This window comes from Pempheris klunzingeri, chromosome 11 (assembly GCF_042242105.1).
Source record: "Pempheris klunzingeri isolate RE-2024b chromosome 11, fPemKlu1.hap1, whole genome shotgun sequence".
NCBI lineage: Eukaryota > Metazoa > Chordata > Actinopteri > Acropomatiformes > Pempheridae > Pempheris > Pempheris klunzingeri.
This window is the reverse complement of record NC_092022.1, coordinates 10,510,649-10,618,725: the sequence shown is the minus strand read 5'-3', so window position 1 is coordinate 10,618,725 and position 108,077 is coordinate 10,510,649. Positions and strand designations below refer to the sequence as shown.

General features: G+C 40.3%; 12 protein-coding genes across 13 annotated transcripts; 8 read left to right on the top strand and 4 right to left on the bottom strand.

Annotated features, from left to right (window-relative positions):
* Positions 1 to 890: 890 nt before the first annotated feature.
* gpr61 (G protein-coupled receptor 61) lies at positions 891 to 2,489 on the top strand. Its single transcript, XM_070840184.1, has one exon. It carries the CDS (start codon positions 1,008 to 1,010, stop codon positions 2,424 to 2,426), a length of 1,419 nt encoding a protein of 472 aa, XP_070696285.1. The 5' UTR covers positions 891 to 1,007; the 3' UTR covers positions 2,427 to 2,489.
* A 5,362-nt stretch (positions 2,490 to 7,851) lies between these two features.
* On the top strand, positions 7,852 to 23,073 carry gnai3 (guanine nucleotide binding protein (G protein), alpha inhibiting activity polypeptide 3). Its single transcript, XM_070838839.1, has 9 exons — positions 7,852 to 8,168; positions 15,108 to 15,150; positions 15,669 to 15,810; positions 15,932 to 16,089; positions 17,328 to 17,456; positions 18,317 to 18,446; positions 19,515 to 19,668; positions 20,662 to 20,869; positions 21,978 to 23,073. The coding sequence occupies exons 1-8, from the start codon at positions 8,051 to 8,053 to the stop codon at positions 20,850 to 20,852; spliced, it is 1,065 nt and encodes a 354-aa protein (XP_070694940.1). The 5' UTR covers positions 7,852 to 8,050; the 3' UTR covers positions 20,853 to 20,869; positions 21,978 to 23,073.
* A 2,671-nt stretch (positions 23,074 to 25,744) lies between these two features.
* Positions 25,745 to 31,732, bottom strand: gnat2 (guanine nucleotide binding protein (G protein), alpha transducing activity polypeptide 2). Its single transcript, XM_070840316.1, has 8 exons — positions 31,627 to 31,732; positions 28,189 to 28,231; positions 27,367 to 27,508; positions 27,073 to 27,230; positions 26,837 to 26,965; positions 26,618 to 26,747; positions 26,374 to 26,527; positions 25,745 to 25,935 (listed from the first exon to the last, which is right to left on the bottom strand). Exons 1-8 carry the CDS (start codon positions 31,730 to 31,732, stop codon positions 25,745 to 25,747), a joined length of 1,053 nt encoding a protein of 350 aa, XP_070696417.1.
* Positions 31,733 to 40,926: 9,194 nt separating this feature from the next.
* Positions 40,927 to 61,140, top strand: ampd2b (adenosine monophosphate deaminase 2b). Its single transcript, XM_070839240.1, has 18 exons — positions 40,927 to 41,029; positions 53,119 to 53,243; positions 53,342 to 53,472; positions 53,597 to 53,665; positions 53,768 to 53,870; positions 53,996 to 54,185; positions 56,490 to 56,631; positions 56,726 to 56,815; positions 56,995 to 57,124; positions 57,234 to 57,428; positions 57,539 to 57,670; positions 57,775 to 57,938; positions 58,109 to 58,235; positions 58,331 to 58,494; positions 58,897 to 59,017; positions 59,207 to 59,380; positions 60,164 to 60,274; positions 60,399 to 61,140. The coding sequence occupies exons 1-18, from the start codon at positions 40,927 to 40,929 to the stop codon at positions 60,612 to 60,614; spliced, it is 2,487 nt and encodes an 828-aa protein (XP_070695341.1). The 3' UTR covers positions 60,615 to 61,140.
* Positions 61,141 to 63,953: 2,813 nt separating this feature from the next.
* Positions 63,954 to 68,170, top strand: gstm.1 (glutathione S-transferase mu, tandem duplicate 1). The gene is made up of 8 exons (XM_070840385.1): positions 63,954 to 64,083; positions 65,781 to 65,856; positions 65,945 to 66,009; positions 66,112 to 66,193; positions 66,510 to 66,607; positions 66,695 to 66,790; positions 67,404 to 67,514; positions 67,744 to 68,170. Exons 1-8 carry the CDS (start codon positions 64,048 to 64,050, stop codon positions 67,837 to 67,839), a joined length of 660 nt encoding a protein of 219 aa, XP_070696486.1. The 5' UTR covers positions 63,954 to 64,047; the 3' UTR covers positions 67,840 to 68,170.
* On the bottom strand, positions 68,077 to 76,041 carry eps8l3b (EPS8 signaling adaptor L3b). Its single transcript, XM_070840383.1, has 20 exons — positions 75,879 to 76,041; positions 75,042 to 75,152; positions 74,719 to 74,831; positions 74,564 to 74,628; positions 74,312 to 74,470; positions 73,682 to 73,831; positions 73,415 to 73,497; positions 73,168 to 73,301; positions 72,784 to 72,917; positions 72,529 to 72,664; positions 72,364 to 72,434; positions 72,141 to 72,215; positions 71,909 to 72,054; positions 70,703 to 70,919; positions 70,406 to 70,440; positions 70,175 to 70,268; positions 69,542 to 69,658; positions 68,942 to 69,030; positions 68,703 to 68,835; positions 68,077 to 68,621 (listed from the first exon to the last, which is right to left on the bottom strand). Exons 2-20 carry the CDS (start codon positions 75,077 to 75,079, stop codon positions 68,580 to 68,582), a joined length of 2,031 nt encoding a protein of 676 aa, XP_070696484.1. The 5' UTR covers positions 75,080 to 75,152; positions 75,879 to 76,041; the 3' UTR covers positions 68,077 to 68,579.
* Positions 76,042 to 76,387: 346 nt separating this feature from the next.
* On the bottom strand, positions 76,388 to 80,809 carry atp5pb (ATP synthase peripheral stalk-membrane subunit b). Its single transcript, XM_070839461.1, has 7 exons — positions 80,683 to 80,809; positions 79,712 to 79,748; positions 79,432 to 79,577; positions 78,804 to 78,967; positions 78,440 to 78,565; positions 77,561 to 77,740; positions 76,388 to 76,640 (listed from the first exon to the last, which is right to left on the bottom strand). The coding sequence occupies exons 1-7, from the start codon at positions 80,708 to 80,710 to the stop codon at positions 76,569 to 76,571; spliced, it is 753 nt and encodes a 250-aa protein (XP_070695562.1). The 5' UTR covers positions 80,711 to 80,809; the 3' UTR covers positions 76,388 to 76,568.
* Positions 80,810 to 81,864: 1,055 nt separating this feature from the next.
* Positions 81,865 to 89,256, top strand: traf3ip3 (TRAF3 interacting protein 3). The gene is made up of 14 exons (XM_070840083.1): positions 81,865 to 81,988; positions 82,813 to 83,500; positions 83,630 to 83,738; positions 83,832 to 83,949; positions 84,070 to 84,097; positions 84,215 to 84,244; positions 85,568 to 85,663; positions 86,395 to 86,466; positions 86,693 to 86,833; positions 86,997 to 87,134; positions 87,219 to 87,354; positions 87,504 to 87,640; positions 88,098 to 88,214; positions 88,476 to 89,256. The coding sequence occupies exons 2-14, from the start codon at positions 83,114 to 83,116 to the stop codon at positions 88,668 to 88,670; spliced, it is 1,704 nt and encodes a 567-aa protein (XP_070696184.1). The 5' UTR covers positions 81,865 to 81,988; positions 82,813 to 83,113; the 3' UTR covers positions 88,671 to 89,256.
* A 1,107-nt stretch (positions 89,257 to 90,363) lies between these two features.
* On the top strand, positions 90,364 to 92,784 carry dnase1l1l (deoxyribonuclease I-like 1-like). Of its 2 annotated transcripts, none has more exons than XM_070840007.1 (8): positions 90,364 to 90,514; positions 90,610 to 90,698; positions 90,788 to 90,856; positions 90,967 to 91,088; positions 91,862 to 91,974; positions 92,153 to 92,310; positions 92,447 to 92,543; positions 92,629 to 92,784. In XM_070840007.1, exons 1-8 carry the CDS (start codon positions 90,374 to 90,376, stop codon positions 92,707 to 92,709), a joined length of 870 nt encoding a protein of 289 aa, XP_070696108.1. In that variant the 5' UTR covers positions 90,364 to 90,373; the 3' UTR covers positions 92,710 to 92,784. The 2 variants fall into 2 exon arrangements, with proteins under 2 accessions (XP_070696108.1, XP_070696107.1); XM_070840006.1 differs by having other exon boundaries at positions 90,788 to 90,874.
* Positions 92,785 to 93,213: 429 nt separating this feature from the next.
* Positions 93,214 to 96,110, top strand: LOC139210341 (RNA polymerase-associated protein LEO1). Its single transcript, XM_070840369.1, has 6 exons — positions 93,214 to 93,357; positions 93,446 to 95,149; positions 95,257 to 95,323; positions 95,440 to 95,506; positions 95,598 to 95,711; positions 95,811 to 96,110. The coding sequence occupies exons 1-6, from the start codon at positions 93,315 to 93,317 to the stop codon at positions 95,901 to 95,903; spliced, it is 2,088 nt and encodes a 695-aa protein (XP_070696470.1). The 5' UTR covers positions 93,214 to 93,314; the 3' UTR covers positions 95,904 to 96,110.
* Positions 96,111 to 97,018: 908 nt separating this feature from the next.
* Positions 97,019 to 100,295, top strand: LOC139209886 (uncharacterized). The gene is made up of 7 exons (XM_070839773.1): positions 97,019 to 97,200; positions 97,360 to 97,458; positions 98,167 to 98,198; positions 98,597 to 98,622; positions 98,763 to 98,816; positions 98,903 to 98,965; positions 99,188 to 100,295. The coding sequence occupies exons 1-7, from the start codon at positions 97,119 to 97,121 to the stop codon at positions 99,396 to 99,398; spliced, it is 567 nt and encodes a 188-aa protein (XP_070695874.1). The 5' UTR covers positions 97,019 to 97,118; the 3' UTR covers positions 99,399 to 100,295.
* A 696-nt stretch (positions 100,296 to 100,991) lies between these two features.
* LOC139209773 (uncharacterized) lies at positions 100,992 to 107,684 on the bottom strand. Its single transcript, XM_070839628.1, has 8 exons — positions 107,284 to 107,684; positions 105,479 to 105,508; positions 105,085 to 105,393; positions 103,904 to 104,212; positions 102,711 to 103,025; positions 102,363 to 102,512; positions 102,183 to 102,255; positions 100,992 to 101,771 (listed from the first exon to the last, which is right to left on the bottom strand). Exons 1-7 carry the CDS (start codon positions 107,312 to 107,314, stop codon positions 102,212 to 102,214), a joined length of 1,188 nt encoding a protein of 395 aa, XP_070695729.1. The 5' UTR covers positions 107,315 to 107,684; the 3' UTR covers positions 100,992 to 101,771; positions 102,183 to 102,211.
* Positions 107,685 to 108,077: the final 393 nt, after the last annotated feature.

The window sequence follows — 108,077 nt, the reverse complement described above, 5'->3', positions numbered from 1 at the left end:
CATCACTTCAGACAGCAGGGAGCTCTGTAATGCTGAGTTTCGCAGTTTATTCACTCATCCAGTTTGCTACTTGACTCTGTTAAGAGGGACATATGGTCCACTCTGCGCTTTTAGCTTCTCCCTGGGGCACCAGCTGCCCTGAAAACACACATCTGAGGATGCAGATGTCAAATATGTAGTACATTATGACCCTTGCTACAAGTGAGTGCAGAGTGCATCAAGTTAGATGACTGTACAGCTATAACACAAAAGTAGCAAAACTCAGAGGATAGACATCAGATAAGGACCACGGCATCAGAGGTAATGCCACGTTTTACAAAAGACGGCATTTTGATAGAAGTGACAATTGCTTGTATATTTGCAGTGTTGAATTGATCTAAGTCTAATTTGATTTGTCTTCTAATGAGTGGTGAGAATAAAAACAAGAGGATTATGTCTGTATTTGCGTTAACAGTAGATTAGATTGATGGCTTTTAGGGATTTTCTCTCCAATATTTGCAGACTGTATTTTTAGTCTGACAAATCCATCAAGCTGTCAGATTTCCAGACTACAACCTGCCATCCCACATATCACACAGGTCTTGGTCATATAATATCCTTAGAAATGTGCAATCTCTAATGTAGTTTTCATTATTCAGTGACCTACATATATTATACACCTTTCAAACTAGCGAAACAATCAACCGCATCATGAGCATGTAGTGAAACTAAAACCAGATCTTCTACTTTTAAACTGGACTGTCTCTTTTGTTTCAGATCTTTCCAACTGAAGGTCATGTTGGAGAGAGAAGGACGCCTTCACTCAAAGTTAGCAGCAATTGAGTGGAACCTCCTGTGATCCTCTACTAAGATCCAGGCTGAAGTCTACCGGGCTCAGGGCCTGTACAGCCCCAGCTGCCATGACAGACACCACCGCCTGAGCTTCTCAGTGACACCCTATGACAGGGGAGGATGGGTGATGGTCCCGTGAAATTCAGCAGACTCTCTCCTCCTTATCCCATCCTCTCATGGAGCGTCCTGTCACACCAAGCCCCTCCTGGAACACTTCTCTCTCCGGCCTCCCCACATTTCCAGCCTCACTGCACCCGAATACCTCTAACGTGACCCTGCCCATCACAAGCCTCAGAGGTGGGATAGATCTGAACCAGTCTTTAGCGTTGTGTGCTATGCTCATCATGGATGTGCTGGCAGTGGTGGGGAACTTGGCCGTGATGATTGTCATCACCAAAACGCCGCAGCTGCGTAAGTTTGCCTTCGTGTTCCACCTCTGTTTGGTGGACCTGCTGGCAGCGCTGGTGTTGATGCCTCTGGGGATGCTGTCAGACCGAATCCTAGTGGATGAGGCGTTGTGTCGGAGCTACCTCTGCTTGAGTGTGTGTCTAGTGAGTGCTGCCATCCTCACCATATGTGCCATCAACGTGGAGCGCTACTACTACATCGTCCACCCCATGCGACATGAAGTGAAGATGACAGTAGGCGTGGTGGTGATGGTACTAGTTGGAATCTGGATTAAAGCTGTTGTCATGTCAGTACTGCCTCTCATGGGATCTTTGTTCCAGGGGAACCAGGGTCTGGGGACTCCTTTGGTCCTCACCCACGGTCAGAGACACTGCTCCCTCCACTGGACGGGAGGCAGGAACACACGGCTGCTTTTCATGGTCTTCTTTACATTCATCTATTTTCTGTGCCCCATGCTGATCATTCTGGTCGTCTACTGCAACATGTTCAAGGTGGCACGAGTAGCAGCCATGCAGCATGGCCCCCTTCCCACTTGGATGGACACGCCGCGACAAAGGTCAGAGTCCATCAGCAGCCACTCTACCATGGCAGCCAGCCTCGGAGGGACTGGTGCCCGCATGACACCTCAGAGGACCTTCAGCGGAGGGAAGGCTGCAGTAGTCCTGGTGGCAGTGGGAGGCCAGTTCCTCTGTTGCTGGCTGCCATATTTCTCCTTCCATCTCTACTCGGCTGTGGTGTCTACCTCTCCTACCTTGCTGGCCCAGCTGGAGGATGTGGTCACATGGATTGGCTATTTCTGCTTCACCTCCAACCCCTTCTTCTACGGCTGCCTGAACCGGCAGATTCGCGAGGAACTGGGCCGCCACCTGGCTTGCCTCTTCAAGAGGGCTGGGCCCAGCGAAGGGGAGCAGCTGCCCAGCCGAGAGGCCTCGATTGAGGAGAACTTCTTGCAGTTCCTTCAGGGCACTGGATGCAATCTGGAGCCCTGCAACTCTCACAACAGAGCCAGCCCAGAGGAGCCAGAGACTGAGGGCCTTCAGGAATCAGCTGTTCAGCAGAACACGCCAGCTGACTTCCACATCCCGGGGCAGATCCTTGAGGAAACCTCAGAGTTCATACAGCAGCAGCATCTGAACAATGAGCTACATGTATCAGAGAATTGCTGCAGAACTGTACCAGAGCTGTAGCTGCCTCTCATGTACTGTCTCTTTTTCCATCTATGATCCAATAAATATACTTAGTTTTATTCATATTTTCTAAAATTTGTTGAATTAATACATCTCTTGTTCATGCTACAACAGTGCTTTTAAGCTAAAAATTCATTGAACTGTAAAACGTGGTATCTTCTTTGAAGAGTTTAAGATATATAGCTTTCATATTCCCATCAGTCATGACGCTGCATCATTACATGTTTTGAGAGCCATACAGTGTCTGCCTGCTTTCTACGTGATGTTAGCAGACAGACAAACCCTTGTGTTAATCACGGATCAGTGGAGTAATAACCATCAAGGAAAAACTGAAGTAGTGCTGAAACTCTGAGAGTGCAAAAATTCAGGGGGAACACAGTTTTCGCAGTCTATGGAAAACTACAAGAGCCATTAAAAGATAAGCATTCCTTTAAAGATTCATTCATTCATTCATTCGACAACAGACATTAGAATATAATGAAAAGTATAAAATTCATTCATCATAATTACATCAAAAATACCTCTTCCATCTTCATTTTCCTTCACTGGAAATTTTTTTTTCCATTTAAATAAACTAGAGGAAATGTTCCCTCATTTTTGTGTTTGACTTGACTTGAAGAAGCCCTTTGACAATCAGCTCAAACTGATTCAGAGTGATTAAACAGATGTTTAATTATTGTTTTAACCATAAGAACCATCCTGCTGCCCCTTCATGAACTAAGCACTAGTTCATCCCCAGCAAAGTTTTGTTTTGTAGGGCTGTCTGTTGAAAGAAAATTTTAAGAAAGTGATGAAGAGGTAAAAGTAAGGGTTGTCATTTATTGAAGCTGTCCTTGAATGAGTAAACGATCTGTCTCCATCAAAGTGTGTTCATTCCACTTGCACATCTCCTCGTACCTACCAGGCAATTAATGCACAAGTGCTGTTGTTTTCCCTGTAGAAAGCAGTGAATACTCAGAGCCATTTTAAAAAGAAACCATCTTTCCGTTTGAAATATTCATTGTGTTGAAAAGGATAATTTCACAGCTGGTGCTGCTGGTGGTATTTGTATTAAACAAGCTGACACACCAGTGTATTTTTAACCATTCTCCAGGAACCTTATTATCATGTTTATCTGTTCTTAGTCTTGTGATTATCACCTCCTCACCAAAATCATCTCACATTGGTAGACTCGTGATTTCACCCCCTTCCACTGAAAGAAAAACATTGTGACTGGTTTAATTTCTCTGACGGTGATAGTGTTAAGGATGTAAGCTTTGTGAAACCACCGACTGCGGCACATTAAAACTGTCAGTTTGCTGAAACGAGACCCGATGTGGATGTGGATAGATTCAGACTTCGTCCCCATCACCCAGAGATGTCTGTGGTGTTTACAGGTAAACAGGGGAGCAGCGTGGGTGCTCCCATGTTTGTGCTTTAAACAGCCAGGCTTGTTGTGGCTACACAGCACACAGGTGAGACAATGCGTACACATGGCAAGCGTTGCCTTTGGCCTCATTTAGCAACAAATGGAAGACACTGCTGATACTTTCTCTGATCTCAGGTGGATTACAAACAGTTTGCACAAGTCACATGAGCAGTGACAAATGTTCCAAAGAAAATTACAAGGCACAAATCTCTTACGACACACTTTTTTTTGTCTCTTTTTATACTTGCTCTCTCTTGCTGCCTTCATCTACTTTGGACTGCCTCATAACGGACTGTTGGCATGATCACAAGACACTCAACACAAGGCGCACAGGGTACGATCATATTTTGCTGGGAGTCAGAACAAAAAAAGGTCCCTTTGTCAGGGGGAGACATAATGATCCTGATTTCCTTGCGATGTGACTTTGTTGCTGACTGTTTTTTCAGATGGAGTGGACATGTTGTCTTGTTTCGAAATGTTTCTTTTGTGTTCAATTTGGTGCATTAATGTGAGGCCCAAATAAAATCAAGTGCACCAGTGAGCACAAGACAATATCACTGCCATAGTCCTCAGTGTTCTACAATATGTATCCATTTTTTATTTATTTTTATTAGTAACATTAAAACTACAAGATACATTATTATAAGAGTTATTAATATACAATTTTATGTAACAAAATTACATAAAGCTACCTTGATTGATCACACCAGCGTACAATCTGAGAACTTCCTCACTGAGCGTTATCGATCATCTTCTCTTTATGGCACAGTGTTGTAATAAATTCAGTGATGTTTCACACAGTCTGGGGTCGTTACAAAGCCCCTTGTGTTGAGGGTACATTAATCCACCATTCAATCAGCTCGTGCTCCGCTACCGTAGCAGCAAAATTGCCCCAACCAATCTGATTAAAGCTTTTAGCTCTACAAAAGCTGTTCTGAAGGTGAACGGCAGAAAATATTCCCAGCTTCAGGAATATTCTTGGACCTTGTTGGCTATAATTTTGTTCACTGTAAATTATCAATACAGTCGATATGTTCATTTTCCTCTCTGTGTCTTTTTTTGTACTAAAGCTGAAAATACTGTTTGGACTCTTCATTATTAGGGTTTGTTTTCCGGATGTTTCCCTGTGTGTTGGTTACCCATCGGTTAAAATGATTAAAGACACAGCAAGAAGATAAACTTGAGTGTTGTGGTTGTTGTCATAGTTACCACCAGACTATTACAGATCAATAACTGCATCTATCACATGATCAGTCCTATCAATCATTTCTTTCTCTTCTGCCCTGTAGCTGCCTCCCCCTTGCTGCTTCTGTGTGTGTGTGTGTGTGTGCAGGCAGGGGGTTCAGCGTCACAGAGGTGAAATGAAGCACTAAAAACAGGATGAAAGAGGAGTGACATTTAGAGGGAAGGCGGGATGCTGGAGCTCGTCAGTGGGGGATGTTGTGAATGACACTGTAATGCTCAACAACCGAATAAAGCCCACCGACGCCGACCGGACTCCCTGACTGACCTCTGACCACAACTTCAGGCTCTACATATTGCAATTACCACACCAAATCATGCTGTAAGTGCACGAATCTAAGCCACTGTCCCTTCAAACTCAAATCTTAAATGTAGTGATGAAAAAAACTAGATAAATAGAGATAAACAATTGATGTGACAGAATTATATTTAAATGTGGAATGTGCACATTAACACCTGAAATAGCCGCTTCATCTTTTGTATATTCAATATATATCAAAGTTATAATGCACGTCTGAAGGGGTTTCCAGTTGTGAAATTTCCAGCTGCAGTTGTTTTTCACCAAAAAAAAAGTCCAAGCACAGATTCCACCATCAGCCCAGCAGCAGCCGAGGCTCATCCTCTATTTTCTGATCATCCTAATTTACCCTCTCCTGTGCTGCTCCCCATCGGACAGAGTGACTCATCGCTTTCATGTAGAGTGTGGAGGGCGCCTCCCACAGCGCACAGAAACAGTTCAAACAGCCTGACCTTTGTGACAGGCTGCAACACGCCCGGCGAGAGTGCTCAAGGACAGATGCCACCATCATGTCCCTGTGGGGGGACGCTGGGTGCATGGAGCCGTCCTTCAGGGGATGAGTTGGGTGTGTTTCTTATAAAACAAACATCTAAACAGAGAGCTGTGATAATCAGCTCCCATAAACAAAGAGACGTTGTGTGTCTGTGAATGTGGAGGCAGTGATAAGTCTCCCTTGCTGGATCACAGATGAACTCATATGAACATGAATTTCTCACTTTCTTCCAAATCCCGACTGCTCTGAAATCAGCTGTTGCCTCAGTAACCTGCTGATGGGGTTTGTTTGGCAGGAGAAGCAGGAAGCTGAAAGTTAGAGATTATCGTTATAGAATTGTTAGAGACAAACTGCATAGTGGTTCCAAAAGTGAGGTCTGGGGACCCTTAATCAGATTAATTAGTCTATTAATTAATCAGCTGGTCTCTATTAGCAAAGCTAATCTTACATGACTCTCCTCATCTTGGAGTAAAATGTCTAAATCTATACAATATTTCCATTTGAAATACTTGAAAGTATGCAAGTGTAATTAGGGTAATAATTTAAATATAGAGGCAGGTTTTCACTGGTGGTAAACCTGTAGTTGGTTGAGGTGGACATTTATTTTGTAAAGGACTGTGAATTTTGAAAATAATATGAAATGCCGTCACAATTATACGGAGTCCAAATGACGCCTTCACAATGTTTGTTTGTCTAATCAATAGTCTTAATTATAAGATAAAATGACTGAAAGGAAAAGTTCCTAACATTCGTGAAGCTGGCCCATCAAATGTTTTTGCATGAAAAATCACCTTACAATCATCAAAATAGTTGACAATTAATTCATTGCCTGATTGATTAATCAACTAATCATTTCAGCTGTTCTTGTATAAACTGCTGGATCGTTTTATTATTTATTATATAACAAAACATCGTATTCTGTTAGTTCTTTGTATGTTTTGAATGCAAAAATCTTAATTTGTAGGTTATCTACAGCTTTCAAATAAACATACATGAGTAAAAGGTAGAATATTTCCATCTGAAATGTAGAAGTAGAAAGTGGCAAGAAAAGAAAAGACTCAAGCAGAGAACAAATACGTTTGAGCATAGCAAAGGCATATAATGAGATTAAAGTGAGTGTGGAGAGAAAACAAACGATAATTCTCTGTTATAAAAGGCTCCTACCATTGTGAAGTAAACTAACTGTACGTTACCCATATTTTATTTCATTTTAACTTGCAGAGGAGCTCACAGTCTGACATAAATACTGATGAGAGAGCGACATGAAAGGCTTCAGGGGCTTTTTGGGAACAAAAGTGATCCCAAAAAGACACAGAAATTCACCTCTTGACCTCCTGAGATGTGTGGTCTGTCGTCGTTTGGCCGTCAGATTGAACAGGTGCAGTTCAGCAGTGGCTCCGCTGGGGGCGCTCTCACATCACAGAAAAAACACGCTGCTGACTGAATGAACGGGGACCGCTGAAGGAGACGTACATTTATCTTCACCTTGTTTTTTAACCACACAATAATCTCTGGTCAAGAAAGGCTTGTGAGCAATTTATGTATCTGTGCCCGAGTTTGAGCTTTATTCAGGCTACAAATGCAGAGCTCATATGTATGAGGTAGTTTAGAGGTGACTACATTTCCCATCAGCCCCGTGGGGCGCATCAATTTTCCTCTTTCAGTGGCGTTTTCTTGGTTTGCAGCTGGATCAGCTGGATGACTGCACGGCAGCTTAGTTTTATGAGGAAACCCCGATGATTTTTAATGCGAGTTTTTCCTCTTTTGAAACACAAGATTAGTGCGTCTGGTTTTCATCCAAGTCTCTACAAGAAGTATTCAGTTTTCTTCTTTTCTAAGTTTGACGTTTTTTTTTCTGTGAGTCTAAACTACGAGTAAGTTGGATAAAGAAGATTTTTTTAAAAACATCTCTTTGAGGAAGTTTTTTTTCTTTCTTTTTTTTCTTCTGGGAAGACGTGGGCAGACAGGAGTGTGTGTGGACTGAGGCTGTGTGTGAGCAGAGAGCATCAGACTGAGGCTTTAGTTGGACAGACCAACGCCTTTCCCCCCTCTCTCTCTCCGCTTCTCCTCGGCTGGGAAACTTCAGCTCACACCGCCCCGGAGGCTGTTTGACGGCGTTTCCCTTCAACTCATGAGCTGCTGAAGCCACAAGCCGACGCTACAGAAGTTGTTAGAGAGTGAAAATGGGCTGCACGATCAGCGCCGAGGACAAAGCTGCAGTGGAGAGGAGTAAAATGATTGATAAAAACCTGCGGGAGGACAGAGAGAAATCCTCCAGAGAAGTGAAGCTGCTTCTGCTCGGTATGATCTGTCTTACTGCTTCTTTTTAATGCATTAAAATCTGACACTTTTTCTACCGCATTTCTTAGTTGCTCCCCCTCGTCCTGTTGCTGTGAAGCAGCTTGTGTGTCATCACTGACAGAACTTGTAGAGGTGATCCAGATGTTGGTGGAGATGGGGCTTAAATGTACTGCTTTTCTACCAGTTATGAATTGTTGAAAGGAAGGGAGCACATAAGCTCAGAGGAGACCTTTTGTTGACAAGTGTTGACACTTGTCACAAAGCACGCTGTAAGTCATGCAGGCCTGTTTTACCTCAGTGCCCACAAACTAAAGTGTAGGCTCCAGCTGTACTGGGTCAACGATTTCCTCAAAGGACCTCAGCTCTAACAAGTTAAAAGTAAATGCTTTCATCTGTTTTGGATGTGGCCAGTGTAAATATTTCTTGTTATTTCAAAATGTTCCACATAGTTTTAGTGTCTACCCTGATATCACTGTCAGATTTGTCTCATAACGACTATAACAGTAATAATATCCTAAACGTGTGATTTTTCGTGGTTTATCTCCGCAGACTGACTAATATGTACCAATTCTGATAATCGTCATCAGAAAAGAGCGTAAAATCTGTTATATTTTCCCTAAAATCTAAATTGATGTCTTCACATAGCTTTGTTTACCTGAGCAACTCATAAATATTGATTTTTCCATCATATGAGTAAAAGAAAAGCATCAAATCCTCACAACTGAGCAGCTTCAATTTGGCAATACTTTGAATGTATGCTTGAAAAATTACTTAAACAGTTCATTTATATATATTTGCTTAACTTTTGATGAAGCACTGTGCTGTCACTGTCCTGTTCAGGTAGTTAAATGCCAAACATCAGGTGCATGATTTTGGTGACTTCCTGGTTCAGTGTCACAACCTCTCCAACACTACGTGTGCTGTATTAACCACTGGCTTTATGTAACTGCACTGCCTGCTGGTCTATTTAATGACACACACTCACACACGGACACTGTGGGTGTAGACTGCACAGACATGCCAGGGGGATTAAAAGGCCCCCATCCAGTAAGACTCAACATTTTTATGCTCTGTCCCCACCAACAGGAATTTCTCTCTGACCGTAACTGTCCTGTGCCAGTTCTCAAAAAGAACGAAAAAAGAAAGAAAGAAAAAATATAACACTACATCCATTTTTCCAGCTACAGACTTGTTTGTGAATTCTCTACTATAGCAGTGGTCCCCAGCGTTTTCAGTTAGTGCCCCCTTCAAATGAAGCACTGCCTGCTTTTGACCCCTCATCACGGGTTATGGCCCCTGCGTGGTTGTGATTTGTGAGCAGCAGATTTTTACCTTCTTGGGTTTGTCTCACTTGAGGAACTCGTAGAGGCCTGGAGAAGTAAAAGTATACATTATTACACACGAAATAAACATTAAGGAGAAAATAAACAATTTTCTGCAACAGTTGTTTTTGCTAGCACTGCAGTCATGTGATCATCTTGAAGTCCCAACTACCCCAAGAGTGTATTTGTTTGTCAGGCAACTATTGTGTTGCAGTTTTTACGCCATCACAGTAATTAAATGCACAACAAAGCTCTTAAAATTCTGCATAACTGCAATCAAAATTGTCAGTATTATTGCTGTAAGTTGGCGTTTCCTCACCTTAAGAATAGTGAAAATATTCTTAAAACCTGCATTAATCCCTGTTTTGCCACTTGGGGGCTGTATAAAATTGTGGGGAGAGGAAACAGTTGGCTACTTGCACATCCATCAGATATGGAGAAATTAACCTTCGTTTGGAGTGGCGCTTCTGTAAAACTGATGAATCTATTCACTTTCTTTTAGCTATGTTTTGTTCTCCACCATCTCCTGGCTCTTAAGCTGCTGAATGTTCAGCTTTGTTGACCAGCTTGATGCTTACTCTGTCTGCCGGTTGTGTTTTTATGGATTCTTAGATCTTTTTCAGTGAAAACAGCTGCTTGCTGTGGCACTGATGAGAGCGGAGAGAATGAACAAAAACAGTAAATTTGTGTACTGTAAAAACCAAAATAGAGCTGAGAGACGTTAAAAGAGACGTGTGGATTCCTCCCTACAAATCATTTTATCCACTGTTCATATAAAAATATCATTAACTAAAGCTACTGTTTGAGCACCTGAAGGCAGTTTTCCCCAAAGAGACCCACTTTTTGACAAATCACGAGACGAGCGAATGGGAGCCAATTCATACACAACTGAACGCTTCTGACTATTTTTAGTGCTTAGTGTCATTTTAAAGAGATACATGTTTGATAAATTACAACTTCATTTTGTGTATGGATAATTTAAAACACTCATGTTAAGTACTTTATAAATGAAACCAAATAAATGCATTATCAGGCTATCTTGTTGGACTTTAAATATGAGACTTAATAGGTGTGCAGTTAAGAGGTGCTTGTTTTTCCCCTCTCACTAGTAACAATTTGCACTTTTCATAGACTTAGTTGATGAGAAAAATATAAGTGCATTTAAGCCCAGTTAACAGGTGCTCATCTCCAGAATGTCGGCTGCAGAAACATGAAGCGTAACCTTAGTTAGTAGAAATACAAATGAGCTCCCTCATGTGGCTCAAAAGTGCACTGCAGATATAAATCGCAAAAGATCTCCTCCCAGTCACTGGGAATGATTGCCTTACGGGAATGGTTCATCCTAATATTAAAAAAGAAACGGCTACTTCCTGCACACACGTCAGCTAAAACTACCCTGAAGTACAAAGGATGAAAGGTTGAAACAACCAAACGACCCGTCCGCACAGCTTGTGCTCCATCTGATTGTACTGATGCAATGTTATAATGCAACACTCTTGACTGTTTTGGCTGAGACATTTCTTCATGTTTTGCAATTCATGTCAAAGGAATGATATAGTGAAGAAAAAAAGACATCTCGTGCTATTGAAGTGCTGCAGTGTTAAGAGATAGTTGGCTGATCAGAACCTCTCAGTATGTGGAGTCCTCACGTACTGTTAGGTGTTTTCATTTTTCCTGTAATGTGATCTTGTGTAATCTGATTAGACATGGCCTTAAACATGTTACCAGAATAAATGAGAGTACCAAGCACTTAATTAATTCACTACATTTATTTTGCAGCAGGGCTTCTTGAAGACATTGCAACATGATGAGCTGAGGGCGGTGTCTCAATAAGCTGCTTTGAGGCAACTTATTGAGCATGAAAAAAACTCTACATGACAGACTTATTTCCTTTCAGGCGACAGTGTTTATTACCACTAAGCTCATGCCATTAAAAGAAACAGTCATGGTGTGGCAAACAGACAAATTAGTTTGTTGATTGTGATGTCTAGTGGGCAAAGATGGTATCTTTGATTTGTTATTAAGGGATGAGTGATAGTTGAGAGTATAATAGTTGGATGAGAAACACAATGTTAATCCTTGAGATGCCATGTTGTAAAATTCATAAAGGCTCCATAAAGAAATCCCACTACACCGATTTATGTCTCAATCAAAGGAAGTAGTTTATGTTACCACTCTTGTTGATCAAGATCAACACAATTTCCATGCTTTGCAAATCTCCAGACAGGCAATTTTATTTGTTTTTTTTAAACAGTTTTCCTTCTAATTTCCTTATTGTCTGAGTGCTGGATCATGTTCCTGATACTGGCATTACTCTCACAATGAAACAGTTTTCCCATCAGCAGGTTGTCCTTTATGTTTGCAACGATTTTTCTTGTACCTTCATTTAGAAGATTTGGCAGGACTAAACCATTGTACCCACAACTGTGAGGTGATTTTTATCAAAGTATTTCCACTGTTTTGGTGATGGATTACAGTCTGATTGCATTGTTTTGTTGTGTAGAAAAAAAGCTATTTTAGGTAATTGAGCCCTGAATGAGGAAGGTAAAACCTGAAATAGATTTCACATTAAGTTGCATTGATGTGGTTGTCGGATCAGATAAGACACAGACGAATCACACCGCCAGCTAACTGATTTATGAGGATTAATTCAGGCTGATACGTGTGATGGTGCAACAACGCTGCTTAAAATCACATTCTATGGAAACATTCGTTTTCGAGTTCAAACCACAGAGTTGAGAGTGGAGTGATTTTTCCAGGCAGTACCCTCCACTCCCTGTCTGTGCTGGAACAAGAGAGTTATAGGGGGAAAACAAAGAGGAGTTCAACTGCTGTTCGTTGTACAAAACCACAGATGAAGAGCGCCAGTGCACCCCTCCAATGAAAATGTTCTCCTGTTTGACCACGAATGGTGATTCTCAAAAAAAAAGCAGCATTAGAGATTCTTGCTAAATGAGGCCTGGATTGGAGTCTGACTCCTGCTTGGGTTTGTATGGTTCTGTGTAAAGTTGGTTTGTGAACTGGCAGGAAGCCACGCTTGATAATCAGCCAAAAAATGCTATGAATGAGAGAATCAGTGACTGACGAACGGAGGAAAAGGGATCAACACAATTTGTCCTCTCTTCCCCATGTGAGCGAGTGTAAATCTCTTTTGCTGATGACAGTTTAACCAAAGAATTCCTGGATTTATTTCTTGTTGCCTGGCCATTTGAACATATAACTGTAAGCCTTATTGACAAACTTCATCTGCCAAGGATCAACACAATTTATATACTTATTTTAAAAGTTGGTTACACTGAGGCTTGTTTCTAGCTGCTTTAGAAAAGAAGCAGGTATCCATACGTCAAATTCCATTGCTTGAAAACTTCTTGCAGTTGCAGATGCTTATTGTAGTTATATTAAGCAAAGGAGGCTCGACTGCCTGCACAAACTCAGATATTTACGGAAATAATGTCTCACTGGTTGGTTAAGTTTCACAACTAATGTTTCATGTGCACACACGTTTTCATGCCTCTTTAATTAAACTCCTGCTATGAAAAATTCTAGAGTGAGTCAACAGGTGGCACAGGGACAAATCACTGGCTCGCCACCACAAGCAACTGCTGTGCTTTATCTGTTAGGAGGCTAGATTCGGCACAGCGAATCAATAGTGCTGCCAATTTGTCCCAGAAGCCAACTATGGTGCTGCAGCATGTCCAAAGCCACCATTAGTCTGTAAAAGTGCTGACAGGACAAACAAGGTCATGAATTTTTAAACCATGAAGACATAAGAGAATAGTTAAACATTTTTGGAAATGTGCATAGATGAGAAGATCGATACCATATCCTTTATAGTAAATATGAAACTGGAGCCAAAAGACGGTTTGCTTGTCTCAGCAGAAAGACTGGAGTTAAAGAGGAAGAACTAGCCTGATTTTGTACAGTATGAAGGTAGCAGAAGTATAACAAGACCATATAGCATATGAACGAATGTGGTCAATGTGGTCCTGCTCCTTCCACGCCTCGCTGTAAAAGCTTCCTGAGGAAGTAATTGAAGACTGTATTCATTTTCGTGTGTTAATTTTGAAAGAGCTTTGGCCAGTCGGGAAAGTCCAGACCTCAGCTGACCAGCGGTGTAACGGCATCATTCACTCAGCTAGTCAGAGATGGTCAGAAAAGCATTGTGGTGTTTGCACTCTGTGAGCAACCTTAATGATTAAGTGGCATCTTGGTATCTAAGATGTAATACATCCATGTAGTGTTGAACCTATTAATTGACTAGTTGATCAACAGAAAATTAGTCTGTAACTATTATGATAATTGCTTAAGTCATTATTTCTAACAAAAATGCCAATTATTCATTAGTTCCAGTCTCTTACTCTGAAGGGTTTGCTTTTCTGTGCTTGACACACATTTTCCACATTTTTCTGACATTTTATAGACTAAACAATTTAAAAAATAATCTGCAGATTAATTGCTGATGAAAATGATTATTAGTTGCGACCCTACATCTACTGTTTGATTTCAGTAAACACAGCTGGCAGTGTTTGGGAAGTCGGGGAGTGATCATATCTATGTCACTCCTGATGGTTGTTGCAGACATCTTCACAGAAGGATAGCGTGAATGATCCCTGTGTGGCTGCCAACATTATCCTTAAAGATGTTCCAATCCCTTTGATTCTGTCTAACGGAAGTAAGAGATCATGAAAAGAATAATCTCCTTGGAGAGATGTTCTGCTATTTGTCTGCCTGGTTAAATATCAAAAATAGAAAAGGAGCAGACTCCCTTATACTGCACAGCTGGATTTGGGTCAGGGAACAAGGTGGTGTTTGTTTTTTGTGGGACTTTAGATTGCTGACAGAGTCTTTGAATCGTTTGTGGTGTTTTTATGGCCCCTCTGCTCTCGAACGCCCAGAACACCATGATATCTGGGATTGTCTCTCCAGTGGAAAAACACTGGCTCAGCCAGAAGCGTGACAACTGTTTCCTGTTTGGCTGATTGTTGTAGATATACCGTAAAAGTTCCTCGCGTGAAATAATTTTCCTGCTTGTCATTATTACAGTGGCTTTTATTGTAATGGAGGATTTGTGAGGCTGTCGTCAATCCATTACAGATTGACACAACGGTGAAAGCTCTCACCTCTTAAAAAGACACCCCAGCTCATTACACTACTCACTATTTCCCATGATCTCCTCTGTGCTTCTACACCTATGACGCTCCAGGCAGTTGTGTTAAATTTTTAGGGTAAGCAGTTAGTATCTGATTCCTCCACATGACTCTTTCTATGGCCAATGACAATAGCTTGATTCTCAAGGCAGAATGAACACGTACACTCAAACCGCTGACTGTTGCACCAAATAGAATATCACTGCAGCATGCAAAGGAGAACTTCACTCTATACGCTCCCCCAGGCCTCACTTAAAATGACAGACATTGAAATTCATCACAAGGCAGATTTTTCTTTGATGTTATGACACCAACATAATGCACACTATAGATGTGTGATTAAATGAGATAAGATTAAGTTCAGCCGTTATGAAAAGCTGATTTGAAACTGTGAGATATTATTTGGAGGTGGTTTTGTGGCTGTTGTCGTTCTTGGTATACCTCATGTAAGTACTGTTCCCCTTTTTCAGGTGCTGGGGAATCTGGAAAAAGCACAATAGTAAAGCAGATGAAGTAAGTCACATCTTGTAACACATTCCTGGTAACACTGGCATTATGTCAAACTCCTACATCCTGTAAGAAACTCAGATGCTATTTTTGTGTTGCGTTAATGAAAGACGGTGACGCTGCACTCCCTCACTCCCACTGTCAGCTGCAGCCTTGAGGTTAATAGTGTGCGGAGAGCTGTGATTACAAACAGGGTTCATCTTTGTGGAAATACTGTGGAAGCAAAGCAGGACCCTCATTTCACTCCACTCAGGCAGAGGAGGGAGCACCCTTTTGCATAACATGTTAAACAATGGCCCCAGAGGCCAGTCGTAGTCTGGCAGGACCTGAATAGACCCCCCCCCCCCCAGTTCCCACATTAGGCATGCTGCATGCTCACTGAAGCTCAAATTCCAGCACTAATGACAGTGTTACATGAAATTGTTCAAATCTGTAATTTGTCCCACATTTGTTAAAGCCATTGTTCACGCTGTCAAATATTTATCTAGACTCTGAAAGACTACTGGATTTTGTTTTTGTGACAGAATCATTCATGAAGATGGTTACTCAGAAGAGGAGTGCAAGCAGTACAAAGTGGTGGTGTACAGCAACACCATCCAGTCCATCATGGCCATCATCAGGGCAATGGGCCGGTTAAAGATAGATTTTGGGGAAGCTGCACGGGCGGTAAGTTGACAACATTCAGTTTAAATTAAACATGACATTCAAGGCACCACATCCTCATTCATGATATTAATCACCACAGGAGCAAGTTTACAATATCAACAATTCTTGTCCTTGTTGCCAGGACGATGCTCGTCAGCTGTTTGCCCTGGCGAGCTCGGCGGAGGAAGGGGTGATGTCGGCAGACCTGACCGGCGTAATTCGGAGACTGTGGAGCGATGGCGGAGTTCAGACATGCTTTGATCGATCACGAGAGTATCAGCTCAATGACTCTGCTGCATAGTGAGGACTCTGTTTACTCCCTTTTTATTTGTTTTGCCATTTTTCAAGTAAAAATGACAAATATTTCCACGTTCCAGCTTCTTCTGTTGTGACAATCTGTTCTCTTAACATTTCTTATGGCTAAACAATCTTAAATGGCAGCCCTACCTGACTCCAAATAATTTTTCTTGCTCATTTCCAATGAATCAAGTGCCCTTTTCCTGATGATGATTAACAATATTAAGACTTTCTGAAAATCCCCAACAGAAGTGAAACTTCTCTGGCAATTTACAGTGAAGTTTAAAATTGCCTCATCCGTCTTCGAAGGTCATACTCTTAGATCGCCTTAAGACATTTCCTCTAATCTTGTTTGCTTCATCATAACAAGTGGGACAACTCTGACTAAGAGAAGCTTTCCTCTCTAATGCCTGCAACATTTTCACTGCGAAGGAGACAAGATGTGTCTTGTTCTTCACGGTCTTGTGTCAGCTTGTGCAGCTGATTACATTCCTGAAAAAGGAGAAACTGACAACTGGAGAATGAATTTTTCACTTCAATTGACAAAATGGTTATAATTTATTATCATACTCAACCACTGATTACAACTGCCTGATGACATTTAGCGAAAAATGCAAACAAAGCACTTTTAGCTAAATATAGTCCAGTCTTGTTTTACCAATCAAACATGGATAAAGCCCATGGCTTTCTGTTTCTGCAACGTTTATATCGTTTATATCACACTCGCCCTGAAAGAAAGTAGCTCAGTGTGAAGGACATGCGCTTTGTTTTGAAAACAATCGAGCTGTCATGGCTCTCGGTGCACTTTATCCATATTACGAGACAAGAGGAACCAGTGGAGTTAGTCTGTTTTTACTCAACCCACAAAGAGCCAGTGTTTATCATGCACCAAACTATGAGCCCATATTTAGTATCATTCTGTGGAGTCCTTGGATGTCTGTCTGCAGAGAGAGGCCTCTGCTTTCCCAGACATAAACGTCCTAAAAGCATTTTGTTGCTTTGTATCATGTTGTCTTTTTTAATATAGTATAGTAAGTCTTGAAAACTTATAAATAATCTAAACTTACCACAAAGTGTTAATAAAAGAAAAACACAGGATTTTGTGGGCACGTCGGTGTCTTTGAAACACATACTGGGAGCTGCCTGTACTGCAGATGCTGCTACAGTGACTTTCACTCGTACTGTGATATGCGCGGCGACTCTGCGATCATCGTAATATAGCCATGTTTTCTCTCTCTCAGCTACTTGAATGACTTGGACAGGATCTGTCAGCCGAACTACGTCCCGACTCAGCAGGATGTGCTGCGTACACGCGTGAAGACCACTGGCATCGTGGAAACTCACTTCACCTTCAAAGATCTCTACTTCAAGTTAGTATAACTGTAAATTATCTGCACATGAAGGGCCCTGGTCTCAGGTCGTGCTATGAAAACAGTTTATTAAGCTTAATGAACAGTTAGAGCCGGAGCTGCTGCACTTTATTTATCAGCATTTAGATGTCCTCATTGTGAGACTTAACACATTAATTCCCAACCTGAGGGAAGGAAACATTGAACCAAATTCTTATTGAGAAAATTATAAAAAAAAATTTAACCTTTCTCAGCTATCTTCATACTGTATACTTTACCCATATCCATTCTGTTTATCGTATGTTGTCGTTATCCCCTCATCATATTGAAGACTTTTCTGTTGAGAGAAACTGCACATGAAAGTGCTGATTTTTAAACCTCTTTTATAAGGCAGGCATTCAGCCTAATATGACCCACCTTTGTAGCAGTAAATGTAATTACATCGCTTCAGTCCTTTTACATTATTTTGTCTAGATCCTGTACTTATAAATATTGGTGAAACAATAACTGTAATGGCCTGCCTTTGTGACCCCATAACAAATGCTCAGGATCTGGAAATGTCCAATCACTGAATTGGTGATGAAGCACACAGCGTTCTTTCATTTCATTTCTGTGTCAGTTTAACAGCTCAGTTCAGTTTGCCTCTAAGGGCCGCTGTCTCAGGTGGAGACGGAGTCCGCAGACACAAACACACGTGTGACTGTGTGACTGTGTGACTGTGTGTGTGTGTGTGTGTGTGTGTGTTTTAGCTCTTGACCTGGATTTACAAGTATACTCAACCTCATGAAATGCTAAAATTAAAATTACAGTAGAAAATTAGCACATTCATGGTACATTTATTAATTCAGTTTCTCTTTGTGTGCGTGTGTTTGTTTCTCCAGGATGTTTGATGTCGGGGGTCAGCGCTCAGAGAGGAAGAAGTGGATCCATTGTTTTGAGGGAGTCACAAGTATCATTTTCTGCGTAGCGCTCAGCGACTACGACCTTGTCTTGGCCGAGGATGAGGAGATGGTAAGTGAGTGACACGCTGAGGTTTACGGTCATCGTTTGTATCTTAACATATAGCTGATTTTATGTTTCCTTTTGAACATTTTGCGATAGTCCCTACTCACAGCACACATTTTATCATAAGAGGAAAAGCACAGGTGTTACTAATAATAATAGGTGTGACAGAGAGCTAGCTTTTATAGCTCTTTTATAGCTCAGCTAAAGACACAAGAGTACCTTTTCCATTTGATTCAGTCACTACCAGCTGTATAAAATATGTTTTTATTCGTCTGTCTTGTTTACGATGCTATTGGTAAATGTGCTTTTTCATTTACGTGCCACAAAGAGCTGCTGCGGTTTTGTCCCTTGAATTCAAATTAAGTTGACACCACATCCTAACCGGTGAGGGTACCAGATGTGCTCAGCCTGCCACATCTGCCCGGGGTCCTGCATTTACTGATGACGTTACGCATTATGACGTTATGACTGGCTGTACATTAGAAAGCGTATGGATACCTTTTAAATCCTGTATTTATTTCAGTGCTGTACATAAATGTCTTGCTGTAGTTTAAAACAAATATCAGTGCTTCAGTGAAGACATTCTCCATCATTATCAAGGTGAAACTAAATGTAAAATATCTGATAAATGATAATATAAAATCATGTAAATTGTCCATAGCAAAACATGCACAACCTCCAAACAAACAGAATTCATTATGGATGAGTGCTTTAATATTAGATGTAAATCTCTTTCTCTACAATCAATCAATGGTAGTCTACTGTGGGAACACATGGCGTCCGCACACATTCTGACTATAGACTGTATAGATTATATATATATATATATATGGGTGTGTATTATACAGTCTATGGCTCTAATGCACACCCATTCATAACGTAATAATGTTTAACATCAACTGTAAATGCAGGACCCTGAGCACATCTGGGAGGCCGAGCACTGTGCAGGTCGGGTTCACCCCCAAGATCCCGAAACCAAAGCAGCTAAAAGGAATTCAATGATTATTTATCTGCTGTGTGAGATTCTGTTAAAAAAAAGGCTTATTCACAAGTTCACATCTGCTCTTTCCTCAGAACCGGATGCACGAGAGCATGAAGCTTTTCGACTCCATCTGCAACAACAAGTGGTTCACACTCACCTCCATCATCCTCTTCCTCAACAAGAAGGACTTGTTTGAAGAGAAGATCAGCAGGAGTCCGCTCACTATCTGCTACCCAGAATACACTGGTGCGCCAGATCTCTTAATTAGCATTTCATCTATTGAAGTTTTAATGCGTGATGTGTCAAATATGGTCCCATCGCTCGTTGCGTGTTTTAATCAGAGAAACTATTATTTATCTATCTGCTGAATATGAGCATTGACTTCCCGAAAATGTGTGATCTTGCTTTCGATGTACTTGACCAAAACCATAGAGGATACAGTAGGATATGTAATGGTTTTGAGGGCTGTGGTGGTTTGAGTGGTGGTTAAGGTTTGAATTTAAAATATGCATGCTTGTATTAGTGACATTGTACCAATCAGACAAAGGCTGCTCAGAGTTGTACTTTTGTTTTTATCACATGTGAATTTCATCAACATACAATAGGCCCATTTATAGTCCAATACATCCTCTGTAGAGCAGCCTAGCATACCAGCATGTTAAGTTTAACTCTGAATAATTCACAGCACTACAGGTTTATGTTTGTCAGGTTTATTAACCCAGGCCGTTCTCATGTCCATGATGAATTTTGACAGATATATCTACTTATCATCATTTTAACTTCTTAATAGTGAGCTTCACTAAATGTGTCTCTACACAATAATTACAGACAGAATTTAACAGCCGCTTGCAGAAAAAAACAATCTCGAAAAATTATCAATAATTAGGAGCAATTTTGTTTGCATTTTGAAATGTTTTGCTGACAGTTCTCACCACTTTTCATCCAAAAAACAAAGCTCAAAGCTCACTGTTATCCCACAGTGGAATGAACAAAAACCCGCATCAACCAAAAAATAACAAACATTATTAAACAATGAACAGCTGAGAAAACAGAAAGAAAATATCTTATTCTCAAAGGCCTGTTGTTGATTTTGTTCTGCTTTAGTATGTTTAATCAACATTGTTAAAAATAAGAGCTGAGCTGTTTTCCCAAGATTATATGGGGATTGGTCCATGTAGATATGTAGATTATAACCAACTTCTTTTTATAACCGATCTTTTTTTTTCTTTTTTACTGTAGGTGGCCAAACATACGAAGAGGCAGCAGCTTATATCCAGTGCCAGTTTGAAGACTTGAATAAACGAAAGGACACCAAGGAGATCTATACCCACTTCACTTGTGCCACTGACACCAAGAATGTGCAGTTTGTCTTTGATGCTGTCACCGACGTCATCATCAAGATCAACCTGAGGGAGATCGGGCTCTACTAAAGCTTCAGGCCCTGCAGGTCAGCACACTGACTTTCACCTCTGTCATCACCTTTCATGTGACAATAGCGTCAGATAAATAGCTTCATAAAAACGGGGTGCATTGCAGTGAAGTTTAACCAAGACACTCCCAGCTCCCAGAGGCTCAACCCTTATTACTTTCATTCACTAACATACTTATCATGAACTGAGCAGGTAGTCACTTCTAAAAAAATCAGAAAAATACAACTGAATAGTAAAGGGAAGAACTGAGGGCGATGAACAAACTGTTCTAATCAAATCGAATTAATAACCGACTTGTGTGATATGATTGAAAGCTCTGCCAAAAGCTAATGCAATAAACTTGAATTGACTACTATTTGTGAGACTGCTTCATAATTCAAAGATCCACAGAAACAAACACAGACAGATGAGACAGATGGCTAACAATTCATCTGAAGTAAGAAAATAACAGCACAATGCATCTACTCCATGTTTAAGAACATGTAAATCATTCAAACAGTATAAAAGTGGTCCCTCCCACACACCCCCATATTGTGATGGCTGTTTGGTATTACCCGTCAGCTGGTCTCAGGATTACAGGTCACCATCTATCAACTGAACCTAAACATGCACTGTTAGGATGTCTCCACAACCAGCAGTAATGGTAAAGTACAGAGGGAAAATATCTTAACCGAGCTTAAAGACAATTGAATTCACATTTAGTAAATGCTCCTTCTGTAACTAGAAATCAGTGTCAGAAGTGCTAATAAAACAAAAGCTAAATATAACAATTGCTGTTTGGCTTTTTACTTTTTCTTGTATTAAAACTGACTATAAGTTACGCAAGTTTACTTAGATTGAATATATCAAACAGTAATGTGTTAACATGGCAACATTAGCATGCTAACATGCTGAATGTCACAGTCAGGATGTTTTGCTGTGTGCATTTTAGCATGCTAGCATTAGCACTCAGCTCAGCATAGAGAGGCTGACAGGAGCAGCTGGTTTTCAGTGAGAGGAACCAACGAAGCAGATCTATAAAATGCATGTTGATGAAGACTGAACTAACATTTTCAGGTGTGATGCATTGAATCAACTTTAATAATTTCCTGCAGCCATGAGTATTAATGATTGTTTTCCTTGCAGGTGTCTGAAGGAGAATCAGGACTTCTGGGCTGGTACGTCTTGTCTGCAGAGGGCGAATTGGAAAGTAGGTGTTACTAAGGACAGAGCTGGTGGCCATGCTGCATGCAGGACCTAAATTCAACAATTTGGGGACTTGATTTCATGATCACTTTTGTCTTAATAGATATTATGATGCGGAGCATACTGGGAGGAAGTGATAAGTGGGGGAGGCTTGTGAAATGATCACTGTGAGTTCTGTAGAGTCCTGTCATATTTAAGACCTTTGCATCACCCAGGGGCTGGCAGGTAAAGCCCCTCCAATGTCTCTGACACATTTATAGCTCATCTGTCATGTGTACAAGGACCAAAACAGACTGTTTATCAAACCCATCACTGCATTTCACAGTTTCACAGCTGGTGTGTAAATTCTGTTCACTTTTTTTGTGTTGCATCTTCTCTTAGCTCCAGTCTGTATCACAGTGCTTTTATTGAATATTTGCATTTGTTTTATTTTATTTTCATTTTGAGTTGCAATTATATAGTATTTCCACTTTTGAATGTGTGGATGCCGTAACTTATGTATGGGGAAGTTTTTTTGTGTGAGCAGTTTTGATGCATGTATAACGTAACCTTTTTGGGTCTGGGATTAGTTAGCAAGAGTCTAATGAATTCAGTAGCAACACAGCTGTCTACGTAGTTATTTTAATTATTAACTAGACCACACTGTATTGAGCAGTATTTTTATACATGAGGCACATCACTGCAAATCAGTTTTAAAAGGGAGATCTTGATTTCCCAGTGGACTTTTTTTCCATAGGAGTTTGAATATCACTAATATTATTCACTCAGCGGAGGTCAATATAGAAAATAATTTTTTTAATCCTATGGATATCAGTGAAGATATATAAATACATGAAACATAAAATGTCTGATATAGCCAGATGCTGTATTTATGTTTTTAGGCCGTAGCCATCACAGAATACTGAGAAAGTCTGTTGCTGATATATACTGTAGTTTGGGTTAGATCAGTCATTTCTTGCTAGAAAAATTAAGACTTTTCACGTCGAGCTCTCTTTACATTTCTGGAGTTGTATTGGTTCATTTTAACATCATTAAATGACGGCACAAAGTTGTCTTCCCTTTCTTCTATTTTAAACTCTTAACCAAACCAAAATGTTAACACAGGAAACGCCAATCATCTGTTATCCAAGATTTATAAAGGCCTGGTCTTGCGTAAACCATGCAGGGGAGGCGGTCATGCAAATTGGAAACAGTATTTTTAGCCCTCAGAGACACATCTGTATGCTTGAGCTGAAGACTCGGTGTGTTCCAGCTGCTGCACACACCAGTGCTCACTGATATGTCCGCATTGTCCTCTCTTGTATGTTGTCTCTGTGGTGTAACACTCAGTGGAAGTTTATTAATGGAATGAGTCACTGAAGGACCGATTCTTAAGCGCAACAATATTTTCAAACCCAAAACTCTCAAGTTGTGCGTGTTCAATTCAAGAAGTAAGACTTGCAACGTCATCAAATCCCATGAAAAGACCAAAAACCAAAAAGTGTTGCTTCTTCTATCGAGGCTTTCTGAAATCCTCAGTCCCAAGCCCGTTAGATCGTATTGATGTTGTAAATCTTTAAAACAAGTCACAAATGTGTAGTTTCATTGTTAAAAAAAAAAGGCCAAATGTCACTCAAACAGAAGTAAAAACTGTCTTTTGTTGGAGACTTTCAGCTGAGAATGTATGCGCTAGTGAGCATTTATGGATGACGAACTGTAAACTACAGTGGTCAAATTCATTGTAATGAAGAAACATGTCAGCCATTGATGTGTGATTAATAGTAGTTTAATAGTTTTTCGTCTGGAAGGTCTGTGAGACAGAGGAATAATTGTTCTGGTTCTGGTCTTTTCAAGGGATTTGTTGACAACAAGAAAAATGAATAATACCACCAGACTTATCCTTAAGGTCTGCTGACATTTTACTCCATCTGTTTTTGAGAAAACGCAAATTTTGGCTCAAAGGTCTCAGCAGTGCATGCCTAGGACAGATCCAGTATATTTTGCACGACTTTGCCCCAGAGTTTCCATGTAATGCAAATTACTGAAGCTGCGAACGTGACATTTTAAATGTGTGAGCAAGAGAATACGACATAGTCCCTCTTCTTAGCTTCACAAAGTGATTGCACGCTCTTTTTGTCCTTGCTTGCTGTCAAATATCATGAATCCGTCCTCACACAATCTTACAGTAAATCCTGACTTGCAGATTAATTACTGCTGTAATTTACTTTGCTCTCTCAATAGGTTTATTGTTAATGAACTTCCATACGCTGCCATTTCCCCTCTCACTAGAACAGGGAACTTATATAACAGCAGCACTGTCCCTGCCATGTAACGATCTGAAGATATCCATCAGTGCTGGCATCCCTGGTTCTCTAATTTTATATACATTATTCAGTGATTGACAGTGTGGTTCTGCAGCAAAGAAACAAAGACACGTGTGAAGTTAATGCATCTTTATTTCATGCCTCTACATTTCATAAGAAAGGACAAACTCGGTAGATTTTCATTCCCTTTTCATAATAAAGCATCATCTCTCTAGTGATTATCTTTCAAAATATATTGAATTATCTACTCTTATGTACAAAGGTTATCTACCATGTTTGACCTTCTGAAATTTATTCTTCACATTAAAATGTTAAGTGAATTGAATACATTAACACTATTTAGATTACATACATGTACAATGTGGTTTGTAATCTGGATATACTGCAAGTACTGGGAATATCTGAGATATTTGCTCAGCAACGTTTTACAGTTTAAATATCAAGACCACAGAGACTACTGTACTCAAACAAAAACAAGGTTGCAAGGTTGCTATTCAAAATATTAATATTTTCCCCCGGATTTATTGTTTTATTCATTTTACAGAGCTTGGTTTTAATAAAGTAAATATAACTCACAACACAGTAGTCAAAAGGAAGCAACGAGGAGTGAGCAACTATTTCATCTTCATACCTTCAAACCAGCAGCCTCTGGTGTGATACTGTACTTTAGAAAAACTGAAGAATCTTGGAAGAAGCTGTATGTCCACAACAAAAATATGATGAGTTGATAGTTGTGTCAAATCAGCTGGACATGCGCTGTGTTGCAGATGTTGTGTTGGTGATGTGCTTGAAGCACTCGAGGACCAGGACTTGACATGAACACAACATACTGAGGATCCTCTGAGCTCCATCAGTACACTTCTCAGTTAGTGCCAATATATGAGGGGTTAAGGTAGGAAAGGAAGTTCTGCAAAGTAGAGAAAAATGATTAAAAAAAAACTCATCAATCTCAAATATGTTGAATTCACCTTAATGACATATAAAATCTTTTGCTACTGTCTTAAAAGATGGATATTTTTCTACATTCGTAGCTTCAGGGCCACACGTTCTGCAAGTTTCAATATATTTCTAAAATGAAAAGTTAATGTGTTGTACTGCTTTTGGGAGGAACTGATTTTAATCACAAATTGCTTCTAGCATTGCTTTTTGCTTCTCATTATCTTCCTCATCCTGAGCAGTCCCAAAGGGTCTGAATTGTCTGTGTGGTTTGAGTTTGTGTGAGCTCTTGTTATAGTCAGAAGTTGTTGCTTGGCAACACAGGACGGCCAAATATGATTCCCTATATGAGGGTTAAATTGAATTGCCAAGTGTCTGCCTCATCTGGGTCCTATTACTCTGTATCAACTAAGTCCCCTGGAGTAATGTGATGTGGTCGCCGCGTACCTCTTTTCTCTCTGGAGCTGCTTAGAAAAGACCACAATCTTTAAGGTTTTCTTTGATGATGATGTCTGTCACAGCGTTGAACACAATCTCGACGTTCTTTGTGTCTGTGGCACAGGTCAAGTGGGAGTAGATTTCTTTCACTCCCTTCTTCATATTCAGTTCCATGAACTGTGTCTTGATGTAGCTGCTGGCGTCGTCATACGTGTTGGGGCCTAAAAGAAATCAAGGGTGGGAAGACAGGAGGGGATTTATTAGAAGGTATCCTGATCTTTATATCAATCCCTCTGCATGTGCATCACTTTGTTGCTCAGCTGACATGATGATATGAGTAGTATAGTTTCTTGCATCGCAATTGAATAGAGGAAACAATGCTGAAGCTCACTCTGTCTGCAGCTTTAACCTCCAGATTCCTTACTTGATCAATTTAGTCTAATTTTACTATTTAGTCTGTTTAGTGTCTATAGTGAGTGTCTGCATCTTGTGCCGTTTGCTTTTCGTGCATATTCCTGTCATACATACTGTCACTGCATGCCTGACAGATGTAGTCTCACCATTTCCCTGCTCGTACATCCAGCCTGACGTCCTCACTGGTACAACAAGCTTGTCATAGCACAGTGTGCTGCTGATGAAGCGGCATTAGTTGGACTTACCGTCATAGTCTGGGAAGCAGATACTCAGGTGGACTTTCTTGATCTTTTCTTCAAAGAGATCCTTCTTGTTGAGGAAAAGCACGATGGAGGTCAGCGCAAAGAATCTGTGGTTGCAGATACTGTTGAATAGATGGAGGGACTCGTGCATGCGGTTCTGAAAAGGCCACAGAGGAACAGGGTGAGTTACTAGCTGACATGTCTGTTTCCTTAAGCATTCTGATCAGGTAGTGAAGTCTCAACTCACCACTTCGTCATCCTCTACCAGCACCATGTCGTATGCACTGAGAGCTCCGCAAAAGATGATGCAGGTCACACCCTCGAAACAATGGATCCACTTCTTTCTCTCTGACCTCTGGCCACCCACATCAAACATCCTGTCCACCACACAGACAGTCACAACAGTCGGTCAGTCGGCTTCTCCTTGGCATCACACTACTGTAGGACTTTTGTGTGTGTGATGTACCTGAAGTGCAACTCTTTGCAGGAGAACTGTTCTTCAATGATACCAGTTGTTTTGACTCGAGATCGCAGCACATCCTGCTCAGTGGGGAGGTAGTCTGACTTGCAGATTCTGTCCATTTCATTGAGGTAGCTGATGATGGCAGAACAAACAGTACAACAATCAGACATGAAATCCTGTCACACTAAGCTTGCTTCCTCTGTAGCTTTACACCCCTACTGAGGTAGACATGGACTCACTAGCCAGCAGAGTCGTTGAGTTGGTACTCAGCAGCTCTATCGTAGCCGGCCTGCACACCAGAGTCTTTCCACAGCTTCATGATGACGTCACTCAGCTCAGAGGGCATTGTTCCCTCTTCAATGGAGTCTGACAAGTTCTGCAGCTTCTGTGCATCCTCCTGTGGTTTCATGCACACAGAACAAAAATCCATCAGTACTGTCACAGAACTATATTTATAGTATGATTTTATGTCAGTGGAAATGCACTTTAAGTTTATCATGTCTGGTGTAAATCTTTTAAGTGTCATATGAGACCTGTGCAGAGGGGGCGCCAAAATCAATGGACAGCATCTCCATGCCTCTGATGATAGCCAGAGCAGACTGCAGGATGTTGCCATAGATGATCGCTCTAAACTCCAGTTGTTCTTCTTTTGTGTAACCACCTTGATGGAGAATCCTGTATGCAGGCAAAAGAGCAGTGGGGAAATTGTTTTAGTTCACATTCATAATTTCAGGGTTACATTATCGGCATGTTTCAAGGTTTTAATTTATTTCTAAAATGAAAACTTAATGTCCCTCTTTGTCTGAACAAGTCCCAAAGGGTCTAAAAAGAGAAAAGCAATGTCAAGCATTGCAACATTAATCCACTGAGCCGGTGGTTAATTTATATTTTCCTAATATTGATTACTAAATATCAAATAAATAGTCATTTCTGGAAATATTTCAATTTTCATCTAAATAAATTAGGAATACTAGGATCTTGAAAGCTCTGACCAAACATGTAAGAAGTGAAGTTCATACAACATGAACAACCTGGATATCTAGTGGAGCCGGTGCACACAGCGCCACCCTGTGGTGTGTTTCTGAACTCACTCAGCTCTTACTGCCAGAGTGAAACTTGGTGCACAAAACAAGTGCTGACAAATCAGAGTAAGCGGATGTTTGCCCTGTTGACCTTTTGTAAAAGGCTTCACTGTGAAAGTGAAACAGACAGAGATGGGGGAGCTTTGGCCTGCTGGCTGTACGCCTGACCGGTGAGATTAAGAAGAAACAAACTCTGAGCTGCACTGTGATTGGTTGCCGCTCACATGGTGAGGATGACAAAAAAGTAACTTTATCTCTTACTTTAATACTTACTTCATTTGTTTTACAATGGTGCTTTTCCCTGACTCACCAGCGCCTGGAAGAGAATAAAGAGGTTAGCATCAACACCATAACTGCTGTGTTTCTCTTTGTCATTGAGTAGAAACACACTGTAAGCCAAAAACAGCCAAAGAATATGCTTTGATGGTGCAGTCAGTTTAAAAGAGCAGTCTGGCCAAAGTAGAGAGTAGCTGCTGTTACTTTGACCCCAAGTGCTGCTGTCTGTTTGGACAGTTTGATTTCCTGAAGTTTGTGAATGTTTAAAACTCAATGACATTTGGTTTGTACACCAAAGGAGTTATGGAAATCATGACAAGGCTGCTCACAAAAAGGCATTGTGAACTGTTTCACCAATCGAAGTTTTTCACTTGTCCAGTTTCCCCTGTCCTCGTGTGAGTTTTACATGAGCCTGAGTTAACTTTAAAAGCTATTTTTCCACTTGTCATCCCTGCAAATTGTAAATGGGGCTACAAAATGTACATTTCACAATTTTCATAAAACAGAGGCACTGTAGAACAGGCAGAGCAAGCAGGAAAAATGCATATGTGAGGTTTTCTGACAACATCAGCTACAGTCAAGAAAAATGCTGGTGAGGGAGGCCTGGGGGGATAAAAACCAGGACAAGACAGTGTTGTCTGTGGCAGAGGTGAGGACAGATTTTAATGTGCGCATTAATTTCTGTTACTTTCACCTGGTGTGTGAAATTATGGTGATCTTTAGATTTTCATAGTTTAAGAGAGGGCAATGAAAAGAGTCTGCTAACAGGAATGCCATAATCTACTCACAACATAAAAACAAAACTCTTTTATGAGCAATTAATGTCAGATCAGCTGCAGATTCTTTTGGGCATTTAGCATTTCCTGCTGTCACAAATACCACAGACATCTCCAAACCAAAGCAAATCAGAGAGGAGGGGAGTTTAATTTTAGGAAAACAGCTTTCCTGAATTAAATGTACCTTGTGCACATTGTACATACATGCATAATGTTGACTGTGCATAAATGTACAGTTTGATTGTCACAATTAGGTTTGCTGGCTAAACAAAAGCTTGCAGGTGGATCTGGCTCTCGGCAGCAGTATAAGCAAACTCAGGACCAGAGGGACTTTATCTCAGCGCCACCAAAGCTGCCTGTCCTGCTCTCACTGCAGCGACATTAAGCTTCAGACTTAGTCCTTGAGCATTTAAAGACATCACGCCTTCAATCATGTGGCCCCATCGAAGGAAGAAACTATTGGTTTTCCCCTGCCAGCAGTCATTAGTAAGTCAATAACAAGATTGTTTTACTGATTTGTGATGAGCAATGAAGGTGGCACTGTGGCAGAATCGAGACTGGTTTTCATCAGCTGTGATAACTTAATATAAGAGCTTCTTTATCCACTATGTGAGTCATTCTTTCACCTCGTGCTCATTAGCGAATGCGCCTTTAGGCCCTGACATTAAATCTAGACTTTTAAGGGAAGCTACATATTTATGCCTGTTCCACTAGATAAAGATGTTTTTACAGAAGTTACAACAGATACTTAAGGAGTTAATGACTTAGTACGGAGCTCTGCTGATCAACCAAAGGAAAACACCTCCCCATGAAAATTTAACATGATAAAAGCATTTTTTTTTTTCATTTGCAATTGTGGGGAAATCATCTCATGTGATGCATTTGAGAACAATCAAGGACTGTTGTTCTTGCTCTTCAGATTTAAGTGCTCAGTTTTCATACAGACAGACGTTTTTGATGTTCCCTCTAACTAACCACATTTAGGTTTCTTTTGTGAATCTTCTTGATGGGCGTTTCCGGAAACTTCACAAGTATTAATTTCACTGTTTTGCACATCTGCACACAATGAGCTAGCCAACGAAATTAAGCTGTTCAGTTAAAGAAAAACCTGCTTTCTGGCTCGTTTCACAATGTCTGTGAGAGCCCACAGGATGGCACTCTTATCTTTACTGATCCACCTCTTACTGTCTGATCTCTGATCCCGTACTGCTGGAGAAGCACCTACTCTTTAAATCTAATGGCCGTAGATATTAAGTCTCTGAATAGTGTTTCAGTCAATTATTTCACAGATTACACATAGAAAGAAATAATGCAGTGTTGTGAGATATAAAATTAATAATTGATTTGTTTTATATTGAATAGTAAAACCATTTATACTGACTTTCATTTGGCAACTCTCAACATTCTTGTTTTCATTTTTGTGTTTGTTAAGTCACAAAATCCAACTCTTTAATGAATCAACAATAATCTTTACATTTTTTTTATCCTTTCTTTTGAATATCAGCTTTTTTTTTTTTCAACAAAATGCTTGCTCGGTATTTTGACACTGCAAATGTTGCCATTATAATGTTAGTGGTAATAAAACACATTTCATTATTTATGTGCAAGTTGAGGGATCAACAAAGATCCCACCAAGTGGATCTGCGCTAAACCAGTTAGCTAAGCGGATTGACATATCACTGCTGTGCTCTGATTCATTTAGACCAAAGGCCATGATTGTGCTAAGCACCGGTGTCCTTCCATCAGAACTGAAAAGTCATTCTTTGTTTTAAGACACAGCCAAGAAAATCTAATACATTTTGCAGCTATTTTTTTCAAATGTAATGTTTGTCAATGTTTTGTCTGTTTCTATTGCTTTCATTGCTGAATTTCTGCAAATTATTCAAAATTACTCAGCATAACGGTAAAAAGTTAAAACAGCTAAACAAGCTCAGGTCTGTGCAGTATGTGTATTGTGCATAAGTAAACAATCTATTACAAATCTTTTTAGTACACTTTCAAATGTGGTAAGTAATTATTTAACTGTATTGTAAATCTGTTCTCTAATATCATTTTTAAATATTCCTCTTTTTTTTTTTTAGCTTCATCTCAGATCTCAACCTATAACCATATCTCAGTCTGCTGATCTTCACTCCTATTGTCACCCCCTCTGTTTTGTATAGGCTTAAACAGACCCCCCCCATCTTTCTAATAAACTAATGTAGAGTTTTATCCTGGAACAAATCATCAGCACAGCCTGTAAATCCTCTGAGGATACCATATCTTACATCTAACTAAGCAGTGAGCAGATGTGTCAGAGCAGTTAACATCATCAGATGGCTCAAATCCAAGATTGTAAGAATGTGCAGCACAAGAGACAATGAACTCATCATCATTAAGTTATGAATACAGGGTTATGAATCAATGATAACATAAACTAACCCTCATCCTAAAACCATTTGTCTACCTTTCAGGGCTCAATGAAAACCTTTTTGCAAAGAGCGGTAATGTTTTTTTACCTGTGCATTTTAACTTTTCTTATCTACCAGTCACACCTGTTGTCTGACAACAAGACTTCTGTTTTACCCTGCCTGAGCACAACCTGAGCACTTTGCATCACTTGCCATCTGGGACATAAAGGAAAACTTGGTGCCACAAAACTATTCACTAGTCAACTTACCAAGCAATAATAGCTTGACAGTTTTAGCGTCCTTATCAGCATCTTCTTGGAGTTGTTTTTCCAACTCCTTTGACTTTTTGTCCTCGGCGCTTGCTCCCGCACCCATGCTTTCTTCCTCCGCAAACTCAAGATCCTCAAGGATGGAAATTTTGACGGTTGTCTGTGAACAGCCGCAGAGAATCTGGCTCCAACACTAATCGTGCTGAAAGGCGATTTCCTAGCGGAAGGGGATTGGGAGGGAGGTGCTTGAGCCTTCCTGGCTTCTTTCCTGGTTTTCGATTAGTTGATCAGATAGGACCCTCTCAAGGGTAAAATGAATTCAGCAGCTCTGGCCACCAGAGATCCACCCTTTAATTCTCTCTGCTTAAACCCTTGACTTAAAGAGGTACCTCTTCCTGATTGGCCAGTCAATCCAATTAGTCTAACGAGGGCAATAGTGAATGATGTAAAGAAAAAGAGAAAAGAAAACACACTCACATACTTTGGCTCAGTGAGAGTCATTGATAACGTCGGTTTTCCCAACTAGAATTGATTGATTTGATTTGTCCGTATACACATACACAAAATGTTTGTCCCTGTCCATCACATGGTAGTGTGTGCATGTATAGTTTGGCAGAAATGCACTAATATTACTCTGTTTCTGCAGCTATGGCATAAACATTAGGAAAGCAGTACATAAACCCTCTTGGTAAATATATTTATATATATTATACATATATATTTAATATTTGGCTTTGGCCATTTAAATAAATGTGTGGTTTTGGGGGTTTGGGTAAGTGTGTAGGTGTTGCTCATTTGCTCCATTCTGTATTTCCTGCCTGTTGGACTCTTGACTTCACTGTCAGTCACATGGACAAAGCAGAGAGGGAGGCATTAAGCTTTCATAAACTTCTTATAGTTAAGACGTTTAAATCCCAGGTGGTGTGGTGCCTGCTAAATAAAGCAACTGTCACTGCACTGTGCACTTCAGTGGGGTCTCAGCGATAATATGACCTAAATGTGCTTCCCAAGTTACATCATTTGTATCAGATTCACCAGGATCCCACATGCTTGAAATTATCTCAAAGATATTCGTGTTTTCCTCCAGCCGGGGCAGAAGTTTGAGACAGGAGGTGTGATGTTACGTACAGTAATCGTGTTGTTGCAGGATTTGATCCATGAACAGGTCGGCCCTGTGAGGTTGATCGGTGGAGGTCAGTGGGACTTCAGGACTGCTATGTTCCCACACTGCATGTTGGAGGACATGTACTGAGACACTATATCTGAGGATACTTATGCAGACAGAAGACTGGTTGCTTATGTGTATCTCGGCCAATAAAGTGCATCAGTAGAGAGTTTTAACTCTCTGTTTTAGATTTCTGCATTTGGAGCACCAGTTTTCAAATAGTAGTCAAGTCCATTGATTTATCTTTTACTTCCCCCTAGATGGTACATACTTTGACACTGCATTTTAGATGTGTTATGAAAGCATTAATAATGTTTAAAACCTTTGTATTTGAGAGTATCCCAGTTCACAGTAGAGCTGAATATATGCTTTGTGACTATTGAATGAGTATAAATAATTGTATAGTACAAAATTAGCTCTGAATGGTTGGTCAGAATCTGAGTCTTGTTTGTTTACTCTTGGAACAGAGAATTTCTAATTCACAATATAATTTTCTTTATTGTATTATTGTAAAAGGAAAGGATTTCTAAAAGGATTTAAAAAAGGATAGGATAAGTTTCTCTTAAAACAATGCTCACATGCCCATATTGAGACTACTGTACATTCTTCTGTTCATTCCGGATGCAAAGAGTGTTTTCAGTGTAAGTGATGAGGAACGTAATCCACCGACCTCATTCAGTGTAAAAATGTACCGTGAAGTTCATCTGAAGCTAATATGAGGCAACAGAAGTCTTCAAGTAAATAAAGTCTTAATATGAAATTTCCACATAGTATTTGTGTCTCTCCACTACAGGTCTGAGGAATCTTACACTAAAAAGACTGAAACCTATTTTATTTTATTAACTCTGCCTCATACTCACTTCAGCTAAACTTAAGAAATCATTTTACTTAGAAGGAGCTCACGTGTAGTTCACAGTACTTTTTGAAGTTGAGGCTGGGTAAAGCACATTTAACAGCGACAGCATTTGACCCAAAGGGCTGTATACAGTAGAAACACAGTAGAATAAACAATTTAAAAGACAAAAGAACAAAACAATAATAAAAACAGCAGGACTATAATAATAATAAGAAAGTGTCGACTGAAAGGACAGATGACTTTAGGGAGAGCTTCCTGTAGAGACCATTTTCCTGTAAAGTTTTAAACTTCATGGCTTCAACGTATGGACTGAATATTAATACCACCTGTGTGTTGTGTGACTAAAAGCATATTGAGACAGAAGTGTCTAATCATTACATTGAGTTTAAGTGATGCCATCATTCTTGTGAGTCTTTGTGTTTAACGTGTCATTGTGAAATATGCCCAGATGCAGATGAATGTGTTTGTTGTACTTCAGAAGTAGTAGTAGTAGTGTCTCTTACTCAGGCTTCAGTTTTGGAGCCACACCCAGCAGCTGCTGGACTACTCAGTCATCTACATCACCCCAAACAAGCTTTTTCATCAAATAAAATCTAATAAAGGCCGGCGGCAACTGCTCAACCTAAACTAGACGGCAATAATTGGATTTTTAAACTTGGCATATATTATTCCCATGTGTTTCTAACATTTTGTGTGTGTTTATTGTAGGAGGAGGAGGTTTAAAAAGAAAAAAAAGTTGGGTTTGTCCTTCAGCCAGCCAGACAGTCCCACATCCAGTTTAGTGATGTCAGGGTCAAATAGGCTCAGCGGGAAGCTGAAGGATTGACAGACTGGGATCTCTGACTCTGAAAAGTGTGACGCACGTGAATAACGGTGAAAACATGGTGAAACAAAGTTTCCCAGTGGTTTCAAAAGATATCAAATCCTCCTTAGAAAGTCTTTCCTATCTTAAAAGGTGAAAATATTATAAAGCATTATGTCCCATGTGGGGACAGAATACTATATACTATATCATTTCACTCCAGAATCAGTGGCAGATTTTAAAAAGATTTAACAGTAATTCCAATCATACAAAAAAACGATCAAAATCAAAATGAATGCATCAACAACAGGCTCTCCCTTTCGTACTGCCTCACTTCTCAGCACCATGTCAGAGTCCAGCTCTGCCTCGGGATATGGAGCATTACACTCACGTCACTCTGCCTAAGCATGTAGTGCTAATTGCCTGGGTCAGGGTGCTTGAGGTCTAAATCCCTGAATGCTCCCAAGCAAGCTAATCGCTGCAGCACATCTAGAGATGGCGACCAATCCCATTAGGAGGTGGATGGCGTAGCCCTGCTTTGTGCTCAGTCCCTGCGTCTCTGATCTGTTGACGAGATTACCCACAGAGCCTCAGATCAACGCAAGAGGCGGGGGCTTAACACGTCGTCTTTTGGGGCGGTGGGTGCAAGCTAAACATGTAGGACTACTGCTGTACTGAGCAGAAAGGAAGAATAAAGATGCAGCTTTTCATCACGTTTATTTGTCCGAGTAGGTCAAGCTGGAGGCTCACTGGTGTAGTGCATCAACGACATCAGTAAAACACAAGCACTTACTGAGCCTTTTCTCATTCATGAATCTTTAACACCTCATGTTACAGTCATAGATGCGCAAGAAAGAGCTGATTCTTCTGCTTAAAGATCAGTGAGGTTGGCCACACATGCAAACAAACAAACCACCCAAGTAGGCAGATGAATAAGCAAATAGATAATTGAAGACCTCTGTTTAATCATTTGTATTCTCTTAAAACCTTGGTAAAATCCAACTATTTCCCTGACAGCATCAAAGTAACATAAATTTGTGTTGACAGACACAGATGAATCCTCTTTGCTTTCCTGGGTGTGATGTGTGCCAATGTTACTGTCTAAATCCTCTGCAGGCTCCATTACAAGAGGTTCCCACCCGCTGATGAGCTCATGTGGTTTAGTCCTCAAGCTTTTCTGCAAAATAAATAAGTGTGCTCCTACTGCTGACGCATGAGCTCGGTGACGCCATACTGTGGCAATTAAGACATTGTGATACTCGCTGTTGATCCTCCTACACAAAACGTGAGTCTCCAGCATATCTATACTAGTAACCCTGTGAAATTATAGAGTGGCTCATAGCATGAAGCATGTTTAATTGCTTTTTTTCTTTAAGCTTTTATTTAGATTTTCCAAATATATATCAACCGTCAAACAAAAACGATTCAAAAGACCACTTTATTTTCATACAGACAAAAATGTTCAATTTACATGCTATGTAAATGTAATGTAACCCACCCACACATGTAAATAGTAAGTAGTAAATGTAAGTTATCTTTCATGGACAAAAACAAGAGAAAAGCATTTTCATTGATATTTTTTCTGTGGTTTACTTTTGATTATATGTTATGCAGATATTTGTGTTCACAGATTTATCTTTGAATGAATTTTGTCTACACTTCTGAGCTAAAAACGGGATATAATTCGGGATGTAAGACTTTAATGTTGATATATTTCTTTCGCTCAGTGCAAAACATACAAATGTAGCAAAAGTTCACATCTTTCATTCAACTTTCTTTCCTCCTTTTATTTTTGGTCACCTTCATTCCTACAGGTTCCTCCTGTAACCGTTCCATCTACTTGTATGCAGGGGGTCTCCCTGCTGTCTGCACAATGCATGCTGGGATACTCAGCCCCCATTACAGTAAAAAGAACTTAATTCTCTCTTAATACTGTCATCACTGTGCTGCATGCATAGATGTGTCTTTGCCATCGGAGGAAGCTGTGTGTTCAAGGTCAACGTATATTTCTCTGCAGCTGAAGGGGGATTAACTGCCGACAGATTAACTTTTTAGAGGCAACAAGTGAAAAGAAGTCAGTGCACAAGAGTTCAAGTCAGATCAGTTTCAATATCAATGAACGCACACAGAGGGGTTCACAAATGTGTTTTGAGATCATAACTGACTCTCTCTACATAAATATTATTCAATGCATGCTAAAATAGTTTTATATAAATGTAAACCAAATTCACATATAAAAACCACACGTTTCTTGTTTTAAAAAATGTAGTTGAAATCCACAAATAGATGAATTTAAAACTATTTGAAATTTTCATCAAAAACATATTAGGATGTTGTTACATTTATGTACAAACGGTTGAAACTGCTTCTCGTATGTGGACTTAGCTGCATTTGTGTGTGTGTGTGTTTGTTTGTTGAGACAAAACTCGATTCACAAATGCATTTTTTTTTCAACAGGGAATTATGTGTAGCCAATCAGATGGCTCAGGCAAATACGTGAGTGTAGAGTCATTTAATGAAATAGAAAAACTTTTGTGAACCATATTTGTAAGGGGTCCAAGCTGCGTCGCTCACTGCTGGAGCCTTATTGTTGTTGTTCTTCTACTTCTTTTTCTCTGCAAAAAGTCTTCATGCAGCAAAAACTGTAAAACTAAAAGTCATGAAAATTGTCAGAGAGTACTTTATATGTAAACCCTGAAATACATTTGTAAATCCCTCTGTGTGAAATCATTAATATTGAGACCGATGTGACTCCATAAAAAAAGGACTGCAGATGATTTTTTTCGACATCAGACTATTCTGTTTACTCTCCTACTGTCTGATGCAGCACCACGTGGACTGTGTCATGCTGTCTGCAGCCCTCCATCACTGAGCTGAATAATACACAGTTCTGTTCACCCACACATCCACCTCCATCTGCTCAGAAAACGTCCACTGTCTTTGTAAACCGAAACCGAAAAGATTGTAGTGTTTTATTTATTTATTTTTTTCATTTTGGGGTTTTTTTTTGTTGCATGAGTCCACAGGGGAGTTCTTCTTTTGTGGTTAAATTCTTATTAAAAGGCAGTTGCGTATCCCAGAGTTCCCCCTGCTACTGAGTCATCATGTCATATCTCAGGATGAAACATCTGAAGAGAAGTGTTTTGTCTTTTTGTATTTTGCTCTGCAGATGAACTTCTTCATAGCACTAATTAAGAGTCTTTGAGTACTGTACATATTGTCTTATGCTGGGACATGTGAAGATAATGGGTTAATGTGTACATATAGTACCTGTGAAATTGCTTTTTGATGAGAGTGTGGACATGGGTAGTTGTCAGTATTCATGTGGGAATGCAAGTTTTTGTCCTTTTTGTTTCTCCCATTTGTAAAATTATTAAAATGCCTTTGAATAGTTAGCGTGGGTCATCGTGCCCAAAAGGCCTTCATTAGATTAAGTTTTGGAGTGAGTATTTAGTTTTTCAGAGGCTTTACAGCCCTTTAAAACAAGAATAATATTCGGAAGGAAAACACTACATCCTTGAGTGTATTTGGCACAAAATAGTGAAATTATTTATCAGTATATTTATTGTAATAATGGGGATTGTTTAGAGCCAGGCTATTAGTTGGGTCAATTTTTCCATTACAATCTTGTACAATCTTGTACATGTACAAGGTGCCACCACTCCTTAAACACGATGTTACGGAGTCTACGTCGCAATACTTTTATTTTTTTTGGCATTAGTTGGTCTTTCTTGATCATATTGGAGGTTAATCCATGTTTTTGTTACTGTATTATGCTCTCTGCCCCAAGCTTGACATCTAAAATTTGCCAAGATAAAGATTTAATCAGTCAATCAATCTTAATTTATACTGTGCTAATTCATAAGAAATGTTATCTGAAGACAGAGAGCCGGTCAAAACCAAACTCTTCAAAATTAGTATTCAAGAATCCCCTCATGAGCAAACATCAGGTGACAGGGAAAACTCCCCATTTAACGGGAAGAAACCTCGGACAGAAGGCGGCTCAGAAATGGGCGGCTTTCTGTCGGGATCCGTGTGGGTGAGAGAGAAGTTAACGGCTCAGGTTTCTTTATGATCATCCACCAATAAGAACTCGTCAGAAATGAACGTTTTACCAAAAAGCATAGCTCTGAAAATCATCATTTCACATAATTTCACATTAATCGTGTCAACAAATGTCATTTTTCATCAGGGAGACCAGATAACCTTTATTTTATGGCTAATGGTGCATCACCAGTAGTAGAAATGAACTGTGAGGTCCTGGTTAAATGCTGCTTCATATATAGTCAGGCTCTGCAGTGTAGTTTTGTTATTATGTTTCTAATTCAGGTTTGAACCAAACACAAACAGACATCTTTTAAAAGAAATATACTAAGCATACACACCATAGGATTTGAATGTGGAATAAAGGCTATCCACTATCTGGCCTTTCAAGGTTTCTCATTTTTTTTATTGGGGTTTGTGTGATTGTGCACAGACTACAGTACTGTGTTGTGCTGCAGTCAGTTTCACTACTTCCCCATAAATGCCACAGGAGGGCGCTGCTGCACAGTTCACACGTCTCTGCTGCAGTGCTCTTATTGGATCATTATTCATTTATTCAGCTTCTGATTTTTACAGTTTTAAAATTCAAGAATTGTACATGGTTGTTGTTTTACATATATGTGTGTGGGGTTTTTTTTTTAGCCAGGAGGTGAAACTGAGGTGCATTTTGATGATGTCATGTGGAGTTTCCATCATCCTGCAACAATACTTTTTGTTTTGTCATATAAAACCCATAAATGTTGTGAGGAGGAAGGAGGGATGTTAGACTGATTTCTGTCTGTGCTCTTACTGACGTTAGTAACTCTTGATGATATTTGAGTCCGTTAATTGTGCAGAAAATGATCCTCTCTTTTAACACAAAGGTTTGTTTTGATGTTGTGTTACATCTTCAGTTGTGTTTGGTTCACTGAATGTGTTCTGTGATTTGATGATTTAAAGTCTCTCTCACTCCCTGTAGTCGTCTTTGAGACTTTACAACCCAGTGAGTTGTTTTTCCAAGAATACTTTGCACCTCAGGCTGCTCTGTCACTGCTGTCCTCTCTCATCGCACCGTCCCTCCTCTCACAGGCCTGAGAGAAGTGGAAGTCACAATAATCAAATGATAAAAAATAGATGAGTGTCTGACACAAGAGGCATCATTCAGGGTGAGACCGACAGATGGGGAACAACAACCTAATGTCAGGTGTATTTTTCTGAACCTAAACATTTAAAATGATTCAAGCTGATTAAGCTGATTAGTCGGCGCCACAACTGTTTTAATTATCCTGTAAAGTGATGTTTAAAGCAAAACTACAAATATTCTCTCTTTCCATCTCTCAAATGTGGGGATCTGCTGCTTTTCTTTATCTAATGTGAGAAAAACTGAATGCTTTTTTCATGGTTGGTTCTGGACTGTTGGTTGGACAAAACAAGCAAAAGAGGACATCACATCTTAAGAAATCCATCCAATAGTTCTTGAATTTTGTGTGTTGATGTAATAATGATAATAGTTTACTCCATTTTGAGTCAAAATAGCATTTAAGAAAGAAATGGAGATTAACATGTGATTTTTTTTTAATTTAATTTTAATTTACCATTTTCCCATAACATGATATATAACATTTACAAACTATCCATCAATTTTTATTATTTTATAACCTTAACATTATTCAGATCAGAGCTCTTTGTCATTTTACTATCATCACCTTTCGCTGACGGGTTATTGAATATGGAGGGCCACGCCCCAGGAAGTGATGTCATAGCCACGTAACTTTTTTTTAATCACATATTTACTTGTGATGAGATAAGCATTGATTTTTATCAATTAAAGTATAAAAATGATATAGGTTAACTGTCCCATTTTACAGACATTCACTATATTAATGTTGTTATTTTATTCTATTTTCTCACATAAGTCTATTGCTCTTAAACATTTTGTCACATTTGTCTGTGGCCTTTCAATTTTGCTATGATTACTACAGTAATCACAATTTTTCTCCCCACTGCTTTGCCCCACACGTACATTTGTGGTTGTCATGGCAACAGCAGGAGTGCGCGCTCCTGTGTGTGTTTTGTACTTGTATGCGTGTGCGTGTGCCTTCGTGTCTAGTGCTCTGCAGTTCAGGCACGCGAGCATTTCGGAGGGGGCGGGACCTGTTTCGCTGCAGAGGGATGCTCCGCAGCTCCACGCTGGACCAACCAGTATGGAAATCCCTGCTCATAGGCACGTAACACAAACACACACACACACACACGCTGACTGCAACCACCCCCCTCCTCCCAAGCCCCCAGCATCTGCTCTACATCTCTCCTCCTTTTCCTCCTTCTCCTCCTCCTCCTCCTCCTCTCCTTCCTCTCTCGCTCTGTAGCTCTCCGACGGTGCGTCCTCTGCAGCTCTGACTCACTCGTCTCCTTTTCCCATCCGCGTCAAGCTGAACCGCACAACCCGGGAACATGTCCTCCAACCAGCCCCACGGGGGAACCGCAGCCGGGGCCAAAAACAAGCCCCTGTCCCCGTTCAGGAAGCGGGGCAGCCTGCAGTACACAGCCAGCACAGGTGAGTGGAGGGGGAGCCCGGGGCTGGAGGGGTGAGGATTGGGGGAGGACCACTTTGGAAGTCTGTGCGTTGTTATATGAATTCTGACTTTTTAGATAATTATATGTCGATTTCTGTTCAGTGGCAGAAGGCACTCATGAGAGGAAGACACAAGCTGCAACACTTTTACTTTCTAGTAGTTTGGGGAAAAGTAAACCTGTTGATTAGGAGGATTTCAGTCCTGCAGTTTCATGTCAGCTTTTTCATTTCATTCCTTATTTTCTGCCCTATTTTTGTAAATGGCACAGCATGCATACATGCATTTTCCAGCACGAGCCAGACGCTCAAACTTAATTTGCTGCAGGCTCAGCCAGTTCTGTATGAATTTTCACGTTTTTTTAAAATGTTGCATAACTTGTTGTTGTCAGGTGAAAACAGATATTTCACCAGGCGTCAGGTTTTAACCCACAGAACTGCATGCCCCTTCATGACCCTTTGGCTTGTGACGCCCCTCCCTTCAAAACATGTTGCATAAGGTGAGACAAAAATGCAAGGTTAACCTAAAAATATGACTTTTCCAATTCATGTATACAGGCTTTTCCCTTGAGAGCAGCAATGTGCTGCTCAGTTAAATGTGATGATGGTGTTTTTCATTCAGCCTGATGGCAGTATGTGGCCTGGAGAGAACATGTAGGTTGGTACCTCAGGACCTGATCCCCCTCTGAATGAAAGGATTAGCCTCCACTCTGATGTATGCACACACTGATCAGCCTTTCATCCAAACTACAAAGAGTGTAGAGTGACCATATGACGACACACCGGCCATTTAAATAGCCCTCCCTCCGTTCCTTCAGAGTCAGCCTCAACACATTTTCTCTGAGATGTAAAACACGTCCATTCACTTCATATTAATATCATGCAGATGGTGATATTCTGATTCATGATATCGTGAAGTTTATTTGTATCGGAAACACATGATATAATCACCCCCTATTGTTAGATTGCTTTTTAAAGAAATTACATAATGCATACAAATGGTGCCTTTAAAAATATACTGTATCTTTAAAAATCTCCCACACCCAGGTCATGTTCCCGCTGTGACATGCTGTTACGTTACAATAATTGTTAATGTAGTCGATTTGTGACCCGCATGATAAAAACAACAGCTGAAGGTCTGAGTGATCCCCCCTTCCCTCCGTTTAGGATGGTCTCTGCGATTACCCTCATTTACAGCTCGGAGCTGACAGCGGCTATTACAGAAAAAACACTGGAGTCTCAGACTGGAAGGAGTAAATACTCTCTGGGATTATGAGAGCCAGTCTTTGCTTTTATATTATATTATATTACATTATATCTGTTTAGTTTGTAGCCAGGTACAGTATACATTTGCTTTCTCAGCAAACTAAGGTGATTTAGAGCAAAGAAACAGATGTTTATTGTTTTTCTGGTCTATATTACTGCGTCTTATGGATGTATGGACTCAGTGCATGGTACAATTGTCTCTCTGTTTAGCTTAAAGCTCGACAGGTCAAGTTGTCAAGCCGTGCACACTGAAATAATGTTGTCTCTGGCAGTTGATATTACATTTGATCCCTCTCATTTTTTAATTTGAAGAATATCAGATTTTGTCACACAAAAGATTTAGATTTAGATTAGTTTTGCTCCTCAGTCCGTCAAACTGTTAAATCACACTGGGCTCTAATTAGGTCTCAGTGTTGCTGTGTGGATGAAGCACTGAATGTAAAACCGAGCGGTTAAATTGATTACACGGCATATATGACATCAGACGATATAAAGTCTGATGTCAGATATGTTTGTAATATTTGTTTGTTGTCTGGTTAAATGTTGTGTTTTGTCACTTATTTGAAACAGCAAACGTCTTGGGACGCAAGACTCCATTATCAGAATAATGGAGTGAAATCAAATCAGGCATTTGACGGACATGAGACTGATTTCTGTCTTTTAGATGTAGGGGAGAGCTGGTCTGTGCGCACAGATCTGTTTTGAAGCCTTCAGGGGTTTGATTTAGAAAGTCTCTGCAGAAGCACATTAAGGTAACATTCACATTTTATGTTGTTTAAGCATCCGAGGGAACCATGTGAGTAAGCAAAGATGACATTTAGGTGACTCATCTTCTTTTGTTGTGTGTTTTCAAAAGGCCACTAATCTAGTTTTAGGCAGATTGTACAGTACAGTCTGTGTTAATATGTGGAACCAGGCTGCAGATATATGATCATATTTAGCTGTATTACATAGGCTGTTTGGATAATTACTAGTATTGTGTCTTTAAAAGCTCATTGAATTTTTAATAAAGTGATTGCTATTCTTGAATCTCTCATAATAGGATCATGAATTATGAATTGTCTGACATTTTCATTTCACTAGTTGGCTTAACGATAGTCTAAATTGACACTTAGCTTGCTTGAGGAGCTTTAGCTCATTAGATTATTTTAATAAGAATCCTGAACTTTCAATCCAATCTGTGGAGTCGATGCGGGAGACAGCAGCAGTATCTAATCAGCACAAAATTTGGCTGAATCACTCTCGGCATCTCTGTCTTTATAGGTTACAGACCTATTATACACTAAAGACACTGTTCCATGTGTATCAGACAGCCTTTTGCTCTCTTATGGAGATGGAGTGTGAAGAGCTGAGGCATAGCGTTGTCCATATTTAGCACATTAGTGTGGAGTGAACTCAGCCGAGAACAGCAGTGGGCGAATGGTTGTGAAAAAGGTAGTTTTGAGATTTGGGCGACTCCCACTCACCAGTTAGGCTGCTCTGTGCCTCGTGCTGTTTTAGCAACTATTGAACCATCCGAATCAACACAAATGAGAAACACTTAATGTAGTTGTAGAGGTTTGCCTTCCGATGAAAGCTTTGCACTGTAAATGACATAAACAGCCATTATTGAAGTAGGCAAAAGCAAAAACATGCTCTCTTGGAAAATATAATAATAATTAGAAATTCAATTATACACAGTTTTCAAACATATTTATGAAGGACAGATATAAAAACAGAGACAAAAACAAAGACAGTAAGTAATAATTACTCACAAGAGCATAAAAAACACATGATAAATAATGTAGTTCAGTACAGATAATTAAATATAAATCTTTTGTTTCTTTGATATTTGATAGTGATAAAATAGGGGTCCTCTCACATCCAGGGCAGCAGTGGTAGGATATTCAGATTCTTTACACAAGTAAAAAAATACTCAAGAAATATCAGTATTAAAGGAAAGCATTATATCATCATATGTTGTATTATTAGATTATGGTTATGTTCTGGTGGAGCTAATTTAGATACTGTTTGAAGCTGAACCTACAAATACATCATTTTATATAAAGAGTCGTATTTTGTGTGTTAAATCAGAAGTGTAGAATTACTTTGAGACTACAACAGCATAAAACATGAAATAGCTAAGATTCACTAAAATCAGACCATTATTGAAAATGATCATTCAAACAGCACAGTGGGCTAATGATGGACCTTTGAACACGTTAAACTTCGCCCACATCCTGTTCACACCTCCTTTGGTTGTGTCACACCTTGTCATCGTCACATGCCCACACACGTCGGGGTCTGTGTCATGAAGAAATACTGTAATTACAGGCGAGAGACCCTGCAGGTTAAATGTTAAGCCCTGTCACTCCCCCATAGTATCTGTACAAGTAACAGCTCAGACTGTAATTAATGATTGGCCCTCCCACCCCAACACACCTTTAGCTGATAACCTTCAGCCAGTCGCTCCTCGTATACATCTACACTCTGCACTGTTGTGTAGTTGTCTGTATCGCTGCCACTCATATGAAGCAACATCCGGCCTGTTGGAGGTCTCCTGGACTCGTGCCCTGTGGGTGGGACCCCCCTCTGTGAGCCAGAGTCTGGTTAGAAAGGTACAGTGCATGCTGCTGTAGACATTATCTTAAGTTAAAGCAAATTTCTAGTAGCTGAAACATTCTAGTGTTTTGTTTATTGGGTCATTTTATTCTGTAGTGTAAAACAACTAAGTATATTTTCGTTTTCCATTTCCATACTGCCACATTTAACTCCTGTGCCACTACATGTCAGAGAGAAATATTGTACTTTTCACTGCACTACATTTATCTTACATCTGTAGTTACCAGCTACTTCACAGATAACATTTTTTTAGAGCTTTAACAATTACTTTAGTTTATAATCAATTATTTGATCATCATTAAATTAATCAGAAAACAATTTTAATGACTGACAAACTTTTTCAGACATTTTTCAAGCAAAAATGCCAAATGGATTAGCAGATTCCAGCTTTTTAAATGTGAGGATTTGCTGTTTCTTTTTCTTTCTTTTGGACAGAATAATCAAGCAAACTGAAGCAGACATCACCGAAATTAAGAATATCACAAAGCGATAAATGAAATAATTGTAATAATGAAAATAATCGGATGCAGCCCTTAAAAATGTCACACAAAACATTAAAATCAGGTTTATTCACATTACAAGGAATTTGCCATGGTATACTGGTGCATGATGTTAAACACAGAGAAGATTAAAGTACTGCAAGTTAAAAATCATAAATAAGCTGTCTACAATACAGAATGAGAAACATATAATAACCTGTTACCATATTATAAAATATGATATATTATAGATGAAAATGCCCGGTATCATTTAGAGTAGCTCCATCTCGACCAGCTGCAAGATCAAAACTATTTACATGTTAATTGATTAATGATAATAATCCAATAATGTAATATATTGTATAGAATAGCATATAATCTGAAAGGGACCAGACTGCATAGTGAGTATTTTCACTCTTGATACTTCAGTAAAGGGTCTGTGTACTTTTTCTGTGTCAGGTAGGTTAATGCTTTGTCAGCCTGTGTAGTTTAATTTGTTGTTTACACCATAATAATGTCACGCTGATGTGTGTGTTAAGCATAATTTGACCATCAGAGGGAGCAGTCTGAATAAATGCAGCTACACTGATGAGTCAACGAATCAGGGATCTTGTTAGTTGTGCCACAGCAGTTTGATTAGACCTCTTGACAGCACTTTTGGCTTTGAGTGCCTTAGAAAAAAAAACACAATAATTTAGCCTTGAAAGGCTGAGTGGTAATTTGCTTGTTGTTGGACTGTATTTGACTCCCTGCGGTGCTCAGGGCTTTTCTGTCTGGTTTGTTCAGCAGTGCTTTTCAAACCGGATTTCACCAGTTTAAGAGCAGCTCTCTCCATGAGCTTGAAGAGGGAAAATGTGACAGAAAACGTGTTTTACTTGTAGTATCTGATGATCTGACAGTCATGATGTTTTTAGCTATTGGTTCATGTTTCCATTGTGTTTCCATGCAGGTCTGTAGATATAAAGTTGTGCCTGAATGCATATTGTTTGGAGTGGCATTCAGACAACATTCAGATTAGATGCTCAGGCTCATAGATTAGATGCTTGGGGGCTATTTGGGGTTATGCTGATGATAGCAGTTGATGAAATTATTGTTTAAAGGATAAAAGCTGGCAGTTTTCTTTATTGTACTGTGTCGCCTCACACTGATAGAGATATTCCCTCTGTCCCATAGACCTCCATTGTCTTTATTAAACCTACATCAGTTGGGTGAAATGCTCCTTCAGTACGATAAACTGTCGTTTATTTTGACTCAATCACGCATGCATCATCCTGCTGCTGTAAATACTCCTTAGTGCACCAGATCCACAGCTGAAAAGAGTCCCCAACGAATGAACTATTTAATCCTGTTTGAGTCACATTTCATTGGGACTACAGTGTCCACTTCGCCCACTACTGTTTAACGTAATTATTTAGCGTAATTATTATGAACTAATGGGCTGAGTGCCTCTGACAGGGCAGACACACGTTGTCGGGTTTTTTCACTAAAGGGTAAGAAACCGCACAAATGTGTAAGTAAGTTTCTGTCTTAGGGTTTGAAAAGGTAAAGATTTCTTATTGAACTGTGTGTTCCAGTTCCTCAGCTGAACTTCTGGCAGTGTTAAGCAAGAGAAGATAAGATATGCAGGGCAAACACCAGATACAAAGTGATATAAAATCGTCTTTTACGCCTTGGTTGCAAATTAATGGAATTCAGTCTTAGCTAACACAATCAATATAGTTTTATCTAAGAGGCTTGAAAAAGTTTTTCCCCAGATCTTAATAAAAAATTACATTTATAGAAAGTATTCTGAGCAGTGCAGTCCAGTACAAACATTCACACACATATTTTTCATTGTTCCATCAACATTGTTTTGCATTTCAAGCATGCAGCTGTAGCTGAGAGCAAATTTACATCCAGCGCAAAGATAAAATAAGAAGAGAGATATGACTGCAGAGAAACTTGCACACTGCAGACACAATGAAGGATTTCACAAATATGTATGAAGTGAAATTGCATCAGTTCACTGAATGATTGTCTCATTTCCTCATTTGTAGCACACACACAGTTCTGTGTTTATAGCATGGGAAAGCATGTTCCAGAAATGACTGCTGCAGCCGTAATGGGGACAACATGCTGGCCCTTTAATTTCATTCATGTGAGAGGATATGGAGGCAAGGTCTCATCTATTAAACAGTCATCTCGCTCAGACTGCTGCTATTCAGCTGGCCAAAAAAAGGACCATGGCATCTCAAACCTTACAGCTGAGACAGCACCATTTCATCCTCACGCATACACACAGAGGACACAAACATCCCGAACACATGGTCTACCCAGGAAAACAAAGTAGACGAGAGGGGGGTGCCGTTAGAGAAACTCACAGCAGGAGAGTCCACATCCAACGGTGATGTATGTCGTCTTCCCCCGCCTCCTCTCCCTCCTGTGGTACGTCCCAGATAGATGTCAGAGGCATTTAAATGAGGAGGATCAGCTCCAGAGGCAGCTAGTGCAGCGACAGCTGGCCTGAACCAGGAGGCACACAGAGCAGAGGGGGGTCACATACTGGGATGTGAGGGGGAGTTCATGGATCTGCTGGACCAGCTCTTTGTATGTATGACAGGGACAGATTAAGGGAATAGAGGAGATGATTCTTTGACTCTGAGTGTGAGAGAACATGCGTGTGTGGTTGTTTTTGCCAGTTTTGTCATCAGACTGAGTGTTTGAAGTGTTTCTTTTCTTGTTCTTGTTCCCAACATCCTTCGCTCCCATTATGTTTAACCCATCTTGAGAGGACAGCAGACGCCATCCTGGGCTGTTTGCTGTTTGGCATGCTCCATTTTCCTGCCAGGACAGCCTCTCTCTCCTTCTCCCTGTCTCTCTCTCCTCTCTCTGCCCTGCTAGCTGCTGGTTAACGCAGGCTCTGTGGAGACAGGTACGCTCCACTACCCTCATCTTGAGCAAAAGCACAAATAACGCTCTCCTCTCTTCCCCTCTAACCCTCCCCCCTTTTCTGCTTCCCTCTTTCACACTCACTGCCACTCTCCTCTGCCTGTCCCTTGATGGCTTTGTGTAATAGCCCTGAGCAGTGCCTGTCTTTAATGTGCTGAGGAGAATGTGTGTCGGTTGATTGTCCCACAAACTAGCTTTTTTCATGTCTTTTGGAGATGGTGTAGAGGTGCAACTGTGCACCAAGAAGCAGAGCAGATCGATACACTGTGCTGACTACACCTGCAACTGTGGGATTGATTGAAAGGGTTGTTGTCAAGGCTAACGGGCATCCCACCTTTATATTTTTAGCATTTCTTTTCTTTATAGGTCAAGTGAGAAGGCTGACAGCAGTAAGGAAAACAGTTTTGTACAAGAATACCAACCCTGGCCTGCAGACAAGTAGTTCATGCAGCTGCAGAGACTAAACCATCTCTGGCCATAGAAAGATTCTGATTACACATTTTGAGAGGCATCAGCTGTTTGATGCAGAGCCAGTGAGAGATGCTGGGGGAGTAAGCATCCTTTAACGGAGCAGAGGAGTCGTTAAATCCTGCTGCATTCTCCCAGCCATGCATGCGTATTTGTACTTTGGATATGAGATTTCTACTTGATAGTGAGCAGCCAGATTTAACTGTTGATATGCTGAACATGTGTCTGCCATATTGTCTTGTGAAACTGGTAACTTGAATTTTCAGTCTGTTCACATTTGTTGATTTTTTTCCCCCTGATTTTCAGGCTGTATAGATGTGTTAGCTGTAGAAGCCAAATTAAGAAAGTTGGCCTTGACTATCTGGTAAGATTTATAATATTGAATCTGTATAGTTCCAAAATGTGCTCAATTTAAGACTTTAAATTTAGGAGTATTATTTGTATGGCTGCTTGTGTTTAGACAACATGCAAAATTTTTTTGCCTTGTTTTGTCAAATTAAAAGTAAGATTGTGACTGAAACTGAGGTTGTGTATCAGCGCTAGTATTGAAAAAATTCAACGGATACCCAATCTTACTGAAAGCTCCAGCGCTGCATTGTTTATATTAGTCGTTCCTGCTTTCTCAGCAGCACTGACACATGTGAGCTGTGAGTAAATATGGCTTTTCACTGTGAGACATTTGCCACAGAGGCTGTGAGTCACTGGCATTTCTTGTGGGCTGAATAATCTGCATAGTCAGTGAAAGCAGGTAGACAGTGGTTGATGATGCATGGTCTGCCTGATGGTAGAAAACAGAGAGGGGGGAGAGGAGGGAGAAAAGAGAGAGAATCTCTTGATAATTGATATAATCATCCAGAAATGCGTGTATTTATACTGAACTTTTTCTGCGTTTTTGGTTGTCTTGCAGAAGCTATGACAAGTTTTCTTACAAAGGCAAGAAAGCGAGTAAGCAGTAACTTCCACAGGATATGTCTTGACCTCTGACCTCTTGCTCCTCTCTGGCCTGTAGGCTTCGTATGACTTTCCACTGATGATCTCATCCCCGAGGACCTTTTTTACCGCACCATCCGGTTTGATTCAGACTGGAGTTGGGACTCTCCATACTCTGTATTGCTGCTGAAATATGCATGCACTGGAAGTCCCTCAGCAAGATGATACTATTTGACCTCATTTTGAGGCTCAGTGGAACAATAAGCTGTGGAGGATGGTGGGATGCATTTGTCTTTGATTCAACATGTTGTATTAAGCCCTCATATTGCTTTCCTGCTCCTCCTACTAGATCAATAAAAGCTTCAGCCTGCTAGATTATCCAGTATATGTTCAAGTGAAACATGGCTGACTTTAATTTCTGAGTGGTTTGCTCTCCAACTGTGGGGAGGATGAGTTGTTATGTAACCATAGATGCTACTGATCCAAATATAGCAGCCATTAGAGGATTAGCTCCAGGCCCGGCAGGCTTGGTTAGGCTCGGCTTTACTGTGGCCCAGCATGGATGTCTTTGCCGCTGGTCGCCTCCTGCCCTCCACACCAGTGTCCATTGTGATCGCGACACATTGGTCTGCTCCAGACCGACAGCAGAGATAAGATCTTAGCCGATCTTGACGTTGCAGAGACGTGCTCCTTCCTACCACCAGAGGAGCTTCTGTCTGCTGCTTGACTTTGGGGACTTTATGGCTGAGACTAGAGGGGAGTTTGTGTTCTAATTTTTACTGAGCCTGCGTCGGATAGAGGGAGGTTACTTACCATGGTGTTATTTTAACGATATTGTTTCTTGTTTATGTAAATAATGAAATACCACATACCGAATGTGTCCAGTACATTCCATAATGTTTGGAGATGACATTAGAGATGATTAGTTAATTAGCAGTTAATTGTTTCAGTATTAAACTGGACTCGTAAATGTGCACATTTACTGAATAACTACATGCCTCTGCTACTACATTCCTTGTGATCTAAGCTAAGTTGTCCTATAAACTATGATGATACTTACTGGAAGTTGGACAGAACACATTGATCATCGACCTTAATCTATATTTACTTTTCATACTGTAAGATAGTGTAGACAAGTACTTTTTCTGCAACCCTTCATTAAGTTTTTCCTCCCAAAAAGAGTTTTGTTATAATTACATCTATTCAAATTCTTGTGCCACACTAGCTTCTTTTATTTCAGAAGCATTTGATTGCTATCTATAGGAAAGTATTCCAAATATTTCTTTTTATATACCATATACAGTTCAGAGAGGGAAATGGTCTTATTTTCAGTTTCAGTTTAGTTTATTTGAAAGGGGACAATACAATTTCATAAAACACATGATTACACATGGTTAAAAAAGCCAGAATTAGCCAGAAGGCTAGTTTTCATCTGTAGTCCCCTGGCCATGTTGTAAAAAAGCAGTAAAGTACATCTACAAGAGAAAAACATGGTTAGACATTTGATAGGGCACTAATGTAACAAATAACATATACATAACAAACTGTTAAGAAAGCACAGAGCACGCAATACCTATGCAATATAATACAAGATACATATTCAAACACTTACTATACAATTAAGAGAGAATAAAACATCACAACATAACATTTGATCACAACATCAAAACATCACAACAGGCTTTCAAACTGATTCCCAGATTTTAATCTTCTTTATCCCGAACATCTCACAGTTTTCCATAAAATTCTGTGTTCTCTTTGGTTAAATTACATTTTCCTTAAAGTCCTCCTTTACATCGTTATTCAAATTTCATTTCTACTTGTATGTCATTTGTTTGATTTTCACTTACATGGACTCAAAGCCAGACTATTCAGCCCGACTATTTACAAGGTCAAAGCGGGAGCACACTTGATTATTTATACACTGAAGAAGTTTGTGTTACCGTCAGTGTTCACTCAAGTGTTTTAGTCTGAGATACTTGGGTCTGTTTTGACGTTGCTTCCTTGTGGTGCAGGCAAACTTGTTCAGCGCGTTGAGTGGGATGTGTTGATTGGACAGTGTTAAGCAGAAGGTGATAAACACGTGGTGAGTTGTGGTGTGGCCAAGGATTACACCACTACCTCTTTTCACATGTTTTTTTTTTTTACCTTTAAGGAAGCTTTTTGTCAAGTCCTGATTGGCCCAGTTAATTGGCCGCTCTGGTCTCCTTCACTGTCCCCATGCAGCATACAGACTCAGACACGCTGTGTTAAATAAATCAGACTCATTTTAGATTTGGCACAATAGCACAAAAACATCACAGACTACAGGCATCATACAGTATAACCTCTTTGACCTTCTCATGTGTATGGTCTATAAATACTGACAGGCAACAGGCCCACTGACACTCTAGCACACACAGGATGAAATATTTAGCAGGATGATGAATATTTCAGTGGCAGGTGCGTAGTTTCAAGGCAAAGATTAATATCATTGCAGGCAGACTTGCTAAATATACACCCAGGGGGAAACACAGCAGTGAGGGCATCGTCTCCTCTGTGTTTCTGTTCCTCACAGACCAATGCCTAACCTCTCTTTTTCCTCTTCACTGTTAACAACCTTTGCGCCGAGCATCCACTCACAAACGTCCTTGTCCCGAGTCCTTTTTCCAGTGACCATCCCCCTTCGTTTTCCCTTCTCTCCTTTCCATGACAACTGGGTTTGTATTAAACTTGAGTCTTGCTGTGGCAACAATGGAGGGTATTAGCCGGTGTATGTGCTGATGGGCTCTGCACCTGAATGGTCCATTGTGTCTTGAGGCACAAACAGCGGCTGAGCTCAGACCTCCACTGTTGTGTAAAGGCCCACAGACAGAGAAACAACAAGCTTCTGCAGACTGTTTTGGTCACTGTATGTTCAGGGAATGAGGAATCATAAAGACACAGTTCCTTCATCACAAGCTGGTTTAGCTGATTCATATTTACATCCAGCCCACTTTTTCCATGGATAAAATTAGGGGGCATTTCCTGCTTTTATACAACAACAACAATAATAATAATTTATATGCCACTTTTTGATAACAAAGTTACAAAGTGCTTTACACGATTAAAGCAGTTTCGGACATGAGAAGAATCAACTCAGAATGACATATGCAATGATAGAGATAAGAATAGTTACAGTAATAATAAAACCAATAAGACACACTGGAAACAAACATATAGGCTGGTAAACTCATTGACAGTTAATAAGTTACAGCTGTTGCAAGAAAATCTGATATATCATCTTTCCAAAATGAAATTAGCCTCAGAATAAGGCCAGATAATTATAGGAGACATTGCTCTGTACGTCCAAAGATGCATAGTTTTCTCCCTCGTTTTATGACTATGATTTCTTTCCCTCTTTCTCTCCCTGTTTATCTCCAGTTGATCTCCGTGGTGGCCGCCACCTCCTCACTTCCCAGCATTCCTTGCCTGGGATCCCTGTGGCCTTGAAACAATCCATTGACCTGCGTACATCCATGGACGGGAAGTACAAGGAGATTGCTGAGGTTGTTAACTTAATAATGCCAGATTTATTTTAAACCAGTTTGTGGCTACATGTGTAGACTTAAATAATGCCGTTTACTATATGTGTGTCTGCGTGAAGGAGCTGTTCTCCCGCACCCTGGCAGAGAGTGAGATGCGGAGCGCTCCCTATGAATTTCCCGAGGACAGCCCCATCGAAAAGCTGGAGGAGAGACGTCAACGCCTTGAGCGTCAGATCAGCCAGGATGTCAAGTAAGTGCAGAGAAAGGAAGTACAGTGAAATTAATTAATATACAAACACACGTGTCGGAACGCTCTGATCATCCTAAAGCTAACAATGCTGATACCAAAGTGAGCTCAGTCTCTCTGTGCTCAGGTTTGAACCAGACATCCTCCTGCGAGCCAAACAGGAGTTCATGAAGACTGACAGTGCCACAGATCTCGAGTGAGTGTTTCCCCTTTATATAGTCAGCAGCCGTACAATCATCCAATGAGTGCATATCGAGAATAGTACGAGAATAGAAAATGATTTTTGATCTGTCATTAGATACATGAAGGAGCAGAGCCACGCTCCTGACCTGCAGGAAAGAGAACTGGTTCCAGAGAGAGAGTACCAGAGAGTCACTATCTCTGGAGAGGAGAAATGTGGGGTGAGTCAGTGTCACAAGGAGAATTAGAAAAGAAAGTAAAAGTACTTTGCACATAATTTATTGCTCTTTCTTCTTTCCTTTGCTTCTCTGTCTGTTACTTTTCATTCTATTGTTTTTCCATCCAGGTCCCCTTCACAGATCTGTTGGATGCCGCCAAGTGTGTGGTGAAGGCTCTGTTCATTAGGCAGAAGTATATGGGTCTGTCACTGCAGAGTTTCTGCAGGACCACCGCTCGTTACCTGCAGGAGCTGAGTGAGAGACCTCTGGACTTAGATATCTATGAGGAGGAGATCCCAGAGACCACAGTCAATGCAGGTATGTGTGCACCTGTGCCACTACGCTAACACTGTCACATACTTCACACTTAAAAACATTCATGCATAACCGACAAACAGGAGGTCCTGATTTGTGCCAAAATGATTAGTCAATAGAAAATTTCCCTCCATAAGTTATTATACTGGATTTATCATTAAATATTGAAATAATGTTTTGAAAATTCAAGGATTTTATGCTTTTCTTTCATTTCTATCATTGTAAATTAAATAACTTTGAGCTTCTCAGTGTTTGTCAAACAAAACACACAATCTGAAGACATCACAATGGGCCCTGGAGCCCTGGAGCCCTGTGATGGGTCCAATGGATCCGTCTCTCCATATGTCTATCTGTACGTCCCGTTCTCGTGAACTTGATATCTCAGGATATATTTTAGGAAATTTCTTAAAATATGGCACAAATGTCCACTTAAACTGCAGGATGAACTGATTACATGTTGGTGGTCAGAGGTCAAGGGTCAAGTTCTCAGAGACTTCACAAAACCCATTTTTGACCATAAGTCGAGAATCCATGTGCTAACTATGACAACATTTCAAACAAATGGCCAGTAGGATAAAATGGTGAAGTGATGACATTCCATATTCAAGAGGTCGACTTCACTGTGATGTCATGACGTTTTGCAAAAACATTTTTCTGGTCATTATTCAACATCATGAGCAACATCAGCAACAGAAGGAAGGATTGTGACCATATTTCACATTCGGTTGGATACTGAATTGGTGAAACTAACCTTGGGTCTGGACATGGATGTAAACGGCAACTCGACTAAAAATAATAACTGAGTCAATTAATTTGTGTAGCCAAAAATCGCAAATTTGTTTCAAAGAGTTTTGCAATTTGTACAGCACACAACACTCTCTGTCCTTCAACCCTCATTTCAGACCGCGCTGACCGAGCAGTGTCTTCTTCCTCCGAAACAGTGTTTTTTCAATACTCTCATTCTGACTTGACAATATTAGTGAAAAATATGATTAAAGGATTCCACTGAATTCACTTCATATAGCTTACTTACGTTAATTACTAACATAATTTCATACTTTCATGTAAGGTGATACAGTGGCTCCAAATCATTACCAGAAATTATTACTAGACTGGACAAATAGGACAAACCTCCACCTAAAAAACCTCCTTAGATGATTCTGGCTGATTGAAATCCTGAGGAGTAGTGGTGGCGATAATATATCTGAGGCTTAAAGAAGAAGAGGGAGGTTGAAGACATTTTAGAAAAACAGCACATGGAAAAATTATTTAATCTCAAAAGGGGAAGCTTCAAGGCCAGAGTTAAAGAAACTCGGGCAAAGAGCTGAAGGTAGAGATTTTATCATCAGGTCTTTAATTTTTCATATTTTTTAGTTAGGCAAATGTTACACATCAAAGTGTCGCAATTTGAATGCAATTAATGGCTTGCTGGCCCTCTGTAAGGGATTTCCTGATCAGGTTAACCAGTCTTTATCATTTTGGCATTGATTTAGAGTCACCGTGTCACATTACATGGAGGCAGTTGAAAAAAAAAGAAATCATGAATTTTTAATAAAAAACTAGAAGAAGCACTGAAGTCCAAATGTCCAATGTGACCTGTGTAATTTATGGTATTTATTTGAAGTCACTGCGTCACATTACATGGAAGCTACAGAGAAAATGCCATCATTTCTTATCAAAATATTCATGTAAAATGAAAAAGCTACACACCAGCAATCAAAATAAGTGTCCTACATGAAATCAGTCATATCAAGTCACCATCAAGGTATTGAAAAAACATTATTTTGTGTCAATTAAACCGTAATTTACTGACAGTTGCTAGGTCAGCCTCCAGCAGTTCAGTGGAAGGTTCCTGGAGGGAAGGTAATCATCCTCCTGCTGCCGGCACTGGGAAAAACTGAAAGAGGAGACGCTGCTGAGTCCACAGTGACTATCTGTCAAATATCCAGTTTAAACCTACATCACAGTGATTCAATTCAGATGAGAAAAAATTTGTAGAAAAAGTGAGTAGAGACACAACAACAATAGAGACAAAAAACTTTGCGGCTGACTTCCTGATTGTATTCCAGGTCATTTTTCTCAAAAGGACCACGTAATGTTGTGTTAATATGGGAATATACAGTAAGTCATGTTCATGTGTGGTACTCTCACATTTAGACATAACCGGGCACACCCACAGCTTTCACAATCCATCTGCCACACACCCCTGAACAGGCTGTCACAACGTGCATGCTGTCCAAAGCAGACCATAGTTGCATGTGCATTCCCACCTCGTTCAAAGCCGTGACACAGTCTGTCTCCTCTCAGATGCCACAGTGCACCCAGCTGTTTCTGCAACGCACCCCTATGAGAACCTGGACCCTGCAAGCATGCCCCCTGACATGGGTTACGGCTGCAAGATGGTGGACGGTGTCATGCATGTGTACACAACAAGGAACATTATGGAAAAGTGAGATATTTATGATGAATTCCTTGGAGCACGCATGCTTTATCTTTGTAGTCTTCAATGTGGTGGGCTGCTTATATTTTGATGTTGCTTACAGGAGCACAGAGCTGGATCTGCCGTATCCAGACCTGCAGGAGTACATCGCTGATATGAACGTCATGATGGCCCTCATTATCAACGGGCCAGTGTAAGTTTTCCTTCTGTCTGAATGAACGATGTGTATGTCATGCATTTTGGATTTCACTTTAAATTATGATTACTGTTTAAATAGTTTACCGATAGACTTTCTTGTTTCCTCCCTCTTTGAACCACCTAGAAAACACAAAAAACACAAAATCATCAAGTTTTGTTTCCCCTTTGCCACAGAAAGTCCTTCTGCTACCGTCGCCTGCAGTATCTTAGCTCAAAGTTCCAGATGCACATCCTGCTGAATGAGATGAAAGAGCTGGCAGCACAGAAGAAAGTCCCACATCGAGACTTCTACAATATCCGTAAGGTGAACTTGAGAGCTATTTCTTCTGAGCCTAATCACAATTATTTGTTGGAAGCCAAAACCAGACTCTAATTTGTCATTTCTTGTCTTGGTTGTCCGTATTGTTTTGCAGGTCGACACACACATTCACGCTTCGTCCTGCATGAACCAGAAGCATCTTCTGCGTTTTATCAAAAGGGCCATGAAGAAGTACCCCAAGGAGATTGTGCATGTGGAAAGAGGCAAGGGTCAGACGCTCATGGAGGTGTTTGAGACCATGAATCTGACAGCTTTTGACCTGAGCGTGGACACCCTGGACATGCACGCAGTAAGTTTGGATGATTGATTGAACGCAAATCAGTGATATCGACTCAACCAGACGAAAGAGTCATTCAATGAAAGATTGTTTGAATCACAGTGTTTGAACTCCTTTTGCAGGACCGCAACACTTTTCATCGCTTTGACAAGTTCAACGCCAAATACAATCCCATTGGAGAGTCCATCCTGAGAGAGATCTTCATCAAAACAGACAACTACATTGAGGGGAAATACTTTGGTCACATTATTAAGGTGCTCGCATGCACCTTCAACAATGCCATATCCACCGATACATGTAGAATGACTGTATGAGGCACTGGCGCCCTCTGCTGACTATTTGTGTCACTGCTTCTCAGGAGGTGATGGCTGACCTGGAGGAGAGCAAGTACCAGAATGTGGAGCTCAGGCTGTCGATCTACGGACGCTCCAGAGATGAATGGGACAAACTGGCCAAGTGGGCTGTCAAACATCGGGTCTACTCCAATAATGTGCGCTGGCTTGTGCAAGTGCCTCGACTCTTGTGAGTGAGGTGATGTATGATACCGTATGATGCATTCACTTATGAATTGTACTTAAATGCAATATTAAGGCATTTTGGTGTTTCAACTAATGAGGACTAGAAAGGCAACATTTCTTCAGTACAATCATAATCCCACAACTGACTTCTTGATTTGCGTTCTTCTCTCAAAGTGACGTCTACCACACGAAAAAACAGCTGCACAACTTCCAAGAGATGCTGGAGAACGTCTTCATGCCGCTGTTTGAGGTTACAGTCAACCCCGGCAGCCACCCAGAGCTGCACCTCTTCCTTCAGCACGTACGCATGAGTCTTTGCTGTGAAAACATGAATTTATATTATTCAAATGTAGACTTCAGAGGGTTTCACGGATCTCTTGTTGGTCCCTCACACAGGTTGTGGGCTTTGACAGTGTGGATGATGAGTCAAAACCAGAGCAACATATCTTCAACCTGGACAGTCCGCTACCAGTCAACTGGACAGAGGAGGACAACCCTCCCTACTCCTACTACCTCTACTATATGTATGCAAACATGACTGTGCTGAATCACCTGCGCAGGTATGTGACTACACCTCAGTCTTAGTAGCTGCCACAACTTGAATGTGAAAATATATGGCATGTAAATAGTTTGAAAAGAGACAGATTGAATAACCGTATTACATTAACGGGAAATTAAACTACTCAAACTTTTTTCAAAAGGTTTACATTTGGAACGCTGCCTGAACTGATTTGATACAAAACTCCACCTCATTAAAGTCAAAATACAAAATCCTTCACATCAGAGTCATATTACTATAGTACAAAGGGTAATAAATCAGAAAATATGCCCTTATCCTTAGGGATTTATCCTTTGCCCTTTACCTGTCATGTTTTATGCCCCAAACAAAGCTGAAACTGAGTGTTACCTCTGAGTGTTACTTCTGTTGGAGTCACTTTCTTTGTTTTCCTTTTTTATTCCAGGCAGCGGGGGTTTCACACACTTGTCCTACGTCCTCATTGTGGGGAGGCGGGGCCGATTCATCACCTGGTGTCTGGTTTCATGCTATCAGAGAACATCTCCCACGGGCTGCTGCTCAGGAAGGTGCGACCTCAATATCACAACAGCTTTTACAGACGCAAGAGATGATGAATTTAATAAAAAAAAATTGTGCCAGGCCTCAGCTCATCTAAATCATCTAGACTTATGTTTGTTCAGCAGAGTCATACTTCAATATAATGTTGTATTAACTGTTTATTACAACACGCAGCATTATGCCTCATGTTCCTCCAGGCGCCTGTGCTGCAGTATCTGTACTACTTGGCCCAGATAGGTATCGCCATGTCCCCTCTCAGCAATAACAGCCTGTTCCTCAGCTACCATCGTAACCCTCTGCCGGAGTACCTGTCCAGAGGGCTCATGGTCTCTCTGTCCACAGACGACCCTCTGCAGTTTCACTTCACCAAGGTCAGTGCGCACAGCCAGTCAAACTACGTTTTAGAGTTTTAGAGTTTTAGATTTTCTGTTTGAAGTTTGCTGTTAATCTTCTAAAATTTGAAGATAAGGAAGGTAGTATAAGCAAAATACTACTATAATTGTACTAAATGTATTGAATTGCTGCTCTACATTGCAGCTTTCTTATACCTGGCAGATTCTGCTTTTGTTGGATTGAAATAGTTTCCACACACACAAATTCACAGAATACACAGAAGTGTGTATGTAGTGGACAAAAGCTGGTGAACGCACAAATTGCATATTGTGTAAGACGACATTTCATAATAGGTTCAGCATTATCAGCTCTGATGACTCTGTTGATTGTCTCCTTGATAATACAATGTGAGGCGATGGATCCCTGCAGCTCATAGTTTGTTTTTTGGTTCACAATAAAGACATACAAGTTCGACTTCTGTTTCCTTAAGAGTAACCACTCAAGGGGTGTTTGCTGCCACAGTACACATCTTACTCAGGGATCACTAAAATGCACTGGCTCTTACCACCAGTGTCTAAAGGTGTTACTTCAAACTCAAAAAACAGTTTGGCAGAGCTAAAGTAGTACATGTAGACTGTTCAGTTAAAAATAAAATGTTGGCTGCTGCAAAACTGCACATTCCTGTTTACTAATTTTAGGTTGTTGATGGTGAATTCACAACTTATCCGCTTGAGATTTAACAAAAAAAATGCCACAGTGTACTAAAACCTGAAACAATCTGTGTGTGTTTACCTGTGATATTGGTTTTGTGCTGTGTGTAGGAGCCTTTGATGGAAGAGTACAGCATCGCTGCTCAGGTATGGAAGCTGAGCTCCTGCGACATGTGCGAGCTGGCCAGAAACAGTGTGCTGATGAGCGGATTCTCTCATAAGGTATCAATTATCTTTACAGCACATTACACATTATCCAGTTTTACTGTCTACAGCTATACCACTCCCTCCTCAGTCTATTGCTCTTCAAACAGTTTGATATGACTCCTGTTCTCTACTGGATCAGGTGAAGAGCTCCTGGCTTGGTCCGAACTATATCAAGGAGGGGCAGGACAGTACTGACATCAGACGCACCAACGTTCCTGACATTCGAGTGGCATATCGATATGAGACCATGTGTGAGGAGTTGAATTTAATCACGCAGGCCATCCGTACAGATGAGCTGGAGACGATCGAGGAGGAGGGGAGTCTGTGTATGGGAGCTGTGCAAGGAGAGAAGTGAACATACAGCTCAACAAAAACAAAATTCTCACTACATTCCCTGTTTTCACATCAGGACTTTGTACAGATTTGCATATCAACATATCACACCTGTGAAAAGAAGAATCTTTGTTACAAGATTATAAGAGTTGCTAGTGTGGCAGAATGAGAGAGAGGACCTTCTATCTGTGTACCCAGTGTGTTTACTTACTTTAGTTTGAGTCATTCTTTGTTAAATTTGTCATGGTGATTTCATGATGTCTCTCGATATATATTTATTTTAAGATTATTATATTTCCAATGTTTGTGACTGCATTTTGTCAGAGTTTCTGTACAAAGTCTGTGTAAGTCTGTACCAATATTGACGTTAAAAATTCAGCCCATTAATAAAAAACGTACCAATTAAAGTAAGAAGACAATCTGGAACAATTTTAAAAGTAAAAAGCCTCTAAATACACACAGGGCTGAAGCTAGCATTGAGAGCTCTGAGGTCATGCTCTTGGTATCTTTTCTGGAAATTTGTTTTGGTTTTAGGGAGTTTATATTTTACAATTGAACACACACACACACACACACACACACACACACACGATGGGTATTTCCTTTGGCTAATTTCAGTATTTACCATAAATCCCATATATTTAAGCAATAAAATGAACAAATGTGCAGCCTGGAGAAGGTTTTGAAACCTTTTAGGAGCTAAAACACTAACACAATGTTGTAGGTCTGTAATTTCCTAACAAGAACTAAACTGGTAGGCTACTAATTTTAGGAAAAATAAAGACTGTTTGTAGCTGTGACTAAATGGAGATACATATCACTACTATAAAACAGGTTAGTTTTAACATGGAGATTAGTTGTTATTGAATATTCACAGACTTTCGGGTCTAACTGCTAGCTAGCTAACTGAACTAGCTAACTTGCAAAGATAGCATTAGCTTAACGCTGGCTAGTCAGATATTTTAATCAGATATATCACATATTTTCCATTAATTAAAATCTACCAGAATATACACACATTTCTTCATATACTCTCCATATATTTGTAAATAAATAAAGCGAAGTCATAACTGCACAACAATGGCTGACGGTTGGACCTCATTAAACTGTTTCCCCAGCAACTGGTTACACATTACTAAAGTCTTACCTAGTTAGCGTAATTGTTAATTTAATAATTTAGTTTACTGTAAATAAATAAAACTGCTAAATAAAGTATGAACACTACAAATAATTTACTTATTTTGGTGTCAAGGGTCATGGTGGGTGAGTTGGACGATAACTTGTGACCTCAGTAGATCTAAAATCCTGGCTACAGCCCAGACTACTTATCAAATTATAAACTTTTCCAGCCAAATTAGTTTTACATGTGACACAAAAATAGTTTTAAAGAATACTCATAGTCAAATTAGAAACACTAAATGAATTTTGGCTTGTTTGATTGACATTTTCTACTGCACCTACCCACAGGACAATACCTCATGCTGTATAACCGGCAGAAAAATATCCATCTTCAGTATTCTTGCTACTGGTTAACATATTCCCCACAGCTTTTCAGTGTCATATTGTGTTTCAGTAGAGTTGCATGAAGGCACGTCAATATGTGTATCTAGTGTGCAGTAATGCTACTCAGTTGTAGCATTTTATAATACTAACTCTTATTTTGTGACAGAACTGTATCTCCAATCTGATACCATCTGTCTTTTACACACAGATATTTGAAATACACCCATTTTTGAGTCATAGTACTACTGTAAATGATGCATGATCTATTCCTTCAGTTTTCACTCGTTACACAAGCTCAACCAGTGCCAAATTCCTGTTTAGTAGAGAAGTGAAAGTCGACTAACTTGACCCGTCTTGACTTTTCAAACTCCTGCCTTCAGTTCGGGTCTTGATGTTATGTGTGGGGTTATTTGTTGTTATCCAAAAGCACTACGTCTCCCTCCGAAAGAATTATATGTCATGTTTGTGAAATATTATTTAATGATGTTTGTGTCTAAGAAAAATAAATGTTGTTTACATTGGAGTTCTTGACTTGCTATAGTTTATACATCCCAGAAAGCAAAAAAAAAAAGTCTTTTAAAACTGAAAACTGCAGATTACAAAGGATCAAACAGAATGAGAAAGACAATTCATAATTTATTCAGACGCATAAGGTCTGTTTGAGTCTCAGCAGTCGATTACTAGTAGGGGTTCTTTTGACATTTGTGCGACTGAGTGAGTAACAGAAGTGAGACAAAGAATGCATTGTGTGGTGGGTTCGTGTTCGGCTCATTACTCTGCAATGTGGGTCAAAGTGAGCATGAAGTTCAACACCAAAATTCACACTGATTACAAAGCTCCATCTTTTCAAAATAAATGTAAAAAAAAAAGCTCTGGCTGCTAAGAAACAAATCCTGGCTTACATACATAGTCTGTGTACTGTACAGAGTTTAAAAGATGTGTGTTAATGTAACACGTTGAGTCTGATGAGGAAACTGCGTTAGTTTATCTACTGAAAAGTAATAGATGATAAAAATGCAATAATTGTTTGTAATGTGAAAATTGTTGGTCACATCTTAAACTTACAATTTTGCATGCATTTATGAAATGGTATTGTAATTAACATTTTTCTTTTTTAGTTTTATTCATCATTAATTCTGAGTACATACATTCCCCCCATATTCGGCTCAATTGTCACCATTTTTTGTATGTTATGCACAACACAATCAAAACATTTATTGATAACGCTGGTACTTTTTTGACAGAACAATCCTAACTCAAAGGCCACTTACCAGCTGGTAAGTGGCTTTCACCTGTGCCACTCTTGAATAAATTGTATGGATGAAATTTTAACAGCTGATCAATCTCTGTCTGCTCATGAAGACAAATTTATGTTTAGAAAGCTCCAGAAAAAAGCTAGTTATTGGACCATGAGTTGGTACTATTTTAAAATTTCCAAGGTCATATAAACTTTAACCTTTATCTCTCTTTCTTTTAATGTGCATCGGCAACTCTTTTGCGTGCAGGTCGGTCAGGTTTTATGCAATAATCCCTGCATACACTCTTGTAGTGCAGCTTTAGTAGAGTAGTGCAGCTGTAGTTGAGTGTTTCTGTGTCATGGAAAAGTCTGGACTCGCTGCCTCAGCATGACTCTGAGGTTTTCTGTTGGATAAAACAGGATTTCCACGCACAGTAATGGGTGTCACTCACCTACACTTCTCATGCCAGGTTGATATATGAAGTACAGTTGTGTGCATTCACGTGTTGATGGATGTTTTAGTAGTGCAAACACAAAAACCGGTTTGTAGGAGCGGCTCCATTCAAAGTAGTAATGTGTGACCGCCCGGCTCAGCCCGCCCACCTCCTCCGTGTGGAACAAACGAACCCACCTCCCCCTCCCTTCGGTCCACACAGTCGGTGCAGGAGCAGCGTGCGGTCGGTCGTCCACATCTGGTGTCAGAAAGTGATTAAAAATGACCATGAAACTGGCCTACTGGGATATTCGTGGGGTGAGTGGAGCCGCTTTCTTTGTTAGTGAAGTAACGGTGTCTCCTGTTGTTGGCAGCCGGCTGTAGTCCTCACAGACCGCCGCCTTCAAAACTCTCCATTTACCTCTGAAATACACGTTTTTACTGCATGTTAATTTATTTATCATCGTATTAGAAGTGTGTGATATTACATAACGTTGATAGCTCGTTGCTGCTCCATGCACTTGAACCGCTACTGTTATCGGTCTCGGTGCATTAGCAGTGACGCCTAGATGAGTCAAATAAAACTGTTGCTAAAGCTAGCTGACTGTTAGCTAACCTGCGCCAGTTTTAATTAGCCCTAGCCTTAATTATCCAGCGTGCAAACAATTAGAGCCTCTCATTGCTGGATTAAATTAAATAACTTGGCTGCATGCAATCAGCTAAAATAGTCAGAGCACCAGACTGACATGCTGCAACCTGCAGACACTGTAATTGTTAACTTGGATGTAAAAGGTCAAGTCTCTAAATGGTTAACTACCTATAACTACGCCTACAGGTCAGGGTGCAGCTTTCAAATATTTCAATATATATCATTCTCATACATCTACGTACTCTTAAAAACGTTCAACAAAATTATGCTAATTAGTTATCACATGCTCATTTTGTTTGACCAAGATGTAAAAGCCTAATGTGAAAATGGTTATACAAAGCAAACTAAGCAAGAAGCAGTGTTCAGTATTTCTACACTGATAAATGACACAAACTGCACACAAACGGTATGGTTGGTTAAACTCTGAGGATAAAACACAAAGTTCATTGTGGCTCTAAACTGATTTCAATTTTCAATTCAATTTATTTGTATAGCCCAATATCACAACAGAGTGTCTCATAGTGCTTTACAAAGTTCACTGAAATAAACAAGTGTAAGCGAACAAACAATCTAATAAAGAGTCCAGCAGTCGATGAGGCCAATGGATCAGTCCGATGGATCACCTGCCCTTTATGACCCTCCTTCTTCGGGAAGGAAAAACTCAAAAAACCCAGTGGGAAAAGAGAAACCTCCAGGAGCACCACAGTGAAGGAAAGATCCAGCTCCCAAGGACGGACAGGCTGTAGCCATGGACAGACGCACATCCGTTGGCTGATGGAGAACCACATCAGCGGGACCAGGATCCATAGGAACCACATCAGCAGAACCAGGACCAGGATCCATAGGAACCAGAGAACCACATCAGCAGAACCAGGACCAGGATCCACAGGAACTAGAGAACCACATCAGCAGGGCCAGGACCAGGACCCACAGGAACCAGAGAACCACATCAGCAGGGCCAGGACCAGGATCCACAGGATCAACAGGAACCTGAGAGATGAGAAAGCACAGAAAGACACAGATTTGTAGAAAATCATTTTACCTCGTTCATATAACTAAACTTTTATCCCCTGAAAGCTAGATTAATAAGACAGAACAAACCTCAACATTAACCTGTTGAGGACGAACAAGTCCTTGTGACCCTATACATGCACACATTCATCATGACTACAAGGTATTTAAGTCATCATAAGGGGCTTGGAGTTGCAGATTGGAGATTCAGAGTAAAACATTGTGAATGCATGTCAGCTTCAGACATCCACGTGTAAGCATCATGTCTCATGAACAGAAATATATTATGAAAGTCAAAATATCACCAACCTCTCCCATTTTTGATTTATTTATTTATTTTTGGACACTTCTGCAGCTTGCCCAGCCAATCCGTCTGCTGCTGGAGTACACTGGCACCAAGTATGACAACAAGTTTTATGTCTGTGGTGAAGGTAACGTACCTGTTCAACTGATAGCTGTCATAGATGTGTCCAAACAACATACCTAGTTAGTCATCTAACCCACATTTCTCTTCCACAGCTCCCAACTATGACAAGAGCTGCTGGTTTGATGAAAAACCCAAACTTGGAATGGATTTTGCTAATGTAAGTCAGTTTAACCTCACGAATGAGAGTTGTGAGTGTGAATATCAATTGCAGTGTAAAACATGAACTAATAATGATGTTGTGATTAACATCTTGCCGTAGCTGCCCTACTTGGAGGATGGAGACAGGAAGGTGGTGCAGAGCAATGCTATCATGAGATACATCGCTCGTAAGCACAATTTGTGTAAGTATTGTGTTTATTCCACATATGAATATTTAGTCAAAAGAGACAGCAGGTTGTTGTGAGCATTACAAATTCTGAAATCTCCTTAACCCTTTAATTCCGAGTGTGTTGTCAGCGACACGCTTGCGCGAGCGCACTTTGGATTACCGTAATTACGCCACGGTTTGCGGTATTGGAAAAAAAGGGTTTCTGAAAGCTTAGACATTGAGCTCAGGTTTTGAAGGGTTAAGAGAAAACCAAAGTTATTCATATGTTTCAGGTGTAGTGTGTCAGTCTTCATTCCCAGAGCGTCTCACTAAATCTGATCTGATCACAGGCGGAGAGACTGAGGATGAGAAGGTCCGTGTGGACATCTTGGAGAACCAGTCGATGGACTTCAGAAACGGCTTCGTGAGGCTGTGCTATACTGACTTTGTGAGTACTACATTAAAAGTTGGATTTTAATGTCATTTTACGCCTGTTGAATCTCAACTAACAACAACATCACCTCTGTGACACCAGGACAAGATGAAGCCAGGGTACCTCGAGATGCTATCTGGCGTACTGAAGCAGTTCTCAGATTTCTTGGGAGACCGGAAGTGGTTTGCTGGTGACAAGGTATGTCGTCCCTTAAACACGGGAGGCTTAATATGTTCGGCACAGTCATTGTTAAAGCAGCATTACACCGTAAATCTCATACATTTGGCATATAATGGCCTTGTGAATTTGATATGGTAAACATGTTGGCAGACAATTTCCCGTTTGCACACACAAAGCAACATTACACTCTGGCTACAATAACTTATGTGAAGTGGCTGCCCTGCAAAAATGCATCCTTTTAGTGGCAATGCCTGCAGCATATGTACAGCTTAGGGCTGTGTGAATCACAGACCAAACAAGATGGGGAGCTTTCATGTTGGGATTGTGAAACTTTTTCACAGAGTTTATGTGATATGGGTAAGACTTCTGGATGCTATGTAAGGGAAATTACAATGCAACCGCCGACTTGTACTTTCAAAATAAATTCCAAAAGTCATTTCCTTTTTATATCAGTAGATTAGTTCAAAAACATATTGATACTTTAAGACTTATTTGTGTGTAAAAGGGCCGTGCCTATTTATTAACACTCGTAGAGCAAATCTCCTTGTTCGTATAAAACAATTGAGTGGTGTAGCTGTAAAGACTATTTACAGCCTTTCTTTTGCTTTCATTGTGTTTATTAATGCTACAGATCACTTTTGTGGACTTCATTATGTACGAGCTGTTGGATCAGCACAGGATGTTTCATCCTACGTGCCTGGATGACTTCAAGAACCTCAAAGATCTGTTGGACCGTTTTGAGGTGAGAGCACTCAAGAATTTGTCAGATACAAAGAGCACAGCCTACATTTACCACTGAAGGTTGCAGTGAGGAAATAGAAAGTCCTGCACTCTAGCACCTTTTGTCCTCTGTGCTGCTGTTACAGCCTCAGCGTGATGTCTGTACAGAAGGTAAATGTATATGTGGAGCTGCCTCTCGTCATGTTAACAAACTAAGAACTCAATGACTCAGTATACATATGTCGCCCCAGGCTCTGGAGAAGATTGCTGCCTACATGAAGTCCGACAGATTCATGAAGACTCCTGTCAACAACAAGATGGCCAAGTGGGGAAACAAGAAAGAGTGAAGGACAATGCATTGACGCCTTAGAGAAATAATGAAAAGAACAATGTTCACAAGTGAAACTGATTCAATTACCTGTAAATTCAAAACTAGAGAAGTTTGTACTTTTTATAACCTGTTAGCTAGTTGGTTGTATGGGTTCCATGTCCTTTGAAGTTACATTCACTAATAATTTACACGCCTAAAAGACATTTTAGTTAAATCAGAATTGTATAAAAAGAAGACCAAGTTTGTACTGATATTAAGTAGAAACTTTAATTTGAGTTAAAGCACTTAATTTCTTTTGAAACAGATTTGACAGAGTGAATTAAAAACTGTTCTGACTTTTTCCTTCAGTTTGTGACTCAATTTCAGCATCATTTTCTTCACAATACACGACATCTAAGAATCAATTCAAGGAAAATATAACCAGGTATAAGTTACTGCAGTAGAAGTGTATGTATGTTTTCATACAGTATTTATCAAACATGGACACAATTATAGTTACTAAAGCGAATTAACTGTAGTGTTGGGTGAACGTATATATTTTGATTTAATTACTGTTTGAAAACTAAGTAAAATGCAGAAAAATTAATTTCTGATTAACTTCTAAGTTATGCAACATTTAGAACTTTATTCCCTTAAATAACAGAAATTGCACAAAAGATAATTCATGACATTAAAGAATTAGATGCCAATAATTCCACATGTTGATCTGTGGATGAGAATTCAGGAGAGAACTTGACAGGGCAGTGAAGCTGGTCTTTAGTAGCGGCTGTTGTACAGGCCTGATGGTTCACTGGCGAGCTGTAGGGAACAAGATTTAAATATTACTGATTTGCTGCAGTTTGGTGTGTGTGCACGTGCCTCACATGACCGTTTACTTACTGCTATGGCTGACTTAATGCCCTGAAGCTGGAAGAAGACTTTGCCTCCCTCCTCTGGACACACAGTCCTCATCTCATTCCTTGTCATCCCCAGAAGCAGTTCACCCGAGAGCACCCCGAGGGTGCTCACAGTGCTGCATGTAGAAAAAGAAACCGAATATTTGACTTCATCTTGTAAAACAAGTCTTATTGTACAAACATCTTATAGTTCCCAGTCCCTGTGTGCATCATTTCACTCACATTTTGGAGAAACTTTTGTACTCCAGCCAGGCTCTGACCTCTGCAGCTGTGGAGGTCAAGTCCAGAGTCACTGGACCGCGAGTGTCCCGCTGAGAGGGAGAGCAAAGTGAAATCTGTTTAACTCTCCAGTAGATCACCTGAACTGGACAGCAGCCACAAAACAGTCTGCAGTAGCTGTAAAGTAATCTTTTGGGGCAACTACACCCACTTAAAGTGTGGATTGTTATTCAAAGTGTTCGACAATATTACAGAAAGGATCCCTACAGAGATAAACCCGTAGGATCCTTTTTGTTTAACCTGAAACAGCTGTATATTGCTTTGTTCAAAGCCACCAAACTCAGTTGACAAAAACAATTTTACGTCAGTTTGGATCCAAACTAACGTGGATGTACTTGGACTGGCGAGGTTGCCCCCAAAGACTGCATCACAGCCATTGTAGTCCATTCATGGCTGAAGCAATCTACTGGACCAATGCCAAAAGCTTTTGTTCCTACCAGATCATTTCAAACCCAAAATATGTAAAATAAATAAATAGGGGCCAGGTTCAAAAATACTACAGTTATCCTTTAAATGGTCGTTCAGCAGTGCTGTGTCGCTCACAGGTAGATCTTCCATGGGCCTGGTGCTCTTCATCGGCTCCAGAACATTCTGAGGAACATTTCCTTCCTCATCACGGGAGTTGCGAACAAGCCACCATTGCTTGGATTTCTGAATCACCTGTAGGAAGCACAAAGAACCAAACACCTGAATGTTAATACTGACAGCTATAATCGTGGCTGTGGTAAATATGATTCATGAATCAAGAACAAGCAAACCACAGTTTTAACAAAAGGTACACTTAACTTCTAGCTAAAGGGGATAAAGGGGTTTGTGCATCCCTGTGAACCTGGGAGCTGTGTTATTGGGGTCTATAGCCCCTGATAGGGTCTCCCAGTGGAGGGGCCAGACTAAGAGCGATTAAAAAACCCCATCAGTAGAGGTGGATGTCAAAAACCAAATCCAACTCCGGTAACATTGGGACCTGCTAACACTGGACATCTTTGGCTGTATAACTGGATTTTATCTTTCTGAATAACATAATCATTTGCTTGGTAGATTAATTTTCAGTCACATTGCTGCAAACGTGCTTGATATATAAAAATGCATTTTGTCGATGCACAATTGTGTTGGACAAGTAATACTGGATAATACTTGTATTTCTGGGTAAGATGGTTATGTTTGTCATCATCTCACCTGAACCACATCACCCTTCATAATGCTCAGCTCTTGGTTGTTCCTGGCCATGAAATCGTAAATGACTCGCATGTACAGGGGTGGCTCACTGGAGCTGAAACGGCAGCAAACACACACTTTGTGACAGCAGTGCAGAAGACCAGTATAAAGACCAGCGAGTGCTGATTAAAAGAAATGTTCACAACAGCTGTGATCATAAAGCCATATTTAGGGCAGTGTAATCACACTCACTGTGGTGGTGAACGCCATGAACTGTTGGTCACAGGCTGTAAAAGGCAACAGGATGAAACTGAATGAGACTCGTGATAAAGGCTTCACTGGTTAGCTGCCTAATGATGTTTTGACTTGCATATTAAAGGTACTGACTGCCAGACAGAAGCAGTAACTGTAGTTGTGATAGCTACTTAAACTAATTTAGCAACAGTTAGATGTGTAGTTGTGACCTGATTTCTCTGCTAGAGCACCGTTAAGTCCCAAATATATTGCAGTTGAAAGTGAGTTAAAAGTGAGTAATTGTCAGTGTGGTACCTCCTCTGGCTGTCGTTGTGTCCCCCTGGGCGAGTAGCTCTGGCTTTCATTTATTTGTCCATTGGGTCGGCCAGATGGGAAGCGCTGGCTGCTGCTCCTGCTCATTGGACTGGTGTGATAAGGCAGCGGGGAAGGCATGCGTGACGGGGCCGGAGGCTGCCAGCCATCGTAGAACTCTGGGATGTAAACTGGGAAATCATCATCCGGCCATCTAGACCTGTGATGTGACAGTAGGGCAGGAATCTGTTAGACAAGTAAAAGTCTAAAGGGAATTGTTTAAAGTAACATAACTTCCTCAAACATTTCTGCACAGTTTGGTTTTTCTCAAACATCTGTGAATGATAGATTTGAGATCATTCAAACATGGCAAATGTATACAACAAACAAACAGCAGAAAGTCAGGCCCTGGCATGTAGCTTGTTTTGATCACAAAATCAAAGCAGCTTAGTAGAAAGCTGTACAGCTAGTCTGTTCAAAAGTCTCAAAATATCATTCAAAATTCAGCCCATGAATTAACATGTGATATTTTTTATTTGATCTGTACAAAAGCCAAAGTGTAAAACTGAATTATGTGCCAGACTATTTTTTGGCAGAGCACAGTGATTCCACTGGCTGCGTGTCAGTGACTTTCTGTTCACAGGCTGATTTTTTTAACTGTTGATGATTTACTATTGCTGTACTATTGCAGATAAGTTAGAAGAAGCTAATATTAAAACCTAAGTGCTGCTTTTCTTGCTATCTTTTCTTTAATGTTAATATGCAGCTTTTCCCACAAATAAGGTGGTCAAACAGCACTGGAGTGGTTTTCCTGAAGACTATAGACATAAAAAGACAAAGCAAGTTAAGCACCAGTCAAAGGGATTTTTCACAACTGAAGCAGTCCTAAAGTTGTTCTTATTAATGGTTTATAACCACTATACCATTGTTAATTGCTAATTAATTTGGTAAATTAATGCCCTTATTTAGGATTTACCATCTTAAAGATGAAATTAGTAGTAGTTTCAAATTAAATCACTCCCATTTCTTTCCATATAGGACATGAGTGCAACATCAACTCTGACCTATATTTACATATCAGCAAACACCCTGATACTACCGCCCAAGTTAATGCGTGTCAGGGCAGGTGTAGGTGCAGCCACGGGGCTATATATGAGCAGGTTACAAGCTTTATAAAAAGACTTATGTAAGTGTGGGAGGCCGCTTTACCTGGGGACGTTCCAGGATTTTCCCAGAGACCTCCACAGGTGGTCCTCCTCTGGGCCCACGACCTGACTGAGCAGCTGTACGGCTGTGTCTGTCAGCAGGGGAGACAGCACAGTAGGAGGCAGGTCTGCTGGATACTGAGGCACTATCTGCAAACATGTTGAAAAATATGAACACACTTTGTACAGTGGAGTGACAATCACGGGAAACGGTTGGTAGTTTAGGTGTAGCTCACCATGCCTAAACTAGTGAAGAAGATGTGGACAAACTCTGCAGCACTGGGGCTGGTCAGTATCCCGTCCAGCTGGCCCTGCGATATGAAGAGATTTTCAGTCACGCTCTGCTGCAATCAAACTTTCCAGTAAATACGCAGGAGCCTTCATCTAAATTTTTTCCAAAACCACTCTGGTCAATTTGTGATCTGCTAAGATGTTTAAAGACTTAAAACAAGTATTTACCAGCAGATTGAATCCATATTTGACTTTCTGAAGACAGGAGATATATTCCGCCGAAGTTGGCAGACTGACAGCTGCAGGAGAAAATACTTATGAGACACAAACATCTGTGCCATCAGTACGTCTGTGCCTATAGGAGGCCACTTACAGATAAACTGGATACGTTACCATTTTTCTTTGATTTATTCTTCTTAGGCTTGTTTTTCTTATCACTCTTGTTGTCTTTCAGTGAAGGTGTATTTGCTGCAACCGACACTTTGCCCATGAAGGCCTCCAAATCACTTATAACATGGTTTAAAATGTCCTGTGAAAAGGAGCACAAGAATGATTCAAAACACATGCAGCGGCAACATCTATGATAATTCATCACTGATATAATCCACTACCTACAACTAATGTAAACAGTTCAATTTTAGCACTGACCATGTTCCTTTGTGTGTCTGTTTGCTCATGTGATAAAGGCACTTCCGGGCCCCTCTGTAATTCATGAAGATCACGATGGGGCACTGCAGCCTCTTGTGGAGTGTATGCCCGAGGAGCCGGCATATGAATATTTTCTATAGGGCAATGAAACATGGTAGGAGACAAATATCAGTGTGGGTGCACTTCAGGAGCAACATTGACACAGTTAAAAACATACTGCATACAGTTTATGGCTCAATCCATCTTATTTGCACACAACACATCCATAAAGTTGTTGAGATTTTTTGAGGAAATTAAAAATCTACGTCAGCTGTAGGTAAGCACTACTGACAGAAACATTTTTTTTCATGTACGCACAGTAGATCAGATTAATCTGTGCTATACCGGGCTCTCTGCTGCTCCACTGTGGAGGCGGGTGGTCTGGCTGTGGCGGGATCCTCTCTTGCTGCAAAGGACGAGGCCCAGCCTGCCGGAAACTTCCTGGAACACGTTGCCCGATGATATTCTCAAGGTTACTCCTGGGAGCATCAATGACAGACAGCTCTCAATGCATTTTACTGTTCAGGCTATTTATTTGTCCCTCCTCTGCTTTCTCATTAATGTATTATTTCCATCTCAGGCTGGACTGTACCTGATGTCAGACTGCCCTCTGCGTGGCTCCACATCTCCTCCTTTTTGGACTGCCTTATCCAGATCGCTCTTGATGTGCTCCGCCTGGTAAAACAGATCTGCTTTGAATCAAAATCCTACATGACACAAGCAAAAACAGCTTGTGTTGTATGAAATAGTGATAATAGTTTCAAAGCGCAGCCCTGATTTCAGAGGTTGCACACTAACGCATCCCCCCGCTTCCCTAGAAGCTTTCAGGAGGCTAAACTTGTGGTGAAACGTGACTCACCCCGGTCTCCTCACACTGGAACATGAAAACCTGGGGAGTGGGTTTGTTGCGTTGCTGCACAGTTACTGTCAGCAGAGAGTTGTAGCTGCAGCTGTCCAGCACAGCTTTGGTTTGCAGGATGCTACTCAAAGGCAGCGACTCCAGCTCTGCCTTTAGAATGAACGGGACAAACATTAGGACCACAGGTTGATGAAAGTGAATACACCATCTAAAAATCATCTAAAAAAACCATCAGTACATACAGCAAATACAAACAGATATGCTGTTGAGATGGTTTCAAATACTAAAAGAGTTTTGATTTATGTGACTGTGTAGATGAAAATCAAGCATTTTTCAGGGAGTATATTTGAATTGAAGCATATTCCTAACCTTGAAAACATGATGGTTAAACTTAAGAACTATCCAAACTTTCAAGACTTTGTACGGACCCTGCTTCCAACTATTTGGTAGCAGTTTCCTGTTTAAACAAGACAACACCTGCATGCACAAAGCCAGGTCTATCCAACACCTTTGGGATGAACTGGAGCACAGACTGTGAGCTTGTGGTTTTAAAATTAGGTGTTCATTTACATATGAGTTATGATGTCCACATACTTATGGCCATGTGCTGTATTTGTTTAAATTACCAACCTTGGTCTCAATGTCACTGAGCAGTAGATACCCTCCCTGAGCCTCCATGATCATCTCCTGGGGCCACAGACGACCTTTGACATCCAGCCTCTTCAGCTTGGCCACACAGCTGTCCAGCGTCTTCATCTCCTGGCCGTCCAGCTCACAGGTGAACAGGTGCTGTGGGGTCAAAGTGGAGGGTCATGGGTGAGGAGAGCTGACGGTTGTAGTCTTAGGTATGTGTATGTCTCCATGCTGGAGCAGATTTCATACCTCCACTCTGAAGTGGAAGTTGTCCGTATGTCTGTTCAGTGTCTCGGAGTACTCCTTTCTCTGCACTGATGTAAAGAACATAGTTGTTTTGTTTTTTTAAATGTCTCACAGAAATGAGAAAATAATGGATGCTCTGTTTTTATGTCTGAACATACTGTATATTGATTTTCCACTAGGCCTGGACATGTTTCTCTGCAGCAGTAACTCCCTGATGTCATCTTGTTGGAAAGCCTTCCTCTGCTGAGGGAGTTCGTCCTGTGAGAAACCCCTGAAGCACAACAAAAGGTAACCCATCAAACAGGAGAAGTGGGGTACCTTTCAATAAAACCATCCTCAGCTACTACAAACTAGTGTTTTATCATGAAAGGGTGTGTATAGAGCATTGTAAAGCTCTCCAACTGGTGCTCCAATACTTCATCCAATCCAAATTAATCCTGGTGATTGTTGAACCTGAAAGTGAAATTAAACTTTTACTAACCTTGGGGAATAAGAGAAAGGTCTGGTGTTCCCAAACATTTTTAAACTAGTACGTTCGTCTTTTTTGGAAAAGTTAAAACTTCAGATTGGCAAGAATCACTCCAGTCCGGTCCTGTAAGAAGAGATGATTATCTGACACATCATGAGTAACTGTGTCATATTAAAACAGGACAGATGATTACAAGGATACAGGCTCCACATAACGCACACAGAATTTGTTTGCCCAGTTGGGATATTTACAGATTTTGAGAGCTTAAAGCTGGACTAACTTAAAAAGGATTGATAAAATACATTCTTCCTTTTATATATTACAAGTTCAATTCATAAGTAACAAAATACACCCAATGTTTCTCTCCTACAGTTTAACTGATTACCGAGATCAATTATTTACTTACACACTACATTTTACCCTTAACTTGTTGTTTTCAGTTATAGTAACACAATAAGAGGGGAATTTCCCAGTTAGTTACACCGTTAAAAATTCACAGTTAAAAATCATTAATCAGAGTCCTGATAGGACTTAGATCAGAATAAGGGTAAGATCAGTGTAACCAGGTGTTCCGACATATCAGCTGATTCTCCTTCATGTATCTAAAGGTTAAGACATAAACTTTAAAAACACCTGCTCCAACTCAGAGACATGAAACAGAAGTACACAAACGGTCACATACCTCCTGGATTGAATGTAGGATGAAAGATGAGTTTTCCTGTCAACAGAAACAGATTTCCATTTCTAAGCAGAACGTGGTGCCACCAGTTATCATGATTTATGTAACCCCCTTCGATCTTAAACCTCTAATCACTTCACCCATACAAAATGTTTTCATCCAGTTTTTACCCGTCAGTGTCAGCTCTGCTCCGCTGTCATCGTTCCCTTCTTTCACACAGATTTTCCACCAAGACTACTCACAGCACAAAGCATCAGTTCCTCTTGCAGCTTACCGAGAAATTTTCCTTGACTTCCTGCATGAAGGCACCAGGATCAAAGTGCAACGATCTGATAGGAGTGACGGATCAGGAGGGTTGGCCCGGTTTGTTATGAGGATAAGTATTTGAGGTGGATGGCAGCAAATCTGTGGCTCATTATGAGTCCAAAGGTTTAGAAATGCCTCACAGTATCTCCTTCACAGTGATCAAAGGTCTCAAGTGCTCCACAAAATGCTCTTACGCAGTAACTTAGCAGTCAAGCTCAAGCGTAATTTATTGTAGCTATAAAAATGATGACGGCAGTATTTTCCAAATACACCTAAAGACACTGAGAAAATATTTAAGCAAAGGTTAAACAAAACGTGGAAAGAATGAAATGATCACTTGAAGTGGGGAAAAAAAAAAAAACTAGCCAGTTGATGTTGAATAAGAGAACCATTTATTTTACCATCAGGTGACACGTAAATACTGTACACACCCATAATATTGACAGAGACTATCTTTGAAGAGGAAATAGTTTATTCTGTAAAGAAAAGTGAGCGTCTCGTCATGGGACAATGAGTGAGGGGGTTAGAGTAGCCTTCTCCAAAGACTTGACAGCTTAGGCTTTGGCCTGGGTGGCCTTAGCCAGAGCATTCAGGTCTGTGATGCACTTGGCAATGCTCTCCTTCTCCTGAAAGAAAAACAAACACACATTTAAAGCCATAGAGTGTCACCGTGTTGATCAGAGGTCTGTTACAAAAAAAATTGAACTTTTGATGACTAAAGATCATTTTATTATTAGGAATCAGCTCAGGATCAATAATAAAATAGCAAATTCGACTGGTGAGTTTTTGGTAGTTTTTAATTTTTTTTGTGGATGCATTACTTCCTTTGTGTCCTTTTTTAATTTGACAAAGACCAAAGGTCTCAGATTTTGGAAGAACTAAATATGAAATAAAATGGTCTTAAAGTGGCAAAATGAATCATGAACTATCTGATCAAATAAACCGTTCAGGCCCAGATATTTTTTCTGGAAATTTTCGAGTCGTCTTATAGCCAAGGACTAGACATTTTTACGTTCTTCATATTTTACACATTATGCAACATGTTCACAACACCAGATATTCTTTATAGTGGAGAGAATACCAGTGCAACACCAGCTCCTACAAAGTGTTTTGTATTATGGGTATTATTGGTATTATTAGTAGCCTTAATTGTGCTCGGCTAGCTAGAAGTCTATATACAGTGAGTAATCATCCTTAAAAGTGTTAAAACAGTTTAACCTACAGGAGTTTATTACAGCTCATATGGAGTGTTTTTATGTAAAGCAGAAACAGACCACAGATTTCATCTTCTGTCAAGACAAAAAGTGCAAACTGCTTGAGAAAATAACCTAACCTCACACAAATGTAGGATTTCCTGTCAGTTTTTCACTTTTAAGAGAAAAGTCTGAAAGGATGAGAACTCAAGTTCAAGTTGTTTGAACGGGGGTGGGTCATCTTATACTTGGGGTAAAAAAAACATACCAAACCCAAAAAAAACTACAGTAAAACAGTTTTCAGATAACACCCAAACATCCCTTGGCTGACAGTTTGACACAAAAGGACTGACCTGCTGTGGAGTGATGCTGCTGACGACACTCTTCTCCACCCAGTTCACCATGTGCTCCTGCTCCATCCGGCGGTGGAGGTCCTGCAGGGCGATCTGGTAGTCCAAGCGCCTCTTCACCTCATTGGTCACCGTGTGTAGCCTCTCTCTGTAGTTGGTCTCCAGCAGCATGGCCACGTTGTTCTGAGAGCAAAAGAGGAGTTCGTGAAGTCCTAGTAAGTACATTACCGCAATGCTCTCCTTCTATTATGCATCTTCCACATTCATTTTAAGCAGGTTAAACTCCTTCTTCACAAGCTCATGAGATCGTGTTGCAACTTAAGTGACATAAAGAGAAGTTTGTAATTGGATTTGAGACCAGAGAAACACACAGCTCTTCACATTAATCAGAATTCTTACAAACCACCTATGACATACCTTTAAATGAAAACGTTTTTTTTCCTAAGATGTTGTAAAATATGTCATATGCTAATATATGGAGCCAGAATTCAGGCCACAAATACCTAAAGAGATGAGAAGCAAATGTGTGACTAATTGTCGAGTGTTGCACAGATCAGTGTCAAGTTGACTGATGATTTATTCAATTATGGATTCTTATTTTTCCAAGGTATTCATATATTTTCTTATTATCTTAATATCACAGTTCCCCTCATTCATGGTAGTCATAGCAGGTTTCTTTTATCCACTCTCTGATGTTGTAATTTCTACTTTTAGCAGAGGTCAATAAATGGCAAAGGCTACACAGTGATGCCCCTTTACATCCTCAAAGCTCGAAGTAAAACAGTGCTGGGCAACTACCTGCAGTCAGTATGGATTGTTGTGTAAATATGAAGCAGGACATTATGAACAGTGAAGATATTGGAAAATAAAAATGCTGCTTACTCTCTTGGCGTCAAAGAGCGCGCCTCTTCCCTCTGCCCTCCACTGCTCCTTCTTCTCAGTCTCGATAGCCTCAGTGAGGTTGGCCATGGCGAAGTCCTTCACCTCCTGAACCTTGGCTACTTTCTCCTGCAAACACAATTACACAGCAAGATGACAGGGGTACTCACAGAGGCTGTGCACAAAAGAGAAGACCAAAGACTGAAAGCCTGCAGCTTGATCACAAACCACCGATTAACTTTAAAGACTAACCTCCTTACAACAAAACAACAGGAATAAGCATCTATACACAAGAAACTGAGATCTTCTTCCAGGTGCCCTACTACAGACCATAAAAAAAGATAAACAAAAATCTGTGTCAGCCTACCTCATTCAGTTTGTCAGCAAAAGCTGCAACATCTGGACCAAATTTCTTGACGCCATAGATGATGATGGCGCCCATGCAGAGGGCAGCCATCGTCTCGTGGTTGATGATGTAGATTTCCTTGGAAAGCAGGTAGACGAGGAGACCAGTGCCCAGCATGTAGGGTCCTGGTGAGAGAAGGGAAAACATTTTTTTTTAGCTTGATTCTATCCTCATATCTTACTCTGCAAAATCCTAATTGTGTCTTTATATGTCTCTTTAATGCCCTGTTTCACTTGTCTTGTCGTAATGCCTTCTCTATTTTATGTATTTTGTACAAAAAAAGCTTCTATCAAAACAAATGTTCCTTGTGAAACCATTTGATTTTTACTTAAAATGACATACCACTTTTAACTATCAGCATTATTAAACTAAGGACAGAACACCGATGTCTAATATGTTTATATTTGAGCTAATGAGAATGAATAAGCATCTACTTTGAGTAGCTAGTAATTCTAAAATTGCTATTTACCATTTTGTGTGACTGAAGGGATACAGAAGAATTTAAATACAAAGCATTTCATTTAAGAGATTGTCTGTTTTTAACAGAAATTAAATAACCAAAAGATGAGTCTTGTCTCTGGTTACTGACCTGTGACTCCAGTTTTGGGGTACAGAAGCTGGAAAATCTCTTCTGGGAAAATGCCATGGCGGACTTTGCCTCCGTGCTCGGGCAGAGGCGGCACTGGGGCCAGACTCTGAGACGTTGTGTGCAGGGAGCGAGAAGCCTGGACCAGACTGTGGGGATGCAACATTATTAATAGCTTTGAGAGGGACCACGGTCATTGGATTTCTATATGATGATGCTAAAAACGTATCCTCATGTCAATAACAAATAGAATGAATGAACCAACTTTTAAAAAGACACATACCCAGCTCCGAGGGGGCCACTGCCTCTCAGGGCACTGGCTGCAAACAGAACAAACAATGACATAAAATCATGGGTGCAACTAACACTTATTTTCATTTATGTTTAATCTGTTGGTTATTTTCTTGATTAATCCACACATCTCTTAAACTGTTTCAACAATAGCTGACCAGTATAACCTTCAAGAGGGAAGGATCAAAACAAATGTTCCCTGTGAAAGCATTTATGACTTTTATTTGAAATTTCAAGTTACTACTTTTAACTATAAGCATTATTAAGCTAAGGACAGAACGCTGATGTCTAATATGTTATGTATATTTGAGCTAATGAAAATGAATAGGCATTTTGAGTAGCTAGTAATGGTAAAATTGCTGTTAAATAGAAGTGTAACTAATACACACAATGACAACAAAGGGCCTAACTTTACTGTACAATGACACAAGTCAAAACCCCAATTATAGGATGAGGCCATTTTTAATACCTGAATACAAATTAGTATGAGCAGCATGTCTGTTAGCATTAAGGCTGGCTTTAATCGAACAGTATGTAAAGCATCATAATAAAACACACACTTTTAATGTACACAAAGCTGACTAATGTTAGCTGTCAAAAAGGTGACATCTGCAGGCATGCAGAGCTAAAGCTAGCTCATCTAGCTATGGCTAGCTAGCTTCATTAAACTTAGCTGTAACAAACTGCTGATGTCTGCTAGAGACACAGAAAATGCTGCACAGTCAACGACATGACCGATAAATATATTAAAAGATAAACTAAAGTCTACACTTTCAGAGCTTGTAGGTTGCACTAGTTACCTACAGCTAGCATTAGCGTGTCTCTCATTCAATGTGCGGCCTTCACTTTACCCTTCAGCTTCACATTCACTTTAAACTTTAAATTCTCCCCGTTAATCATTTCCCGTCTGGAAATGTTACGTAGGTTTAATTATTAGCTTCAGAAACCGGCGTTAGTACATACCTGAGACTAAGACAAGCCTGGACAGCATGTTTGAAGGATCAAGTGCCGACTTTAAGCTACACCGGGCACCCTTGTTTCGGCCTCTTCGTGCCCTTCTGCAAAGAGCCACAAGTATGGCGGTCAAACGAGATATCCTCCTGAAACATCGCGAGAGTTCCCGAGAGCTCCTATTTTTAGGGTTGGTACATCAATGGGCCGCTGGATGGCGCTGTAGGCATGTTTCTGACTGTCCTGAAATCTGCTTTGGACGAATTGAGGGGATTATGGTTTTATGTGAGGTTATTGATCCAGCGTTTTAGATTAATTAACTTTAATGACTTTAATCAAGCTGACTTAAAGTAAAATATGGAGTCAGCCTGTCAGTCAGCTTAATGTAGGTACACACACACACACACACACGCAATCACACTACCAGCTACTTAAATTAGATTGAACTTTATTGTCATGGTGTAGATTTAAAGTTAGACATCTAAACTGAAGTGCAAAAAAGCAGTAAAATCCAGAGTATGTACATATGTGTACTGGTGATATATAAATTGATAATATACATGCAGTATGAACAACATTAACCGTAGAACAGTGTGTGACGAATAAACTAAAACATAGTATTAGTATAAACGTGTGCAGGAATAACAGTAGGCAGTGCATTTATAAATATGTGTACAAGGTGTAAGTACAAAAAGTGTTATGTACAGAATAAACAGATGGGGGTAGGATATGAATATTATAAATACACTATGGACAAGCTATGTGGAGTATAGACAGAGGTATACATATGAATACACTATAGGCCAGATAGAAACAGCCTGGACAGTCTTGTGAGCACATGTAGTGCAAGAGTCTCCACGTAATGTTCTGCTTCACATTTACACAATAATCCATATTGACTGAAGATGAAGCTGCCGATGCTCTGTGTGGTCATCAACACCTTTATTAGATCAATTATTGAACCATTTTAATAAAAAATGAGACTGCCGGTTTTTTTTAATTTCCAAGAGGCAACCACACAGACTCCACAGCTCTCTGGGTTTTATCCCAGGCTGCATGCAGGGGGAACTGGCTGGGCCTGTATGTAATCTTGGGGCCCACCCGTGTGTGGCATCAGCTCAGTGCAAGTGGCTGCTGAGATAGAGGAACATATGACGCTGTGGTTCCCTTCACTTCCTGTAAAATTATGTTCAACAGAAACAGCTACATGTGAAACACAGACAAAACGGTCACACACTGTTTCAGAAGAGTGAGAAAATGGATATCTGCTCAACCGCCTCATGAAGACTTTCCCCCTCTGAGTGAGATGGCGTTGTAGGTGAGCTCTGTTATGGTTTTCTGCCAATTAAGCAACATGTTCTCTTTGCATTATCTTGTTCATTCTCCCTTCAGAGCCTCATTCAGCACTCGCCGGGGCCTCGTCTGTCTTTGATAACTCTGTAGCTCAGTGTTAAAGGAGCAAGGAACAATTTGATAATGCATCTATGAAAAGTACTACTGTACTAATAATACTAGAAATACTGCTATTGCTGCTTCTATAGTAGTAGTAGCCTGCATGGTACTACAATTGACCCACATGGTGAAAGTGCATTTCTGAGCAGCACAGAGCCCCTTAGATGTGAAAGATACTGTTAATTTCTTTGCTTTATTTTATGCATACAGTTTACATAGGTTCATAACACAACCACTGACTTACTTTCCTATGTCTAAGAAGGTAAAAGTCTATTGAGGTTAATAATCAGGACAGTGTTTGAGAAATACAAATTCATTTCACCCAAATATGATGGAATATTTCAAATGCTTACAGTGTTTTGTATGAATATGAAAAAAAGAAAATTGACTGGTTATATTTTTTCATATTGTCCGAGTCATTATTTTGCACGTGCAACTCTTGAAAATCAGATTTTTCAGCCATCTATATTTAATATGCATCAGTAAATGCTATGATGTTGTTTATCTACTGTACAATACACTCCAACAACAATATGTTCTTGATAATATGTAATTTATTTCCTGGTACATTGTAGTTGTCTGTAGCAGCCAGACGAGCTGCCCGTCACAACACCAGCCGTTTCCTTATCATTCATTCTCTCATCTGCTCTGGTTTTTACCCGCCACAAACAAACTCTCCTGTCATTTCAGGTCCAGCCAGTTTCTCCTGTCCTGCAGTAACACCTCCACCACCATTCCCATCTAATAACCTTCCCCGTCCACCTGTTCACCTGTTCACCTGTTCACCTGTTTCCCCTTTCACTTTCAGTATATATACCAACCCATTTGCATTCATTCCCTACCAGACTGTTTATCGTGCTTACGCTTCAGCTCTCCAGACTCCTACCCCTCTGCCTGACCCCTTTTCGGATAAGTTTGCCTGGTTTTGACTTTTTGCCCGTCCCTGAGTCGTGGATTCAGTCCTGGTTACCTGCTGAGCCTCTCCACTGCCATGGACGCCCTGGCTGTCAGTGGAGTACAGCTCTCCCTAGAGAAAGACTTTGACCGAATAGTGGAGCTCAGAGCAGCGAAACGTGAACACCTGCGAGGACGCAACAACATAACTTCATGTCGCAGCCCTACTAGAGAGTTTGACACAAAACTGATAAAGAACGAGCTGAAGGAAAAGAGACATCTGGAATTTCTGAGGAGGAGATCAGTGAGCCCGGAGCCGCATCCTTTGAGGTCTACAAACCGTTCCTCGAAGACAAAAGCTTCGGCAAAGACATTTTCAATGAAACATCCAAATGTCCTAAATACTCGCACAGCTAATGGACATCCAGTGATGATTATAACAACAAACAACAGTACAACCGATGGCCCAAGCACCAGCAAATGGGTAAACAATATATCCATGGACATTATTAGGAGTGTTATTTTACCAGATCCATGTTTCATCTTTCCACATCCACAGGGAATATTAACTACATCTTCTTCCTCTTCTCCTTCTTTCTCCTCATTTCCTCAGGCTTCATTATGGTCAGAACAGGTAACACTGATGAGTGCAAGGACAAAACCATCTACCTCCACATCAGCGATAAAACAACCAAACCAGCAAAGGACGAAGAGTCATGATGGTAAAATTCTTGCCATTCTTGTAGAACAATTAAACCAGGAACTGTCAAATGATCTACTAATAATGATGTTTTTTTATTACTCTCCTCTGAAAGCTCAAAAGATGAGCATCAAAACATTCACCCAGACAGAAAAGATTCACCAAAGATTCTCCATTCAAACTGAAAATATTCCTCAGAAAAAGACTCTGCGAGAGACCAGTATGCAGACAGAGTGAGTTTACTTTAAAACTCCCTGAAACCCGATTAAAGCATTCAGTCTCAATTTTGACATGAGAGACAGCTGTGGTTAGTGTTTTTACATTTCTATAATGAGATATCTTTGTCTGTGCAGGTCTGGTCTTGTCACCGTCAAGGAATCAGTGAGTTTCAGGCTGTTGCTTTATTCACAAGGGTTTTGAATCTAAATGGCATTTTTGAAAACATTTAAATTCACCAAATTAAACTGCCTTTAATTTCTCTCATCTGACTCATAATAGGAGCTTCAGCGGTTAGCTGACTACTTGCAGGTAAACCAACTAATTTCTATCAAATCTATCAAAAATTTTTAAAGTGACATAACATTTGATTGTTTAATTAACAGATTCTTCCTCTCACAAATTTAAGTTAAATTGGGTAGCACTTGATATTATACATTCCTCGGTTTACAGTATAATTTCATTGTATGAATCAAGTACTAATAAAGTACTTGCTGGATCTGGCAGGTATTTTATAGTGGAAGAAAACAAGACTATGTTGAACAAGGACCAGGTATCCTGTATTTATTTTTGTAAATACTGGATAAAAGCTGGTCAGGGTTCTTCTCTAAAGCACATACTGTAGCTCTACAGCAGGTTTTATCAGGTGGACATCAAATCTTCTATGAGGTCAACTTTATCAAACACTGTCTATAAGCAAAGGGAAAATATTTTACTGTATTTTATTGATATAAGGAACGACACCTACAGTACAATGTAGTGAATCCAGAAGAACGAAAGCTTTTATTACTTTATAGGTGTACTATCAAAATTGTGGAATACATAATAACATAATTACTTTATGGCAGATGCTATTTGCACCCGAGTGTCAGCAGTCATCAACACTATTTGCTCCCAGGTGTATTTTGTGCTTAATGTACTCTGCCCTATATTTGTATCTGAGTTATTTTTGTTATTTTTAACCCAAACCATGATCTTTTCCCAACCTAACAAAGTAGTCTTTGTACCTAAACCTAAACAAAGTGTGATTGAAAACTGATTATAATAAAAGAAAACTGAATTATAGAAATTAACTCAGTTTACAATTAAATTAATGTAATTTACTGCTGGTCTCACACAGGATTTTTTTTGTCCTGGGTGACAATCCTATAACTTAACCACACCTGAATTATTTCAAACATTATTCTGCAGGACCAGACTGGGTGTAAATAGCTGGATAGCAGCTGTCTGGCTATTTGCACCCTGCTGCAAATAGACACTCCATTACTTTGTAGGTTCTGCAGAATATCTGTATCTGTACCTGTACCTGTATCTTATGGTGTTCAGTGTTAGCGAACTTCGGCTAGATTTACAGACATCGCTAAAGTAAGACTGTGACTTAATGACTCATTTCTACTTTTTTTTATATGTTCTGAAGTATTAAGTCCATTGCCTGCCTTCTAATGTTCAAGCCACACATCAGACTCTCACTGTTTTAGTTTCACCCAGTAAATGAGATGATATCTGATGTTTTGAACATGAGTTACTTTAAAAATCAGGTTACACCCCAAACAGACGATGCTGTCTAACTTTAACTACACTCAGTATGTGCATGTTGTGGTAGCTTTCTGTCTTGTGCTGTCTGTTTTCCATCAGGAGGCCCTGTGGAGAGAGGAGGCCGTGAAGAAGAAGCTGGCGAACCTCCAGGACAGCGTGTCAAACCTCATGAACTCCTCCAACAAAATGTGGACAGTAAGACACTCCATCTGTACGCACAGGCTGTTTGCTTAAATCAAACACATCCCCAGCGTTTCACAGATACAGTTTCCAAATACCAAACACGTATTTCTTGTTTTATAAGGTCATGTTGTTGCTGCTCATTGTTCTTTGGTTCCCTGGCTGACATTACGCTGAAAATGTCTCTGTCACAGCCAAGTACACGGCAGTGCATGGCTGCTGCTGCCACAGGAAGGCCTATGCAGGCTGTGGTTTGGAGCTTCCTGCTTCCACTCAAGCCTATACTGCACAGGACGAGTGCAAGCTGTCATTCTTATACAGGAAGGGTGTAGCAGTCAGTAGCTATTATAGGTGCATTGCATCCTCATTAGCTCTCTTTTGGCTTGTGGCTGTAATGAAGGAAGAGGAGACATTGGTGTTTCCCTTTTTCTTATCGTTTTTTTAATTTGAAGAGCTAAGAGAAGTTATTGATTTGAAATAATTTAGGCGTTTCATCGGTGAAAATGATTTCTTACTCAGGTATGTTATCATCAGATAACTTGTATGGTATTTTCCACACTAATGACAGTGCAGGGTTGTAAGCACATGCAGATATTTGTGATCTCTCTTGATGCTGCAAGTTCCCTTTGTGCACCAGTGAGTGCAGATGGTGAAAGAACATACTGTCACAGATTTTGGTACATGAACCATTAATTTTCCATTTGCAGGTTACAGAGTGACAGTCACTTCCTTTCTAACCCACACAGGCTCGCTGCAGTGAAGACCTGCTGAGAAACAAGATCAAGGCTCTGGAGGCGCAGCTGCAAGTCTGCCTGCAGGTAAGAGCAGCTGCTGGTGGTAAAGAAGCAACCATTGAGTGTTTTTAATCATGCAACTTTTTTCTATTTCTTTGCAACAACCTAAAAGCTTTGTCCACAGCCAATGTGCTATACGCGTTCACTCTGTCATGCAGTAATTGTGCAGTCGAGTGTGGAGTGTGTTCCTCCATGGTTTTTGTTTGACATCTCACCCTGTAGCTCAGCAGTGTTTTATCCTCTTTTGTAGAAGTTCCCCAAGGATGGAGTGAAGAAATTTGTGATACAGATGGAGAAGCAGAAACTGCTGTATGAGGAGAAGGCCCTGGTCGCCCTGCAGAAGGCCACACAGGAGAAAACTGAGGCACTCAGCAAGGCAGAGACACTGCAGGTTAAATATCTAGCTTTTAACTGAAATAAGAAGCAAGAAACACAATGTCTCTACCTGACTATGGAGAAAGACAAATACATGTCACAGCCTCATTTGGGTTTTTCTGGTGATAGATGTGTTGATATCAAAAAATCTTGATGATTCTTTGTATTTTTGCCACCAGGAAGCGCTAATTACTGCCAAGGCAGATGCACTGAGATGGCAGAGCCTCTACGAGGAGCTGAAGCTGTGCTCTGGACAACTCAGGGAGAACCAACATCTCAGTAATGAACAGCTGCAACAGCTGCACAGCCAAGTGGAGGTACAATATAGTCTGTGACCAAACTACAGTGAGGTCAGAAGTCTCAATGTCAGTGGTTGTGAAAAACATGTGTGTTCTGTGCAGCTGTCCAGAGCCAGAGAGGCCGAGCTGAGGGAGGAGGTGGTGTCACTGAGACGAGAGAAGAGGGAGCTACTGAACAACATCTGCCTGCTGGAAGAGGACAACCAGATGTTAACAGACGAAATTCAGCACCTTAGAGGCAAGACACTCACACTTTAGAGTCATGTAATCTTTCCTGAATCTTTCTGGCTGTAATTCAGCGATTAAACACTGAGTACTCTTTGTAGCATTTAAAATACTGTGGAAGCATCATGAATCATTTATTTCAACTGGTTTTCTGCTTCCTAGAGGGCAGCAATGAGAACCATGACTTTACGATGCAGGGACGTCTGGCGCCAGAGCCACAGCTGACGGCGAGGAGAGACTCTCAGGCAGAGGAGCAGCTCCTTCACACTCAGGAGAAGCTCAGACTCAAGGAGAGAGAGGTGAAGTGGAGATATCACCATATAATGTAGCACATTTACAACCTTTTATGACTGCAAACTGCCACATAGGTAATAATTACAGTAAGTGTTTCACAAGATTAGATATTCATGAATCCACACATTCACATCCTGTGTCAAAGTGTTGTGTGGAGACTGATGCATAATGAGAATGAATAGTTACAAAAATGGTTAAAGGTGGATTAAAAATGTATAAGAAATTATAAAACTTTTACTAAATTATTTGCATCTCAGACATATTTATTTAATATTACTTGTCCTCATTTCGGGTGGAACATTTTAGAAATAAAGGAACATTTTGCCAATATTTTGACATTTTACTCTACTTACACATAAAAAAATGCATTTCTAATGATCACCTGTGTTATAAATATATTTCAAATGGGTTGCGGCCAAATATGATCTACATACATGCCCCTTCCATATGGTGTGTGCGCAGTGTGAGGAGCTGCAGACAGAGCTGTATACCATGGAGCAGGAGTGTCAGTCCAGCCAGGCCCGGCTGTCGCAGTGCAGAGATGAGCTCCGACAACTCGGCCACCGCCACAAGAGACCGGTGAGAGGCGTGTGTGTGCCTGTGTGTGTGCCTGTGTCCTTGCTATACTGGAATGCTCTCATGTGCCCTTTTATTATTATGACATTATCAGTCAACAGTTATGAATAGTTTTGCACTATCTGTAACAATATATCTTGTACACTGTGTAACTTTCTGCTGCAGTAACGACCACAACAAACACAACATCTGCCATAACAACTATGATTCCCTGCTCATATCTGTTTATTTTTAATATCAGACATTTCTCCCCTCTTTCTTTAGACACTGTGTGGCTCCTGGTGGAAGGTGTGGTTTTTCTTTCTTCTCTTCCTGGCTGAGGTTGCCATGTTGTGGCTGTGGTATCCTCCTTTCAGAGAGCAAGTTGAAGACCTTTACTCGGACATAGAGACGCGTATTGAAGACTATCTCATGGAAATGGCATCTCCTCAACAGTCATGTTGTTTTAGACCAATATGATAATGTCAGTGCTCAGGAATATTCTTTTTGTTGCTTTTATTTTAAAATAAGACTTTTCTGGGATGTAATTTGTTGATATTTTTGTATTTTATACAATTTTAGACCTGGAACTCAGTGTGTTTGTTATGTGTGATAATGTTGACGTGTGTGATGTTTGCGGAAAATTCAAATACAAGTGAACACCTCCATGGTGAAAAATGTGGCAATGTTTGTTTCTAATGTTTGGAACTATGAAAACATGTTTAAAGCACTGTCAGCTTTCAAGTTGGCTGACGTTAAAGTCATTTTAAGAAACTGTGAGTCAACTGTGTCAACAAGGTAGGATGTATCCTTTGCACTGTAAACAGCGTATTTAGTCAAAAGCACCACCTTGAATTATTAAAAAGCCATATGAAACATATAAAGCCAATAAAATAAAGACAGAATATCACAGTATTTCAGCTGTTGTGGGGATAATTAGTCAGTAATTTGAGGCTTTGGCGAGTTGTTTTAGATTCACTGTTGCACTCAGTAAAAGAGCCATTAGTTTTACATTATAAGAGATTTATATTATAGGAAATAAATGTTTTTACTAAAACAAATGTTACTACTTGTTGAGTTTTCTTGAAAAACATTTCAATGTTGGAAAGAGTCAAAATTATGAAAAGGGTCAGTGGTTACAGCACTCAGTTCATGGTAGAATTAAATTTCTCATTACACAGCAAACCACTTTCACATTTTTTTGTACAAATGATAGATACATGTACATATAAACAGCCTTATAATATTGTAGCTGGTTGAGCTGGACCAGATTTTGACTATTGTGTATATCATACTCAATTAAACATTTATATTTAAAAGTTTTATATGTGAAATTGTGACTTGCAACTATAGCTGTGAAATAAATGTAGTTAAGTAAAAAAAATGCAACGTTTACCTATGTAAATGTATTTGAATTTGAAAGCAGCAGAAAATGGAAATACAATTAAGTCAAAACTAAAAATCTACTTCATTAAATTCCACCAGTGTATAAAATGTTGATGTTATTGCAATTTAACAAGATGAGTTTTTTTCAAATGTGTCAATAATGATTTATATTCTAATCATTAATCAGTGGCAGCACGTGTCATGAACAGAGCTACTGTAGAGGGGGAACTGTGCAGCATTAAATAAAGCATATTTTTCTGCAGATATCAGATGCATCACATTGTGAGGGAGAGCCGTCCCCGTCACATTGTCTCAGTGATGTGATGGCACCGTGTGCCAACCACCAACAACTGAAATGCCACACAAATGTTCATGAAACTGACAGATGTGACACATGGCACCATCTATTGTCTGATTACACTCAAAATCAGAGACAAAAGATACTAAGAGCTGAACTCTCTGAGCTGTTGTTCATTGTATTCAGGGGTTTTAACTGTTCCAGATAAAGCTCCATTCTGAACGGCCACTGACACAGCACATCCACCACACTGATCTGCAGCACCTGTCTTTCACCCACATTTACCTGCATGTTCCCCAAAACACACCACAGGTCATTGAAGAGATGGATCTTTGCTGTGCTGAGGTTAGTCTCCTGGTGAAACTGAAGGTAAGAGGCTGCAGAGTGTGTGCGTGGGTGGGTGGGTGGGGCAAAGTGGTTTGAGAAACATATTTCACAATATGAAAAAGAGGATGTTGTCAAACTCTCCTTTACCTCCAGAGTGACAACCCTCTGCAAGATGAGGACTGCCGCTCTGCTGCTTGTTGTTGGGTTGTGTGTGCTGAACATCACATCTTCCCTGAAAATCTGCGCTTTCAATGTTCAGAGCTTTGGTGAATCAAAGGCAAACAACAAGAAGGTTATGGGGATCCTGCTAAAGGTACTCTGCTGTTTGTGTACAACAACTAGAGCAACATCCACACAAAACTAGACTACTGATAGATCCCTAAATTCTTCTTTTCTTTTACTCCCAAGATTCTCTCTCGGTGTGACTTGAGTCTTATTCAGGAGGTCCGAGACTCTAAAGGAGAAGCAATACAAGTCTTGGTGAAGGAGCTCAACAGGTACAAGCTTTCACAGTGAATCCTCTGTCACATAAATCAACATCCAATCAACACCTTCAACTTTATCTCATTTCTGTTGTTGTCAGCAGATTTGACAACTCCAACTCATACTCCTATGTGGAGAGTAGAAGGTTGGGGAGGAAGAGCTACAAGGAGCAGTATGTCTACATTTACAGGTATCACACAGGACCCACTGCTGTTAATTAATTAGTGGTCGGTCTAACATGACGTTCTTCATGTGGTGTTTATCCCCTCTCATCTTCTCCAGGGACAATATGCTGGAGGTCATGGAGCATTATCAGTATCCTAAACAAGAAGGAGAAGGGACCAATGAAACTGATGTCTTCTCCAGAGAGCCTTTCATCGTTCGCTTCCACTCCCCTACAACACGTGAGATGAAACAGAAGAAATAACACAGCAGTACACACTCACATCCCATTTACAATCTGAGGCTGGTTGAACATATTTAGACTTTAGACTACAGATAATTTATCACTTCATCTGTTCGGCTGTCGTAATTTGCCATGAATTCTGGGTAAGTTAAGACATTTCTGCAAACTAAAAAAACGTGGCTGACTGAGTAACCACATCAAACTGCTCAGCTCGCTTCACTTCAGCGGAAAATGTCAACAGTTACAACAGTTGCTGGTGAAATTGAAGGATATAAAAACCTGCCAGTTGCATAAATCAGGTTGTTTTGCACTTGTAAACATCATAATCAGGTTTCAGAAAGCTGGGGTAGCTCTTTTCCTGGTTTTTGAAAAACCTGGCTATGCCACAATACTTTATACAGGTCTCTAATCATCCTCTTTCATGTGTGCGGGTAAGTTTTTAACTCTATCTTGTGATGATTCTTCAGTAAACTGAACTGTCGCTCTCATCCTTCACTGCTAATGATCAGATTAAAATGTTAAATCAAACAAAATGATAAATGCAGCAAAGTTCAGGCAACCAAACTGGGTTCATCCTCTGCTGTTATGACAGACTTACTGGAATCAGACACTTACCGGGAAATATTGTAATGATGTACACAGAGATATGAATAATCAGGTTTCATGTGAAAAAACACATCCTGCTGAAATGACTGGGAAACTAGTCTAGATGTAAACAAGTTCACTGACAATGTGCCATAACTGGTTGGGTATTTTGTTTTTCTTTTGCAGTGGTGAAGGATTTCATCCTGATTGGGCAGCACACCTGTCCCAAAAATGCCATGAAGGAGATTGACCAACTTTATTCCCTCTTCAAAGAAATCTACAAAAAGTGGAAGACAGATGTAGGTTAAACCACATCATTAACATCATTATCATCTTTTATTTGACCCATAACCATATGAATTATCTTTATCATTTGTTCCTTATAGCTTGTTATACATATATATACAACATATGATGACATTTATGAGTAATTTCGATCTGTTGAACTTCCCTTTTTGCTTCCTTTCATTCACCCAGAATGTAATGATCTTAGGGGACCTTAATGCCGGCTGCAGCTACGTCACCATCAAGGGCTGGAGAGCCATGCGCTTGAGGAGTGACCCCAAGTTTCACTGGTTAATTGGAGATGAGCAAGATACTACCGTCAGAGAGAAGACACACTGTGCCTATGACAGGTCAGAGCTCAAGTAGTACAATTACTTTGCATGCGCACTGTGATAACTTGATTATTATGAGTGCTGTCTGCTGCAGGCACCCATCATGTTACACAGGCTTATGCCTCAAAATACGTTTTTTTACATTTTCAAACAGGATCATTGTCCATGGACGCGAGATTATTTCCTGCATTGTGAAAGGTTCAGCGCAACCATTCAACTTTAAAGAGAATTTCCATCTAACTGAGGAGGAGGTAAACATGTTAAAAATGCACCTTTCTTGAGTTCGATTATACACTTAAACTGAACATTAATACAGTTCTTGTGATGGCACTCTAGGCTCTTGAAGTGAGTGATCATTTTCCTGTAGAAGTTGACCTGAAGCCCAACCACCGCTACCTTCTCCGCAATGAGCTGTAGATCGCCATCAACCAACCAGGATGTCTCGATTTTAACTGTAGTTTTACTTGGTTTCAGCTGCTAAAATAAATCAAAGTACCCAACAGAATATTGACTGACAACAATTTGTTATAATGACTCTAACTCCTCATAAAGTGGCACTGCACTCATCTCAGTTAGATAAGACACCAATACGAGTTGTTTCAACGTGAAGGAACTGCCTGTTCAGCTGCTGGAGTTTATAACCCAGACCACATCAAAGTTGACATCATTTCATGAGCTCATGAAGGTAGGTTCCTGCAGCAACAGAAAAAAACAAAACATTACTTTTGTGATTTCACCTTTTTAGGGAGCCTTTTTAAACACTTTTTGCATTATCTTCAGTTTAAGGGTAAGTTTACCCTATGTAGACATTTGTAGTCACATATTTAACCGAATGTATTAGTTTTAATGTGATTTTTATGCACCGTCTGGTTGACAGGAAACCACTTGCAGCGAGAATAGATGAGAGTTGTTTCGTGCTCTCTTCCTTTCTGAGAGACGAGATCATCTGTGGTAATGCATTAATGTTTGTCTTGATATAACTACTATTGCTGTATAAACTATTGCTTTCGCTTTTTGTGAAGATGGACCAAAGTCTTGCTGATCTACTCTGTGATGCATTTTCAGGTAAGAAATACTTTGTATTATGGTATTTGTTACTTTTTAAAAAATATCTACAAAAGTATATAATTTTCAAACGATGGTATTGTTACAGAAACATCTGTTCCATCATACTCTGATGGAGATTTGGACTTTGAGAATTTAAATTTTGATGAAAAGTTTGAGGAGGACAGAACAGGCATCTCTCATGAAACAAAGGAAGACAGTGCTCTGCACCAGGAAGCAACTGGTCAAACTGCAGCTTTGTCTAGCATGGAAACTAAAGACATATACAAGGATGAAAGTGTTGATGAAAAGCAGTGTGATAAAGAGGATTTTGAAGGTGTCAGTGTCATGAGCACGGACAACGCACCAGAGGAGGATTATACAAGCTCAGATGGAGACTCTGAACAGGACGGTTCTGTCTCTGGAGGCGATGAAGAGGAGGATAAGGAGGAGGGTATGGGAACAGGAGAGAAATCAGGGGATTTGTTAATGTCGGTTCACTGTGGCAAAGAGTTTTGCGATGGTTATAAAGAGGACAGGATCTTTGCAGAGGGACAACCTCTAGCCCCAGAGGGTGCTGAAAACCCTCAAGTTAGAAACAAGGAGCAAGGTGAGAGTGAGAGTGATGAGGAAGCGTCCTATTTTGAGAGAGTCCCTGAACATGGCAGTGAGATGGTGATAAAAGGTGATGGGATTGAAGAGGATGAGCAAGAAAGTGAAGAGGAGAAGCAAGTGGACTCTGATTCTGAGTGTGAGGGCATGAAAATTGAGCAGGAAGAAAACACTCTTGCTCTGTGTTTTGAGCAGAGGGTTGAAAATCCTTGCAGAGATGGTACAAAAGCCAGTTTGGAGTTTCCGGAAATATCAGTGCAAAATCTGCAGGATCTTGTAGCTGAAGTTGATAGTGAGGAATACTCAGAGAAAATGAAGGATTTCTCGGGGGAGGAGCACCAAGAGGCGGGTGAGAGCTTCGCAGATTATCCCTCAGACTTTTCCTCAGGTGAATATGCAGAAGATGGAGGTAAAAAACAAGAGAGCAGTCATCAGTCGACTGCAAAGCAAAACGCCTGCCTGGAAAGAGCTGTGAAAGACACGACGTGGATGGGAAGAGCTGAGGACACTGATGAGGAGGGAGATGAGTATCTGTTCAGCAGAGATTTAGAGGTGGATGCTGATGAGTTCAGGAGTCTGGGTGTGGCAGCTGGAGGAAAATACACAGATTATGTCGAGCACATGTTGGGCCGTGCAGCTGTGACAGGGTGTGACGATGGAAGTGAGACGGGTGAGAGTGATTCCTACAGCTCCAGTGATGATGATGAGGAACATGACGATAATATGTGTTTGCAAGATCATGAAAACAACAAGCAGCTGGAGGAGACTCATGAAGGTGGGGGGAGTCCAGCGTTTGCCAGGTGGAGCACATCAGATGACTACAACAGAGTGGATCCAGCAGATTTCAACATAAACTGGAATCTGGAAACAACTGATAGCCTCCTGTGTGAAGACCTGTTAACCACAGAGGGTGCAGACGGGGCGGAAACACTGCTTTCACATTTGACTCAGCGTCCTGCTGAAGACGTCAACACCTACTCAGTGGTACAGAGGGGGAACATAAAAACCACAAGCCCTTCCAATCAGGGATCTCTGGATGATGACTTCTTCTTCAACACTGAACTTGAAGCCTCCGGGGTCACTGAGGTGGGACAGTTTGGAGACGCCGAATACGAAGAGGAGAGGAACTGGGAACAAGAGCAGGAGAGAATCAAGGCTTTCAACAAGTTTTATGATGGCAGTGGAGAGAATGGGAGAGAGGGTGAGTGAAGATGAGAAGAGTATAATCTTTATAAGAAATAACATTTTCAAAGTGTCGGGCATGTGCATACCCCACAATTCATCAGTTTCTATTCGTTCATTTTTTAGGAAGGCAGATAAAGGTTCAGTTTTGTGCAAATCCATTGTCTCAGGTCATTCACTATCAAACCGACAGGTAAGCAGAAGTCCTAGTAAGTATTAAACTTTTTTTTTCTTGAACGATAACCACAACCTGAGCTGTGACAGATCCAAAAAAAAAAAATGTCTGGCTGCATTTTCATTTCTCACCAGTGACAGAGATTCACTCAGCAGCTCCACAGAAGGGGAGGAGGACCTGAGCTCTGCAGAAACATCTGAGGTTTGCATCTGGACACACATGAGCACACATGGAAACACACACAAACACAACCATATTTTCAGTTGTTTTAAACTGTCTCGCCTTTGTCCAGGAATTACAGGAGCCAGACTTCATCCCACAAATGAAACCTGCTTGTGATCCCCCGAACACTCAGCTACCAGAGAATGAACCAGATCTCAGCGACACACGAAGCTGTACCAGGAAAGTATGTACTCACTGTCCCTTACTCAGCATTCACTTTCTCCATTTGTTCCTTCATTGTTTGATCAATTCTTCCTCTCTGTCCTGTCCTTTGTTCCTGCAGTGTCTCAGCATGCTGAAGGTGATACTGAAGATGACTGTGGTGATCATGATGGGACTGTTGATGTTCTGGCTGACAACAGACCAAGCAGGCTAGCTCAGCCAAGTGTCGTTCTTTTAGGACAAAACCAAATTTTTTGGTCCTTAAAGCGTGTTAACATGCTCACAGGTGATGGGAGAAATGAGCAAAATGACAATATTGTGTTGCAAAAATGTGATGTATAGAGCTAGACATTCAGACTTGTATTATTTTACCTGTAATATGCCATTTTATGCTTAATAAAGATGTATCTTTGTTAACAATGATGCTGATGTATTTGTATGAACTCTGGATAAGTCAATTTCCAACTTTTTGCAAGTGTTGTAGATTAAATCGGGGCTGAATAGGCCTAAATCTAAGACATTGTGATGTGATGGACAGTGACTCAGTTCTCTATTTTACTTAAATTACAATTTTGAGATACTTCAGGTATTTCAGTTTTCTGCTTCTACCTCTCCTCATCACCACAGAGGGAAATCATAGACTACTTTTTACTGCAAAGTATTTATAGTTTCTAGTCACTTTGCAGATAAATATTTCAACATGCATAGTTGAAATCAAAACATGCAATGCACTGTTACAGATTAAACTGCATAAAAGTGTATCATATATATGCATTAAGTGGTTCATTAGCTGTACTTCAACCAGGTAATACATCAAAAGCTGCTATATGATAATACATCTGTAATAATTAACTAAAAATGTATATGACACTCTAAAAAGGGGCCATTAAGCATAATGAGTTTTTAAATTATTCTTGATACTATTGTGTATTTTTACCTGAGTGCAATTCAATTGCGTAACTTTTACGTGTAACAGTATTTTTACATTGTCGTATTACTACTTTTACTATTATTACTACCAATATTAGCATTAGCGTGAGCATTATTCAGTACTAATATCACCAGCCTGCCAGTGGCGCTGCTTCTTCTCTGGAGAGAAACCGGAATGAACGATAGAAACCATAGAAGAAGAATATGTGACGCGGAAACGGAAATCATGTAGAGTTTGACAGAAGGTGCAAATGTTTTAATACCTGGATAATACAACGAGAGCGGGGTTTAGTCTCTTCTCCGTGTTTCCAAACAGCCGTTAAACTCCGCAGAGGGTCGTCCCCGCCTGCGCGTTCAACAAAACGAGCTCCCGCTGATTGACGGTGGGCGGAGCCGCCATTGTTGTCTTCTTTTGGCAACTGAAGCTTAACCGAAACAGAAACACACACAAAAAGACACAAAAACAGAGAAATAAAGAGGAACAGACAACGTCAGAACAATGTCTTCGCTAAGTGGGAAATCTGCGCAGGAAATTAGCGACCTGCTCGATGAGTACGGGATAAAACACGGGCCTGTGGTCGGTGAGTGGCTCAGCTTTAACATTTACTTTGCGCCTGTTTTTGAATCTTCGTCCGCAGGCCTCCCTCCACTGCCGGGATGAGGTTGCCGAGTTTACTCCCGTGGTGCTGGTTGGTTTTCTGTGTGACCTGCAGGTTGAATGTGTCTTATTTTGTTCTTAGCTTCCACCAGAAGTCTGTATGAGAAGAAGCTAAAAGAGGCCATGGCCAAAGGGAAAAAAGCGAAACCCTCATCTGACAAAACCTTCTACAGAGAGGAAGGTAACTGTGCTTTAGTTTAATCCACACCACGAACATCACTGAACAGTAAAACTTTACTTTGATAAATACACGTACATGCACAGATGTGTAACTCTCATTTCACATCCTAAGATGTAAAAGTGGTTTACATTTTATTATACAAAGGACTGTGTTTAAAATAGGTCAAGATGTTCAGACTTTTAGTCCCCTCTGACCTCAGTGGGACTGTGGATGTAATATAGGAAGCTCAGTAGCTCAGTAAACAGATAAATATAAAACAACACTTCCCATGATTCACTTACCTCAGGCTCCCTTTTAGAAAATATGAAGTCTCAAGCCAAAGGTTATCGTCTCAGACTATAAATCTCCTTCCAAAGTCACCGAGGACATTAATCTACTGTCTCCAGGTTGAGTGGTCCTCCTCATGAGGAGTAAATAGATCTTCATGTGTAAAGTCTGTTCAGTGTTCCTTTAAAGGCAGGAAAAATGTGGGAAATCTACATTTATAACTGTTGTATTTAGCCATCATAACGGTATTCTTTCTAACAAATTCATTTTATGATAAAATAAGATACATAAAGCCCAGTAAAACAGCTGGAAACATTTATTGTTTTTAATAAAAGAGGATTAAACACTGCTCCTGCGTGCCATTGAAGTGTAATGTAACTAATGTAATGTTAATGCACACTCTCCCCGACATTAAGCCTCATGTTTCTGTTTTCATTTCAGAGGAGGAAGTCACCTATGTCTACAAGACACCTGTACGTATCTCTCTGCACGCTCCTGTTTTGTTTGTGTGTGTCCAGAGACCCCAACAAGCAGCCACCTGGTCTCTCTCTCTCATATATATATGTAAGACAATCAGACACTCCGGCCCCTTATATAACATGTACAACCACATCACAGAGGGATGGGTGCACATGAGTGTGAAGCTCCATATTAGTACTCCTTTATTATTGAGAGGTTTTGTTGCCTGATTTCAGTCAGTTTTATTTCTACAGTCCAAAATCACATATTTGTCCTAATTTAAACAAGACTTAAAACTCATTTGTTGTCTAAGGAAAGCCACAGATACCAGTAGCAGTAATTTAAATCCATATCAGTACGCACTGTTTATATCGAACACTGTTGTACATTTTCACTGCTTCCTCTTGTGCAGGTGAGGAGCGACGGTGCTGGAGACAGGTCAGTTTTTTTTTACATATCCTGTGTTATTTGCTCCAAACATTAATTATCTATCTTCTATTCCTTGCCTTCCTCTACTTCAGTATATTAGATTAGCCAATCAATCTAACTTATTGATTACTTTATTGCTGTGTATCTAGTGGCCTGTACATGAGGTCGAGACCAGAGTGGAATGAGAGTGAATTTGAACAAGCGTAAGTTGTAATCATACAAACTTTTGCTGTAGTTGCTTAGTCAGTTGGTGACATTCGGGTAACGTGTTTTATGTCGCTCTCTACAGGACGTCCTACTCAGGCTACTCGAGGTCAAAGCCTGAATACAGAGGGAGGAATTTTGATGATGAGTAAGTGTGTTTATATAACATCAAATCGCCTAATTTCATTGTACTGCAATGGCAATAAAGGCTATTCTATTGTGTCTTCAGATGTTACAGACTAATTTATTTGGTTACGTTTAGGTTCAAGTTTTAAAAATATTTTGTCACTTAAGTTCCTCATTGTTGCATAATTAACAGAGTTAGTTACAGTTAATTTTAATAGTGTAATTTGTTCTAATTCTTTTTCAGACCCTACATGTACGACACGCCGTCCACTTACAGAGACTCCTATTTGAAATCGACACCTATGAAATCCAGTCAAGATGCTTCGAAGGGAGCCAAGTCATCTCGCCTAATCCCACTCTGGGTTCAGTTTGTGTTTTTCCTGGCGGTGGCGGTCTTCCTCTACTTAGTGTTTTCCAGTATGGAGACAAATGAGTCCCTCAAAGGAATAGAATGATGCTCAGACTATTGGGTGGTTTATACTTCTTTATGCATTTTAATTCAGTGAATGTATTTTGGTTAATGTCTTTTATTTCCGACATTGCGGTTTATGCAATATTTGTGTGCGTTACATTTGCTTGCTTATGTTCATCAGTAAAGTACATTACCACTAGAATAGATGACAGTTCTTTTTTAGTCAAAAATACATGAATACTATAAGCCTCAGTAATTCACAGCGGGTCTGTTTGCTCATCTTTTTTTTTTAATCCACATCAGATTATAATTTCAATTTATTTTATTCTCAATTTTATTGTATTTTTTTCCACCCAGACTCCACAGTGTTAGTGTGTTTTAATTAACCAACAGTTCATTATCAAAGATAATGCAACAGATTTATCTAGTGTCCCTTTTTTCAGTCTTCTGGTTGGTTAATATGAGACAGACGGTCTATGAGTCTGAATGTGTCGTTAAGAAGAAGATTTACCAAATTTCTTGTAGGTTACAGAATCGACAACAATGCTTCCTCTCGTCAGTTATAAGAAATAATTATATTTCAGCTGGGACCGTTTTTCAGACCAGCTGTGATGTAAGTGCCTCAGTGGTTTTATAGGAGAAACTGTGATACAGAGTAATTGTTAATGTTTGTTCAGTGTTTGATAAATAGTTTTAACAAAAACTAAACTAAAAAAAGTTTAGTCTTGAGGTGAAAATATGAAACTGCACTGTTTATATAAGCTGTTATGCCATGTTTATGCTTTGTTTCTGAACACTAAATTCAGCTTTTGTATTACATAATCCAACTCTTACATCCCAAAGAGTTTGCTGTTGTGATTTGTTTTGTATTGCTGTTTCATAAATCAAACTATAAAAGATCTTGTATATGTAAATTTGAAGCTTCGAGTGATTTATTCAGGAGCAGACAAAATTTAAATGTTTAAATATTTCAGGGTACAAGAATAAATGAAGGTTAAGTGAGGAAGTTATGCGCACATCATTTAGGTGGAAGGCTAGCAGTAGACGGCGTCTGCCACAGAAATATTTTTAATTACTGATGACATTTCGATCCTAATTGGATCTTCATCTGGTCAACGTGCTTAAAAGATGGAAATCACACCCCTATTTATACATCATGCAGAGCAATGGGCTGATCTCTAATGGCAGGTGTGTTTAACCATCTTAAACAGCCAGTGATAATCATCCACATGATCAGTGGTAATTCAATAAAGTGCATAAAAATAAGTTCATGGAGAGACAATAGAAAGTCATGCTTCAAAAACTGCATCTTCAATATACAGACACTATCAGGTACATACATCATCTCATATAATGAAAATATATACTACCTACATTTTGACAAAATAGAACGAAGTTTTAGTATTAGGCCTTCTAATGATGAAACACAGCAAAGCACTGACAAGTAAATATGGAAACAAAATGTGCAAAGAAAATGAAACCTCAGTGCAGATGTTTTGAAGCATGACTTTCTCTCCATGTACTTGTTTTTATGCACGTTATTGAATCACCACTGATGTTTTGGATGCTCATCACTGGCTGTTTAAGATGGTTAAACACACCTGCCATCATAAAGATTGTCAGGTTTATAAACATGGGTGTGGTTCCCATCTTTTAAGCATGTTGACCAGACGAAGATCCAAGTTGGATCGAAACATAAATCGATTCTATTATGAACCATATTATGTTTTTTAGCTCATGTCGTTTGATCTGATGACATAAGCAGTAAGATGTCAACAAAACAAAACTGACAAGAAGCTCCAACGACAGCAGCATTTTAATCAACTACAGCTTCTATTTACAAACTTTTAAAAGCAGTAATGTACATGTTGTAAATGACATAAGATGCATAGTGCGGTTAGACTTAAAATACAAAAACATCTTCTAATCCCTTAAGGATCATTGATCTGTAGAGGTGAGTACATAATAAGCTAGTGGAGCCTGTCAGTGTTACCTGGTAATAAATACAAAACAATGTTTCTAAACTGCATATTCACAGAGACCTGAGGAACCCATATCACAGTTTCCCCAGTTTAGCTTTTAGTAGCCGTTTTAAAATCCATACATTAGGGTTCATGGCAGTAGCCAAAGTCAGAGTGGATGTGAAGCTGAAGTTTGAATCAATACTGACTTTGAACTAGAGACGGTTTTTACTGTCTGCCTGTCCTCTGAGGTTCTTAGCTGACATCTCACCATGATCACATCCATTGTTTCTAGCACTAACACAGCTCTACGTTAGTGCCCAGTAAAAACGGTGCCTCATCCAAACTAACTTTTCCAGAGGTGTGATGGACGGCCGACCAAGCTGTTTGGTTCTGTGTTACATCCCCTGCTGACTGAATCCACAGTGGACGCAGTGTGAGAGCCCTCTGACTATCTGTTTATGAAAAAAGAAACACCAGATGCTTCAGTTGAATTCACTTGTGTGCTTCAATTAGAATAGATGATGATGCTACAGTGCCTATAAAATGTGTTCTCTCTCAATGCTGAATCAAAGTAGATTTAATGTAGCAGATCTTTGGCATAAATAGTCATCCGACATACTAAATCATCATGGGTGCCTTATGAGATTAGTTAAATGGGCATCCCCTATGTGTGGTCAAGAGGTTTTAGTTAATTGTCATAAATACACCTGTATCTAAAAAGGTATTTTGGTAAAAACTCACAGGCACAAATCAGGAGCTGGACATGAAAATATTAAATCCTTTGATTTACTGTTGTTAAATAATGAAACATGAAAACACCATTTTACAGACTCTGTATGTACAAGAATCGTGACCGTCATTACCTTTAGTAATCTGTTGCCTTCGTACCACGTCATAGCTTGTTAATTGATAAGGCGACGTAAGTGTTGTCCACACCTGTAGACAGAAGCGCATCTGTTACTCTGAGTGCACATACAGGATGTTTTCAAAAAATCATACCTCCGTGTGAGGCTGAAAGGCTTTTGGTGGAAAAAGGAACTTACAGGTTCTGGTCTCTCGCTCCAGTTCAGAGGGCTTCTTCTCCTTGTTACACAGTACCTTGGCCACAATGATGATAATGATGACAGCTACAACAAATGTCAGGCCTGACACCAGCCAGCTGATCACCATTGGACTCAGTACTGGATCTGGATCTGAGGGTTAGAGGAGTTACACAGGATCACACGCAGATGTTTATTATATCCGTGCAATATCTGACCACTGAATGTGTAAGCACCTTTTATCGTTTTCATCCTGTTTTATGTCTGATGTTAGGCTGTTCCAATCTTGAAAACCAATGCCTATATTATCTACCTACGGTCTGTCTCTATAATCTTCAGCGTCAGCTTTACCTCTGATGGCTATAGGCAGGGGCTGGCTTTCTCTGGAGACGAAGGTGCGTCCACCCAGCTGGACCCGATACAGGCAGTAGTAGTAGCCCTCATTGATTCTCTGGGCGCTGGGGAAGGTGAAAGTGACGGATGGGGTGAGGGCAGGCAGGGACTGGCGCACTGTGCCGTTGGAGCGGATCAGACGCAGCTGGAAGGAACCCCCGGGGTACTGCTGCGGGGTGGAGCAGGTGATGTTAAAACTGTGGCCTTTAAGGACGGAACCAGCCGGGGCCTCAGTGGACGTGTTGTACCAGTGGTGGGGAGTCAGGAGTTCCACTGTGATCAGTCAAAAACAATAAAAGTAGGTTATAAAGGGTAATAAACCATAGAGAAGTCAAGAAAGTAATGACAATTATATAAAAATTATACGAATGACAATACAGACTAGTAGTGAAAATAAAAAAGTATAAGAAGATACTTAAAACATTCAATAGGTCCACTTCACTTTCTTTTTGGAGCTTTCAACATCAGTCTTCAGCAAATAGAGCTGTCTGAAGGCGTGTTTTTCTGTTGTCCATCACACACACACAGAACAGACACTCCTATTTTCACCAATCCAGATGACCACACAGGCCACGTAACGGCTCACGTTCCACTCGCACTACAACCTTGTAAACATGACCCCAAGTGTATTTTTATGCTTCGAGTCTATTTTCTAGTTTTATGAGTAAGTAGACTGACTGCGTGTCGGGCACCAAATGCTGCCAAAACGTGGGTGACCTACACCCAATACTGTGCCTGAATGCATCCTCTGTAGACACAGACAGACTGAAGCTGCTGTTGCTGCTGCTTCTCTGCTTACATACTGCGAAAGAGAACATTACAGGATATTCTTCGACAGAAGAAGACCAGGAGAAAAACTAGTAAATAGTAAATCGACCTCACACATAATATTCTCAAAGGCCAACACTGTTCTTCCATCCTCAAAACCAAAATGTTTGGTGTGCTGTTTGTTAGGAGAAAAGAAATTCAATAAAATTACATCAATCCAGATTCACAGCACTAAAGGTCCTTGAGAAAAATGAATATCAAAATTGGCACAAACCCAATGCTGTAGGTTGAGTGGGCAGAGAATAAAGTATTTAATGCAGTTTGCACAACAAACCAATGCACAATAGACTTAATATAGACTAGAAAATGTAGTTATGACTCACCCACAGTGATGTTGATGGAGTTGCTGGGTGGAGAGCTGAGCAGCTGAGAGGGGAAGCCGCCCCTGATCCTGTACCGACAACTGTAGCTGCCCTGGTGGAAAGTCTCTATGTCAGACAGTGTCAGCTCCACTCTGGTCTGGGTCTGGTCCGCCCTCTGTGTCACCAGCGGCGTGGACACTCCATGCTTGTACAGGTGAAAGTCACTGAGGTGGTGACCCAGCAGAACACTGCAGCTGAAGCGAACGGCCTCCCCGGGGGAGAACACAGTGTGGGGTGACAGCAGGGTGAGGGTGGGATTTAAAAGGGTACCTGTGAGTAAAGACAGGTTAATCACACTACTACTTTCGCATATTATTGCATCAGCGTTCCTTAAAGAAATGAATTACTCTTTCATTTATAATCCTTTGAAAACGTACGGCCGACAGCTGGCCCGCCTCTGGCAGCGGGAGGCACCGTTTGTATGATCCTGTTTAAACAGATCTAAAATAAAAACTATAATGGATAGAGTATTCATTCTTTTTGCAGCAGAGAGCTAAGACACAGTTCTTTCCATTGCATGCCTGTATTGCAAGTTGATGACGTCATCAAATTACATTTGAGTGGTACAAAATGTAGTGACAACGCTGTGCTGCAGTAGCACTACACAGGAAGACCAAGGAGGGAAAGAGGCTCAAGTGGGCTCAGTTTCAAAGCTAGAATAAAGATATGGATACAATGTGAAACTAGACCAGCTAGGGAATACCACTGGTACCACAGCCTAGCTTATCACCAAGGGGGGTAAATAATGTTCCAAAGTCAGGCTACATTTTGGCAAGAGAAAAACTGATATAACCATTTTCATAGGACTGTAAAAAAAGATATTGTAGGTCTATAGTGTATGCAAACGAGTTAGTTATTGTGTTAGTGTATTGGGTAGGCCTATGGAAGTGACAATCATGACTATAAGCAAAACTGCCAATGCAATGGGTGTATATTTCTGTTCTATAACATTGTCTTTGCACTCTGCTCATAAAAATAGCCATAGCTATACTAAATAACTAAAAGAGAGGCCTTCAAGAATAAATGCTTTTACACTTTGCGCCATGCTTCAATTGACACATGAAATAACACTTAAGAGCATAAAAAAATTCCAATATGTTTGAGAGAGAAAAAGCATATTAATTGAGCAAATGGAGTCTCACCTGAGCATTTCACCCCTGCATCATTCTCATGGGTGCAGTGGGAGTTACTGTGGAGGACAACAGCACAGCGTTTCAAACTGGACTCGTGTCCAGAGCACTGGACATGCCGGAGCCAGATCTCTCCCTTGCCGGTACCAAATGCTGCACCACGTAGGGCAGATTCAGCTAAACCACAGCCCAGCTCCAGGCAAACCACATCGGCCTCCCGGAGGTCCCAACCATGGTCACAAACAGTCCCCCACTGGTCATGGTGGAGCACCTCAACTCTGCCAGAACACTTGTCCTCCCCATCGACTAGTCTGACCCCACCTGTGGATCAGAGAATCATCACTCAGACACAGAGAGTGTGGAAACGGCTGTGAACACAGCAGCTTTAGATCAGTCCCAGGCTTACCAAAAGCACTGACTCCATCCCACAGAACACCTGTCAGACATGTGAAGAAATCACAAACACAGATTAATCATCAGGCAGAAACATGTTCAAATCCACTTACAGTGGGGCAAAAAAGTATTTAGTCAGCCACCAATTGTGCAAGTTCTCCAACTTAAAAAGATGAGAGAGGCCTGTAATTTTCATCATAGGTATACCTCAACTATGAGAGACAGAATGGGGGGAAAGAATCCAGGAAATCACATTGTAGGATTTTTAAAGAATTTATTTGCAAATTATGGTGGAAAATAAGTATTTGGTCAATAACAAAAGTTCATCTCAATACTTTGTTCTATACCCTTTGTTGGCAATGACAGAGGTCAAACGTTTTCTGTAAGTCTTCACAAGGTTTTCACACACTGTTGCTGGTATTTTGGCCCATTCCTCCATGCAGATCTCCTCTAGAGCAGTGATGTTTGGGGCTGTCGCTGGGCAACACGGACTTTCAACTCCCTCCAAAGATTTTCTATGGGGTTGAGATCTGGAGACTGGCTAGGCCACTCCAGGACCTTGAAATGCTTCTTACGAAGCCACTCCTTCGTTGCCTGGGCGGTGTGTTTGGGATCATTGTCATGCTGAAAGACCCAGCCACGTTTCATCTTCAATGCCCTTGCTGATGGAAGGAGGTTTTCACTCAAAATCTCACGATACATGGCCCCATTCATAGTTGAAGTGTACCTATGATGAAAATTGCAGGCCTCTCTCATCTTTTTAAGTGGGAGAACTTGCACAATTGGTGGCTGACTAAATACTTTTTTGCCCCACTGTAAAATGTTAACAGTAGCAGCTATCTACACTTAAATGTTCATTCAAAAGCACCATAAACTACAGCCTCACAAATAACCACACATTTAAATCAGTTCTCTAAAACACTTAATATCAAAACCTTTATGAGGGTAGCATTTATTACAGGACTGTTGTATTGCCACATGGCAGCAATGCGCAATTGTGGAAAGTAGCAAAAAGTCTATTTTTTCTCTAGAAATATGCTTTCATTGAAAACAAGACTGAACAAATCCATCTCATACTTAGTGAAATTAATAAAATAGAATAGAATAGAATGAATGGTTTCTACAGCCCAGGCAAGTGCTGCCTATTATTCCAGTAACCTTCCTATCTGGGCTAAACTGTATCATCACAGTGTATTTTCCACCTTTAAAGGATCTACAATATATTGTATACTAGGAAGAAAATGTTGTTAAAGATGACTGGGCTTATTCACAAAAAAAAAAAAGTGGAGCGACATATAGTTTCAGCTTAATCTCGTAGAGCCTTCTGTTAAAACTATGATTTCCAGTGATGTCATTTATAATCTAGATTATATGTTACACTCACATAATTACAAAATAAATCTGAAGTTTTTCCCCTTTTAAATGTAATCAAAAGTTGTAAACGTAGTGTCAGAGTAGCCTGGTGCTACCAGAGGATGCCTGGGGGGCGAGAAGTTAATGTCTCCATGTGGCAACACGGGTTTAATTGACGTTATGTTAAAATTCAGTTTTTCAAAGAAGAACAAGATTTCTCGCGTTTAGTAATAAGAGAAAACACTCCTCCTCCCTTGGTGAACGTAATGCTGTGACGCTAGTTAACGCTAATCAATGCATTAGTGCTACTTAAACCTAAAATAAGTGCTAGTTGCGTTGCATAATCACACAAACCTTAAGCTAGTTACCTCTGTGGTCCTGCCTCGGAGCTAGCAGGCTAACAGGCTAAGCTAACCTTCACTAGCTGCCCGCAGGTAGCGGTGGGTGTCTGTGGGCTCGGCTCACCTGTCAGGAGGATAAAGAGGAGTCTCAGCATCGTCCCCCTCACCCGTCCATCGGCCGGCCGGGAGGGAAGGGTGCCCTTTGTCGTGGTGATGGTGCTGACAGCCGCTGAAAACCGGTGACCGCACAAGACATCAGCTGGCTTGTGGCTAAACACAACTGACGGCTAACCAACTTTGGCCAACTGACACTGTGCAGCGTATGTTAGCTACAGACATAGTAGAGACCTCACTGCGGCTAATACACTAACAAACTATTTAATCCGTGTGGCGGGATAAAGTGGGCCTGCCGATGAGTCCACTTGAACATAATGTCCGAGAGGCCGGTGGGGATAACGACAGGAGAGCTACATGCCGTCAGGCCGCCGTACTCACAGCCAGCAGCCGGGACTGAGCGCTTCTCATTGCGGCAGACAGAGGTCAGCACCGCCGCAGAGCTGCGTCTGACGATCAGCTCTCTGGACTGGGACTTAGCTGCACACCCTGGGCCCTACAAGGAGGGATAGTTCACCGGTTTACTCATGATGGTGTTTACTCATCATGCTTCCTGCTTCTCTACACAGCTGTCTTGTGTCCTCTGTGGCTCTGGAGGAAATAACACATTTATTCCTTGCTGTTTTATTTTTTTAATCAAATTTTGGTTTGATTTATATATGTTCTACTGAGCGAATATATTGTCCTTATTGTTATTATAAGGAAGTCTTTCTCTGTGCTGCCCCACTGATGGCCTGTGTGACCTCTGTGTCCTCTTCCTCTTGGATTTCAGCCACACCACCCAAATGTCTCATGTCTATCTCT

Coding starts and splice junctions, on each gene's coding strand:
- LOC139209773 (XM_070839628.1), bottom strand. CDS start 107,314: ATGCTGAGACTCCTCTTTATCCTCCTGACAG. Junction 104,213..105,084: donor TGCAGGGGTGAAATGCTCAG/GTGAGACTCCAT, acceptor CTTTACTCACAG/GTACCCTTTTAAATCCCACC. Junction 103,026..103,903: donor CTCCATCAACATCACTGTGG/GTGAGTCATAAC, acceptor GACTGATCACAG/TGGAACTCCTGACTCCCCAC.
- gstm.1 (XM_070840385.1), top strand. CDS start 64,048: ATGACCATGAAACTGGCCTACTGGGATATTCGTGGG. Junction 66,608..66,694: donor GGCTGTGCTATACTGACTTT/GTGAGTACTACA, acceptor CTGTGACACCAG/GACAAGATGAAGCCAGGGTA. Junction 66,791..67,403: donor AGTGGTTTGCTGGTGACAAG/GTATGTCGTCCC, acceptor TTAATGCTACAG/ATCACTTTTGTGGACTTCAT.
- LOC139209886 (XM_070839773.1), top strand. CDS start 97,119: ATGTCTTCGCTAAGTGGGAAATCTGCGCAGGAAATTAGCGACCTGCTC. Junction 97,201..97,359: donor AAAACACGGGCCTGTGGTCG/GTGAGTGGCTCA, acceptor TTTTGTTCTTAG/CTTCCACCAGAAGTCTGTAT. Junction 98,817..98,902: donor GAGAGTGAATTTGAACAAGC/GTAAGTTGTAAT, acceptor CGCTCTCTACAG/GACGTCCTACTCAGGCTACT.
- dnase1l1l (XM_070840006.1), top strand. CDS start 90,374: ATGAGGACTGCCGCTCTGCTGCTTGTTGTTGGGTTGTGTGTGCTGAAC. Junction 90,875..90,966: donor CAGTATGTCTACATTTACAG/GTATCACACAGG, acceptor CATCTTCTCCAG/GGACAATATGCTGGAGGTCA. Junction 92,544..92,628: donor TCCATCTAACTGAGGAGGAG/GTAAACATGTTA, acceptor ATGGCACTCTAG/GCTCTTGAAGTGAGTGATCA.
- gnat2 (XM_070840316.1), bottom strand. CDS start 31,732: ATGGGTGCGGGAGCAAGCGCCGAGGACAAAAAGTCAAAGGAGTTGGAA. Junction 27,231..27,366: donor TTGGCGCCCCCTCTGCACAG/GTCTCATATGAC, acceptor ATGAAACCACAG/GAGGATGCACAGAAGCTGCA. Junction 26,966..27,072: donor CTCAACGACTCTGCTGGCTA/GTGAGTCCATGT, acceptor TGCCATCATCAG/CTACCTCAATGAAATGGACA.
- gpr61 (XM_070840184.1), top strand. CDS start 1,008: ATGGAGCGTCCTGTCACACCAAGCCCCTCCTGGAACACTTCTCTCTCC.
- atp5pb (XM_070839461.1), bottom strand. CDS start 80,710: ATGCTGTCCAGGCTTGTCTTAGTCTCAG. Junction 79,578..79,711: donor AGTGGCCCCCTCGGAGCTGG/GTATGTGTCTTT, acceptor GCATCCCCACAG/TCTGGTCCAGGCTTCTCGCT. Junction 78,566..78,803: donor TTGCTGACAAACTGAATGAG/GTAGGCTGACAC, acceptor TTGTGTTTGCAG/GAGAAAGTAGCCAAGGTTCA.
- traf3ip3 (XM_070840083.1), top strand. CDS start 83,114: ATGGACGCCCTGGCTGTCAGTGGAGTACAGCTCTCCCTAGAGAAAGAC. Junction 87,135..87,218: donor AGCTGCACAGCCAAGTGGAG/GTACAATATAGT, acceptor TGTTCTGTGCAG/CTGTCCAGAGCCAGAGAGGC. Junction 87,641..88,097: donor TCAGACTCAAGGAGAGAGAG/GTGAAGTGGAGA, acceptor GTGTGTGCGCAG/TGTGAGGAGCTGCAGACAGA.
- eps8l3b (XM_070840383.1), bottom strand. CDS start 75,079: ATGTTTGGGAACACCAGACCTTTCTCTTATTCCCCAAG. Junction 74,832..75,041: donor CCTTTCTCTTATTCCCCAAG/GTTAGTAAAAGT, acceptor GTTGTGCTTCAG/GGGTTTCTCACAGGACGAAC. Junction 72,918..73,167: donor GTGGAGCAGCAGAGAGCCCG/GTATAGCACAGA, acceptor ATTGCCCTATAG/AAAATATTCATATGCCGGCT.
- ampd2b (XM_070839240.1), top strand. CDS start 40,927: ATGTCCTCCAACCAGCCCCACGGGGGAACCGCAGCCGGGGCCAAAAAC. Junction 58,236..58,330: donor TGCACCTCTTCCTTCAGCAC/GTACGCATGAGT, acceptor TCCCTCACACAG/GTTGTGGGCTTTGACAGTGT. Junction 59,381..60,163: donor TGCAGTTTCACTTCACCAAG/GTCAGTGCGCAC, acceptor TGCTGTGTGTAG/GAGCCTTTGATGGAAGAGTA.
- LOC139210341 (XM_070840369.1), top strand. CDS start 93,315: ATGGACCAAAGTCTTGCTGATCTACTCTGTGATGCATTTTCAG. Junction 95,150..95,256: donor TGGAGAGAATGGGAGAGAGG/GTGAGTGAAGAT, acceptor TTCATTTTTTAG/GAAGGCAGATAAAGGTTCAG. Junction 95,507..95,597: donor GCTCTGCAGAAACATCTGAG/GTTTGCATCTGG, acceptor GCCTTTGTCCAG/GAATTACAGGAGCCAGACTT.
- gnai3 (XM_070838839.1), top strand. CDS start 8,051: ATGGGCTGCACGATCAGCGCCGAGGACAAAGCTGCAGTGGAGAGGAGT. Junction 16,090..17,327: donor CTCAATGACTCTGCTGCATA/GTGAGGACTCTG, acceptor TCTCTCTCTCAG/CTACTTGAATGACTTGGACA. Junction 18,447..19,514: donor TGGCCGAGGATGAGGAGATG/GTAAGTGAGTGA, acceptor CTCTTTCCTCAG/AACCGGATGCACGAGAGCAT.